The 144,179-nt window shown below is 34.8% G+C and overlaps 2 protein-coding genes and 4 long non-coding RNA genes across 7 annotated transcripts in view; 1 reads left to right on the top strand and 5 right to left on the bottom strand.

The window, feature by feature from the left end:
* LOC149805522 (uncharacterized) overlaps positions 1-39,838 on the bottom strand; it is a 48,723-nt gene extending 8,885 nt beyond the window's left edge. The window contains exons 1-5 of the mRNA XM_089950132.1: positions 39,743-39,838; positions 32,825-32,975; positions 32,220-32,351; positions 31,174-31,295; positions 3,945-4,055 (exon numbers count right to left, since the gene is read on the bottom strand). Of these exons, the coding sequence (XP_089806258.1) occupies positions 3,945-4,055; positions 31,174-31,295; positions 32,220-32,351; positions 32,825-32,975; positions 39,743-39,838 (612 nt within the window). The remainder of the gene's footprint in view (positions 1-3,944; positions 4,056-31,173; positions 31,296-32,219; positions 32,352-32,824; positions 32,976-39,742) is intronic.
* LOC149805523 (uncharacterized) lies at positions 9,454-39,326 on the top strand. The gene is made up of 2 exons (XR_016419685.1): positions 9,454-9,587; positions 37,909-39,326. It is a non-coding gene; the product is annotated as an uncharacterized LOC149805523 (long non-coding RNA).
* Positions 39,839-49,230: 9,392 nt separating the features above from the next.
* Positions 49,231-63,792, bottom strand: LOC149805521 (uncharacterized). Its single transcript, XR_016414875.1, has 3 exons — positions 63,707-63,792; positions 56,296-56,519; positions 49,231-49,323 (listed from the first exon to the last, which is right to left on the bottom strand). It is a non-coding gene; the product is annotated as an uncharacterized LOC149805521 (long non-coding RNA).
* An 8,935-nt stretch (positions 63,793-72,727) lies between these two features.
* LOC149805520 (uncharacterized) lies at positions 72,728-74,956 on the bottom strand. The gene is made up of 2 exons (XR_016414459.1): positions 74,852-74,956; positions 72,728-72,877 (listed from the first exon to the last, which is right to left on the bottom strand). It is a non-coding gene; the product is annotated as an uncharacterized LOC149805520 (long non-coding RNA).
* Positions 74,957-87,335: 12,379 nt separating this feature from the next.
* Positions 87,336-122,623, bottom strand: LOC149805519 (uncharacterized). Of its 2 annotated transcripts, none has more exons than XM_089950121.1 (9): positions 122,546-122,623; positions 118,995-119,078; positions 114,804-115,307; positions 107,976-108,072; positions 101,347-101,418; positions 99,637-99,801; positions 96,900-96,994; positions 90,394-90,456; positions 87,336-87,550 (listed from the first exon to the last, which is right to left on the bottom strand). In XM_089950121.1, the coding sequence occupies exons 1-9, from the start codon at positions 122,603-122,605 to the stop codon at positions 87,443-87,445; spliced, it is 1,248 nt and encodes a 415-aa protein (XP_089806247.1). In that variant the 5' UTR covers positions 122,606-122,623; the 3' UTR covers positions 87,336-87,442. The 2 variants fall into 2 exon arrangements, with proteins under 2 accessions (XP_089806247.1, XP_089806246.1); XM_089950120.1 differs by having other exon boundaries at positions 122,537-122,617.
* A 5,150-nt stretch (positions 122,624-127,773) lies between these two features.
* LOC149805518 (uncharacterized) lies at positions 127,774-133,192 on the bottom strand. The gene is made up of 2 exons (XR_016414871.1): positions 133,005-133,192; positions 127,774-128,566 (listed from the first exon to the last, which is right to left on the bottom strand). It is a non-coding gene; the product is annotated as an uncharacterized LOC149805518 (long non-coding RNA).
* Positions 133,193-144,179: the final 10,987 nt, after the last annotated feature.

Genomic DNA, 144,179 nt, shown 5'->3' with positions numbered 1-144,179 from the left:
ATTATCTTTGTACTATACCTCGTCCATCTTAGGGTTCATCATATCAAATGACAGGGAAGACACTGCATCTCCTTGATGAGTGGAGTGGAACCTACTGAATGAATATGCCAGTAAAGCCCAACTGACTGTATCCAAGATGTAATGTGGGCCAGACAGCTCTGGTAGAGGTGACATGGCCAGCTGACACCATAAGCACAGTTGGCAATGCATGCAGCAGTTACAGAGTTAGGATGGCCAGCTGAACCATAAACAGCCAGCATATAATAATACATCAACTGGACAGTTGTACGACAGTACAACAATAACAATCTCTAATCAGCATACCCCAAGATGGACCTGCTAAGATGGGTTGGCACCCAGGATGGCATAAAACAACTGGTAGAGGACATTATGATTACATAAGCCATCAAAATCAGATTAAAACCCCTTGTGCCTGGTCTTAATGGCACCAGGTCCAAACATAGGCATGGAAGGCATGGAGGAGGCCTAATGCTAAGTGGACTGTGAAGAAGAGGGGAAATCTTCTCCCATGTCCTCCACTTCACCTGTGAAAAGGTGGGATGATAACCTTGAAGCAAACTTACCCATCACTTGTATAGATGGCCAATCTGAGAAAAAAACATCATTTTCGGTGGGTCCACTTTCATGGCAGCTTAAATGACCACATAGCCACTGATGCTACTTCGCAGGGGATGGGGAGCCATTGCTTGATTACCCCATGATACCAGCAACCAATTCTGAATTCAGATATATGCACAAAATTGGTGCACCAATAATGAGAATGTCCTTGAATAAATAAACTGCAGTGTCAAGAATTTCAGTAATACAAGAACTGGAATAGATCAACCTCTGATCTGAGTGATATAAATATTTCCTTCACACAAAAAAAGAGACCTTTGAGAAAACTATTGCTCTATTAATAGAAAAAGATTTCCATTATTCCAACATAAGACTGTAGTGGCAATATCAGATGTGTAATTGGCACCATTTTCATTATAAAAGCTGGACCAACTAGATATCATGAGTCTTCAGGTGAAAACCCCATGCTATTGTGACCATCAGCAACAGTAGCAATAACAAGATTTTCCAAATGGCTACCATAATGGATGTAAGATCGGCACCTTTCTGATTTAGGACCAACCAAACATCATAAGATGGTCTATTCGTCAAAACCACATGACTATATTTCTGAGCTGAGATAACATGATTTTCAAGGTCACCACCATGATGGCTATATCAGTTTCATTTAGGACCAACTAAACACCATAAAAAGTCTTCTGGTGAAAACCCCATGTCAATATGATTTTCCAGTTTAGATGAAGTGAAAGCAAGATTCAAGATGGCTGCTATGGTGGATATACTGACACATTTTCATATAGGACCAACAAGACATCAAAAGACGCCTTTGGTGAAAATACCCCATTTAATTCTTTTCAGCAATTACAAGACTGTCATGATGGTTACAATAATGAATGTTAAGATTAGCACCATTCTGATGTAGGAACAACCAGATACCATAAAAGTCTAATATACAAAACCCCATATCAATATTATTGACCATCAAGGACGAATAGAGATAACAAGATTTTCAAGATCACCAGCATGGTGGTCATATTGGAGGTTAGGTTTGTACCATATTCATTAGGGACCAAATAGATATAATGCAACGTGTTTTAGTGAAATATCCCTGTTGATATGACCATCCATTGAGAAGTAGAAAATCAGATTGTCATGCTAGCTGCTGTGACAACTAAGTTCAATGCAGCATCATTTTCCTTTAGGTCCACCTACATCTTGGTATCAAGGTTTAAAAAAAATTAAGGACCATACTCTTTTCAGGGCCTTGTTATAGTTGGTTTTCAACGGACTGTTTAAATTAACTTAGCTACTTTATTAATTTACAGTTCAATTCTCTAACATCTTTGACTATTTATGTGATGACTCTGTTTTCCAAATTATAAAGTAGAGTGTGACAAGTTCAATTCTTTAAATACAAACATCAACATTTAAACAACAATCCCATTGTCAACAAAAGTTACTGTTTTTAAATTTTCCTGTTGCATGTACACTTTGTCAAATCACTGTTTTTGTCAAATCAATATTTTCTCTCTTCCAAGCTATATCCAATCTCTACATTTTTATGTCTTCAGGAATACTACCATATTAAATTTTTCTTCCAGGGTTATTTAATTCCTGGGCAGTTTCTTTACATCCTTTTCTATTACAGTTTGACTAAATGGCAAATGTTAGTTGCCCCCCACCCCCTTTTCAGTGAAGCTGTCAGCTTTAGATACTAAATCATCTTTATCAGATTTAAGCCTCTTATGAAACTTTTCCAGTCCCAATTTTATATGAATGGTTTTATTGTTTTTTAACTTCTGCCATGTTTTCTTTTTCTTTCTTACATCAACAAGATATATCTCATACCTAATATTTAAACTGCACTGGTCTTAAATGTTTCACACATAACGTGCAGTATATCTATATTCAAGATTACTGTATAGTACTCTTTTGTAATCTTGCACTATTTCAAGGAAAACATCCATCAATACTTCTTGGGACAAATTTCTGTGTGTTAAGTTACTTTCAACTACTCCACTTTCAAAGTGACTCAATGTGTCATCTGCAGCTCATACCTAAGCAACTGGGATCCAAATATTTTGTTGCAACTTTGTTAGATTTCCACCATTGGATATGAATATCTATCTGCTTAAGCTTAGCCTTTCTTTAAATGATTCATCAACCACAAACACCAAACAGTCACTTTTCTTTGCATTTTTTAAATCAAAGCTTCCTTAAAATGATCTGCTGTACCAAAGATTGCCACATATTAAGTTTTCATCTTATCCACATGAAAATTTTGATGCAAGTGCACTGTCAGAAAATGTTGCTGAAAACAGTTTGAAATGGATTCATTTTATTTCAGTGAGTTATGAGTCAGTACTGTTTTTAGTTTCTATAGCTGATCTCTTTTCAATGTATTATTCTGACAAAGGACAACAGGCCATCCCAAAAGCTCTATTGCTCTATGATCAGTAGAACTTAAAAAATACGTAAAGTTAACACAAAAATGCAACAAGTTTAATACATGGTGTAAACAAACATCTGAATCTGGATGGTCAGAAAAAAATGTTATGGGTTCAGAAGATATTATGGGACACTGTTTGCCATTTAAACAAAAACTTAAAACTATTAAACATCCATTATACAGCTGGCCACCAAGTGGGCTATGGGGTGGTAATTTGTAAGAATGACTCCATATACCTATGTATATAGATGGAAAGTCATTGTTTTGTCTTTTCAGAAGGGTTTGATTCAGGAGATAGTAAGTTTATTCTCAGTCTTAATGTGATCAGGTAATGTGTTTCATGGAAGAACAATGGAAGTAGCACAGAGTCAATGGCCAGGCAAAATTAACATCACTGTCCCATTATAATGAAGCAAAAATAGACTAGAGTAACTATTTCACTTCAACTGTTCTAAAACATGATCCATAATATCCCTAAATTAATCAAATTCACTGGAAACCTGATGAAGGTTGTAAAGTATCTTTCCACCAAACTCATATGTTTGTCACCTGTATCAGAAAGAAGGAAAAAACTGTCACTAGTGACAACAACAACTGTATATGATGGCCTTGCTGTATAAAGAGCTTTTGTACCTCAGTGTCATACTACTTAAGTTTTTAACAACTGTTACAGAAAATGGTTTCAAGGTTATTCATTCACTTTCTCTTGCTACATCAAGTCACCCTGTTATTAAACTATAGCGCAAAAATTTCTGAGACAAACTGAATTCCAACCAAATTTGTAGAATAAAGATGGATGGCAATAACAAGCACGAATAATTCACTACAAACCTATATTAAGTGAGTAATTCTATGTGATGACAACATTTTGGAAATATTATGGAAGATATGAAAAATTTCAATATTTTGCACTAACCTGTAGTTGGCAAAAGCACTTATTTCTGAATGTTTCTCTAGTACTTTGTAATACAATATTATGGATGGAATTTGTTACAGACTGGATGCTCCTATGAATAATGTCAGCAGCCTGAAAAAGAAATATGGTAATAGAAATCATACATTAAACAAAGACTGCATATTTCATCTTTTTCCCCCAGATATATGGCTGAGAAAATTGTTACAAACAAATCAGAACAAATACATGCCTGCTGTATACCATGAAATTTAAAAATCCAGAAAAAACTATTCATTGGTTACAAAAATAGGAATTTTGTCTGGATCCAAAAATATTTAATATCAACAAAAATGTAAATAGTAATTCCTTTTAATTTAACAACACATCAGCCCATCGATATCTATTTAGTGCCAAGACAATGGTATAAAGTGCATTGTTTAGAAACACACAACTGACCTCAGCTGATCATGGTAAGATTCAAACCCATGACCTTTGGATTGAATCTGGCACAATGAGCCACTTTGCCTCCTTACTTGGGAAAACAATTTTTAAAAAAATCAAGAAAAAGTATGCACATAAATGTTCATGAACTTACAGCACTTGCGTGCTGAAAAGCTTGAATGAAACAATTAACAAATCTATTTGTCACAAATTGCTAGCAGTGACATTGCAATGGAGGTCGCTTTAGAATAATATCTTTTTTGAAAATACCACCCTGAGACAAACCTGATATTGCTAACCTGCACAACTTACAACTGTAAGGTTGTAAAAACAAATTCATTTACGCAGTGAAACAGTACAGTGGAAGTAAAAGTTTCTGGCACTTAGCTGCAACACTATCAGGCCTAAAAAAATATGAGTGTTTCTTATCTCATGCAAAAATTGGATTGGTTGGTTGGAATATGATTTTTTAAAAATCATTTTCCCTATCCATTTAATGAATGTATACCATAGTTTCATGACCTACTTTTAGTCCAAGGCTAACAACATATAATATATGAAATAACACAAAATAATGCATATACTTGATAACAACAAATATTGTAGGTATCTTAACTCATTAACCCCTGGCATTGTGTTTACATGGCAGGATGTAGTAGCCTATTGCCGAGCTCTGTAGCATTAAGGTCATGTAAAATACACTAAAGTGGGTGGTATTATAGAAAGGTAGACAGATGTAGCTCTACAATGATACCAAATATTCTGGAAGTTCTAGTTGCACTACAAAATACAGCGGGAAAAACCTCTCTTTTTTCAACCTGATTTTTTCCACCCAAAATTCGCCTGTGGTCGGGATCCGATTTTGTGTCCTGATGTTAGACTCTTTGGTCTCAGATCTGAGGCAGAATCATCTGAACTGCACACAGACAGATGAACCTTTGCAAAAAGTAGGATAAGATGGGCATTTGGAATAAATAGTGGTCTCGATACAAAAATGATGGGTTCGTTAAGCAAAAAAAGAAGAAAAGAACTCCAACTTTTACTCTTCTGCTCATGTGCAAGCAAAATAGCCAATGAAAAACATTGTTTGTAACACAACTAGGCATTAGGTTAATGGAAAATCACTTGGAAGTCGATGTATTAGGATGTATTCAGAAATAGCCCACAAAATGTGTTTCCTACTCATATTTCAGGCGAAAATGACAAAAACCTCCAGGGGTTAACAAGTTAATATAGCAAGACATGTACCACTTAGCAGTGTTTAGTTGTTTTCAAGTTTTGTTGTGTAATGAGGTTATTGGTGCACATCAGAAATGCACAAACATTACCTGTCTGGTTTCAAACACTTCACAGAAAATTCATTCACAAAGATTATATATAATATGTTGTATATGCTTAAATTTTATCTTTTTAATTTTTATGGTAAATTTTTATTGTATACATAATCTTTAGCTCTAAACGACAAATTATTAAATTTAATCCCTAAGATATATTATTTGCTAATTTTGTGATTCGTTCTACTGAAATTATGAACTTTGTATTATATGATTATTTTTTTAAAAAGTTTTAAAAATGATTTCAAATAGGAAGAACTTTCTTCACAACCCAAAAACTGTGATTCTTCATAGATCTTGTCACAGGTAACTTACCTTGCTTTAAATACAAACTGTTGTTTTGGTCTCCACTGCTGCAGCAGGGTCAATCAATCAAGAGCAAGATTACTTTATTAATATGCATGGATCTCGCTCATTACTTAACCCATCCAAAATCTTGATGATGTATATCCATATTTCAAGTCTGATCAAAATCAAATCAGAAATATGACTTCCTGAAGGATAACAAGTTCAGTTAATCAAATCCAAGAAAACCTAATTAGTATGCATAGATTTTGTTCATCAAACTTTCCTGAGGTTATAAAGATAAAGCACATATTCCAAGTTAATCAAAATTGGATCAAAAGTGCAGCCTCCATGTGCTAACAAGTTCTTTTGCATGATCACCTAAGTATGTGTGGATCTTGCTCATTTTTGAACTCATTCCCAACTTTAACAATATAAGCATATGTTTGAAGTTTTATCAAAATTGGATCAGAAATATAGACTCCAGGGTGGTAACAAGAAATTGTTGACAGATGCAGAGTTATAACAAGGTTAATCACCAAAACCACCATGTCAATATGCATGGGTCTCATTCATTATCAAACTCATCTAGATTCTGATGATGTAAACCTGAACTCCAAAGATTTATGGACACCAGAGTGGTAACAAGAAATTGTTGCCAGACAACTGCAGACTGATAAATGACAGACACAGCAGGGTATATTATAGAGTTGATAATTAAGCAGAGAGGTGAATGGTAAAATTTCTCCTTCATCTGGGAAAAGGGGGAATTTTCTGAATACAGGATAGATTTAATGAAGAAATATTAACTACCATATATACTTACGTATAAGCCCGTTTGCATATAAGCCGACCCCCCAAACTGAAAGGTATAAACACTAAAAAGTGCATGACCCATGTATAAGCTGACCTACAACTCTGAGACATATTAGGATGCACAAGGTAAGTTCTAAATGCAATTTTTTAGGCAAAGTTATATTTTTTTAAACTTACATCTATACTTATCTTGAGGTTAGCATGCATGATTATTAAAAAGAAATGGTATAAACTTGTTTGAAAAGTAATTTATTTAACTTTCTGTTTTCTTATTGTTTCTGCCTAATTTAGATTTGTGTATAATTTGATTGAACGATGACAAGAATTTAGCATTCGCAGGTTACTGCAACACTACCTCACACTTTTGACTTGATTATTGTTTGTTTATGCATTATTGCATTGGAAATTATATATCAGTGCACCGGTAATTACATTTTTACTTTGCTTTGAAATTGTAAATACCTAACTCATTAAAATGTAATCCCAGTATGACAACACAACGAGCAAAAACAATATGGTTCAATGCTAATACCATAAAAGCTGAGTTGTAGTTTGCTTTGATGTAAGCGACCATACACTATACCTGTCAACTTTCATGCCGGAGGAAAAAAAAACTCCAGATTTTGGGGGTCGCTCCACGCCTACCTCCCGATTACATAATATCTTTCAATTTTTGCTGAGAACTCCCGATTATTACATTATGTCTTCAATTTTCATTTCTTCTAAACAAGAAAAGTCCCACATGTTCTGTTGTATCACCTGTGAATTATTGTTGTGATGAAATAATTACTTTTCTATAAAGAATTTGCTTCTTCCCTAAATAGAATGTTAAGTTTAAACATTATTCATGTAAATTAATGATTTTCTTTTACCTCTACAATAATACAAAAATAAAAAATAAAACAAAACAAAAAGGTAAACCACAACAATAAAATCATCCACAACTAATTTCAATCCCAAGAATGATCACTACGAATGTTGTAACTTCATATCCTATAGCGCCATTCCCATGAAAGAAACTTAAACAAGTGAACACCTGGCATTTTTATACCATATATACCAATGATAATTACCATCGTTAAAATTATAAAAGAAGGAATGAAAATACATACCATGCAGCAAATGTGTCTTCAAAAAACTAATTCAGAATGCATGTTTTATAAAAATCATTACTAAATGCTTTACGAGTTTACAATAAGGAAATATGGTTGGATATACAAAGAGGGGAAAACAGTTGCCACAAGTATGGTACCATGAGGCTGGCTATTTTGGTATGCCTTTGCCCACATTTTACAAAACTATGGTAATCATGCTGATATTAAGGAAAAAAAGGCAACTAAACATCAATGTACTTGTATAGTTATCAGTCAAAATTCCCTGTTATCACAAGCCAGTTTCAGGGTTTTAATGATTAACTGGCCTGAATTTCTGTCACAGAACTTAAGAAATTCACTGACTATCAACATAGGAGATGCCGAAACATCAAGCTTTCCATTGTGTGGAAAGTTATGATGTTTGTTCAGCTAAAACACAAAACTAAAATTGATTGATGATGATCTTAGTTGAACTATATGAGAATTTTAGCCTTTATTATTACCACTCTTTGTGAACATGTAAATTATGATGGTTACGTGCCTTGTACAATTAAACATGAATACCTTTTAAAAAATATTACCTCAATTTGTAGGACCACTTCTATCATTAAAAATTAGTAATTCGTGAGCGCGAGATTCAACGTAAATGAAATGGCTATTAAGGACTAGCTAAAATGTTAGCTGGAACAATGCAATTTGGTCGAAACAACGAATAAAGCAAAATCTGCATTTAATATGTTTGGGAATAAGTAAGGATTTAAGTGATGCTATGCACGCTTTGCACTGTGTAAGTACTGTTCATTATAGTTCAGTATGGTCTCCCTGGTAAACTCAACTGGCCCGCGCATTATGAAGTCTCTATTTACCTTTAATTAACTTCGTGTTGGAGAAATCAGAAAACATGCACATGCAAAATAATAACAAAATCAATCATAGTACTGTGAAACAGTTTAATAATTGTCGGGTCAATGAAAGTTAATGTTTTTTTTACATGCCCATGTCTTAGAACACAGACAAAATTATTACTTTGTGTCCCAATTTACAGCCATTACAGTAGTCAACAAAAATACCTAAAAATTTTCAAGTTTAGACATTGGCCCGCAGATAAGCCGAGCCCCCCATCTTCCAGGCCTTTATTTTTTCCTAAATTATTTTGCTTATATGCGAGTATATATGGTAGTACTTAAAACTATACTTGCTTTTCATGCACTCTTTTGATTTTTCAGCACAACTGTTTAGAAATTAGCATGAATCCCACAATAATACATCCTGAAAATAGACCCCAAAGCAGGACAATACCATAAGTTCACTTGGCCTTACACCTAAGTGAGGTAGAAGCCAACAGTAAAACTACGAGTTGTTCCCAACATCCTTTCCAGTATTAATGCTTGTTTATAGCTCTTAAACATCCAGTGTATAATGGTAACAAGAAAGAGCCACTAACCAAGTCAATTAAGGACAAAAACTCTGAAACATATAGTCAAAATTTTTCCTTATTATCAGTTTTCCTCAAGATCTTCCTTCATGAATTTTCATAGGAAATTATATTGGTGGAGAGAATCCATGACCATTTCTTCTTTTCAGCAGATGAGTGCTGAAACCATCTCTGATACTGTGATTATTAAGATGTCAACCATAGCAGAAATACTGGATGCAAGATTGGCGGCATTATCATTTAGGACCAACCAGACAGCGTAAGTCGTTTGGTAAAAAATCAATGTTGAAAAGACAATCCATTCTGGGAGAGTAGCAATAACAAGGTTTTAAACAAGGTTGTCATCGTGGCCATATTGGATAAATGATTGCCGTAATTTTCGTTTAGACCAACTCGAGTCCATAAGATTTCTTCTGATGAAAACCCCATTTCAATATTAACTTCTGTCCAAATGTAGCAATAACAAGAATTTCTAGAATGCATGGCAGCCATATCTGAGGTTAGACAAACACCATTTTCATTTAGGAATAACTAGACATTGTAAGTCTTCTGGTGAAAATGCTGATATGTCTTTCCATTCAGGAGGTGTAGTTACAATTTGGCTGACGTGGTGACTATACTGGAAGTCAGATCTGAATCATTTTCATTTAGGACAAAACAAGACAACACAAGAGTCTTTAAGCAAAAACCCCATCCAGAAGGGGTAGCAAAAATAAGATTTTCAAGATAGCCATTGTGTGGATAAAATGGATGTCAGGCTGATAGCATGCATTTTCATTTTGAACTAAGCAGATATGACAAAAAGTCATTCCATAAAAATATCATCCTTATATTACGATCTAACCAGGAGAAGTGTAAATAACATGATTTTTCAAGATAGCTGCCACCACCATTTCTATTTAAGTCCAACTAGGCTTTATATGAAGCCTTTTATTATAAACCCCAAGCTGATATGACCTCATATCAAGGAAGAGTATGATAAAAAGACTTGCAAGCAACACCATTTTTTCATTTAAGACCAACATGACTTTTGGATGAATGTGTGTGTAAAGCTCCCTTGTAATCCTCCTAGTACTTGAGGTGAATTACTAACAACAAAACTGTCTTAATGGACTGATGGACAACAAGCCATCCCATAAGCTCTATCATCTATTCCCAGTAGAGTTAAAAACGTGAATGCTTTAGTGTTCAATAAATCATCATCTGCCTGCAGGCTCAGCAGTGAAGAAAAGACTGGCTGTACCACTGGATCAGCCTGGTTTGCTAAGTGTTTTTTCCTCACACTTATTCAAATTGGTCCAGCAGAAAATAACCTACCTGTGTTGCTGCATATCTGCTATAACACACTGTGTCACATGAAAAACATGATTTTGGACTCCCAAATCCCCTTGCACAGTCATGTTTTAAAAAAACACAATTTTCAGGAATATTAGCTACAAAGTTTGTTCAACAACAACAAAAGAAAAATATTTCTTGACAATCACGCCATAATTATGCCTGTAATCAGTTTGTATGAACAGTAAATAGTCATGCTCAAAGCTCAGCTAGACCTCTCCTCTGAGCATAGGTTTGATATAAAGGCAATTAAAAGGTAAGCTTGTCTGAGATAAACAAGCGCCTTTCAGATATTACTTGACTGGTAAGAATAGCTAGGCCTGCAATGTGATGTGTCGAATCAAATTCTGTTATGGGAGAGTCCATTTTGCCAATTCACATAGGTAATGTACACAAAGTATTACAACCCAATTTGTCTAGTTAAGTACATCAAAGAGACTTGACAAATAACGGATGCTATCACACATCACTGCAATGAACAAGAAAGTTGAAGCCAACTTTAAAAAAGTTTGTGATCAGCAACGTTTTTCTTTAAAAGTCAGATTTTACTCCATATATAAAATGTAAGACATGATTATTTTAGTTTTCAGAATAGTGTTCCAGAGTAATTCATTTTTGAAGAGTGCAATTCAGGATGTAATAAGCTATCAGCAAAGCGATAGAGAATAAATTAAAAAACTCAAGGTTTATGGAATTTTACTTTGTTAAGTACATCAGGATGGGGGGGGGGAGAATAATTTATTGCACATACTACATTAGTCATTCTGAAGTATGTGAAGTCTGTCAAAATAGAAGCACCATCTGTATCTAGCACATTTGAAATATTGAACTGAACATTCAGATTTGTTCTATGTATTCTCAATTCGTTATCTTAACCTTGTTAAAACACTAACAATTAATGACCAATATATTGCAGGATGACTTTAGTCATGAAATAGATTGATTGAAATAAAAACCATTAAGCATAGGCTCGTGTTTGCACAGTTGATGATAAAGCATTAACACCTGAAATGGACAGATCTCTGAGGTTTTTATTACTGTTGTAATACATGTAAAGACCCCATTAGACTTAAAATATTATGTTCTCTTCTTTACCCCCAATAAAATGGTCAGTCCCAAATGTGATATATCTTCATTTTTCTAAACATAACTCATGGTCAAACTGAATCAGATGCAATTCTGACAATGCTAATATTAAATTATTGACAGCAGGAAAGACTGCATCAAATTTTAAGCATATTTTTGCCATCCAATGGAATTGAAAGACAGAATCTTCATGTATGGTTTTATTTAATGTCAGTGTGAATGTGATTATGTGAGTGTCTGTATATGTATATCTGTATGGTGGTGATATCTGACAATGCTGAGTCTACCAAATATTTCATTCTTTGTAAGTGTATTAACGCTTTGAACAAAAACCAGGTAAGTTTATTTTTCAGATTTGAATTCCCAAACATTTTCTATATGCATTTATTGTCAAATCGACAAAATCACATTTTATAGTCAAGTGCACAGACTCCCTTTGGGAACTCACAAATATACATTTTTAGTCCCAAAAAAACCAACCCATCACTGCTGGGGAATATGGCAGATATGGTTCTTTGCCAATAAAACATCTGCCCCACCAATAAAAATCAATACACCAAAAAAATATATTAAGTAAACAATAGGTCATAACTCTGTCAAATAGTCAGTTTCTCATCAAAATTGTTTATAGTAATAGGCATACGAGTCATGTATGCATTCAACATTGATCATTTCACTATTGGGTGTCATTTTTCAAAATTTGATTCTACATACCTTAAAAGGGCAATTATTTACTTTATTTGGATCCTCATACATCCATATTCCTTTCGAAGGTCATTATTTACATGCAACAAGAAGTACAAATGACAAAATCAATGTTAAAGTACCTGGACATTTTTGGACGAGAGCATGCTATAAGTGTGATCCAGTACAATCTGGATTGAATGTTGTGCACTGACATCACAAAGAAAGCTAGGCATGTTGATAAAGAAATTCATACAGCCCTTTCTTGTGACAATCAGACCTGACATGCTCTTTTCTTGACCCAGTTTAGTACCTGGACACCATTGTACAAGTACATAGCAATCAATATTTTTCATCAGGAAGTTTCTTGATAACAGTTAAGGTGCAAATCATTCAATAATCACGATTAAAAAGACTCTGATCAAACAAAATTAGTATTAAATTTTAAAACAACAATTTATATTTAACATTAGTAAATGTGCATATATGACCTGCATAAATGTGACTATAATTGAAATCAAACAAAAACATAGCTGTCAGATTATTCACAGGCCATAGAAAGAACTGCTTCCTGTCAAAGGTTGAAATTCTGCCCCCCCCCCCACCATTCTGATGATTTTCAAGTCTTACAAGAACCTGATAAAACTGGTGGAAATAACAAACACTGATTCTTGAGTGTTCACCCAGCAAAATCATCTACTACATGTACAAGCTTATCATTCCCATGGCTCTATAAGATAACATCAAAACCTGTAGATCATCAAAATCACCCGAGATCAAGTAATTACAAAGCTATAATCTGAGTATGATAAATGCTACAGTACTGACAAACCATTAGGATAATGTTCTGAAAATGACAATTATGATAGAAATACTAAGCTTTCATACTGCTATAAAAAAAGGTTTAAAATCCTCTTTATTATGGTTCCATGTTGCACTGTCAATAGGTTACTGTATCAAAAACAAATTTGTAAGGCATGAACTAAACTGTATATTGACTTATAGCTTTACATAATGTTAAATGAAGCTTTCACTGAGTGTCAGATAGTTAAAATACATACAGACAGGTTGACTGACCAGCAACACTGTTAACAGAAGCTCAATGTGACATATATGAGAGCTGCAGACAAAATCTGGGCTTCAAAAGCAACAGTTGTGTCAAAAGCTGATTGAATACATAAGGCCAGGGCAAGTTTATAGCCATATGTACATATAACTATATTTGGCAGCAACACAACCCCAGCTAGTGAATTACTCATTAACTTTTGCCACAGCAAATCTATGAACTGTTTCAATCATTAAAAAACCACTTATGGTAGACTGAAGGCACAGAAGCCCTTCCATATATTATAATTCCATATATTATAATTAAGCATTATTTTATTCCTTCTACTGAAGCAGCAGAGAGGGTGAACAGACCACTTAGGGGAATGGTCACCCTTGTGTTTTACCAAAAAAAATAGTGACCACTCATAGAGGTCAATTACCACGTCTACGATTATTGTTTGTCCCAAACAGAACCGTAGACGCCCCTCTCTGCTGCTATCAATATTGGGAATCATCATCTGAATCATGGGAATCTTCATCTGTTTCATCTTTATTTGTTTCATCTTTATTTGTTCTATGTTTCAAGTAATATTCAAGTTCTGATGGTGGTTTTTCTATTTTGGGATTTATGTTCTTTCTGTGTTTATAATATATCATCAAACTTCTGTATCGATCTCCACCGCAATTTTTACAAATCTGATATAATCCTCTAACGCCGTTGTTACATCCAACACATCTTCGTGGACCAGCATGAGGATTTTTCTTTATAAGATAATTATGTTTCTTGCAATATTCTCCACGGCACCTTTTGTTGCATTTATCTGTTGTTCCTTGACGCAGCCACGCACAGTTGTTCATTATATTAATGATATCTGTTTAATTCAATTTAATTTTATCATCACCACTGTTACCCAAATATTTTATCAATACCCACACGATATCTTGTTCTTGGATCATGTAAATTTATTGTTATAAATCCATGCGGGGTAGCTTGCGCTCGTGAGAAGAAATTTTTGAATTTAATTATATCCATGTCACCACCACACCAGGTTTGATGAATATTTCGCAACGTGTGTGTGTCTACGCCATTAAACACAACTAAAATGTTGCAGTTGTCTCTGATCACCTTTGGAATTTGTGTATATCGTTGAGTAACATAGATCACGTCTGTATTTTTATGTCTCCCTCGGGAAAATATTCTGGCTGGATTTGATTGTTTATCTAGCATCACATCGTCGTATACAACTAAATTATTAATAAATCCGTCTATGGAATCTACGGATGGTGCTTCATCAATATCGGTTATAAACTCTATAACATCATTATCCTCATCCAGTAATCGCGCGTTTTCATTGAAATCTTTAAGTACATCATAACATCGTTGATCATCAACGGATGGTGCTACTAAATACAACTTATCCCATTTCAACCATCTCATTATCAGATTAAGTAATAATTGCGTCTTACCCGATCCAGATGGTCCTATGATAATCATTCTGATGGAGTTCGGTAGCGCAGGATGATGCTTAACTGGCTCTCGCTGCCGAGTTGCTGAGAAATCAATTATATCCATATATATTATAACATGAATTTATATTGTTTACGCTGTAAAGTTAAAACTCCAACTATTGATTTAGCTACAGTTACAACAAAAAATAAAAAAATAGCGTACGGTGGAAAATGTTCTGTATGCTGTAGAAAGAAATTTTCGTTTTTACCTAATAAGCGCGGTGGTGATATTGCTAATTTGATGTCAAAGTTTCCAGGTGCTCCATGGGCTAAATACAGCGGGGAAAAACATCTACCAGGATATAATTATTGCGGTCCTGGTACTCGACTTGATATCAGGCTCGATAATCAAGATCAACCAAAACCAGGCGAGGAACCAATAAATGCTATTGATCGAGCTTGTCATGCTCATGATGTAGCTTATAAAAGTAAAAATCTACAAGATGTAAAATTAATTCATTCATTAAATTCTATAAAAAATAAAAATATTAGAGAATCATTAGCTAATTGGTTAGTAAGATCCTCGATGAAAGGTAAATTAGCGATTGGGGCTGGTAATTAATAATGGAATCAATTTATTATTCACTGAGAGGATACTGGAAAGGCAAAGCAGCAATTGGTAAACTCGCTGATGCAGCATCGGTTAAACATTCTACTGCTAAAACGTGGTTATCTAAACAAGCAATATGGCAAATTTATCTACCACGTCCTAAACAAATTCAGTACTCATATTTCGATGTCAGTGTTCCTAATGAAGTTCATCAAGCTGATATTCTGTTTTTACCGCATGATACTGTACGTGGAAAAACGTACAAATACGTGTTAACTGTAGTTGATGTTGCAAGTAGATATAAAGATGCAGAACCGCTATCGGCGAAAACATCATCTGAAGTAGCTGATTCGTTTGAACGAATTTATCAACGAGGACTCGGACCACAAGGTGGTCTGCGATGGCCACAGCTACTACAGGTTGATCCTGGTAAGGAATTTCTTGGTCCAGTATCATCGCTGATGAAACAACATAATACCAAAATACGACGAGGTCATACTGCAATTCACCGTGATCAAGCAATTGTTGAGCGATTTAATCGAACACTTGCTGAACGGTTATTTGGATATCAATACGCGAGGGAATTTATTCAGGATAAGAGATCTCGTGAATGGGTTGCAAGATTACCAATCGTGATAGCTGCATTAAATAATGAAATCACACGAACAACCAACATGAAACCCATTAGCGCGGTCACAAAAAAAAATATACCAACCCAACGGAAAGATGCTGGAAAACAAAAAATATTAGGTGATGTCACAGTCAGATATTTATATGAGCCTGGTGAACTTGAAGGTGGTAGCGCGAGAGCAACTGATCCTATTTGGAGTGTTACCACACACAAAATATCTACCGTGACAAGATCCACTGGAAGAAATGTAGGCGTTTCCAGACCTGCAATCTACAGATTAGATTCTGCTGCTCCTCAACGTGGATTTACACGTGAACAACTACAAATAATTCCCGCGGATACACAACTACCGCCGCGATCACTCCGGTGATTTCGATCACTTAACTAGCACTAGTGCCAGCACCCAAGGCGCTAGCGCCTCTACGTCGATTACACTCAAGACAGGTTAACATGGTATTTTCTCGTGTATGACCGCGACTATTATCTTTTCTATCTACGGTAAATTGTCTTGAATCATTACTCGAATACCGCCATAACATTATACAATTACAACTGATGCAATGATTGTTCTGCTGCTGTTTTAACTCAATAATAAATTCAACATCAAGATCAAAGTCGCGTTTATTTTTTTTGTCAGATTGTTTGTATCCGATTAATTTTTTTCTTATTATATCATCATCGATGATGTTAAATTTATCAACGATTTCAGGAATTATGATTCTACGTAATTGAGATATATTTCTGACCCTCGATACCGCTAAATAAACTAAATTTGACCACTCGATTCGATCGTCTACAATCCAGACTCGTGTATCAGAAATAGTTAATCCCTGTGACGAGTGGATCGTCATAGCGTATCCTAACACCCATGGAGATTTGTCAGCGCGTAATGCATCTTCGACCACACTGATATCAACGGCGACAATATCATTTAATACGAGATTCTGTTTCCTTGACTCTGTCAAGGGTCCTGGAATATCAACATTAATATTCTGTTTTCGTGTATCTGATGGTCTATAACACAACGGTACGTGTAGTTCTGAATATTGTTCTTTATGTAGCTGAAATAACTGTTGTTGTAAAGCGTCTCTGATTATTTTTCTACTTGCTACGATCAAATCGGTGGGTCTCCATGAGTTCAAAAAATCACTCATTGATGTCTCTGAGATCACTCCACGTAATATTTCACACTGAATTTTGTTTGATTGTAATCTGATTAATTTTTTAAACTCTTTCAAATTTGCATCAAGAGCTCTATGATCATCATCTATTTCTTCGTAATAATCAACGAAATTTTTTAACCAATCATGTGGAGATGGTCCAACAAAAGGCGGAGGTTGACCATGATCGCCACACATTATTATGGCGGTATTTTTCGTCAACAACCAATCAAGAAACATTTTTAATGTATCCAATGAGACCGTGCATATCTCATCCCAAATAATTATTTTAGGTATATATTTTTCCCCCATCCGTTCAGAAGTCCATGTATCCCCGCGCCATCGGAAGAAACTATGATACGTGCACGATTGTACTTGCCGCTGTTTCATCTCACGTGCAAGTCTATGTGTGGGTGTCAGCACGATTATATCTGAATTTCTAAAAACATTAATCGCTCGAGTCGTTTTGCCGCATCCACCAGGTCCATTGAGATATACTGTCTTATATCTGGTTATTGGATCACTCAACGATGGTGCCTTCGACATTTCTGATATTTTATTACCCTCACGATAAACATCTCTCACTGGAACATCTGCTGATTCTGTGTAATTGTGTAATAGTTCCTTTTTTATTCTCCACGAACCCCATCGTTCATCATTACTTGTAAATTTCATAACAGGTTCTAAATATTTACTTGAAATATAAAACGAATCTGTTGCGACTCTGACTGCGGTCTCAGGAAATCTATTAATCATCGATAATAAATTTATAGAAACATAAGCCAACATGGAAGATCTTAGATGAGTATATTGCGGGGATACATCATTTATGTAACTAACGATCGTACCTAATTTTGTTCCGTCGGATAAATAGACACTCTCTCGATTTACAAATGTATTTTTCGCCGTTGTATCAGCGATTATAAAATCGTACTCGGCATCATCTAAAATTAATCGTGCGTGATGTCTTTTATACTCATATGCACCACCTTGAGTAAATTTACCTATAATTTTTCTACCGAGATCTTTTGCGGTTTTGAGTTTATTAGGAATATCATCCTTAAACTCGCTGATAACTTCAGAATCTGACATGGGCAACCAAACTTTGGTCTGTGCATGATATGATATAATTGCCTCACTGACCACCAACGATGTCAGTATCGCACAATCTAGCATATATCGCAACAAAACTATAGGTGCCCAACGTTTTTCACAAAAATGTCTGCCAAACCAAACATAACAAATCTTGTGAAGATTTTCGTTAAACTCGAACGACTCAATACAGGCGAATCCAGTCAGATCAAAATCAGGTAATGGTCCATTAATTGCCACTCGCGTCATCTCGTTTGTAGGGTGACCAAATCTTTCAAAGTACGTAGAACAATCTCCGTATCCTAGAAAACTTCCCGGATAACATGAAACCATATCAACCGAAATAACATCATTGTAACTGTATTTGGTATTCCATAATCCGCCATGTCCATATTCGACGCAACTTGCGCGTACGTCCTCGAGTAAATCAAATCGTGTTGGTTTCCATGAATTTCGTTCTCTGGCGAAATGAGCCGCAACAGATGGAACGGTAAAACAATTAGTTAGTAATTTGTCAGTATTTTCCGCGTGCTTGCACTGTAAAAACGTCGCAAGATTTTTCATCTCGTCATGGAGGGATTCTGTGCGATATATTTCACCGTTCGGTTTGACAAACTGATCAAATTCACCCTCCTCATTACTTTTGAATAACCATACCGATACAGGATCGGTTTTACTTATTTCGTTGATAAAATCAAACATACTATCTGCCACAGAATTATCTGCCCCAGAATTATCTGGGGAGTAAAATCTAACAGTTCGATCACGTGGAAATATTGTTACTGCGTTAGTCCATGCGTGCGCGTTATGATCGATAATATTTATTGGAGCTCCTTTCGATTTATATTTCGACTGGTACAGTACTTCTCCTGTTATTGTTGCTACGGTTATTGGAAATTTTAATATTTTTCCTAACTCAGCAACATCTTTTATTGTAGCACCGGTATCCCTAACTGAATCAGCCCACGAGTTTATTTTTTCACGCCTTAAATCAGTTAATCCATTTCCACGCATCGCGTTTGTAAAGTGTTCTATTACTCGTTCAGCCACACAATTTAGCCTTGACAAGGTCAAGGATGATAATTTCATCAGCGCTAGTTTATCAACGTTGGGTTTTTTATTTATCTCATAAATTCCATAAATAACTGCTGTTACAGGATACGCTCGCTCATAATACGGTTTATCAATACCAGTCAATAGACCCGGTCTGGAATTTTTACTTAATATGATAGTTTTATTATTATTAAGGACAGGATCATATTTGTCACGGATAATCCAACTACCTGTTTCTGTTAATACAATAAATTTTACTCTGAAGAAATATTTTTGATTGCCCTCGTATTCAGCGATGTAGTTAATGATAGTTGCTGCTCGCTTGTCGTTCATTGTGGCGTCCTTGACGGAGTCAGTGCGTATAATCTTGAACGTTGACCATGTATGAGATGCACCATCCGTATAAAATTCTTTCTTAGCGTCATGAATTTTCGAGATCAAACTTTTATTTTTCGGATCAACCAGATCTCGTACTGGCAAGTCAGAAGATAATCTGTCAAGGTTGAATTTATACTTAACAGGCCTAGTTTGGGATAATCTCTCAAACTCGTTCATATAATTAAAACAAATATTTAAATAAAGAAAATTATATATATATATACAATGTCCCAATGTAGATGGTTGATGATCGGCTCAGTAAATCGATGCAACAAATCCTGTAGAAAGGAATTTTGTTGGATGCACTCACAAAACATACGATGAGGAAGTCTAGGACCAATACCATGTCTACGGTGTGGTATTGGAGTATGTGGAAAGACAGAATTATGTGGAAAGTGCGGCGGGAAACGGTTCAGAGAACTTAAAAGATATTATGACAAAAAAAATAATAGCGGTGAAAACGCTATAAAATCCGTGAGGGATTATATATCAAGATTTCAGACAAACAATGATTTAAACATATAATATTATTATAATGGAGCAAAATATATTTGTCCCACATCCTGTCATAACAAACTATGAATCAAATATTAATGGTATCATCAGACACTGCAAGTTGAAGAAACAAGTTGGTTGTATTAATAATGTTGGTTATCTTAGATTTACAGTTGGAAAGAAACATTATTTCTGTCATAGATTTACGTATGAATGTTTCTTCGGAGTGATCAATGACGGTCTTGTTATTGATCATATTGATGGAAATCCTCAAAACAATAATTTATCCAACCTTCGTGTTGTCACATACAGCGAGAATAATACACGTGGAAAAACAGGAAGATGTAAGACAGTTTCTAGAAGGGTAGTAATTTCCACAAACATGGAAACTGGTGAAGAAATTATGTTTCGTTCGATGCGTTCAGCGGCGAAATATTTTGATATTCACCCGCAATCAGTACAAAGAGTGGCAGAAAATATATATAAAACAGCTTTATCGAAAAAATATAAACAGAAAATTACATTTCAGTATCAATAACTATCATCACCACATTATTAACTATCATCACCACATTGAATTAATTTTTTAATTTATGTCACAGTAGGTCCTCCATACACTACTGAATTTTTGATTTAAGGGGAGATTACTTTGTAACATATAGTTTTCTTCGTAGATGGTAGGTTTTTTATGATCGTAATTAGTCAGTTTAACTAATTACATCGTAACTAATTACATCGTAACTAATTACTCGTAGAAGTATTATTTATGTTTTTTAAATATTTTCCCATCATACAAAAGATAATATTATTGATCCGTAGGAAGCTGTGTGTAAACAGAAACCGTTTGTCATTGTAATCGACCTGCAGTTGTGTGTTCACTGAACTTACACTCTGGAAAGTTCTTTGACTGGTGCATTAATGCTACTGTTATTATTGATTTTCGGTCTGCTTAGGAAACCAGCTACAAATACAGAAACTATTATTCAGAAACTGTTATAAATACAGAAACTGTTATTATTCAGAAACTGTTATAAATACAGAAACTATTATTCAGAAACTGTTATAAATACAGAAACTGTTATTATCCAGAAACCGCTACAAATACAGAAACTGTTATAAATACAGAAACTGTTATTATTCAGAAACCGCTGTTTAGTGTAAATATTGGTTCCTTAGCTATATATTAACTTCCGAAACATATGTTCGTAACAATGTTTGATAGCTCGATCAGTATGGTATTGGACTGTGGTGCTCGCGGTCCAGGATCGAATCCCCATGGCTGACAATTTGTCGGTGGTGCGCATAATTGCGATTTTTATAATAGTGGGGGGAACCGCAAGAACCCCTCCGCTCAGCAAATTCACAACCACAATATTGACTTGTGGTTGATACATATTTTCGTATCACCCACTGGATTAATTATTGTGGGTGTGATTTTGCTGAGCGTATATGTTTGTACTGTCCTTAGTTAAGTTATATGTTTGTACTTCATTCATAATCTGAGCTCGCTAATACACTCGATAGGGGCTCTTCATTCATTGTATATAACCATTCATTGTATATAACCATTTCATTGTATGTATGTCCGATAAACTTGGTAGATTGCGGTGGCAAGCTACGAGTTTAATGAGGACTGTGCTGTCCTTAGTTAGTACCGTATTCATAATCTGAGCTCGCTAATACACTCGATAGGGGCTCTTCATTCATTGTATATAACCATTTCATTGTATGTATGTCCGATAAACTTGGTAGATTGCGGTGGCAAGCTACGAGTTTAATGAGGACTGTGCTGTCCTTAGTTAGTTATATGTTATATGTATATCCTCTAAACTTGGTAGATTGCGGTGGCAAGCTACGAGTTTATGAGGGTTGTGCCGTCCTCCCTCTTGGGCCTCTAGACCGTTGTTTGGCGGGTTAGGGGCTCTCGTAGAGGGAATATTTGCCTAATGAACTTGGTAGATTGCGGTGGCAAGCTACGAGTTCTTGGTTGTGCTGTCCCTGAAACATCCCGACGAACTCGCTAATACACTCGATAGGTGTTCTAGGGATATTTTTTTTATTTTAAAGATTTATATATTATATAATGAACCATGAAAATATCAATGATGTAATTGTCGCTATTAAAAAATTAAAAAAAGATGGAATTAATATATCTGATGAACTTAATCCTGAAAAAATAGTTTCTGACTTTGAGATTTTACAAGAACGTAAAACCATGGGGACACACACACTATCATCTGAATACAGGCTCATGAAACGGATTCAATCGGCAATGTTTCAGTCGCTAGCTACCGTAGAAGATGATCATGTGAAGGAGTTCGTTCCTCTTTCTACCGCCGTAGAAAGAATTAAGTCGTTATTATCCCACGAGTATGAGGCAAAGAAAACGATTAGTACCCGCATAAGACTATTAAGAAAAATAATGTCAGCGAGTAACTTCGTTACTGATGAAACGATCCAAGGTAACTTCGTTACTGATGAAACGATCCAGAGTAACTTCGTTACTGATGAAACGATCCAAGGTAACCTCGTTACTGATGATAATGAAAATGAAAGTTTTGGTAACTGGGGTCCATGTCAACGCTGACCACGTGTATTGGTAGTCAAAATCAAGAAAGTTCTAACCTTGTCAAATTGTTCCTAATAAATTTTATTTATTATAAATTTTATTTATTATAAATTTTATTTATTATAAATTTTATTTTTACTGAGGATTTATTTTTTTTTACTAAAATCAAGAAAAATGCACAAATTACTTGATTCTGACGGGGTAGTTGGTAGTCAAAATCAAAGAAAAATGCACGAACTACTTGATTTCTGATGGGGTAGTTGGTAGTCAAAATCAGGAAAATTGAGCAATTTCGTTGTATTTTAGTAAAAAAAAAATAAAAATCTCAGTAAAAATAATATTATTAATAAATAAAATTTGTTAGGAACAATTTGACAAGGTTAGAACTTTCTTGATTTTGACGGGGTAGTTGGTAGTCAAAATCAAGTAGTTCGTGCATTTTTATGTTTCTGACGGGGTAGTTGGTAGTCAAAATCAAGTAGTTCGTGCATTTTTATGTTTCTGACGGGGTAGTTGGTAGTCAAAATCAAGTAGTTCGTGCATTTTTATGTTTCTGAGGGGGTAGTTGGTAGTCAAAATCAAGTAATTTGTACAATTTCAGTAAAATTAATAAATATTATTTTTTTTAAGTTGATCGAATTTGATTCTGATCTCTGTTACAAATGTTCTTCTAACTGTTAAGAAATCCTCGCGTGTAAAACCCTCCTCCACATGAAGATCTACGATAAAAGTCCTAGGACTTTACATACAGATTTATTACAAGCTCTTCTTCATGTATGTCAATCAAGCGATTAAGGTGGTCTGTGAGTTTAAAATTGATTCGCGTTAACATATTATTGTGACACCGCAAATACACGGGATTAGTTGGTTCTTGCACGATTAAATTTCCAGGGGGAACTTGTGGTGTGAACGTGTATAGGATGTATCCTTGTTGAGCTTGATTTGATCTTCTGAGATCTATTTGATAGCTGCCATCGATTACGTCACAAACCAGATTGACCACGACCGTCGATGTTATATTAACGATCCGCGGAGATACGTGTCTTCCGCCACCGTGTGGATCATTATCATGTCTGAGAACAGTTGGATATGGTGCTAGTTTTCTCCATGCATGGAGTATTTTAGGAAAAAACTCATCAATGACATCATTGACAGATTTTCTTAATTTATCCGGATTATAATCAGGAAACTTAAACGTTACAATGTCAGCTTCGGGTATTTTGTACTTGGCTGCGAAGGATTTTTTATAATCGCTTGATGACTTAAGAACCATATCTCTAATTCTGTTATAGATAACTTCAGAAGAATTAACTATATAATTTAAAACTTCTATGTACCTAATAATATTATCGCGCGCGGATGTTGAATCAAATAAATACTCTTGAAAACTATCACGTAAATTATTTACCTGTATTTCATGGTCTAAGTTTATTGAAGCAAATATAGAATCAATATTCAAAGCAATAACACGTTCATTAAGATTATACAAAAGAGCTCTAGGATCATATACAGGTGTTCCCCCCCTCCATCCTGGTTTTACTTCTATGTAATCTAGCCATTCTGAATTCATTTTAATATCATGACGAAGACTGGTCTTTGACGTAAAATCATCCCGAGTTGGTTCTGGTGGTCCTTTATGCACCGGGGGAATTTCAGGCCATCCTAGCACTGATCTGATTGAAGATTGATAAATATCAACGGCATAATCAGGCGAGTTTATTTCAACCGTCGAGGACAACGTCGGCTCATGAACGTTTATTGATATTTTTGATTCCTTTCCCGTTATTGATTTTATTCTACGCGCAAATTCCTCACTGATCTCTTCAATCTGGTAACTGCCAGTTGGTATTCCAACAACAACCCAGTCAGGTGTTCCATCGGATTTGCTCTTGTTAGTAAATACGAGCGAATTATTTGCTGGTGTACCATGAAACGATTTTGATCTGATATTGGGCCAGCTGTAATATACTCGTAATTGTGCTAGTGCTATTTCTTTTACTGGAATTGCAGTAGGAAAATTAACACTAAATTCAGGATTAGTTGAACTTACCGAGATCATCGTTATCTTTGGCGGAGTTGTGTTGGTCACGATCTGCTGGAGTAATTCTGTCATTATTGATACTTGTATCTTTAATACCTTCATCGTATATTTTGGTCATCATTGAAAATTCGAAATCAGATATAATTCCATCACTGAGACTCGCTGATAACAACGAGGATAATTTCGAGTATGCTACCGTCGCTGTATGTAATTTTATTTTGTAATCGGATAACTTTTCGTTCGTACAAGTACATATTTTTTTTGTGATGATACCAAGCACACCTGCAATAGTTGTTGCTGCTGAAATACAAACAGTTACAGCTACTGGTGCCATCATTGTCAACGCTGATAATATTACACCGGTTCCAGCAACAACAGCGGATACTGAATAAACAATCACATCAACGATAACCAATCGTCGTCGATATTTTTTTACTTTTACTGTATATTGATCAATTTGATCTTTTAGCGCAGCCTGCCATTCACGTGCTTGATTGTATCTGTATTGTGCACCGTCCATATATATTTTTATGCAGTAAACAATTGAGGTGTTTCAGCTACAAATTCCAAACACCACCAGTAAGATGTTGCGGTTAATGTCTTATCATCTACTTCCAGGATAAATACTTCTTCGATTCCGCTATTTAATATAACAGATACAACCCCGGAAAACCTGTCTGTGGAATGACGCCATGGAAACGTTGTAAATATTTCAAATTTTGCAGCACTAAACACAGATAGCCTGTACACGCCAGTGACTGTTGCGGTATATTTGATATTTTTATTTTGCTGCGACCATGTTGCAAATCCCGATGATACCGTGCATACGATGTTTGTGATATGCCCGGGAGTTATTTCAGCTGGAATTTTAATCAGATTGGTTTTATTGATAATCTCAGGAATTCCCGCTACGATGTCTAGTTGTGTTCGTTTGATCGTGTCTAGGTTACTTTTGATATCAGAAAGTTTCATGTCGATGACGGAAGGATTTCCAAAGAACTTATTTATGGCATCATCGGTTTTTTGAAAATTTCTTCGAAGCCTTGTAAACACGCCCGTGTGAACATCATACTCGGCCCGTAGCGTGGATAGTTTTCCATCCACGTCGTCGACGTATTGTTTGTTTGCGACGTCGTTGTCAGATTTTGGAGCTGTTACAGCTACTATTTTGTTCCCGTTCATGCTAAGTTCACCTGTCATCGTGTCACCGGTGTTTCTCACGCGATTAGCAACACTTTTTGCAATTTCATCTCTAATTGTTGCAAACGATATACTTGAATCTCTGATTCTACCACCGTCAGTAAACACGGGAATATTATCCGTAACTGCACCGAGTACTCGCCGGACTATATCATTCCATCTGATATTGCTGGTTTTTAGTTTACCATATCGATCTTGAAAAATAACAACTTCATCTGGGTCAACTCCAGCAAGGTTCATAATATCAGCGAGGTCATCTTTAGTCGCATACTTTGACAGATCAACGTCGGATTTTATTTTCTTACCAGTAGAAGATCTTCCGTAAATGTCAACCATTATAATAAGATCCGTTGTTTAAAATGCTTTACGCGCAACATATCGGTTGCTTGTATAATCGTGCACGACTTTATGTGGCGGCTTGGATGATTTTGATATTGCGTCGAGTACATTAATTACTTCACGGCCGCATATTGGCGGATCTGTCATTGTTTGTGTGGGTAGCGTTGAATACCAAACTTTATAACCGCTAGTTGTTGCGTGGAGTGGTGCGACATACTTGATAAATTCAACAGGTGGAGCTAACCCGTACGAGTCAAAATAGACAATTCCACGCGGATCAATCGCGTATGATACCCAATGAGTACCAGGTCCGGAACGTTTGTCGAGATTAATAATACCTGTTTCTAGTTTGTTTGGTTGTTTCGGTAATTGATCTCGCATAAAAACACCTCTAAAGGCAGATATTTTTAATTTTTTAGCAGCATCAAGTAAATCAAAATTTGATGATGGAACATTTAACGAAGTGACCCTGGAAGCCTTAGGCCTCTCCCCCAACGAGATCCCGGTAATCTTAGACCGCGTCCCTTTTTTTTGTTATATCGTCCACCAGTAGCTTTTTCGAAAATTTTTTTACCCGCCGCTCCAGCAACACCTCCAGCAACACCTAACGCGGCCGCTTTTGCTAAGGCCGGAGCAGCTGCAGCTAGTAATGCCGGAATGGCCGCAAATAGTGGGAATATACCACCCGTTTTAACCATGTCTTTGATGGCGCTCGGGGAGAGATGGAATTGAACTCCAGTTTTTGATTCTAGGGCTTTATTGAAATGTTTAATCTGATTATTTGTCAACGATAATTTGTTTGGACCACCACTAATCTGATCTCGTTTTAGTGATATTTTAGTTCCGCATTTGTTGGCGGTTTTTGATTGAAGCTTTTTTACCTTACCCGGGGTCAGAGTAACATTAACATGACCATACGACATTTTTATATAAAATATATTTTTCTAAATAGCACGATTAAAGATTTTCCACCGGTGCATCAACAACCCTCATTCGACCACTGCCACCTTCAAGTAACATGGCCTTGTCGCTAAGTATGACCGCGATCGCTCTGTAAAAGGCACCACCAGCTGGTGGGTTAGTAACATGAGCTCGAAAGTGTATATCAACAACAGATTGTTTGGATAAATCAAGATGTTCTAATGAAAAATAATAAATCGGATATAGACCTGTAAAATCTAGTTGTGATATTTGCAAACCAGTATCTATATTTTGATCACGTCCCATGAATGACATTAAACGATGATATGCGCGCGCTACATGATTTGGTGCATAATTTAACAATATATCCTCGGATGGTTCTTGATGTCCATTTATCCGTAAAGAAACTTCACTAACTCCAAGGTTGTCAAATATCATATGTGAACGTTCTTGATTATTTATCCGGTCAATATTTTGTAGTGCAATAAAAATATGTCGTGGTGCAGAAACACCCTGTTGTGATGCTATATGCCATGTAAATAAACCATTAATATTGCTTTGAGCAGCATCTGTGGTTACTGTTAACCATGATAGCAATGATTTACCGCCTTGATCCATAAAAGATAGTAATTTTTGTTCCTCAGTAATAGATGGAGTCATTACTGGCATCCACAATGAAAGTTTTGATATATTTACTTTACCCTCAGCAACAGCACCAGCACCTCGCCAGATTGCATCATTATCATTACCTTTTCTTACGAGCACAATTGTGTGTTTAGCTCCAAAGATGACTTTTCTAACATTTCTGCAAAATCCAAAGATGTGAGATAATGGAATTGCACACGAAAAATTTCTATTATCTCCTGACAGCGCCGCCCGGCGTGTTGCAAACCCTAAGTTGAAAGTCAGGGCAGTATCTTTTATGATTTCAAAATCAGCACCTGGTCTAGCTTCACGATCGGGGTTGGCAGCTTCTGCCTCTGGATCAACTGCAGTAGCCCTTGGAGTGAATACCTTGGTATACTGATTATGGTTAGCGTTGTCGGTGATATCTTTAGCGAACATCATTGTTGGACCAGCTGATCTTGTGAAGTCGTCAGAATATCTCGCCAGACCAATTATTGTTGTAGCAACATCAACATCCTTCTGAATTGATTCAATATTTTTTCCATCAATCATGTATGTGGCGCTATCAAACAGTGCCATAATTCCGTTGTTGACAAAACCAACACGCAAATTAGCAGCATATGGCGTATTAGCTACAACATTCGTTACAAGTCTACCTTCTACTTCAATAAACGCTTCAGCGGGCAAGAAATATCTACTTGTATCATGAACCTGTAATTCGATTCTCCCCTGATGATTTGGTTGTATTGCGTCATAAGAATAAAACTGATAATCACGTACAGATTCGTACTTAAGGACAGGTGCCTCCATATCAAATGCTGGGTCTGATTCGCGCCTGAACATTTTATTATAGTTACCATTTTTCCAAATGATGATCATCGTCGACGAAGACCACTTCCTGCTATTAAATTTGCTGTTATATTTCTTTCTGCTTCTTCAGATATCGCCGCTAGTTTTTGATTTGCAGCCTGATTTATTATTTTACTGACATCTGCAGGCATCACCTCAGTACTTGCCAGTTTCACCGGTGGTTGTTGTTTTCGTCGCAATAATCGTGATAATCTTTCTTTAATCGCCGAGAACGCCTTACCAGCAACATTGACAATTGCACCAGGAGCTTTATCACGAACAATATCAATAGCCTTCATCGATAATTGTTTTGCAACAGGTGCTACTTTGGGAGCTATCCTCGTGAATAATCCTCGAATGACATCACCAAGTCCATTTCCGTAAATTGCTTCATAGATTGGTAATCGTGAGTTTACCGCTCTAACCTGTGTGGGTTTACGATGATTATCATGCACAATCATCTTATTTTATTTACCATTTATCTAACAACTAGTCATCAACGAGCTCATCAATAAGTTCTCGGTAAACGCCAATATCCATGATGCCACCTTGAAATAGTCGCCGACAAATATCAGCTGCTTCATTAGTTATTTCTGGTGAATTATTTCCAGCTCGTTTTCCTCCTATGAGAACTTCTAACCGTGACACGTCATTGATGATATTATCAGGACATAAACCAGATCCTGTTTTAGGTTCATCTTGAGGTGTTTTAAATACTGGTGGTTGCATTACCGGAGTAAGTACTTCAGTGGTGTCCGGGGGTGAGCCTTCTCGAAATCCATGCGGTGAACCTGTCGGTGTAAATGTCATTTTCGGTGCAGGAATTTTCTTCGAGGAGGGTGATTTAAGTGACTCTTTAGCCTTTTTAATTTCCGACATCAACCTTTGCTGTGGCGAAGAAGATTGTTGTTGTTGTTCTATTTGTTGCAGAGGTGGAGGAAGCTGATACTGGGAGGACTCTCCTTGTTTTGGTTGTTCCCGTCTCTCTCTATAAAGTCTTTTTACTTCTTCTTTAAGTCCTTCAAATTCTGGACCTCTAGCTTGTTTTTTGTTGTAATATACGCGATATATCCATTTAATGAAATTATCATCATTTGTTTTTTCATAACGGGGTTTTAAAATACTAGATTTATTAGATAAACTATTTAATATTTCTTCAGGTAATCTCTCTCTTTCAGTTTTTCTAATTTCCTCAACAACTCCTTCGTTAAATTTTGCAATTAATTCTACGTTTTCTCCTGCTGGTTTGGATTTAGATGCAAGTTTTTTTCTCACATCGGCGACTTCAGTACGAAGTTCTTCAATACCTTCAAGTATTTCCTCATCAACAGGTGGAGGCTGAGCTGCAGCTATGTCAGTTGGAAGGCCTCGTAAAATCTCCCTCGTCTGTTTAGTTCTTCTTGCTATTTTTTTTGATACCGGAAGAAGATCTTCTTTGATGACAGTTGTAACTTGTTCAGTAGCTGCAGTGACGGGCTTAAACAGTTTTTTAGTGTCCTCTTCATACTCAACTTTTGCTTCTTGCTGCGCTTGTAGATTTTTTCTAAATGAGTCTTTGACAGGAAGAAATTTTTTAATTGCTTCTAATCGTTCTCGAGCTGTTCTTGCAGTATGAGATTCTGGATGTACCATTTTTATTATAACATAATAATTTAATTAATATCAGCAAAAGAGGAGCAGCAGAGAGGGGTGATGATAAAATTAAATTGAATTAAACAGATATCATTAATATAATGAACAACTGTGCGTGGCTGCGTCAAGGAACAACAGATAAATGCAACAAAAGGTGCTGTGGAGAATATTGCAAGAAACATAATTATCTTATAAAGAAAAATCCTCATGCTGGTCCACGAAGATGTGTTGGATGTAACAACGGCGTTAGAGGATTATATCAGATTTGTAAAAATTGCGGTGGAGATCGATACAGAAGTTTGATGATATATTATAAACACAGAAAGAACATAAATCCCAAAATAGAAAAACCACCATCAGAACTTGAATATTACTTGAAACATAGAACAAATAAAGATGAAACAAATAAAGATGAAACAGATGAAGATTCCCATGATTCAGATGATGATTCCCAATATTGATAGCAGCAGAGAGGGGCGTCTACGGTTCTGTTTGGGACAAACAATAATCGTAGACGTGGTAATTGACCTCTATGAGTGGTCACTATTTTTTTTGGTAAAACACAAGGGTGACCATTCCCCTAAGTGGTCTGTTCACCCTCTCTGCTGCTACTGATATTCAAAAGAAAATATCAAAAAATTAGTTACCATCCTCTGCTTTTGAATTGGTTGGAAAAGCTTTTGCAAAGCTTGCATCAGCAGCTTCTGAATTTCAGATTTTTCTTGCACTATAAAAGTCATAATGTTCCTCTGTAACCATTTATGAAATGCTGCAAAACAATATATTCATTAAGATGTAAAACATGATAAAATAAGTAGATGTCAGAGCAATGTAAAAAAAACCTCAGGATACAAGTAAAAATGACATTTACACTCTTTCACTCAAAAGTTTAAAACGAAAACAGATAGCTATCACTCTGGCATCTATTTTATCAATTAACTAAAATAATATATATGACACTTGGATGATTTAAATTTGTAATACAAGGTATTTTAGCACAGATCAGTGGTCCTTTTTTATTAGCTTTGATGCACTTTAGTTATAATTATATTATAGATGATAGGAAAAGTGAATCAATTATAATGAAATCAGATGTTTACATTCGAATCAGCTTATCTTCTCAGTTCAAACCAAGGATATGCCATGTGTCGTATATATGAAACTAAAACAAATTGTATCTACTGATTTATGTAGTTACAGAGCTTTCAATGCATAATGAAATCATACACAAGGAAAAAATATCCTTAAACAAATCTTGTTAAAATACTGATTGGTATGGACAAATAATTATCACTGATCCATCTTTGCAGCACCTATAGCTTTTTTTTCTTTCATCGACTCTTACCATACTAACATGAACTTAAAGAGATTTTCAGTGTCATGGAGTATCCTACCTACTTTTAGGCACTGTGTGATGCCAATGTGAAATCAATCAATGAAGATTGTTGTGTGCAGCTTGTTTTCAATGTCAATAAAATGTATCTTTGTAACACAGAAGCCCCTACCAATATAACTGAAATAAACTGCAAAGTGCCAAATCACACTGGGGCCATAACTCTGTACATTGCACTATAAATGTAAAAACTGAACTTCGCCTGGGTCTTCAAAATGTTCTTGAGAATTATTGATACACATATTAACTTCCCATATTTGATGATTTTCTTAGAAATTTAAATAATAATACAAAAATTACCTTGCTTCTTTTGATATATTTCATATTTATGTAGATCAAAAATGAGATGTACTGGGATTACAAAAGAACCTGCACAAACTTGCTTGAAATCATCCCACTTCACCATTATCTGCCAAATGCTAGGTAGCATACCTGAAATGTTAAAGTTTATTGTTTTTGAGAAGAAAATAAGCATCAGCACAAAGTTTACAATTAGTTTTGCATCAGTGTGAATGAAGACAGTCTAATCCATTTTCAACACAACAATATATCAGTTTTCCATGCTGTGATATAAATGTATCAATGACAGCTTTATCAACCCCAATCCACAGTCAGTTAAAAAAAATCTCTACTTCTATAAATATTAACATTGTTGCTATCTACATTAATGATGCTATAAAAAAATTTGTTATAATGCTGCACTGATTTAATCATGCATTTTTTGAACTACCAAATTCAAGGACTGCAATTATATTGGTGTTTAAGAAAAACAAACATTTTGATCCACAGTATGTGATCCATGGTACATGCTGACTTAAAATGCATTCAAAAATTAAGTTTGAAAATATAAAAGACAATACATAAGTTTGCATAAAAGTGTATAATGTACCTGCAAATATGCTTACCTTGAGCAAAAGAAATCGATTCTTCAGTATCCATCAACATAAGACCTAACTGTGATAAGAAAATCTGCTTCAGAGGATTGTAGTTATCTTTCATTTCCTCAAAACCAACATTCTGAAATAGTGGTATACTTTCTGGACCAAACAAAGACAGCTAAATTCAGTTAAGTTAAAAAATTAACACTGATATAGAGAGACAATTTCATTTCTATATAAAGTACAAGTTACAGGAAGAGAGAAATGAACAGTTAATGACAGATGAGAGTGATTAGAAGTGATACGAGTATCATATCCTTGTAAATAAGCATGTCTTAAAATAGTATTCATCACGTTGATATCAGCAAAGAAATAAAAAACTGCAAAATTTTGAGACTGCGGATGTGGTGCTTTTGGGCAGCTGCTCTCTTCCAGCATGCCATTGCGTTATGTATACATGTGATTCTACTAGCGATAGACCAAAAATTACCATTTTATAGGTCATCTAACATACATATCATTTTATAGTTGAAATATGTGAGTTTTTAAAATTAAAAGCTTTTTTAAAATTATAAAGTCACACACATGCACAGTATTTTTATATGGGTTTTTTCAACACATTAGAGAAACCAGCCAGAACCTGTCTATTGGGGACCGAAATTGTTCCACCAGTACATCACCAGTGCAATGATGCACGACAAAGCAAATAGGATTAGAACTGTTACATGACAGCTCCTACATATTTTGTTCAATTCATGACAAAACGATGCCTGTGTTCTTTCTCCTAATGCTAAAAAAACAGTGGCTAAGAAATATACTAAAAGTTTAAGAATGATTGAATATCAGAATTTAAACATGTGCAGGTGATTAGTAAAGGTTCTGAGTTTGCACTGTGTGCTTCAAAGGTATGCATCTTTTGTATTTCATAAAGTTTTACAGTTTTCATACAAGTAAATTAGGGCTGTTCCAGTAAAACATATACCCCCCGGGGGGAAGGCACTTTCAAATTCAACCAACCCACAACAGAAGCAACGTAAAAAATTTATGATCCACCATCAGATGTGTTTTAATCAAGAAACACTGCCCCCTACAGAAGTATATTTTTTTAACATAATTTCTGGCTACAGGTTAGTGGGCAGTAGAAGTGATTTTAATATTGGGTTGGGGACAGAAGCGATTTAAATGACAGCTGGCTGTAGGTAATCTACTGAATTCATATACATCATATAATCTACTGCATATTTTTATTTGTATTCATTCATTATAATCAGTCTTTTGTCGTTTTCTTTGTTCGTGTCAGCCAAGTATGTCTCTGATACTGTGAAATCACAGATTTTCATGGTGACTTATTATTTGTAGATGTCACTGATCAGTCCCTTAATACCTACTAATTTAACATCCATGAATACAGATTTTATAATAGATATTTCTATTCTAATACAGAAATCATGAATTTGTATCCTTACTGAACTCGGTGTTTCCTAAAGTGATCAATATATCTTGCTATTTTTTCTCAGGCATGCTGCCTTTGATTAGAATAATAGTTCAATCTTGTATTGCTTTAAAGGTGTGGTCAGATTCTATGATTCATTGTTATTATTTTTTCCAATAAATGTTTTGGTAAACTTATATGATTTGTCAGAAAAAAACCCAATGATGCCTGTGGAAGTGATGTTGCATCATTTGTCTACTTTTACACTATATCATTTCTTGTAAGAACATCTTTTTCAGTTACCGATCTTATTTTTACGCCTTGTTGCAGGACTAATATACAGTTATAAAAAATATAGCAAGTCAAACATTTTTATATCATAGATTTTAAAAAATGGATGAAAGTCAAGGAATCATTTTTCCCAGAGCACTCATAAAATCAATGTCATTGCAGTTAACTGTATTGTCAACAGCATCATAATCATCACTGATGGCCTAGCAGTAACATTCTGCACTTTCAATCCAGTTGTCACAGGTTCTATCTCCCACTTCTAGTCTTTCATATGAGACTTATACCTATGGCCTGAGGGGCTTTCATGGCAAAGTGGTTTAAGATGCTTGTCTTGTGATACAGAACTGAGGGGCTTCCATGGTAGTGGTACAAGATGCTTGTCATGTGATTACTTGCCTCCAATGTGCTAATGAGAATGTTGCCAGTTACTTGTGGAAGGTCAGTGGTTCTACATAAGTGGTGTTTGGTGTCTCAAAAGGACTTGATTTTCTTCAGCAGTAAAACTGGCTGCCATATATAGTCTTTCGGGGTTCTTCCTCCACCTAATATATTATAAAAAGAATCACCAAAAAACCCCAAATCAAACCACAGTGAATTAACCAACTAATCAACTGTGGCAACAGCAGCAAAGGTACTAGTCAATCATTTTTGCCACAGCTGTGTAAGTTTATACCTTTTGACTCTAGTAATTTTTGTAGACCTTAGAATATCGTCAATTATGCCTTTCTGACAGTTACCTAAAAGTCATCATCAGTTGGTGCAAATGGAATTTTCATGGTGAGCATATGAAATGGAAAAGTCTTGAGCAATCCTGCATCCCACACTGCCGAAAAGCTTACATTTTAGCTCACTTAAATTTTCTCTTAACAATGTTCATCGTTCCAACTAGAACTGTTATAACTTATTCAAGCTATATTCACCAATATCTGATTATATGCATCTGTAATAAATATCTGTAACAAAGTATGAGAATGCATCAATGTTTTTCAATGATGCATTTGAATTGAGCAACAACCACAATCAACAAACCAAGAAATAAAATTATTCACATCTCTCAGGCAGAAGTAGGGTATAATCATAATCTGCCAAAAGATTTTTAATTTTTTAAATTTGCCAAATTTTTCCAACCATACTGATTCAGCGGACATATCACCAGAATGGACAGAAACAGACCAGAAGGTTAAAATCAATTTGATACATCTTTTAAGTAGCTAAATTCATTCTGGCTTAGTTAACTGTACACCTTTTATTGTCTTCCTTTTGATGAAATTTCTTATTGAAGCTAAGAAAATAATGTTGCACACATATAAAAGAGACACACTTCTACTCATTATTGTTTTTATTATACTTCTCCATTCCAGCATGTTCTTATGATCTTCTCCCCCCACATACTGTTTGTCTTGTATATCATATGTATCTAAATTTCTCACTTACTTTTCGTACTACTATACAAATGTTCTGTGAATATGCATATCAGTATGAAACACAATGGGGAGACTAAATCCAAGATTGAAAACCTCAACATTTCTGGATGTATTCTGCTTGGATTCCATATTTCTGCACAAAACTCAAGAGTTCAGGACTCTGCACTAATTTAGTTCCCACTGTAAATGTGTGCAATCACCACGATATTAAAATTCAGTAACTTAAAATTTCGAGCGCTCATGATCAAATTTATATCAGTATAGACACATCTATGACGACAGCTTTTGTGAAGAAAAAAAAAAAGCCGCACCATTTTCTGGATTTATACAAATTTGAAATGTGTGCTTTGAATACTGCACCAAAGAGTCAGCTGCTGATTTCAATAATGAGTCGTCCAAACTCGGGTCTGTAAAGGGATGGAAATTATGTTAATAAAACAATGTCCCTCACTTTTTTCAGTTACAAGTAGGACAAGCTCTCAAAAGAATTTTTTAAAACTAAAATCTTACTTTCATTATCAACCAATCAGGGACAGTCAAACACATATATACTCTATTTTATCTTCACTGATTTATAGTATGGTTCTCGTTCTTTCACAACTTTAGTAATGTGAGTCCTTGAACAACTCTCAATGGTTGTAAGCCTTTTTCGACCATGCTGAATGGACACACTGTAAGATAATGTTCAAGTAACAGAAATACCATGGGATAACCAGAGCCCAATAAAACTGAATAGTCAAATTATCTCCTCTGCAGGGATGCTGCCAGGATTTCAGGATGTACTCTAAGTTTTGTGTGTGATCTCCAATGAGGAAGTGGTGGTGGTGGGAATAGCCATTGTTAAATATCTCCCTAACACTTAAATATCTGTCGCTTTCTTACTGTTCCACTCTGTTACAGCTCTACTGAAAACAAAATTCTTGACGAGTTGTCATCTCTAGTTGTATAGCGATTATTACTGTGATGTCATTGGGCATGGTCACGTGGTTGTGGTGGGGTCTTGGTTGGGATGGCATAAAGACTATAGGCTTACTCTATATTTGACAGCTAATTATGACGTTGTCAAAAGAATTCAGAAATTTCTAGCAATTCAGTTGGACTCGGATATATGATTCATAGTCAATGAACAGGTTCTAAATTGAGGTGTTTATTTTGGGGCTATGTTCCTCCATCACATTCAAGATTTGGATATACCAAAGGTGAAATTGGTACAGTTGCATCCTAAACTACTATCGTGGCTACTTCAAATGTTATTTAATGTGAGACTTTAATATAAAAAAAACTCATAGCTTCAGTAATTTTTGGGTTAAAAAAATTAATTTCTTCTCAAACAACTCAATTTGGTGCAGATTACATTGTTTTTTGATCATACGGTGAGAATTCTTGATGTGTAAAAATTGTGCAAGAAATGAACATCAGATCAGAAAATTACTACCACTGGGAAAATACTGATAGGAATATACAGAAATAATGATATAATTATTTAAGTAGAATATATGGTGACAATACGAGCGCTAGTTCTACAACTCGCGTGTACTGGCATCATTTTCTCATCCAATGTTTTATTCATGTTAGACCGCTAGGAGAGGGGTGGGTTGGTAGATGCGATTTTAAATATATATTCGTTTTTTCTTCTTCGTCTTTCTGACAACCCCACCAGCGATTTCTCATTTTGTTAGCACAACCCACAACAGAAGTGATTTTCTTAACCAACCTTCCACTGTCAGAATTAAAATAGTTCAAAACACAACCTCCAACAAAAGTTTTTTTGAAGTGCCGTCCCTGGGGGGGATATATGTTTTACTGGAACAGCCCTTAAGTTCAATCCCTACAGTAGATAAAGATATGTTAACAATATATTATAAGATTATTATGAAGGGCTTAATTATTCATAAAAGCATAAATACGAAATGTATTTTATTTTAGTCTAAATCAGTCTTAACCTCTACTTATTTTATTTACAGTGGTGAAACTGACAGTAGATTAATGGATCTGAGCCATAATGAGAAAGAAGCCCTTGAGGATTATTCTCAGGAATACATCTTAAGTCGAAGTCAGGAACTTCCTCCATGGGACGAACATAATGTGGAGGAGTAATGGAGAGCAAAGACAGAAACATTAGAAACCCAGCACAGGAAAACTGACGTTAAACATTCTTTGCAGGCTGAGCATAGATGTCCTGTCATTCCAACATTCTAATGCTGATACATAGAGGACATTCTTCATTCTTGCAAAGTATAAAGTGGTTCAGAGGAAATCTGGGTCAGAAAACTATTTACAGCCTGTTATGTGAAGATTAATAATCACAGTGAATGTCATCAATGATCACCAGTGATACTGTGATGAAACTAAATTTGCTATTAGATGTTATTAAAAAAATCTTTGCAGTGTACTATAAGATAAACAACTCTTCCTTTTTCATTAACTGACAAATGTTGTATATATCCATATTGTGTGTTTAGCTTTTCTCCATTACTGTAGATTGTACTTTAAGATAATATAAATATACTGAAATAGCCTATTGACCCGAGAAGGTTCTGGAACGAATACCAGATTGTTTCTTGTTTTAAGTTATAAATAGGTTTGTTTACTGATGTTTGAGTTAAGGGTCTAGTTTTTTCCCCCAAATATTTAGATGGTTCTGGAAGTAAACTTGTGGCCCACATTCTGGTCATTTTATTATGTGTTAGGTATTAACATAAATCTAAAGCAAACATAATTATTTCATTCCTACTTAAGTTCAGTCTCTTAAATCATTATTAGTTGTGTTCAGCTATAATTTGAGATGAATCATTTATTGTCAAATAATTCATTTGAATTACAAAGTGCTCAATTCATCTTGGTCTAAATCACTATGGGATTATTGTGAATTCATTGAAGGACAATCTGGATTATATCATTGTGATGCATCAAGACTGTTGGCAAATCAGCTTATCCAAGCCTACTGGTACATTAGCACATTCAATATTGGAATTCATTTGGAACACTCTATACTTTTGGACTTATGGTAGAACTTTTCGGATCATCTGGGATTTAAATTCGCAATACTGTATGTTACTATTAAATTTTCACTTTGTATTCTAGGGAAATAAATTATCTGTTGCATTTTACTAAGCTCCATGCCTTTTTTGTAAATTAAAGACCATGGAGCCATAACACAATATACTGACTTACAAATTATTTATAATTTCAACATTGCCAACAGAATCTGAATCTGATTTATGTTCAAGACTTGTTATTATACTATGAATAGAACACAAATAATGGCAAAACTGAACTCGTTTTGACAAGACACATTTACCAGTTACAAGCAACATCCCATGTACAGATATTAAATCATCTGTCAAGGGCCATAACTCTACAGAAAATGGAGTCAATAATTCTTTTAAAAATATCATAGAAGGTAAATCTAGATTTTAAAGAATATGTTCAATACTTCCCAAATCATGCTGGTAAGAAGGCTGTGCTGTAGTACAGTGTTTAAATTGATAGAAGAAAGGTAACAACTCCATCAACTTATTATGGACATTAAAAGACTAAACCTTTAAAAAGTACATGTATGTGTAAATATGCATTTCACCTACCAAATGACATCCAATTTTGTTTATGGGTTGCAAGGCTATGGTGAATACAAAAAGTACGAATGGGTAGATAGATGGGCAGAGAAACTTACATTTTGATGAATAGATGGAAAAGGGGATTACTTAAAGACTTTTACACTGTAATGTGGAGTCAAAGAATACCTTGTGACTTCCTGTATGAGTCTATCTTAAGTCTACACTAAACATCAAAGGATACAGTTATAATATGTTGTTCTGGCCTCCATTTTGATGAACAGGCTTTCTCAATACATATACAAGTAGCCACACAAAGCATGTTTACTTGAAAATCCATACCAGCTGCGGAATCCTGTACATGAATACTTGTGAATGATTTACCATAGGAGATCTCAGGTCTCAAAAATGTGCATTCACAATCTCTGCAAAATCAAAGATATAATAATGTATTTTTACCAAATTCAATAAAATTCTATGGAGTCTTAAAATCAAATATGAATACAATGAATGATAAACATATATAACCATCTTTCCAAAACTGATGAATGCATCAAGTTTTTGCTGAGACAACATGCTATGAAAAATCATAGTCATAAAACTTGTCCTTCATGGATTTCTTCTGGTTTGAAAAATGATGATTACGATTTATTAACAACAGATTCACTGACATTGAAAAGTATGGTAACTTGTAAATAATTCTGAACACCTAAAAAAAAAAGATTCATTGCTCAAATTTTCATAAAATGCCCTACTGAATAATTTGTATGTGCAATTCTTTTGACTTAATGGAGAAGACTGCAACAAAATCACTAAAATATTTGGAAATCCAAGCTTGGAAAAATTGGAGATCTATTTTTTCGTATGCCCTTCATAATTCATCTCCCCCAAAGCAAATAATTGAATAAATTAATTAAACATTTACTATTTGTTCATATTAGCTTAAGTAATGAGTTATTCACTGAGAATTTTATCATCTCATTACTCACTGTCATGTTCTCTAACATCTGTAAGTGTATCAATAAATTATCCATTGTTTGTTTGAAAGCATTTTCCAAACATTTTGTTCTTTACTAATGTGTAGTGTCCATCATTACATTGCTCCAGTGTCATTACTTTCAGTATACAAACCATATCGATAGAAAGTGCATATGTGACACATTTTTCACTCAGATTCAATAGTGCTTAGGACAATGAATGTAACCTGTGCTATGCCACATGGTACTAAAAAATGATTTCAATTAAATCACTTCACTTCATTAGTCATACCTCAACACATTTAATATTTAGATACTATATATAAAATAAATAGGGAATCAATGTCTATTTCATGCCTTGTAAATTAAAAAGATCGAATTATCATCCTCAATGAACCAGTTTCATTTGCCCATAACTGTCTTTTAAATACATACTGTGAAGTCTTTTATTGTATTATCTAAAGTGAAGAGTAGAAACCATTCTTCTTCTGAATAAAATACTTTTTATCAAATAATAATGATAAAATGTTCACAAGGTAAATAATGTAGTATAAAAACATATATCTTTCAATGTAATTAGGACCATCCAACAGCTGCATTACTGATTGTGGTACTCCTTATTCTTGCTGACTTCAATTTATTCCTAGTGTAAGAAAAGCCACATTTGATATGCAAGAAATGAATCCTATATAATTTAATATTTATGATAAAATATTGCTAATTTTTCATTTGACAAAATAAAAACCCATAGTGCTGAAACATGTTTGAACTGTTAATATATCTGATTCTAAGAAGAAGCATCAGTCTGAATTTATATACGAAAAATAAAATTATTTTTCCAACAATTTTCTGAGCTACAACTGTTAAAGGATTCGTATTTTTATACTTTTTATTGCAACATTACCTAATACTGACATAATCTAAATGCAAAAAAAAAGCCCACTTCCATAAATTAACTAAAACCACATCAACCTTTTATAGATTATTGGCAATCACTAGGACTAAGCTCACAAAATCCAAGTTGCTCATAGACGGACTAATTCTTGCCATAGCAGAACATCTCAAACCTCTGTGAAACAGATGACCTTATGACAAGAATGTCTGCACCAGTGTTCATCAATTTTGTTCTTGACTGATAAAACATTAACTTAACCTATACTTTATTATTTATTTTGTAGCCTCTTTTGAACATGTATGCTCATGCAAAACATCCTTATTAATACCTCTATTACTGACCATAGACTTGCATCTCCCAGTCATTAGCATTTGTGACAGGGATTCATGAGAGTCATTAGCAGAATTGATTATGTCAGATAGTGAAATTTATGCTAGTCTTAAGATTTCATTGCTCCTGAAGCTTGTTGGGGCATAAGTTTTGAACTCACTGTAAGTAGAAGGAAGCATCACTGATGATTTGCATCTTAGGACTGATTTCTCTGATGGAGTGGAATCTGGAAAAAAGGCATTAAAAATTTTTTTTTCAAGAAATGTTGCAGTTTATTTGTGTATCAAATTATTTTGCACTACCTAAACGTAGACATAATTTATCGATTGTATTTACATATAGTTTACTGATTTTTCATAGCTTTATGTTGAAGCTCAAAATGTTTGTATGGTTTTATTTTGTCAGCTTTGCTGTGTTCCAAATAAATCTTCTTGAAAAAAGATTTATAATAAATCAGTAGACATTAATGAGCTTAATTTAAGTGCATGCATTAATGATCAACAATGTCAACAGAACTGCTTAATAAAATTTTGGATTTGCAGTAAATAAAACAAAATAGTAAGTCAATGCCCCTGAAAACAAGACGTACTTGATTTCATTACAATAAACTCTCACCACTTAGAAATAACTTTGATAAGTTTTCCAAAACTTTCATATGGCACTGTCACATATCAGAAATGAACAGAATTTTATTGATCTGACATATGGAAAAAAAGCACATAGTCAATATAACACATAATTCATATACAATGTACATTGCACAAATAAATGAATGGCGATAAAAACGTGTGCACATAAATCCTCAAACAGAAAGACAGACAGAGATATATCAAAACCCATTTAGTGAAATTAATCACACATTAAATTCCTTTTCTTTATGGGTATCAATTTCTATGGATTAGCACACAAAAACAAAAAAAATATATATTCACATATGTACTTAAATTACTGGATTGGAAAGGGTGTCCTATTGTCTTCACACTCACATTGATAAATGTTCTTTGGGTACATAAATGTGGTTTTTAGCAACTGCAAAATATGCAGAAGTTGGTACCCTTTGAGAAAGAGCAAGTTTATAGTACACTTCTCTCTCAATAACACATGTACAATGAAAATTAGATCACAGAATATGTGAGGACACAAGTTATTGAGGTATCTCTAAAAAATGTAAGGGATCGACATCCACAATGGGGTTGGTGGGAATGGATATTCATATTTTTAAATTATAATTGGAATAACTGTCAATAAATAACCCTTTTCAAATGAATTTCTACACTTTTCTGAATAAATGACCTTAATTTTCAAGATACCAATGCTCTGAGAGACCATTACAATATTACTCCAAGAGGTTTCAAATGTACCAGCAAAAACAATGTGTATTATGTATTTCTGCAATACATTAGAGTGTTTTTGTTCATTAAGAACAGAACAATATTCTTTTATTAACCCTTTACTCCCCAGGTATGCTCTTCTACACTTTTACCTTTGCCCCCCCCCCCATCTACGCATTTTTACGCATTATACACTATCTACTATGAATATGTTTACATCCTCCATTTAAATGTTGATTAACCAAGAAGTAACCGAACGCTGGTAAAAAAATAAATCATCTTTACTAACATTCGATTTTAATGACATATTACCTAATATTAGAACATATAAATCTAAATTTAACCTACCTAACAATTATATGGGGTGGGGGGGTCCACGGCCACATCCAAAATGGCTTCATTGGCCAATTGTATAACCTCAATTCGATGTAAATTTATGGCCTTTTCAAAATATGTAAGTTACTCATAATTGTAATTTTACCAAATATAATGCTGAAGTTTACTTTACTAGTATAAATTCATGTCATCATGTTCTTTATGTGGAAAATCACATTCTTCGAATGCGCAGCAAATACGGATAGTCTTCTTCCATACACTGTAATGTATAATGTAGCTTTAACATGTTTAAAACACAAAATCTGCCATAATTGCTAGGCACATAATATAAAATAACAAAATTAAGAATGTTTGTGTTGTTCATTTCTTCCATTCATTTCAATATGCAAAGTTTCAATCAACTCGTATAACAGACGATACCAGAAGTGAAACTGTTTATTTAGGAAAGGAATTCCCTGATCTCATCATGGCGATGTCATCCTCATCTGTTGATTACAGTGATTTGCATGGAAGTGAAAACGATTTTGGATTCAGTTCCAATGAAATATCAGATTTTATAAACAATGATGCCTTTAATGACGAAGGATCTGAAATTCTGTCATCAGATATCGACAATGAAATATCATCAGACTCGAGTGACACTGATGATGATCAGCCAAATTGGTTTGCAGACGTGCTAGATATTGACAGAAGTCCATTTACTCAGCAGTCAGGACCATCACATAATTTGCAGGAAACAGCACCAGAACTAGACTATTTCCAATTATATTTTCCAGTCGGACTTTTTCAAAAGATTGTAAGTGACACAAATAAATTTGCAGCTGAACAACATGTGGATCATGAAATCAGTGATGCAAGCTGGACAGAGAAAAGTGTGCCTGAGATGTCTGCCATTATTGGCATGTTGATCTTCATGGGAATAATCAAAGCTTCTGACTATAGTTTTTATTGGTCTAATGACAATTTTCTATCCAATGAAGGAATCAAAAATGTAATGCCATGCAGAAGGTTTGAAAACTCCTACAGTAAAGTTCACCTAAATGATGACAACACCGATTTTCCTGCAAGTCACCCTAACTATGACAAACTTCACAAAATACATCCAATACTGGATGAACTTCTGACAAATGTTGAGAAAACATTCAAGCCACACCAACATCAAACCAATGATGAAGGTTTTTATATATTTCTACATTCATTACAAATAATGCATTTCTTTCCAACAGTAAATTGCACAGCAGACACACTCTCACATATAGAGATCATAAAATAAATACACATATATACATGCATACATACATACATATTGTATTGTCTTTCATCTTTACATTAATATGTTAATTGTAAAAATAAAATAAAAACTGAAAAACAACCATAATATATTTATATTAAATTGTATGTTCAATATGAACCACTCATGTATGCATATCATATACACACAAAAACATACATTAGATATCCATAACCACACAACTACAATCTATCACATCTCCATATATAAATCTAAACATTAGACTCATGAATATCTGATATTTTACTCCATACCTTTTCATAATAATAAAAGTAAAATTAAATTTAAAAAATAACTTTTCTTTCACTGATCCTGTTTTAAATTTTGACTATAATTTCATACAATTCATCATTAAATGATCTATCAAGAAGATAATGCAATCTACAGGTATGATTGCACAAGCAGTATCTTCCTTCAAAGCCAATCAAGTGGGGCCTGAAAGTATGGATGTGCTGTGATAGTTTGTCTGGTTTCTGTCGCCAGTTTGAGTTTTACCAGGTGAAGGAAGATACAGGTAAGTGAATGAGAGCGTGAAGGGTCTTGGCTATCGAATTGTGCAAAAGCTTATTATGCCTTTGAGAGGAAAATTGTATCATGTATATTTTGATAACTGTTTTACATCCATTCAACTGGTATGATGTTTACTGAGACATGATATATATGCCTGTGGCACCATGAGGAAAAACTGCAAAGGCTTCCCAGAGGAATTTAAATATCCATCATATATGGAGCAAGGAGACCATTTAATATGACAGGATGGAAACCTGACAGCCACAATGTGGGAGGACAAGAAACCATTGACAGTCCTATCCACAACAGCAGATCCAACCATCATTGATATTGATGGGACAGTGCGACTGGTTAACTGTCCAAAGGCCATCACAAATTACCAACAGTACTACTGAGGGGTTGACATATGTGACCAGTTCTGGGCCAAATATACAGATGGACAATCATCAAAGAAATGGTGGCAATATATGTTTCATTTCATTATAAATATCTGCAAAATCAATGGTTTTAAAACAACAGTCAAAAGTCATCCTGAGAGTCAGAAAAGAAGAAAACGATTCAGACAGTAAGACTTTCGAATTAAATTGGCGAGGCAGCTCATAGGAAGTTTCAAGTGCAGGAAGGTTGCCATGCATCGAAAATCTTTAGCCCCAGTGACACTGGACAATATTGAGACACACAGTCTGCAGACACTTAAAAGGAAAAAAATCCACCTGCAAATACTGTACCAAGCATGGAGAAAGGAAACTAAATTTGGCTGTGTCATTTGCAACATCCATCTATGCTGCATAGAATGTCACAGCCTGTTTCATCAGCATGTTCATGGTAGAGGAGTAGCTGTGATGTCCTTCAATACAATTATGGATAGTTTTTTCTTATTGTCATGGTTGTTTGTTTTGGGCCTCAACAAGAATGTCTGAGAACAAGTGATTTGCTAAATAGTTGATATTTAAATTTGAGATCATTTTTTTTCTCTCACATGTATAGGCCTACCAGACAGATTTACATATCCTTAACCACATCACTAATGACAAATAACAAGAACTCACTATGAAATATTTTTAATAACCTTTAATAAGCCCATGTATGGAAAGCAGGCCAAGTGAATGAGAATTCTGTGAAAGCCATTGAATTGCACTTGAAAAATCTAGAATATTAGTCACACGTAAAGTACGAATAATTTCAAGCTCCAAAGATATAATAACATCAAATAACAGAGTCCTGTATCCAACTGAATCTCACTCAGGCCAGGAGTAAAATGGCACCACGCATGCCATGTGAGTGCATCTATTTTTAGAAACAGGGATTTTCTTAATATGACCACTCTCATTTTAATTATGTTACAAAAAATTTATTGATAATTATAAGTTGTAATAATTAATATGTACTGGTAAAATTATTTTCTATCTGTTAGATATGATTTTCTTGGCTATGTTATAAGAAAACATCCTTGACCTTATATACCACATTGATTTATCCAATGTTGCGGTGTGTAATATATTTCGGACTATTTTTTTTTTAAATAGCTAAATGTTTAATCACATAATGTTTATATCATGTTTTTATGAATTTTATATATTCCTTAATGTATATGCCAAATGAATTACAATTATGTCCTGTCTAATGAACAGGTACTGCCTAGATACTTACAATGTAAGACATTATTACGGTTCTGCCTCGTCAGGTTCACTTGTGACTTATAACTGATATTACAAAGAATATAACGCAAACACAGCAATGAAAAGTTTTAGTTAAATATTTTCAAAAATAATGTCACCAAGTATGCTGATTAAATACATGTTGGTATTTACATACTGATGTTTAAAGTTTCGAAGCACAAGTTGCAGTGATTAAAACAAAGCAACTTATGCATTGGTAGTTGTTTTAATCACAAAATGATGACAAATAATAACTTACGGTAATCTGGCATTAATAATAAATGCTGGCTTGCAGTGGATATGATTAAGTTGTTTATATGATATTGCAGCAATGCAAGAATATAATTTTATGAAGATGACGTTGCTTTACGGTTTAAGTGGTTTTTAAGGGGAGCAAGAGTGTGACGTTGTGAACGTCATATGGGAGGCACAGGTAAGAGGGTTAGATTTGTAAATGGGAAGCAAAGGGTTAAACAACGGTGGACTGTAATTTCATGAAACAACGACTTTCTATTGTTCTATCAGCAATAATATTCATGTTGTGATTTCATTGCAAGTAATCATACAAATTCTGTTCATCCTTGAACAAACTTCTGAGTGCCACTTTGGGAATTACAACAAACTTTGGAACACACTTCTCCAAAATGGAACTAAGCTTTTCATACATCAAGATTACCTTTCACTAGATTCCCTCGCTAACCTTTTTGAATGAATAGGACAAACCACTGCTTAATATTTGATACTTTAATTATGTTACTTTAATATTTAAAATGTGTTAAACAGGTCAATTGAAATGAGTTTTCTTGACACATGACCATCACTGATAGCTCTTACAGGCAGGATTTGCATACATTTTAATGGTTTTTATTCATCTTCTTTACTTGACTTCATACAAAAGACATAAATAAGATGATAACACAGAAACAGATCTACTTTTCACTGATTGTAACAATGTAACAAACACTTCTGCAAATCACAGATCAAAACAGTCAGCACTAATTAGGTTCTCAGAGAATGCTTGAGGACACTGCTGTCATTTTAATCATGTCTGAATACAAGATGGCATAACACATTTATGATAATTACAAGGAAACTAAAATAATATATACAAATGAAAAACAAAATTTGCTTGCCCAGGCTTATTTAATTGGTATTCATATCTTAAATTATTGCTACCAGTATGCATTACCAACATTCAAAAAAAAATCAATATTATGTAGTTATTTACAGAGTATCAATAATTTTTTAAAAAGTAAATTTAACATAATAAATGACTTCTCATTAAAAGTTGTGAATTTCATGATGTTGATTGCAAACTTCTGGGCACTAACCACTGTTTTTGATGTTAAAATAGGTAATATATCAATGTTTCATTTACCAAACTTGATAGTGATTTTATTCATGTCCTTCATATACGGACCTTGTATTTTAATATTTTCCATGAACACTGCTCCCATATTACAAGTAGGTTCAGAAGTTAACTGAGTTCATTAAAATGTGAGAGTAGTTTAATATGCAGAATAGTAAGAAAAGACAATTCTTTACTACAAGACACATTTTAACTGAAAGATGAATTCCAATGAAACAGATCAAATTCATCAAAATATATCACTGATGAGGTTTGGCATATCTGTAAAAAAAATTGCAAACTGTATGCAAATATAAAAATTTACCTGAAATCTGACAGAGATGTTACTTCACCAATTTTCATTTGGAACTTAAGATGTATCTACAGCAATAAAAAAATAATAATTGGAATTAGTGTTTTTACTAAAATTATGTATTAGCTAATCTTGAAACAGTTCTAGCTTGCACTTAACAGATGCAGTGGACTCCATTTTATTACACTGAAAGAATGAAACAAAGGAAACTTAATTTCAAAACTTGATCCATAAAGGAGGCAAATAAGTTTGTTTTTTTTAAATCCTTATTATTCAGTTTGGTTAAAAAAGATTTTCTTGGCTTCATGTAAATATTTCTCATTCATAATGACTTATGAAACACATGGGCACTTTGACTATACTCCATCAATGATGGAAATACATTAAAAAATGTTCCAGGTCTAAAATTAGTGAAACAGAATCTGTACTTAATCATAAGCACAACCAAACAGTATCAAAACCAAAAAAGCAGCATTTGACTTACTATTTATATTCTGAAATTCATAAAATGAGTGCAAGAGTTCAACTAATTGCTTCCAAATTTGTTATATCATAATAGCATTAATTTTTATATATATTTTTAAATGGAAGAATCACAACATTTGTATGCTTCCCAACTTATATATTTAATTCATCATCTGTGCAAACTGGTAAACTTTTTAAGTTCAAATGAAAAATACATTATCAAAGAACAAAATCTCTTTAAAAATATTTTGTCTGCAGTACAAGACTAGCCTGATGTTGTCACCTACTCCTGGCCAGAAAATATTCAACAGCTTTAGAAGTTTGAATACTCTATGTCCTTCCTCGATCATATTTCTGCTAGACTGGTAAATCTGGAACAATGACAGAAAAATGATCACAACAAGTACTGAAAAATAAAACCATAAGTATTGAAAACAGCACATAATATACTTTTCTTGTGACCTTTTCCTACCAATGACCTTAACGTTTGAGCTAGGAACTTGCCTATTATATAAAGTGTAGACATCTGCAAAGTTTCATTAAAAAAATTGCAAGGGTAAAACAGTGACCCCCTGAATAAGGAAACAGGGCACTGGCTTGTGTGACCTTGACCTTAAGGCAGAAGGTCACTATGAATATCAGGGATATTGTCAAGTTAAGATATATTAGTTTATATGTTGTACCTATGCAGGATAGAGGTCACTGATTTATATCATACTTTGCTGTGACCTTCCCCTTGAGAAAAGAATCATGGCTATGGTATATGACACACTGTTAAGTCATGATATATAACTGGTTAAAGGTACACTAAAATATCTTCAGTGATTCAAAAGTAATACTCTAGTGGTTCAAATGTTATACTTCAGGCAAGAGTCTCTTGTGTGACCTTCATCTTAAAGCAGGGGGCATGGCTATGGTATGCAACACATCATCTAAATATTAAAAACAAGTGCCTAAAGTTTCATCAATGGTTTAAAAGACAAGGATGTATGTCATAGAATTCTTTTGTCTCAATGTGAAGTTGACTTTGCAACCGGGGGGGGGGGGGGGGGGGGGGGTGTGTGCATGGCTTATAGGAAGCAACATGACCAGTATAAAGCATTATGTAGATCTGGGCAACAGTTTCATATAAATCTCTCCAAACATTACAACACTGTGGGTCATAAAAGAAATATTAATAGATGACAGTGAGTTGGCTGGTCAGACAATGTTATAACATAATATGCCAAACTTAAGGCAGGTGCACAAAAAAGAAAAGGAATACAAACTGAATCGAAATGGAAATGACAACTTTGTCATTTGCAAGAAGTCCAGTCATTCGGGAAGCATAATAACTTTTGCAATTTAGTGTATTTAGCATGTCTGTGATCAAGAGTTCCAAAATAACTTTATTTGCCAGACATGTTTGACCGATAAGTTCAGATGACTGGTTGCTAAACCTGGCATGTCGCACATTTGACACAAGGCAACCATAATTATCCCTCACAATTATATTGGCTGTTACGCTTCCTGATTGTTTAAACAATCCATGGTCACAAAGCATAAGACCACAGACATGTGTAATATTATCCCCTGAACTTATCAAAATCCTGTAAGAGAAATATTGCACCACCACCCCACCCCCACTATTCTAACATCAGTTCTTCACACAATGTGATATGTAATACTGTCTCTCAATACATACGAGATCTGTACAATAACATAAATCATGCCCAGGTTCTAAATAAAATTAGGGAACAGAGACTAGTATTAAAGGGCTAAATTTAGTTATTTCAGGTGCTATGGTATTTATATAAGTTTTATAAGAAAAGATATATTTGTGTATAAATTTTCTAATTCTCTCCACAAATTTAATAACAGTGTGTCAGTGATAGAGGATTAACTTGACAGTCACTGTTAGATTTAGAGGCAAAGATTTGAGGTCAATACAATGTTATCAGCAGCTATTCAAATGATATGGTGTCAAGTTACAGTGCTGAGAAACTGAAACAAAGGAGTCAGTAGGACAGTTGGATGATGTGTTTGTAAAGCTTATTAAAATCAATTATATCAAGTTTCCCTTAATACTTAAACATTAAAATTACTGACCAGTTGAAGGGAAATTTAAATCTCTTTTAGTAGGTATAAAGTGCTTAAAATAGAGTTGGGTAGTTATAGTTTAATTTTGAATTAATTTGCTCAAAATGATAAAGTTTACAAGTAATTTCCTACTCAAAATAATATTTTTGGAAATTCTAACATACAGTATCAGTGGGAAATGAGTACTGTATGGAGAGTAGATATGTATATGGCTTTATTTTAGATTGCATAATATATATTCTGTGCATTTTAATATGTAGATCAGAGTTTGATAAAGGGTCTGCACCTAACACAATCAGACCAGAAGCTTAGTTTTAGAATGGGTCTTCAGGGAATGCTCTCTCTGAAGTCCGCTAGGATTGTTTAAAAAGCCAGGTCAAACATAGTGCAGGGAGTCATTCATTCCATTCTATTCAACCAGGAGACGTCGACCAGTGAACAGAACAACACAACTGAGCTGTTCGCATGGTGGCTAAATGATACCCATGAAGAATGGAGAAATGATAAGCCACCAGCCAAACATGGACTGATTGTTTGCCTGGGACATTGCCTAAATTATCCACTGGGGACTAGGGAACGTAGCAGTAAAACACTTCTGGAGCACTTGCCACTGTATTGAAAAGGGAGGAAAAGGGAGTGAATAAAGCATGATGTACGTGATCCATGACTAACCATTCAAACAGAAGAAGAGGAAGCATGGCCTCATACACGTATAGCAGCCTAAGGTGACCCATCTATCTATCCATCGAGTCCGAAGACTTAAGCTCAGATTTCCAACAGTGGCTGGTTACTAATAGTCCAGTATTAATGCTGAGACCAAAAATTACTCATGACTGCGAAAAGGGAATGGCGGACTCCATCTGGGGGAGGTGCACTATTGTTGTTGCCTGCAGATGGAGAACATGTCTACCTGAGTAGCAGTGCAGACCATTTCCGGACCTACATGAAGACGTTCCCGGACTCGACATGAAAAGGTCGAGGAATAATCACTTGCCTGGTTGAATGTAATTGGTTCTCAATTTGGCTTGAGAACCTAATTCGATAAGATCTCTATTTCTAGTATCCTAATTTAATCCATCTGCTTACTGCCATCAAAACTTTTATTCTCTAATTATTATCATACATGATACAAACTATAGGTCATTTTGACTTTATTGATTGGCATTTAATTAGTATACTGAATGTACACTAAATTCCAACCTTAGAATGAATCATTTTCTAAATTTCTGACTCAGTTGATTTGAACAATCGCAGAGGTGGTTTAAACATTATTGGCATTTTATTGTCTATTTATATAATGACTAGATTTGAAATAAGAACGATCTGGTTTTTCTGGGAGTACACAACATCCATGGCTGGCTTGCCAAGTTCCTTGCCTCTCCTGCCTCTCTCAGGCATCGTTCATTGACAGAGATGTGTAACCATTTCCACCCATCCAAAGCTTGGTGTCCTGATGTGACGTCATAGTGGCGACCAATTGCAACTGGTGCCACATACTGCTTTGGCTGACACCCATGCTCAATTGTGGCAGACTGTAATTTGTCTTTGAACATGAGTGTGTGTTGGGTCTATTCTCACTCAAGTAAGCCCTACATTCAGGTCATTAAGGACTTTAGCCTTCGAGTATTAGTCCCATGATCTGATGGCTCAATTAAATAGTGATCTATGATCACAGTAATGCCTGGGGGATGAGGCTCTAATTCCTTCCCCTGGGATCAATTAAACAGTCTGTGTATGGACATAAACAAGACGCACATGCCCTTACTGGGCAAAAGCGTCTATAATCCAAATAAATAAATAACTAACCAACTAGTGAAGGGAGTCAGCATGAAGAACTAGAGGTATCAGAGTTCCATTAAATGTAGAAAAGAACACTTGGCATTTTTGTGGGTAAAAACACAAAGCACTTAAATTACCTAAATATACTAAACAAACTAAAAAAACAATTACAATTGTGGAGATTGATATATTTTAACCTTATCAACAGAGCTCACGTAGCTAAAACATATCTTTTTAGTAACATATGGTATGAGTTTAGTGTTATATACTTTGAAATACAGTACAATAGGAAATTTGAGAAGATAATATACCAATTCATATGGAATGGGAATATACACAAACTAAGTAAACAAACATTACAAAGGGAAAACAAGAAAGGAAGGCTAAACATCCCTATTCTTGCAATCAAACAGACAGCAAACATCCTTAACAGGATTAAAAGATTACAAAACCTTGATGGAAGACCATGGAAAAACATATATGTTTATTTCTTTGGATATATCTTAAATAATTTCCCAGAAATATATAAAAATAACAAAGTAACAAAGAAACTCAAACCCCCAAACATCGCATATAAAGTAAAAAACACAAACATAGAATACAGAACTAACCAAGGAATATGGAGCTTACATGAAGAAAAAACATACAGATGCTTACATAAACTTTATACAAACCAATACAAAACACAAATAGAACATCCGCACCCAGACCTAAACTGGAAACAAATCTGGGAGAAATGGGGGAAAATAAAGAACACCAACACTCAAACAAGAATATATATCTACCTACATGATGCATGGTGGACAGGAGAAAAAGCCTTCTTTAGGAAAATCATCCCAGACATACCACAATGTACCTTATGCAACACACAATACAATAGCAAATGACATTTAATTTTATATTGTCCAAATACAAAAACACAAAGTAATGCCATAAAACAGAAAATTAAAAACTCAATAGGGAATTTTCAGACAAAACACTTATTATACACAGACAACATAAAGGATAAAAACCTATATGAAGAGATAATTCAATACTAAATAACATCGTGCAAATTAGAAACAATAAAATATCGACTACCAAACCATCAGAATAACATCCAACATGTACACAGGACTAATTACCATTACATAAACATATCATCATCACATTTAACTACACCCCACCAACAACCTATGAAAACAGTCAGCAGAAGGGGCGGTGGGCATCAACTCTATTATAGAGTTTATCCCAAATGGAAACCCCTGCCCCAGCCTGTGATTACAACCCAACTAAATCAGGACTGTCCACCATTATATAGAAATATCACCACCACAATTAATTACCAACTAACTACAAACTTAAGTAACACAGAAACAGTAAACAGACGAGGCGGTGGGCAAAAACCGTATCAAGGAGTTTATCCAAATGGACTCCGGCACCCCCTTTCTGTGACTGTACTAATTTGAGCAGATCAAATCCCTCCACCTATACATATATGGTAAACCTGGCCATATTACAAAAACACAACTATTTCATCCTGACTAGCGAACACAGCTATAGGAACATAACAGAGCAAATGTGCAGGCTAGAGAATTAACTCTCTTAAGGAGTTTATCCCAAGGGAATCTCAGTCAACACCTCTGTAACTGATACCTATCACCCCCAAACAGAACCAAAAACAAAACAACCACCCACCAAAATACAAAATATGCCAGCCAGCTGAACAGATATGGCCTGCAGGATAGAGTCGAGGGAAGGGACTGTCTTATAGAGTCCATGCAGGTCGTGTCTGTACATAAAGCCCACCGAAAACAACAAGACAATAACCTAACCTACACATACACACACCATTTCTATCTATAGGAACCAAACAAAAAGCAGATAAGTATGCACAACAACAAAGTAAACTGCATACACACACACACACATAGAAATTACAACCAAATATGACATATTAAATGACGCACCTATATACAAACTATCCCACTAAAATCTCAGTACTAACCTATAATGCCAGGAAACCTTAGAAACAGTAATTAATTACTCCCCAGCCTGAAAAGCCAATATACAACTATCCAATTACAGACAGTACTACTCCCCACAGAGTATTTACCAAATCTACCATGCCACTACTGAAAATTAGATAGTTAACCCAAAACTCTTAAGATATGATCTAGATAGTGCCAGTCCATACAGAAAAACATACAGTTACAACACAACACACACAAACAGCACCACACTGGACTTTAATGACTATGGCAAGTCACTTTAAAATAATAACAATAACAAAATGGGGATGGAAGCGGAAACTTTCACCCTGAACTTTTGCAAAGGGAAAAGGAGTAAGATCCTAAGTTTCATGCATGTAAGGTTCAAGGCAAGAAAACAGTCACAAGCACTACTATTTGCAAGTATTGACCTGAGAATGGAAACCAACCTACATACCAAGTGGGAACGAAGTACATCTCAGAACCAGCATGCAGAGACAACTCAAAAAATATGACAAAACGAAACAAAGAACCCTGACAGAGGGAGAAAAAAAAATCACACATGAAATCCTAAATTGGGAGGAAGAGGGATACATAAATCACAAACCATAACCTTTGGAAATGAAAAACAGTGTGACACCTCCAACTCTTTACCAACATATGCTGGAACAGAGTCATGGGGTGCCAACATAACTAAATGTAGAAAAGAAGAAACCCTCTTGCTTGTGACTAATTCCCCATAGCGCAGTTACATCAAATAGGCACTACTACACTAGTAACAAAACAAACCTTTATTACCTTCCTCCAATACTACCAGTAGTCTGGGTACCTAATCAGATAACATTTTACCATCAAAGTTGACCAGACTTGTCTCATTTAAATGTTTGTATTTTTGATGCACAAATCTACTTGTCTACTATAAATAATTAATTCTGAAAAATAATAGAGTGACACAGAATATTTTTGTTGGGAAAAGTTCTATAGTATGTTCTGAAACAACCTTTTTAAAAAAGTAGTAGTTTCAGATAAAACAAGTGAAGCTCAGAATGGCAATGCTACAATTAAAACAACAATAAATCAAGAAATGTAAAAGAACACATCTTTTGGTACATCTAATAAAGGAGTATATTTTACTAATTTCTTATTTTTTACAACTAATCTCTTGTGCTCACCTTAAACAAATGTCTGGCAAAGGCCTGGACAATTCTGTGAACTCTGTTAGTGACATAAAATTTTAAAGAAATAAGTAATGATCAGCCAGATATACTATCCTGCATTATACATATTCATTTGCAGAAATGCATTTTCCTTGCTAAATTTACAAAAATGTTATGCTTGTGCCAATATATATTCAAATTCTATGTTAGATTTACTTACGATGATAAAGATTAAGTTAACAATAACTTCTGCATCTTCCTTGCTTAGTGAGAGTGGTTCTCTGATTCAATAATGTTATTATTGTTTTGGCAAAAAGTGGTCAAAGTTTTACACAATGAGTTAAAACATACTACTTACCCTAATATGAAATGAACAGTGTTTGGGTTTGTTGGAATGTTTTTCAGACATCTGAATGCATTTCAATCTTGGCTTTTCTTCTGTGGTATCTAGTATGAAACCCTGTTGTGTGATGACTTTGTCCTTGAGAATTTCACAAGGATGCTGAATGCAAATATGACTTTCATCTTCAAATTTCTGCATAGCTAACAGAAGGAATATCAAGTTCTCAAAACTGTCAATATCTGAAAACAAGTGAGGCTACCTATAATTAATAATGAATTTTTTAAAATTATTACAGACAAACATATGTAAAAATGTAAAATTTAAAAGTTGTGAGAGAAATGATAGTCCCTTGAAAGGGATGACACTCTACTAGCCAAAAAGAACTTCCAAGCATCCATGACCATTTATTCTTTTGAACTCCTAAGTTCTGAAAGTACCAACAATCATTTTCAGAAACTCCAACATACCAAATTTGGTAACAAAACTATTTTCTTAAATGTATGAATTAACATGTTCACAAGAGTGCTGTCATATATATTCATAAATAGACCAAAATGGTGGATGCAAACGAATCCCATCCTCTCCTCTGATATTCTATTTTGTGCCAATGGTGAGAATATGTGGTTTTGACATGGCCGCTCAGATATGTATATGTATCCAGCTGACTGATACATTGTTTTATTGTCACCTGCTTGTAGCTTGAAGGTTACACAACTGATCAATAAACATGGGTTGTATGTCTGCTGTACTGAGTACATGTACTGATATAAAACAACTTTTTGTGGAACTAAAACAAGAAAGTCATAGAAACTGTGAAGTTGTTAAAGATTCCCTAATCCAGTGTGTTGAAGAAAGTTGTTTTGAGCAGTAGCATGAAGAATGCACCAAGATCAAGTTGGCCTAGTGCAGTGGTGCCTGCCAAGGCTTTTTTGGGTGCCTGTGTTTTAGGATCCTAAATTTAGTACCGTATATATTCGTGTATAAGCCTGTTCACGTATAACCAAACCCCAAACTGAAAAGGTATAAACACTAAAAAGTGCATGACCTGCATTTAAGCTGACCTACAACTCTGAGACATCTCAAGATGCACAAGGCAAGTTCTAAATGCATTTATTTAGGCAAAGTTATATATAAAAAAATTAAATGTATACTTATCTCAAGGTTATTAAAAAGAGATGGTATAAATTTGTTTAAAAATTAATTTATTTAATTTTCTGTTTTCTTATTGTTTCTAATTTAGATTTGTGTATAATTTGATAAAATGATGACAAGAATTTTGCATTCGCAAGTTGCTGTAACACTACCTCTCCCTTTTGACTGACAATTGTTTGTTTATGCATTATTGCATTGGACATTTGATATCAGTGCACCAGTAATTATGTTTTTACTTTGCTTTGAAACTGCAAATACCTAACTTATTAAAATGTAATCCCAGTGTGACAACACAATGAACAAACAATACAGTTCAATGCTAATAACATAAAAGCTAAGTTGTAGTTTGCTTTGATGTAAGCGATCTTACACCATACCTGTCAACTTTCACACCAGGAGGGGGAAAAAACTCCTGATTTTTGGGATTGCTCCACACCTACCTGCCGATTTCATATCTTCTATTATTACATTATGTCTTCAATTTTCATTTCTTCTAAACAAGACAAGTCATACATGTTCTGTTGTATCACCTGTGAATTATTGTTGTGACAAAATAATTACTTTAATATAAAGAATTCACTTCTTCACTAAATAGAATGTTAAGTTTAACCATTATTCACATAAGTTAATGATTTTTTTTACCACTACAATAATGTAAAAATAAAATATAAACCAAAACAAAAAAGTAAACCACAACAGTTAAATCATCCACAATTAATTTCAATCCCAAGAGTGAATGCTTTAACTCCATCTGCTATAGCGCCATTCCCACAAAAGAAACTTACATGAGTGAACACCTGGCATTTTTATACCACATATACCAATAGATAATTACTATAATTAAATTAAAAGAAGGAATGAAAATACATACCAAGCAGCAAATGTGTCCTCAAAAAAACTAATTCAGAATACAAGTTTTACACATGTGATAAACAATACTAAATGCTTTATGAGTTGACAATAAGGGAATATGGTCGGATATATGAGGGGAAAATAGTTGCCACATGTACGGTACCATGAGGCTGCCTAATTTGGTACATTTAGTTCAACAAAATTGGGAATCAATTATTTTAGCCAAACAATTGCTGGTGCTTGCATAACACAATAGTGTAGAATGTGGTTTCTTTGAATTACTGTGGATAACCAATCATTTTCACAAAATAGTTGCCTGGATATTAACTTTTAATTAGTTGCGCTTTCTTACTTGTTTAATTAAGACTAATCTTTAGCTATTGTGCAGTTTGACCACAGCTGACCAGAATATGAAAACAGGGCACATCCTGGGGGAAAATAGGGCATGTCACAGGGAGAAATGGTGAGTCTTTTTGCGAAATTTCACGCATATTGGACCAGGAAGATCGATCAATATTTAGTGAAAAAATGCTTTAAAGATGCCACGAAAAACCTCCCGATTTTAGGCCCCAATCTCTATTTTTTTAATTTTATTCAGTCTCCCTACTTGGCTTCTGAAAAGTTCAGAGGTATTCCATCTGATCCCGTTTTACAAAACTACGGGAATCGTGCTAATATTAAGGAATAAAAGGCAATTACAAATCAATGTACTTGTATAGTTACTGGTCAAAATTCTCTCTTATCACAAGCCAGTTTCAGGGCTTTAATGATTAACTGGCCTGTACTTCTGTTGCAAAAAGAAAGAAATTTGCCAACTATCAACATAGGATATGCCGAAACATCAATCTTTCGATTGTGTGGAAAGTTATGATGTTTGTTCAGCTAAAACACAAAACTAAAGTTGATTGATGTTGATCTTAGTTGAACTATATGAGAATTTTAGCCATTATTATTACCACTCTTTGTGAACATGTAAATTATGATGGTTATGTGCCTTGTAGAAATAAACGTGCGTACAGTTTTAAAAAGATTACCTCAATTTGTAGGATAGCTTATATCATTGAAAATGAGTAACTCATGGGCGCGTGATTCAACGTAAATGAAACAGCTATTCAGGACTAGCTGAAATGTTATCTGGAAGAATGCAATTTGGTCGAAACAGTGAATAAAGCAAAATCTGCATCTAATATGTTTGGGAATATAAAGGATTTAAGTGACGCTATGCATGCTTTGCACTGTGTATGTACTTGTTCAGCATGGTCTCCCTGGTCAACTCAACCGGCCCGCAAATATTATGAAGTCTGTATTGCCTTTAGTTAACTTCATGTTGGAGAAATCAGAAAATATGCACATGCAAAATAATAAAATCAATCATAGTACTGTGTAACATTTTAATAATTGTCGGGTCACCGAAAGTTACTCTTTTTTTTACATGCCTATGTCTTAGGACACGGAAAAAATTATAGTTTCGTGTCACAAGACTTACAGCCATTACAGCAGTCAGCAAAAAGACCTCAAAACTGTCAAGTTTAGACATTGGCCCACGGATAAGCTGACCCCCCCCTTTTCCAGGCCTTTATTTTTTCCTAAATTTATCGGCTTACACGCCAGTATATATGGTAATCAAAATGAGATTTTTACAGAAAGAGGTTATAATGAATAATGAAGGCTGTATTATGAGTAGGGAACATACGTCAAGATTATAAGCTCACATGGTACATCAACTCCATGAATATGCAAAGGCATATTAGAGTTTGTAAGTCACAGTGGGGTAAAAAAAGACTGGGGCCACTGGCCTGCTGAAATAACTTAACATGATGAAGCCAGCCTTTTGAGAAATGTCCAGAAAGATTGTGTACATGTTCTGAGGGATATAAATGCCAAATTTAACTGATAAAGTTCATTCTGTTACTGTTCAGCAAGTTTTGCAAAGACATTTGATTTTTCATAGAGTGGTTGGAAAAAAGTTGTGCATATATGAAATTCACAGAAGAAAAGAGCCTTTGGTGGTGTTTAGAGTATAGGAGATGGAATAATGACCAGTGGAGTCAAATAATATTTGTAATGAAACAAATATAGTTAATGGACAAAATCAATGTTTCTTTTGCAATTTTCAAATGAAGCATACTGTCCCACTGCATGTGCCCTCTGTGGCAACAGCTTAATGTGGTGTGGGAACATTTCGAAAAGGGTTGATGGAAACATTAATGCTGAAAAATGCTGAAGCATTCTTGAACTACATCTTTGGCCAGTTTTTCCAAACATTATAGTAACAAACCCTACCACCTGAAAGATGATAATGCCACTCATATATATATATTTGGACTCATATGATTAAATAATACTGAATACATGTACTTTAAATGACCAGCGGAGGCACCATATTTAAATGTAATTTACAATCTAAGGTTTGGGATCTTTGCAAAATGTTGCCAGAAATATTAACACCCATGAAAACCTTTTGCTGTTGTAAAAGATGTACAGATTAATTTGAGTGTTAATTAGGAGGTTATATAATTACAACTATTTAATAACATTCATCATTTTGGTCTTTTTGCAAATACTTATGATACATCACTGTTGCAGTACCTGTAAGTATAGGACAATATTCTTCATTGTTGCTACTGCTTTAAAACCTGATATCATTTACAGAAAGTCATTCAACTTGTCTCTGACACTCTTAAAATATACCCAAGTGCTACATTGTTTAAATCTATAATATGTTTTGAAGAAAAAAGCAAATAACTACCAGTTATTTATATGGCATCATTCAAAGTATTCATCAGATGTATCAACAAACTGGGTATGATAAAAAAAATCCATTCATGCATGAATGTGTTGCCATGCTCACAAGCCAGAACAGCTAAAAATTCAAGTCATGATCTTTGATCTTATAATCAATATCCGAGTGCTGACAATCGACATGCTCACTGAAATGCAACTAAATACAATGTCTGGTCAAAATTCACTTCTATATGTACAAGTCAGTGTTTATAATCCCTTTCACATGACTCCAACATCAATTATATTATGATTATATTTTTAAAATATGTAACAGAAATAAGCAAATCAGCAACTTTAGCAAAATTAATAAATAATTTCCCTAAAATAAAAAGTGAAAATTCAACAGAAATTGACAGTATTGTAATGTTCTATCAAATTCTAAAAGTGTAGAATGTTCCGAATGAATTCCAACAACCCTGAATGTGCTGATGTGCCAAGAGTCACGAACATCTTTATGTACCACAATGATACAATCCAAATGTCTTTGAATAAGTTTTCAATAATCCCAAAGTTGTGTTTTTGTCCAAAAAGTCAATGAGCACTTTGCAATTCCAATGAATTCATTAAATAAATAATTCCTCTCGAATTATATCAGAATACAACTATAAACTCTGATCATAGACTCCCAAAGACTCATATTAAACAGGAATGAATAGTTGTTTAACAGATGTCTTTATATATATAAAATTTACTTGGTCTGCAATGGAATAGATTTTCTGGAAAAAACCACTAACTCATAAGCAGGGTCAGGTATTGAACTTAAATTTTAGTAAACATCTTGTTTACTTCTTAACATCTTGATATTATTTAGGCAGGCACAACCCTCAATCATGACAAAAATCAAACAAACAATATAAATTAAATATACATTACAATTAGGTATGGTTTTCAAAACTTGTTCACAAAAGTGTGGTTATGTTGGTGGTCAGATCTGCACCATTTCCACTCAGAACTACTTATATGCTATCATTCATATATAAGTAGTAATAACAAGGTTTTGTAGATGGCCGTGATGATGCAATGTTGGAGGTCAGATGAACACCCTTTTCATTCACAACCAGCTACCCCTTGTCAATAATACCATCCATTCAGTAGTAACCAATTTCCGAATAACTACCGAGGCAACTATTTTGGAGGCTGCATCTGAATCATTGTAATACAGAAGTAACTATATAATGCAAGCAAGATTTTTGTTATATTTTGTAATGTTTGGCCATTTCGAAGTAGCTATTGAGATTTTTTAATTATTTAGGTCAAAGACATAATTTTCATAATAGGACCAGCTATGAATAGTGGAAAGTGTTTTGGTGAAAATCCCATGTCAATATCACTATCACACCAAACAGTAATAACAAGATTTTCAAGATAGCTACCAACCTGATATCATATATTTTTTTTGTGAAAAACCCCATATTGATATGACCATCTGCTCTGGAAGAATCGTGACAATATTTTCTAGATGGCCACCAATGGTGCCATGCTGCATTTCTGCGATTTTAATTTTGAACCAACAAGACATAATAAGTCTTCTGGTGAAAACCACATGTCCATAAGCCTTTCCGTTCTGGAATATTAGTAATAAAAAGAGTGTCAAGATGGCTACAGTGGCAGCCATATTGGCTGTCAGATCAGTATTATTTTCATCGGGAACAACTAAATTTTAAGATGAATGTAAATGTAAAGTAACATGGCAGTCCTCCAAGTAGTTTAGGATGAATAGCAATAACTGGAACACAGACGGATGACAGACAAAAGACAACAGGCTATCCTATAATCTCTTCTGCTCTATGACCAGAAGAGCTAAAAAGCCCATGCAATTCATTTTAATTTGGAACAGAAATGAACTCAAAAACAAAATGTCATAAATAATAATGACAGATTATTAGCTCTAGGATTTAAAACAATACAGTGGTCCCCCTCATGAACGCCCCTCCCCACTGACCAGCAACCACCCGCATTTTTATGGCCAGAATCCCTTGACACCAATGAGTTTGTGTTCAAAAGTACCCCTCAAGAAAGGCCACACCTCTAACATGACCAGCGGTCAGTATATTAGTACAAAAGTGTTAAATTTACCCCTCAAAAGAGGCCACATTATATTTTAATATGTATCCAGAACCAGTATTTAATTCATACAGTAAGGTATTAATCAGCTTATCTTCACTGATGTCTGTTTCCCAATGTCAGGTTATCATTACTGAAAGAAGTGTTCGCTAAAGTACATATAACACTCAGATTAAACTTATATCATTATCTATCAACACAAAAGTTTACAGGAAATGGGGTCAACAATGTTGTGATAAGAGTTTTGGGCTTCACAATGCAGTCGAGATCTACTGGATGATTATGACCTGGTGTAATACTCCGCTTGCATTTCACACTTAAGAATAAGAACTATTAAAGTATGTTAACTTAAAATAACTCTGTTCAAGAAGAACCTTTAAATAATAAATGTTACTTTTTAATGAAGATGTTAAATGCTTATATATAAGAGGGGGACCACAGCAACCAAAACATATGTATCACTACAAAATGTTTTTTTTTCTCAAAAGGAAATGAAAATCTTTTATCAAGTAAAAATACTGAACTCAGTGGCAAACTAGAAAAAGATACGCTATATATTTTGTAACATTCTAACCTTTATGAAAATCTCCAATTCCAATATCTCTACTGAAAAAAACTGAAAGTAGAAAAGAACATTACAAGGAAAAATTTTAGCACCTGAAAAAAACATGTAAATGTTATCTCTTCTTTAAGCACATGTTTTAAACAGCAGAATATTAAACAATTTTAAAATAAATGTGACAATTTGTGATACCCCATTTCCCCATCCTTTTAAAATTTCCTAAATAGGAGTTGGCAAATAAAATCTGGTATAATGAGTGGGAAATTAATTTTGATAAATATTAGTGGAAAAAGACATTTAGAGCTGTTCATTTCAAATCTGGTTCCAAACTTTGTGAACATGAGTACCTTGAACAATGCACTATATACCACTGTATAGCTAGCATGGGTACATGGGAAAGCCTGCCAGTAGCTTCTCATGGGTTTGTGGTTCTTCCCTGGGTTTTCCAGGGTTCTTCCTCCACCAGTTATACTGGCCGCCATGTATAGCCTATCTTGTGCTGAAAAATGGCGTTAAACCCTAGAACAACAACAACAACCACTGTCTTAAGAAGTCCTATTGTAGGCACTAGTAGGGAACGGTTGACTCAGGAGATTATTGACCAACTGGTTACAGTGTCTTGGACTTTAAGTCAAGCTCTGTTGTCTTGAACTAAACTTACTGTGTTGGAACCATTACTTTCTTATTAGACTTACCATGACTGTACCAAAAATAATAAGAACCCCAAATCTAAAGATTTTTTTTAATTACCCAAAGTACAAGCCATTCAAACATTTGATCAAGGAACTTACTCAAGAACAGAAGTTATTCTACAAAACCCAATATTCTTTGAGCCATTTGATCTTGACCTAAGGTGCCCCAAATGAATATGCTTCTTTCTCACCAAAATTGCAAATAATCCACAAATACTGGTGAATGTATATAGTTAAGAACTGAAATTTTTGTGCAGAAACTATTTTTACTTCTGTCAGCTAGTGACTTTCACCTCTAACTATCTGACCCCAATGACAATAACTTCTTTTTTTACCACAAGTGCAAGCTATCTACAAAATCTGGTCCTAATCTGTGATGCAAAACAAATGTTATTGTGCAGTAACCATTTTTCTACCATCAGGCCATGACCTTTTAACCCTGAAATCAAGTTTCTTTCTTACTGCAAGCACAAGCCATCAAGTTTGGTAACTAGATGGTGCATAACTCAAGTGTCTTATGTCACATGTTTAGGCTTGAATAAACAGTAACACAAGAAAGAGTGAAAAAAAAAAGCTTTGAAAAATATAATAATTTATTTCCCTGGAATAATTCTGTAAAAATGAACATATATGAACTTACGGGTTCTAAGAATCAAATCCAAAAATAATCCAAGAAAAATCCATGAATAAAATTTTGTAGTCCTAATAATAAAATGTTATAATGATTTCAAGTTCGAGTCCCAACAAAGAATCCAAGATGGAAGACGATGATGTATGCTGTAATCTGTAGTGCTAAAATCTATAATTCCTTGCAGAAACAAGAAATATCACTCTGGTTTTGGAAATCTGAATTAATTTTTATAAAAGCAGTCTTTGTTCAGGAATGAGCACATGTATTTTCCAGAGAGAAAAAAGAATTAATCCTTCTGAATCCAAGTACACCTCTCCCTCCATAACTTGTGCACAACGGGGTCCACAAACATAGACTGCACTATAAGCGAGGTGCGAGTTACTAAGGGACCTCCAAAAATTGAAAAAAATTGCTCTGACATCAAGAAAACCGTAAGGGGGGGGGGGTGAGAAGCAGCATTAGGAACTGGGCTGTTTATTGACTGAATCCTCATTTTACAATCACGTCGATAATAACTTGTAATAATGCGCTTTTTCTAATGAAGTTGTTCATTATTCTATTTAAATAACATTTATTTTCAAAATGTCCAACATATGAAAGATCATTCCAACTGGTTTCAACAACCATCAAGTGTACGCGAAAAAATCTGTGTATTACGTCACTACTTTTTGTTTTCTTGATGAGCCTGGTTCCCGTAGTGGTGTTTAATATTATCCTGCCAAATCAGGAGTCCACAGAGCAGGGAACTAGACTGTTTGATACACTTCCAAACAAGATTCCTTATTTTCAAAAACATGAGATTTATTTCGTGAGACAATCGTCTATGTCAAAACTCAATTTTTGTATTGTTCAATTAGTACAATATTGATGTCGTGATTTCATTGGAAGTAATAATGAAACTTCTTATCATCCTTGAGGATATCTCAAAGTGCCAGTTCAAGAATTCTCTGAAACTCGCTTGCCCACAATGGTCTGTATCTGTAAAATCAAGCTCTTTATTTTACGAAGGTATCATTTCGCTTGGCTGCCTTGTTGTCTTTGATCACAGTTATGAAAGAGTCGGTTAATTTAAGGTATTTAATGTTACATACACAATAACATTTATAAGTGTTCGACTGATAAAATGAAGTGAGTTCATCCGACATATGACCAGGGCTGCTAGATTTTAAGTTTGTAGGATTTTCGTACCTTTTAACTTTTCTTTTATTCCACCTCCTTTATTTTATTCAAAAGACATAGTAAACTGTTAATACAAAGGAAGCCATCTTTTAATTCAGTGCAACAATACAACAAATACTTCCAGAAGTCAGTTATCAAAACACAGATGGCACTTAATTAGGTTCCCTGAGAAACGCTCGTGGACATAAATGTTACGGTAGATTGATGCATTTTACGTTTAATTACAAGAGGACACATTGCATTTATGAAGATTACACTTAAAAAGAACTAAAAGACAGAACTAGAACACAAATTTCAATTGATAAATTTTTTTATTTCATTTGTATTTATTTATTAAAGTACTGCCTCCACTCGGCGTAAGTGACATTTTCATTGATCAAAATTTCCTTACATATCATTAATTGCAGTGTACTAGGAATGTAATTTGGAAAGAAAATGTAAAAAAATTTATGACCTATTTTTAAATTTGATATTTCAAAGCCTTGATTAAAATTTCCAGGTCCTATTTACCGTTTTCGATAATAAAACAAGCGATACATCAAAGTTTCTGATACCAATTTTGACCATGATTTTCTTCAAGTTCAACAAATAGGGATAAATTTTAGGGTATTTTCTGGTTTAAAAAATGGGAGCCACGCCTGACCCCGTATTATAAGTGGGTTTGCGAGTTATCAGGGCACGAGTTATCGAGGGAGTGGTGTAATCTGAAATATCTCCAAACAGCACAACATACAACTTCCAGTGTAAGAGCCCAACTAACTGTGAATATCTCTCCAAAACAAAGGTTATATCGTATTCTAAAACACCAAAAAGGGGTCACGTGATCATGTTCCAGAATCTCGTCGAAATTATTTACTTATTAAAATACACATACACACAGTGTGACCCTGATGAAAACTAATCAATTTACTCTAAGAAATAAAATTTAAAAAATTGTTTACATCTAAAATCAGTAGTCCCATCATGACCTAGACAACAACCAATCATTTTTTTTAAAAATAGAACTTACTGACGTGGTTGTTACTAACTTTGAATCAAGGTCAGGATCTAGATCAACACCTGGTGTTTACTAAAATGAAGAGTCATGGTCAAACTATTTTCTGGAAAAAGTATCATCTCCAGTGAATAAATTTACATTACAATAGCATGTGATGTAAAATATAAAATTTAAAACTGACAAACAAACAATTAAATTATAAATATATATTAAATCAGATATAATTAAATCAAATATACATAACACTTCCCCCATAAAGAAAAAGAAAGATCTATATATAAAGCTTTCTTTTTACCACAGACTAATTATACATGAGTTTAAAAAGAACTCATATAAATTACACATAGTGTAAATGACCATTCCAGTGGACTAGTGGTTAAAGCATCCGCCTCGGATGCAGGAGGTCGTGGGTTCGATCCCCAGCCAAGTCATACCAAAGACTTACAAAAATGGTACTAACAGCTGCCTCGCTTGGCACTCAGCATTAAGAGGTTAGTGTTAGGACTGGTCGGCCTGGTGTCAGGATAATGTGACTGGGTGGGACATCATGTTACATGTCTGCGACGAGATGCCCCAGTGCTAGGGATCACTATGAACTGCCACACTGCAGACATCATAGCAATATAACTGAAAATTGTTAAAGCTACATTAAAAATCCAAATCACACACACACATACACACAAACAAGCGATTGTGTGGGAACAAAATTGTTATTAGACAATGGATGGACAAAATCCTAACATAATACACTCTTCTTATGGCAGTGACTGGTATATAAAAATCTGAAAAAAGAATGAAAAGCATTAATTTAACATAATCATTGTACCTGTAATTTGCAAAATAGTACAAGCGATTTCCTCTGAGACAGATCAAAGCATGCATCCCAATTCAAGTGTTTCTTTAGGGACCCTCATTCAAATGCAGTGCAACCGCCTATAATGGTCACCTCCTTCAAGCAAAAGCCTTATATATATACCCAGGGTCTCATTTTATTTTCACTTAACTTTATCTACATTATTTACTTTCCCTTAAAGGTCACCAGCCACCTATATTGTACAAACGTGTGATATTATTATAAACAAAACGCAGTGTTTCCCTTTACGCACAGTTGTGCATCAGGGACGCATGCTGGAGAAAATTGATGTACACATTTTGTTGCCATGCATTTTTTTGACGCAAAGGATTTTCATAATATTATCAGTATTTATTTAATACCCAATACATTGGACGATGTATGGCATCGTATATACTTCGAGTATAGGCATTGATTGGTTCCCGCTTTGTTTGCTCCCTGCCTTGCGCTCCTCTATTCGAATAGCAAAGTGCAATGCAGGGAGCATATAAAACAATGAACCAGACTAGCATAGGCAATGTTATGATGGAGTAGCTTCCCCTAATCTCGCAAGCTTCTCGCGATTTCCATCGAGCTCAGCAAGCTGTCATCTAGATGTTTAATCTCAAGGCTTGTTGCACTAGAAAGTGATCACCAGATTAAAACGTCATGCACTAAAATGCATTAGCGAAGAAAGTGAAAGAAGCAGAACACAAAATAGTAACTGGAACTAACTTTAATGAAAAATGGAGAAAATAATTCCCTTGACTGGAATACGGCACATTCATTATGATTACCGGTGCGACTTCTGATTGCATGATTGCAAAGACTGCAAAAGTGAATAATCTTTTCATGACAGGATTTTAGAATTTTCAAAACTCTGCCCTCGTTCGCCATAAGATATCTGGAGAACACATTATAACCTAAGACATTATTTCACAACAATGAAATCAGTAAATTTGCAGAGACAAATGCGTTTTTTGGATTACAAAGTCAGTGGATCATTGCAGATTTTGTTTGTTTTTAACTTTTGCTGCAATAAAAGAAAGATCTTAAAGTTCAAGTGTAACTTATTAGAAAGAAGATGAATCATTAGCTTCCTGGATATTTGAATAAATGTGTTGTAGGACAAAGTACAATGAAACCTATGATAGTATGCATTTTATGAAAGGCAGTAAATTAACTGCCATTTCATTAAAAAGATTTATTTGGCTTTCTGTATTGGCTTATATGTAATGTGTTGGGCTATAATATTGCTTGAGGAGACTGTTAAAAGTACGACTTTAAAAGAAAAATGAATTAATACAATTATTCTTTAAATGGACAATGCATTTGTTTGTTAACTGTGCATGTTGGTATATTTGTATGTTTAGAGAGAGAGAGAGAGAGAGAGAGAGCATGTTGTGCAAGTTGCAATATCCTATTTCAAGCTGAAAAAGTACGAGTCGTATGACAATTTGTCAGTATTTTTTTTACCCCCACATTTTTTATTTGACCCCCAGTTTTGACACCAAGGGGTTTTTGTACCCTCAATTTTACACCCCTGGGGGATACACTGAAAACGCATTGGTTATGCATGCACACCATAAAAATGTTTAATTAGACTTAAAACTCCGCTTTATGAAATGAAAAAATTATTTGGTAATCTCTGTAAACAACTGGTAGTTTCCACGTGCCAAAACCGGATATGCAGTATATTTATCCCTTCTATTAAACCTAACCATTCAAGTGCTTAATTTCCCCATGTAAATGTCTATGTGATATAGCGTACGATCGTGCTTTTGTACAGCAAATATGGTGCACTGTGTTGCATATGGATGTAACCAAAAGAGTTATGATGGGAAAAGCGTTTTCTTTTTCCGAAAAAAAGTGTATTTAATCTGTGGGATCGAATAGGGGAGGGATGGGAAAGTTGTATCATTTATGCCATAATATAGTGAATTTGGCCCAAAGACAATTCGGCCCAACTCGAAATACAATTTGGCCAAACTTAATAGTTTGTACGTTCTTTTTCTTCCACAAAAAAGTAGATGCTATGTAAGATAGGTTTTAGGAAAAAAACTAAATGTAAACAAACTATTTTGATATTCTTTGAAAGAAAATAATCATACTTCGTAACGTACATATTTATGAGAGAAAACACAAACTGACATATCTTGCTTGTTCTAATTAAAATATTTATATAAATTTTTTATGCTAACAAATATATGCATCTGCACAATGACATTCTCAATTTAAGTCTTCCGGTAAAATTAACAATAATCATTTATAAAACAAAAATACGTAACAGATAATATTCTACATAATACGTATACATTTTGCTAAGGGTAGTATACATGAGATATTATAACAAATATACTTAATTTTAGGCTTCATGTTGTAACACAGCTGCATACAATACATACTAGATTACACATGAGAGAGAGAGAGAGAAAGAGAGAGAGAGAATAATGTTGAGCATTTTGTCAGTATTTAGTTGCTGCAATATGAAGCTCTTACCAGTTAATTTTATTGTTTGTTTTTATTTTTCAAGTTGTCTTAGTGTTTCTTTGCGTAAATTGAAAGCTTGTCATTACTGGTCAGTATCATCAATCATATTTGCTCCATTATTCCGTTCAAATTAGAAAGGAAATAATTTTGTGTTTAATTTGTGCCCCCAACACACACACACACACACTCACGGTACAAAATAAACTGATAAACATACACTTGTATGAAAATAAAATGAAAGAAATTAACCTTGCATTGTTATCATATATTCTTTCTTTTTTCATCATGTGAAAATTATTTTAAAAAAATATATATCCACGAACTACATATATGTAGTGGATGCCAGCTTCTGTATGCATCCTTAGTGTAGTGTGTATTGCTTATGTCAAAAAACAAAATCGCAAATGAGACGAAAGTATCACCTGATTGCTTGAAGGCACCTGCCATTTACACAAGATAAGTTACTTATTGCAAACTGACCCAGACTGTATTGTATCCAGGTTAACTATAAGTCCGTATCTCGCAAATAAAAAATAATCATTATTTTAAAATACATTTAATGTGAGTGCAAATGATAATCTTTTTGCTAGCATGGGTTACAAAAGTATTATTAAAGCAAGTTATTACTGTGCATAATATTTGCCCTGCAAACATCAATTATGATTACATATGGCAAACAAATAGAAGCCCGGGTGATAAACACAACTGGCATGGAGCAATAAACTCATTGTTTAAACTTACCGACAGGATATCAAATACATAGGTTATTTCAGGGGTGGGCAAACTACAGCCCACGGGCCGTATGTGGCCCGCCAAGGGCTTTCATGTGGCCTGCCAAGGGTTTTCATGTGGCCTAGGAACAAGTCATCATTCACACTGACTCTGTTTATGCTACTCTGTTTATCAAATAAATGTGCTTCTTTTGAAGTTTAAGTTTTCAAATATTAACAACATATTAACAACTGAAAATTAATTAGATGTTATTTAGAAAAACCTTTTGTTTTTACTATTTCAAATATTAATTATTTTACTTAATGAACTATGCGGCCCACAACAAGGTGTAAATTTGTGTATGCAGCACTTGCACTAGAAAGTTTGCCCACCTCTGGGTTATTTTATTACAATGCAAACCAACCCTGGAAACGTGACTTTGGTATCTTTTTAGTGTGCCGATTTTTTCTTCTGAAGTCGGCAGACAAAAGGAAGTCAAGTTTGGCCTCTTTGGATTCTTTAAGTGTGCCGATTTCTTTCATCTTTTTTTTTTATAAAGTCTGCCGATACGGCAAAGCCAGCATTGGTTCTTTTTACCTGTATTAACGGGAATTTTCAAAATAAATTGAAACAATGGAACAGTTTTGAAAGCGACACAATCTAGTGCGTCGTGCACGCATACCGATATAAGGCTGAACAGTACATTAGTTTTCATTAGTTTCACCTAAAATATTCCCTATCCATAGTTTATAGTGTTTTATTTTTCGACAACAAGAAGCATGTACTTCGTCTTGTTGGGATAAATCAACATCATTTCCGGTTGCGTCCTCTACTGGTGGGAAATCGTAACTAAGGGGAAGTAACAGCGTTGTATACTTCTATTTCAAGTAATTAAATTATTATTTCTTCTTTACACTTGATCATTTTTTTGGTTTTTTTTGTGCGAGTATAACTATTTTTAATCATGTAATGCAAATCTGATATAAATAGGAAAATGTTGGAGTATGGCTGGTGACCTTTAAGCAGCTACCTCCCATACCCAGCCAACATGATACCTCTCCATTGGTGGCTGTTAAAGATAATTTGCACTGTCTTGAGATTCAGAGACACACTCTATACAGTTCTAAACCCTCCTTTAGAAGGATTAACAGTCCGTAGTACAATTTAAATGTGAAGAAAACAGTACATCTGAATGAAAGAATATTTTATTTCTTTTCACTGCTTTAGTGCATGTGTCTCTCCATCCTGACAATGTATTTAAATAAAAAAGTCAGACACCAATTAATTGGAATATCAATAACAGAAATTACCAAATAACATTTTCACAAAGATGGATTTTTATTTTCTAAACCCTGGGTTACAGCCACTGTTCATGAAAATCATACTGAAGTATTTACAATATAAAAAAAACTATAAGCTAAGTACTGGAAGTACGAATTGTTCTGCAAACTGAAGTGAATTATATGGGTATTTGGGTTTGAAGATTTTACCAATGAAACTCTCAACAAATCTCAATAGTATTACCTTTTACATAGAACAATATCTGTGCATTAGGGTATATCACAGTCTTGGCTGCTTTGATGCTGATGTTGACCTTTCTAAATGGATGCCTTGCAGTAGTATCCCTTCTAAGGAAACCATATTGAAGAAGCTTTGAAAACAAAAGAGAGAGAAAACAATTTGATGGCTGTGGATCAATAAGTTTTTTCCTAATCTTTTTCTCTAGAGATAAGGTATCAGTTCAGCTTCCTCACTACCTACTGAACCAGCTGACTCAAAATTAAATCTATGCAACAATATAACAACTAAGCCCTTCAAAAGATCTAATGCTCTACTGTCTGAAAAGAATTTCAAGGAATGAAAGACAATTTTTTTCATTTTATCTAAGATGGTACCAACTAGGATTCATAAGAAGTATTTTGGTTAAAAACCCATGCTGATATGGACATCTATTAATGTGAAGCAGTGACAACAAGATTTTCAAGATCCCATAGAAATCTTCTGGCGAAAACCAAATGTCAATATGACTTTCTGTTTAGGAGGGGCATCAATAATAATACTTTCAAGATGGCTGCTCCATATTGTAGGTCATGTCAGCACCATTTGTCCAACTAAACATCATTACAAATGTCATGAAAACCCACATCAATATGACCATTCATCCAGGAACAGCTCTAGCAAGATTTTCAACATGTATAGCATGATGGCCAAATTGAAAGTTACATCATTATCATTTTCATTTCGGACAAATTTTACATCATAAGAAGTCTTCCAGTGAAAACCCCATGTCAGCAGGATTTCTATTTAAGAGGAACTATGATAACAAGATTTTTAAGATGACCACCAGATTAGCCATATAGATGTCAGACCAACATAATTTTCATTTAGGACAAATTAAACATCAAAAAATATCCTTTAGTTAACGTCATGCAGACATGACCATTTATTATGGAGTAGCAATAACAAAACTGTTAATATGGCCACTGTGACCAACTGGACATCACAAACAGTCTTGAAGTGAAAACCTCATTTCAAAATGATCATGAGAAGTAGCCATAACAAGATTTTCAAGATGGCCAATTTAGTGGCCATAAGTTTTTTGGGGGGAACAACTGGACAACGGAATGAATGTGTGTAAAGATTAAAGGGAATGTCATAAGTAGATTAGGAGGAGCAGTGATAATAAACTTGTGCTAACCAATGGACATATGATGGACTATAGGCCATCCCACATGACCAAAAGCTTGTGAAAGTGGACAGCTCAGCTGGAAAAGTAGGTGATAATGTAAGCAGTGCTGGCTGATAACAAGAAAGCTCTTCATTTTAATTCAGCTCACAATAAAACGCATTACTATAGGACTAACAGACACTGTTTGAAAAATGAGTTCAAATGACACCATTATTAAGAATATAAATCTGGGATGATAAATTTCAATCATGATGGGGTTATTTTTCTCCAATGGGTAAGACTCAAATGCAGCTGCATTTAATTTCATTGAGCTAGAAACTATATAAGCAAGCAAAATGGCTGATTGGCACACATCCAGACAATTAAAGGATGCATCTTACTTTCATGACTGACTGTAACAGTGCTAGAAGTATAAAGAGATATAGCATTCTGAGCAAAATAAATAAAACTAGGCTTTCTAAAACTGTGTTGCTTTAAAAATCCTAATATGTAAAGTGCAAACATAATTTTATTTTAGTTTCAATAATTATCTTCTCAAAATGTCAAGCTACTTTAGGGCTGTTGCCAATATTCAGGAATATTGTCAAACTGTATATACCCATTATTCAACTCATTTGATGAAACAACTTAATATTCAAACTGTACTAAAAGCACTTATATCTTCATTCATCCATCTGGTTGACCTTCAGTTTTCCAGGGGTGTCTAAGAAATATACTTATCATACTCCAGCATGACAAGACCCATTATATGCATATATGTGTGTGTACGTGTGTGTGTACACATGTGTCTGTTTGTGTGTGTGTTCTTTAATTAATAAATGAAAATTATTCATTTCAAAAAATGAAATGCAAATTTGGATGACAATGATTAATTATTGAACCAGAGAGTGATTACAAATACAACTTTATCATTTCTACCATAACCATTTTAATTACCTCAAAAACTGCTTTTGATATTGGAAGACTCCCTGCATTAGGCTTGAAGTAGATATCAGTCTCTGATCCAATCTGTGTCTCATCCATCTGCAATTTATAATTCATTCTGATTTGTGACTGGTTATCAGACTTACACAAGTTCAGCATGGTTCCACATGAGAAAATCAAATTAATCTGAATGTATTGTGCACAAAATCATACATACGACCAATACATATTTTAGTGATATTCCTTAAACAAGTACAGCCCATCTAATCTGGTGAGATAAAGACAAGAAACATTCACAATCAATACCATCTGGCAGGCAAGACTGATTGGTTCAAATAGAAAATTGAGTGCCACATGCAAGGGAAATTCTAATCCTCATTAAGAGGGTCCTTTTTAATTCTTTTTTCTGTTTTTTTAAGGAGGGGAGCGCATGGTTCACCATTTTTACAAGCTTCAAAACATTTTCATGAAAATTAATCAAGACTGAAGAATATAGTAATAAATACATCTTGAAATTGACAACAGAATTAGTCAGCTCACATTTATTTAAAGAAAAGGTGCAGAAAGTAGGAAAAAAAGGATGGAGTTGAAAATACTACTGTTCTTTCCTGAGGAAATACAAGATGAATCAAGTTCACAAGTTTTATAACCGATGTAAATGAACAACTTACCACATACATATACGTTACATATATGCATACATATATATATATATATATATATATATATATATATATATATATATATATATATATATATTGACTTGCTCTACTGTTATTTTTGCAGGATGGCCAATAGACATCATGTCAAGATGAAAACTTAAGATATTGGTTCACTGCTACATTATAACGACATTTATGCACAAAGCAGTGCCAAACAAACATGTTTCAGAAAACATATGACCATACTAATTTAGAAATTGCATCAAGCTGATTTTATGAAAAGTTTTCAATCCCCATATTTGACAAGTATGACAAATATGCTGTGTTATGATCCTATGGTCTTAAACTAAGTAACAGAAATGAGCTAAAATCAACAAGTTTTGTAAAAATTCAACAAATAATTTAAAATGAACTTACAGTATTGTGAATTAAATCCCAAACAATCCTAAAAATTGTATCAGAAGTTCCATGTATAAAACTGATATTTGGATGTATTGATGTGCCTGTAGTATCGAATGTGTTGTGTCCATGGCTTAGAATGTGATGATGAACTAAGTCTTTTGATGTATCACAATAATATAATCCAAAATTCCCATGTCTGAATTCACAATAATTCCAAATTAATATTTCTGTCCAAGAATATTATTGATGAGCACTTAGTATTTCCAGTGAATAATAATTTGAATAAATAAATCCACCTAAACTAAAAACTTTAAAGCGCTATTCCATATCTTTGCATGTAGTCATACAAAGTTATCCATTTCCACCAATATGGTCTCAAGCTCTGCTATGGTAATGGTTTTATCTTCAATGGACACAGATTACAACTTAGTATTTTTATTGAGGCTGTTTTGTGCTGCCATGAGAATTTTTGAGTAGACATATACTACCTAGTGATGTACCTGTAGCAAAATTATTTTTCCAATACCATCTACAACACCATTTAATATTAATATAGCTCTGACAACAAATCTGAATGATACACTTATGACTGTAGTTACTATGGTTATAATTCCTGCCACACCAAGGCTAACAGCTTATATGTTCTGCTTTGATTATTTTTTGTGCCAGTGACTTTAAAGGCACATCATGGTCGGGTGCAAGATGCATGTCCACATCAACTAACTGATTTTCTTCACTGGTACAAATGTATTGCAATCACAGAAAAAGGTTTCCAGGAGAATATTGATGTCTCTGGACATTGTTTTTGCATGGTTCTTTTTAACACTTAGAACTACACTGATTATGCCTCTACCTGGTGTCCCTAATGATTGTATACTTGTTTTAGTGTAAGAAATGTTATGCATACAAGTATGTCATTATTGAATATTAGTAGAAATCTTTTCTTGGTTGACTTGATGTTGGTTCAATATATGTAATTGATGGAAAATTTTATCGTGGTGGATCTGCTGGTGAATACAAATTCATCACTGTACATGTAGAAACAATCACTGGGTGTTTTCATCCCCAAAGGTGGTGTAGCTTCCAGCAACCAACCAGACATTTTTGTGTGCTGATTCAATGATTCCAAGCTGCTTCGAGTTAGTATTGGCACATCAAAGTGGTTCTAACTATCAATTTCTACCTGGCCCTCATTAATATCTGATTGTATACAAAGGATTAATAATGCCAATTTCATGTAGATTTTTGACAAGCAGCACAAAATCACCATTTATGTTAGCATGCTCTCCAAAATCACCATTTATGTTAGTATTCTCTCCCAGTTGATCCAAAACCCCATTGTTGTAAACTGCTGACTTTGTCTTCATTAATAAAAGAAGCTCGGTTTTTCAGGTGTTGCATCTGCCATGTATGTATGGTTAGTGGTCTTGAAATTAAAATACCAAAGACAGTTAATAATGCTTGATTGCAAACATTTGCCACATCTGTATCCTTTCACACTTGTTTATCTTGAAAGAGTCTGCAACTAAAAACGTTGTTAATGATTCTTTCACACTTGTTTATCTTGAACAAGTCTGCAGCTAAAAACGTTAATGACTTGTCATTCAGATATGCCATAAACAAAGATTCCTTAGATTTTTAATATTTTGGATTTAGCTTCAGGGTCTTCTGATGATTGTCTTTGTTCTAATAATCTAATACTATGAGACCACCATGTGTTAGTGAATGTAAATAAATACATGTAATATCTGGATATAACAGGTCTAAAACTACCCAGGGGATGAAACCCATCAATATTAACATGCTTCATGCCAAATACTTCAGAGGTTACTGCTCCTCCTTTTCATCTTTGTATATTCCAATATTTACCATCAAAAAATTTTATACATTTTTTTGAAAAGCTGGTGCTGTCACCCACAACCTTGATGTTGGGTAATTTCTTGCTGATTTTCACATTCACATGCTGTTTCACTGCAGCATCAGTATCATTGACAGGCTCTTGCATCTGTTGGATTCAGTTTTCATTCAAAACATAATTTCTGCTCATTTTATTGCCAGATTTTCTAACTTTATAACTTAATCCAGTGTCTTATGTTCCAATGTTTATCAATCCCAAAACTTCAAAAAGATCACTTCTATGAAGTTTATTAAATGATTTTCAACTCTGCAAATAAAAGTAGTTCCTTGAACTGTACATTTTCAAATCTTCTATTATACTATATAACAAATGTATGTCTTCTCCAATAGACATCCCTTTAATAAATCAAGTCTGACAATAATTTTTTGTGTAATTACTTGCTTAACTCAGGTATGTATCACTTTACTAGCAATCTTATAATCCATGTTTGATCAAACAGATTCTTCTGTTTATCCAAAATACCTTAAAAAATCTGCATGTTAAACTGTCTAACCCGAGACTTCAACTGTTTTTCATCCATTTGAGGGGGCCCTCTTATATTTCTATTTCTTCTTGTTTTAACTTTGTATAGCATAAGAAAATAATTTAATCTACAGTATATAGTGTGAGCATGATTTTTATCTCAATGTATATTGCCTTTTACTTTGATGTAGAATATGTCATTCATACGTTAAAATTAAACAAATATAAAAAAGTTAAAGATTTTGGTCCTGGGTTTAAATTACCACCTCTCTTATGCCCTAAAAATATGTGTGTTTCCTAAATGTACTAGTTTTAAAATCAGGGTAGGTATGTAGTCCTTTTTTAAACATTATATATATTATAATGATTAGTGCAGTATATCTAATGTGCTAAGCGCTTCATGTACCGGGCTAAACCAGCTCAATTAGATGTATAATTCAGATTGGGGCATTTTTTTAAAACAAAAATATTATTATTATTATTATTATTATTATTATTATTGTTATTATTATTATTATTATTATTAAAAACCCTTTATTAACCTTTAACTCTTTCTGTTTCTGCTCAATCCTCTTTATTCCTTTTTTCCCCCAAATGTTGTGCCATCAAGTAATAGTGAGTGTCTGCATTCATATATAGATCAGAAGAAAAGAAAAGGCAACCTCGAAAATAAGTCAAAGTTGAAAATTGGCAACTACATGTATTTATAAAATGAATTTCGTTCATTTTATAATAATACAGAAATAATTTACCTTTAAATTCATAAAAATACCTTTAAACAATACTGTATTTAATTAATTAGTTAAATTAATATCTTATCCTAAATTACTACCTAGGATTAAACATGGTCTATCAAGGGAGAAATGACAAGATAGAGAATGAGGAATGATCTTGCTGATATTCTATCACATAAGCATCATGGACCATCCTAATTTTGTTCCTGTCCATGTTTCTTGTGATCTCATGCACTTGTTTTGAGATCATGGTATCATGAATTGGGTCACCAGCATTCACTGACAGTGACAGTAAGCATTGATTAAGAAATATTCCATCTAAGTGAGTATTGCAATCAAATCAAACAATACACAAAGAAAATACAATTAAAATGTCTAACTTAACTATTGCCATTTTTGTCTCAAAGTTTATGGCCCAGGACTGGGTCGCTGTTCACATACTGGCTTTCTTTACCTTTATGTTAGTAGGAAACCCATGTTGGAGCTTTCATAAATGGCAAATGCAGTGTAAAACATTGGTTACTTAACATCATGTTAGAAAAAATAAATTCAATGGAAATCTACACTATACTGTATTTCCAGTGAAGCATTTTAAAATAAGCATAATACAATTTTGTGTCTGAAGGCCTGAAACAAACTTTTAACAGTCTGGCATATTGTTAAATTTTATAATTTGACTTAACACCTAAAACAAAATATTTTGAAAAAATACACATTTTTTTAATTTTATTGTATTGACATTGTATATATACATACAATCATCATGGGTGTTAAAGGAATAAAATCTAGCACTGATAATAATAATAATAATAATAATAATAACATTAATAATAATAAAAATAATAATAATAACAAACATACCATAAACAATTGCTTTCTACACCTTGGCCTGATTGTCAAATTCCATTTACCTCGCATAACCATTACTTCCGTGGTATGAATAACTCCGAAAAACGATAGCTCACAAGCGAGTATAAAACGATGAATAAATTATAATATGGGAATAACTTAACAATTTCTAGAATGACCTGAACAGTTTCTCACATTATTATCATGCAAGCAATTTATATCACCTTGGGATGCAAGTTCGCGAGTGAAGAATCCCCTTCATGTCAGAAGTGGTGGTCAGATTGAGTAAAAATAAAACATTCCATTTGTGTCAAACTGGGGGTATAACTCAAAGTTTGGGAGTCTGGTGCACAAATGAGGGTAAAGGGAAACACTGATGCTTAGCCTTTAAATTTACGTCCTGGACGCGAACATTACAAGTCGAGAAAAAGATAGTCTGTTGACCTATCAAACACATACTTTATATACAAGAGAAATTACGAACTTTAAATAATGATTGAGAAAATTCTTATAAGGTCCATATAGTTCAAGAGATTTTCTTATTGTGATGAGTTTGTTTCAGATATCACATCATCCACTCTTTTTTTTCTTTCCCCGTTCGAGGTTGCTTCAAAAAAATTTGTTTAAAATTCAACGCAGGTATACCGTGTTTATTTTGATAAGTTAGGCACGTGCAAAAAGTAAGAGTGCTACACAAAAGTAATAATTAATTCGAATTAAAAAAAAGAATTACCTCAGACATAAATTGTACTAGGCAAATTTGCTTACGCAAAGTCTACCTAATGCGTTTCAATAGCGGGCGGGAGTAGTCTTCGTCGTCTGCTTCGAGCAGGTCGCGATTGACTTCAGTCTTCTCTATCAATACATTATTAATTTATAAAATCATACACTGATTTCCCTTATCTAGCTCTTTCATTTCCAACTCCATTGGCTATTTTTGTACAAAAATCATTTTGTTCTATTGCCAAAAGTAATAGCCCCTAATTCTTTGTAATCGTCCCTAACAATTTTGGTCTATACTACACTTAACACCTGCGTACAAATCTGCCGAGTCGGGACGGAATTATAACATCTTGAATGAATGGAATAACGTGCTAAACACCTATTTCATTTCCTTATTATTATTATTATTATTATTGCATAAATCTGGGTTTCTTTTCATCTTTGCGACCTTGAATATATTGTTCTAAGGACATTTTGTCTAACTTAAAGAGGATCATTTATTTTTTATTTATTACTCGCTAAATTTTCCCTCAAAATAATATGATTTATTAAATATTGTATGGGGTACATGGAACACAAATAAAAAATCAGTTTCTGGTCAGGCTGAGCATATAGTTGTTAATGCAGGCAAATTTTAAGGGAAGTTTTTATGAGACTGGAAATGAGAGTGTGGGTAAGGGCAGGTGATAGCTTAATACATACGGCCTCTAGAGCAAGCATTACTGTATTTATTTTTATGTTTATTTTTAAATTACAAATGGAATAAAATATAAATCTATGAAAAGTTTAATCTAATGTAATCATATTTCTACAAAATTCGTGAAAATTATGTCTCTAAATTTTATATTATCAAAAGAAACAAAAATGCTGGATTTTAATTCATATAAATTCAGTATGTAGGCCGAGGTGTGTCAGTGCAGTTAGTTAGAATTTTCACTTGCTATGCTGACCAGTATATAACACACCAATTTTACTATACCAGTGGTAAAGTCTGTTTAACTTAAGCCATTTCTTTCCCCAAAACATACAGCAAATTGGACCACTTAAGAAGAAAGTTACAAGAGAGAGGGAAAGAGCAGGGGGAGAGAGAATATAAGATTCAACATTTTCTTAGAAATAAGGCAGGACATGCTTTACGGAAAAGCAATAATAATTCTCAGTCTGATGAACGTATTTTGAGATGTTAAGTGTAAAACTGGGGCCTGAAGTCTCACCTGAACAAAATAATATATGAATCACAAAATGTATTATATGCATATGGATATCCAACCAGGGTTGTAATTTGTAAATACAATGAAGATTCTGCAGAGTTCATGCTAACAAATCATAATCCTGAAGGAGGAATTCCACTTTCCCACATTGATGTGAATAAATAAATAAATTATAAGAAAAAAATGTATCAAGTTCATTCATATCATTCTAATCTGTCATCCATCAAGAACTTTAAAAGTTTGAGGCTGATAATGAGGGGTTTAAACCCTGTAGTTCCTTTCCCACAAAGTGTAAGAGGAGCTCCCCCTTAATGAGGACTACTGTCACTATTTTATATCCTTTGTGATGATCCTGCATTCAGAAAATTTGTCTATTTTAAATCCATATACATGTACTTTTCTTCTTCTCAGAAAGAATCGCATGTCATCTCAACAAAACCTTTCACGATGTTCATTTCAAAGTGTCTAAGTCTGGGCTGCAGTAAAACTCACTCAAATTCTTGATTCATTACATCATTCTCCTTGTCTTCTAGAATATATAATTGCAGTTGTTTACAAGAATCTTTGTTTCTGTTAGACAGAACTCTCCCCATTTCTTACATGTTTTTGGCTGATTAGATTATGGTAAGTCCAAGAGTGTATGGTATTTTGTAGCATTCTCTTGTGCCTTGACCATACTTTTGATGGCACTTTTCAATCCAATATTACTAAAAGTAAGCTGCCAGTACAGATTGAGAAAGTCAGAGGACTGCATAAAATCTTCTGGTTGAGCATGGTTTGAGAAGATAGGGGACTGCATAAAAACTTCTGGTTGAGCATGGTTTGAGAAGGATAGGGGACTGCATAAAAACTTCTGGTTGAGCATGGTTTGAGAAGGATAGGTGACTGCATAAAAACATCTGGATGAGTATGGTTGAGAAGGATAGGGGACTGCACACAAACTTTGCTAGTGCTTCACATTAGTATGGACTGAATACAGGGGGCTGCACAAGAACTTCTGATTTGATTTCTGAGACTGATAAGAAGAAACATTTAGATTTTCATAGTCATTGTCTGGTTGTTTTTCATAAACATGTTGCACTTGACTGAAACAATTATTATCTAGTTTTGCAACCAGGACTTGTACATCATCAACTCTTCCTCCTTGCTAGGTGCTCAGCATTAAGACTTGTTGGCCTGGTAGCAGGATAATGTGACTGGGTGGGACATCATGCTACATATCTGAAGTCTGAATAGCATAATTTAAAAAGGTTTTCATGCCAGGATATTTTCAGTAAAATCTGCCAAAACTGCAAAGCAACATTTGAGATGATGTTGTCAAAGCTTTTCCATATTTGTAGTGACAGCATCCATATTTGATAGCTGACTGGCATCATTTGTAAAAGCCAGAAAACCCTTCATGCAAGGATGCTCTCTACCAAATTTTGGTGCAAGTTTTCTTTTTATAGCAAATTTTACAACAGCAACTGATGATGAACAGAAAATGCATTATGCACTTTGGATACAGGCCCATACCACTTAGATCACTTGGCCTTATGGCTAAGAAAAATAAGGCATCAGCCAAATGTATTTTATAGCCTGCATCCACTGCTATGATGCATATTACTGTATGAAACTTGAAACAATTTGAACAGAAAACTTTTAAACCCAGAATTTTAACACTGACATCACCTTCACAGCTGGAAATTGATAATCATATCTCAGTAATTACTGAAGCACATGAGACAATAAAGTGTGGTTTTCTAAATTGTCTAACTTTTGTTCTAATGCAAAATGTAGCCGACACATCAGGTACTTCATCAAACAGCATGATGTTGTACTGTTTATCTGAGCTAGTTTGATTTGAATTTCAAAGTAGAAAAGTAGAAATAATTTTTTTCTTAAAGCAAAATCAAATATTACCCCTGCCTAAAAAACTCCATGGCAATATTGTCTTTCTTGGACACTTACTTTATAGAAGGAAAGTAAAAATTTAGCAAGGTGAATAAATGAAATTCTGAATGGATTGTGATATATAAAGTCATTGATCTTTAAAGTCCAGAATTTTAGCAGTCTTCCTCTTGTTAGATGTATACAGTTCCATCAATTTAAGTAGCTTACTGATATCTTCTGCCTTACAAAAATTAAGATAAATGCATCCTTTGTATAAAAGAGGGGGTTGGAGGTGAAAAAACTTGAATCCCCACCAAATAAATTATCTTTGTTTGTAAACATACTGTAGGCCAAGTAAGTAAAACTTAAAATTTTTTTTTTTTTAAATTGACACAAATTGCTATAGTGGCATAAAGGCATCAACATGTGCCTAAAATATAAAATTACACTGGTCATCCTTAAATAGTATTTACTAAATTCCTAACAAGGTCCAAAATGGAATAATTGCTGTAATGACCCAAATATCTAATCAGGATATAGATAACAATACAAAATATTTGTCAAAAGACTCGAAAATGTTGCAAAAAATATTTAAACATTTGCAGATTTGCTGTAAAGGTCTTAAAACTTAACCAGCTCTTCTTGATAATAAAACAATTAAGTACAGCAAATTTCATTTGTCTACCTCAAGTTATTTTTTTCTTAATAATCCTTGCAAGGTTTATGCAAAAAATAAAGTCCAAGTCCCAAAAGTTAAAGAATCTGAGACTTTTCAAAATTTGTTTATGATTGTTTTTGCAAGATTGTTATAATGGCATAAAATTGTTATAATGGCATAAAAAACTAATCAGGTCATCCACAGTAATACAAATTATGCAAAACCAATTTTTTTTTGTCTACTCCATAGATTTTGCCAGAAAACTTCTAGTCCAAAGAATTAAACCCGAGTATAATCAGTGATTACATAGCTCACCTCTATGAAGCTTTTCTGTAGGCTCGATTAGCTACTGTAACATTAACTAGCAGAAATTTGTTTAGACTAAAGTGATCTTGACAATTAAATAATGGCCCTTTTTCTAACCATTTGTTTTGCTCAATTTCTTAACCTTTATCCTTTTTTCTCAACTTATAATCTTTGTACACTTTTAGTTGGCGCTATATAGTCAGTCTCATGCTGACAAATTAGTAAACCACACACACACACTGTGACAGGGCATTACAGAAATAAAGCAATAAATATAATCATTCTTGTCTGTGATATCAATAGTAGAGGTGTAGAGGTACCATAATTAACTGATAACAACCAGAGATGTATGTTGTTTAGTATTTTTTTCTTCTAAATCACAATTCTTTGACTCTTGTGTTTCAGAAGTCAATGTCATTGTAGATCCTTAGAAACCCAACTAAAGTGAAAGTCACAGACCTGAAGTAACTTTGGGTGACAGAGGAAGCACAAGCATATTTCATGCATGAGCGATTACGTTGATTAGCCACTACAGCTGATGCCTCCTATGAAAAGTATGCAGCATGCAATCCACTCATCTTACTCCTACACTCATTCACATGTACAATACCTGCTGAAGGTAACCTATCACAATAGTCAGTCTTTGGTCATTACTGTGGAAAGATTACCATTAAATAAATGTTACTACTTCTAGCTGCATTGATCAGAAATGGCCTTCTGAGTTGGTAAGGATGTATATAACATGGATGAATATGTGGTCATAAGCTAAACACAGATCCTTAACCCATGTTAGTAAAGCATAAGATGCAGGTCAGTCAGTGGCCTTTAGTTGTAAGTGTATAAAGTGTGTAGAACCAACTTTAATGCATCTAGTTTCATTGTTGGAACATAAACTTCATCAAATAAACAAGCTTTAAATTACATTTTTAAACAAAGCCACTTAATCATGAAATATAGGTCAGAGACCAAAATTCTCACCCATTTCTTGAAAAAGCTATTTGAATAAAATGATGCAGATGTAATGTTTATGTTTTTATGACAAACTTTTAAATTAGACTCCTAAGGCAGTTCTGGTCATAAATCTCCAGAGAGCACAGAATTAGGTGACATAGAAAATCACAAATTTTGTACACATTATATTATTGCAAATATGGGAAGGAGTCAGTGTGTATCAGAAATGCAAAAACATGCATTTTTGATTGGGCTAAGCTCTCTTTAAGTTAAACTGCCTAAAAGTGCCAACTTCTTTATTTCCTCAATTACTTAAGGTGTGTATCAGATATTTCTGATTTAATTTGGGATAAGCCCTTGTAAAGGTGGTTTTGGTTAGTTTTTGTCAGGCAATGAGAGTAAAGTGTCACTACACAGCAGCTAATCTAGCCTGAGTTCCTCATTTACTTCCAAAAGATTGAATGATAATTTCTATTTCTCGGTTAGAAATCATAATTGGTTTATAAGTATATAACAATCACTGATGTGTCCTTCATTAAAGGATTTAAAAGTAAAACATTAAATGTATTATATTTAATTTAAAGAACTTGATACAAATAAGTATACTAGGTTATAGTATTCACATATTATTCCAAAAAACCTAACATATTTAGCTATTTCCTATGCTTTATAAAAAAAATTTTTTGTTGAAGTTATCTCCCTTGCACAGAAAATTACACTGCACTAATCTCATCAGCTACAGTTCAGAAGAGATTTCAGTATTAGATTGGTGTAGATGTGCAACTCTAGTGATGTTGAGCATAAAGGGACATACTAATCCAACCACTGCCACCACAATTTCCTGTAACACGCAGTATCTGGGTAACTTCTTGATCAGCAAAGCATGAAATACAGGTCAGTGACTTAATTTTGTAATGAGGGTAGAGTACTGATCAAGATGCATCTCCTCACCAAGTTTCAAGATTATAGGTATAATAGTATGTGTACAGTGCACATATGCCCCTTAACCAGTGGCTTAGTGCTAAGAAGCTCACTCCAAGCTGTTGCCCAGAATCTAGGAAGAAGGCTGTTCATTTGTACATTTTTTTATTTGTTTGGACACTAATGCTAATGCTGACACGTGGTGTGGTACAATAGTTCAATAGGTGTAGAGGCTAGTTAAAAATGTGCAAAAAGTTTAAAAAATAAGGTCACCAGAACCTACTTTAATCAGGTCCTGGGATTCACCCAAGGTTTCTAAATATCAAGTTATGGTCTATTTTGGCTGAATTGTTTTTAAACTATCTCGCTTGCAAGAAAGTGTGACATAAGTAAGGATGGACAGTACAAAGTCAATATGTATAATTCCCTAGAAAGGGTGGTGGATATAATTCAAATATAGTTGTGGAATCCCAAAGGATAGTTTTCTGTTAAACCGTTTTTTTACCCAGTGTTAATAGTTTGAGGCTAAAAAAGGAGAAACCAAATTTCTGAATGAGTTAAACAAGTTTTTTCATCATCCTCTTCATCACTATCATCATCATTGATAATTATCAATTATCCACATTAGATATCACTATCACCACCACTATCATCATCATATTCTTCTTTGTCCTTTTATTCCTTATTTGTGTCCACTGCAATCAATATCATCATAAGTGGTATCACCATCACCTTTATTACAGAAATATTACTTAATACATGTAATTAAATGTTCATTATGTGTTGAATAAATATTGCTATAAAGAAATAACACAGAACAGCTCATGTAAATAAAAAAACAAATAAATTTAATTATAGCTGACAAATAAATTTACACAATATATAGACAATGAAAAATTAATTTGTATTTAAATTGTACATTCACCTACAAGTATCAATGTTCATTTTTTATACTGATTTTCTGTGAGGTCCCTATGGCTCTATTCAGCAATGTCTGTCGGATAGCTTTCATTCTTTCATCAATGTCTGGTAAACTCAACTCCTGAAACAAAGAATGAGATTTGTATTTGTAAAACATGTATACTCCATTGCTGACCAAAAAGATGTCCAACTCCAAACAAGCCTGTACTTCCAATATGATACAATTAAAGAGAAAAGATCTAAGTGAAACTGGGGACATAAGTCTTTTTAATATGAAAGCCTCATACCAGATTTGATTTCAATTCATGAAGTCCTACAAAAGTTAATGAAGGACAAACTTGGATCATAACTGTGTAAGGCTTTGCTGGATAATGGTAACATTAAATCTGACATAGCTTTTTTTTCTTACAATATGCTTCAAAACAAATCTGATTTCAGTTCATGAGTTACTTTCAATGTCACTAAGAAGAACAAAGCGGGAGTTTAAAGCACAATGTCAAATACAGACCACAACTCAATCTTGCCAAAATATTAAAAATCTAACTAAATATAGCTTTATAAGGTTAAGACTCTGACCAACCCTAATTTCAATTCATGAAGTCTTTTGAAAGAGACAAAATTTACAGTATTTACAAACATCACTTTAAATTTTCAGCCAATACAAGTGATTGAAAATCTTGTTTTAAGTCTTATTGATCCCTAAATGACCAGACAAAGGAGTTTCTGGGCCAATCTAAGAATTTCCTGTCTGTACAACTTTTGAGCTACATTTTGATAGTTCACTGACCACTCATCACAGCAGGTGCCTTGCGTGGTCTCCATTTTCTCATAAGGACCCCCATTTTTAATAAAATAATAAAAAGGTATTTCTGTGGCTTCAGTTAAGTTAATAGTCCTCTGAAACAAACAGGAGATCTCAGGATCTTTTTCATGTTTGATAACAAGTGATTCTCATTTGTCACTGATTAGAATATAGAGAATGAGTAGTTAAAAGTGGATCAGGTGATCAATACCTTTTGATTGATCCAAACAAGGTGCAAAAGTGACCTCATCAAAAGCCTGACCAATACATGTGTCATCTAAATGAACATTTTCCTGATCAACATCATTCTCAAGAGATTTCTTTGCCACAGCTTTAGTAACTCCACAAGTTGCATATAAATCGATTTATTTTTCAATAGGTTTAACTTTCTGATCCAAACAAGACTTATCAGTTACAAGTGGACTAATCACAACCTTATCTCCAACTAGGTCACTGCCTAGTAATAAATGAATATCCTTGATCAGTAAAGACAATACTGTCCCGACTGTTATGGGTAATGAGACTTAATTTGATAACAAATTTACACAGTGGAGAGGAACATCAGAAAAGCTGCATTCTACTCCCTGAATAAGAGCACTTTCATTAAAAGAAGACTTCTTAGAAAGAGGCAATCCTGTGTCCCTTAAATTATTAATTGGAATAGGACTGGCAGAATCACTAATGAGTGCTATAGAACCCTTTGACATGATTTCATAATTCTCCATAACAAAATCAGATTGTGGTTTGTTAGACCCAACAAATGTATTGCTTTCAACACATGACCATGACCTTGACGTCTTAGAAACAAGAGCATTTGGAATAGGCCTGTCTTGATTCTGTTGCTTATTTATCAATTTATAGCACTCAAAAATAACGTCCTTTCTTCTTGCAATAGGTGCATGTAGGAAGATATAAGGATCTGATCAATTGTATCAGAAACTAGATTTCTAAAAGTTGTGCCAGTTTGAAATTTTGAAGTGCTTAAATTAGACTGAAAGAGTTTTTTTTACCTGAAGACTGCTGAGAGGAAGAATTACTGACCCAAAAAAACTTTATGAGATGAGGAATAATTGGCAGCCATATAAGCAGCATTTTCTAAGGCTTCTACCTGGTTGTCATCAAGGTAGGTGTTGACATTACTATGGATGGAATGATTGAACTTTTTTTTATCTCTATGAGTTGTAATTGCATTATTTTTCTCTCTCTTTGCATATGAATTTATCCTTCAGTATCTTGACTCTTCTTTCCCTCTGTATCTTATTTCCTTTTCATCAGAAACTGAAGCCTTCTTAAAACTCTATTTTCATCTTGAATTTGAATTATATCACTTTCATTTCAAAGCCTTACTAATCAAAACCAAAGTACTTTTATCAAAACAATTCTTTTCTACCAAATACTGGACCAAAATATTTCCTATTTCTTGCTTTATTAAGATCACATTAACCTTTCCAGGATAGGACTTTAAATAAAATTCTTCACTTTATGTAACATTGTAAAAGCTTGTTGATTTCACTAAAGTTTCTAAAATGTGAAATAATACCTGGGACTTAGAACATTCCAAAACAAGGTTAATTTAAATTAAATTTAAGTTTTCTGAAATATTTTAGAGAAATTTGTATCCCAAGGATAAGAGTGCAATTTTCTTTTATGGCTATATGGTCTTAAAACAACTAAATGATAATTGATTATTCAAAATTTACAGAGTAGAAAATTAAATTTGAGTTGGGATGTGATATGAGGAGACAGATGGCCATGCATACAATTTTACAGCATGTCCCATGGAAAGACATCATGAGGAGCATAAAATTCAAACATGTAAAAAACAAATCACTTTAATTCTAAGGCTAAAATATGTGTTTCTGGTTGGCTGGCATTTATCTCACCATGTGCTAATACAGATGAAACAAAAATGAAGTTACTGTCAATAAAATTCTTTCTTAAAGAATGACATTATCATAAATTTACAACAAAACTGAATTGGCAACATTATTTTGGATGGCACTTCTTAAAAGTAAATATAGATTAGTTCCCTCATTATTTCATAAAAGCTGTCATTTATTTAAAAAAAGCTTCAGTAACTTGAATGGAAACAGCAATCTCTCATGCAGAGAGTCAGGTAAATGCTATTCTACTATGCAAAAAAAAATGTTAGTCATGCCTACCTTTGGCTGTAAATTTCTACTAGCAAATGCTGACTTCATCAAACGCTGTCTTTTTGGTGGTGGCTGTATTTAGAAAGAAACATGAATAGCTGAAATAGAATTATCACTAGCACAGATATAATAGTAAAACATTGTTATTACTAACACAATTACAGCAAATATACAATTAGTACTAGGTAGTCAATAGTTTGTAAATTTGCACTGAAGCACTATGTGTATACTTAAAAATATGGACTTACTGAAGCAATTTATGGTCTTGATTTGGTTTGGTGGCTAATGTCAATGGCAATAAAATGGCAACTGGAGTAAAGTGCCTTGCTCAGAGAAACACAATGGTGGGTATGACTGGGTAATATATTTGATTAAGAAACATAATGGTGGCCTGATATGGGCAGGGTTTGAACCCACAAGATTCTGGTCAAGAACCTTGAAAACACTTTTAGGGGGCTACAAGAGATTAACTGTATCTATGTCTTACTGGAAGTCAGAAAAACTGATACAAAGATAAGTTTGTTTCATCTATATATTGTTCAGGTAATTACTCTATTTTTCTTGATAAAACTGGTATGTTTATCTTTATTTACCCATAACACTTTATGATGTCTGTTTGACTTACTATCATATTTACACAATAAAATTTCATGAACAATTCTTTTCATACTTGAAACTATATGTTTAAGTTTCATATTCTGAAAACAATGACTTCATTTTGGGAGATTGCTCCAGTGACCTACATGGTTAGAGCATCTGCCTCAGATGTGGGAAGTCGAGGGGTTCAAACCCTGGTCAAATCATACTATAGGCTTCTAAAAATGGTACCAGCGGCTGCCTCACTTGGTGCTCAGCATTAAATGATTAGTTTTAGGCCTGGTTGGCCTAGTATCAGGATAATATGACTGGGTGAGACATGATGCTACATGCTTTCATTTGTCTGACATCATCTATCCTTTCCTATAATATGACGCCAGATAAGCTGCTTTGATAAACCCTCTGATAAAGATAATGAATACTGACATGTGTAACGAATGCAATGGTCAAAGTGTGTAAGAATGTTATGGTTAAGCCTCACCTACTTAGACCCAATTAGTGATATGTAAACAGATGAATGCATCTGACTGCAGCATTTATCCAATGATTTTTGTGCAACAGACTTCATCAGATAACTGAAGGTTGACTGTAATTAATTCCTTAGTTCAAGATGCAAGGGCAAACATTGTCATAGGGCCGAAAAATCAAAGTTGACCAAGGTTTTCTGGATACTAAACCTTATACCAACTTTGTTTATATTCATGAAGTCAATCAAAAGTTACCGAGGGGATGAGAAATATATGATGTTGGAGACCCAGTGCATTGGACAGATAGAAAACACTATAAGCCATCTCCAGAAAATATGAGTTATGAATTATGAGAGAACATGAATACAATATCATATTCAAAGTCTGTCTCTCGTTATGGAAATTTCTCCCAGATGGAATTTTGGTACATGTATGCATGTTTATTAACACTGAAAATAATATTACAAGTTATTAAATTGTTTGCGGCAACCAATTACCATATTCTACAAGCCTAATGCTTGAAAATGAAAACACTGAACAATAAAATCTTGAAAGGTAAAATATGGCAGAGTGCTAAATAATGGATATAATTTTTTAAACCTATATTGGCCAAAAAAAATTAGTAAAAGCTATGTTTAAGTGAAATTACCTCCCAAAAAAATTATGTAATTTATTCTTGGCATTATCAATATGATTGTGGAAAAAGGGCAACTTTACACCTTTACTGTTTGATATAAAAATCTAATGTATGCTGATTGCATTGTATAAAAACCCAAAGTTATCACTAGAAGCTACTAAAAAAAAGGGCCAAACTGGCTGTTGCACACAGGCAACCATTATGCACGTTGCCCTTTATAAATTGGCTTCTGAACAAATACTAAGCGCTGAATATCATCATCATCATCATCATTATTATTATTAAGATTGTTTTATGTGCACTGCACAACAAAATCATAATTATGGGTATATGTTGTTATCTCCCAAAAGTATGTTCCACACAAAATTACCTTATCTTGTTCACTTTAATCCTTCTTAGAAATGAAATAACCACTGTCTTAAAAATCTACACTGATCTTAGTTTGTGCTCACTATAAAACAATATCTGGATTTAGTCAGTTGCTTATGACTATTTTTTATGATCCATTAATCAAAACTTAGTAGCCTAACATTAGACATGTTTTAAATAATGACCATAATGAAATTGAGATGTAACCTGTATCTCTTCTCAATGACAAACTTTCTTCCTCAGGGACAGCTTTAATTCACAGGCAAAGAGTGCGTGTGTGATTAGGATTTTTAACGTAGCTTTAAAAGAATTTCAGTCATATCGCTACGATGTCTGCAGTGTGGCAGTTTATAGTGATGTCTAGCACTAGGGCATCATGCCGCACATGTATAGCATGATGTCCCACCCAGTCATATTATCCTGACACCAAGCCGACCAGTCCTAACACTAACTTCTTAATGCTGAGCACCTAGCGAGGCAGCTGTTAGTACCATTTCTGTAAGCTTTTGGTATGACTTGGCCAAGGTTCGAACCCACGACCTCTCACTTCCAAGGCTGACACTCTTACCACTAAGCCACCGGAGCGGTCCACAGGCAAAGAGATGAAGATATCTAACTATACCTGTCACAATGACACAAAAGGTTCTTTTCATTTCTGCTGTTATAACATGATTACTTTCCCCCACAATCCAGAAAATGAATTGCTTCAGCCTTCCACCCTAATGATAAAACTGCCTAACTTCCCAATTTGACTTCCTGACACATTTTTACACTGTCAATGTGACTAAAGTTACAAGTAATATTTGCACATCAATTCACATGATAGTCCTTTATAAACATAATGCCTTTCTCTTGAAACAAAACATTCAGACTGCATAGACTGAACAGTCAATGTAGATACGCTTGAGTGACTACTTAAGGCAGGAAGAAACCATTGTTTGGTTAGGAAACACTGTGCTACTGTTTGAAGAAGGCAGGTGACAGTTACAAACATAACATTTATATAGGAAATTTGTCTAGAGGTGTGGGGGAGGTAGAACGACTGTTGCGAGCAGGTGACCACCAAGTAATGGATGCCATTAGGACAGGTTTGACTCTACTTAAGGTATATTTTTTAAGCATTTACATACAACTGGGAATGACATGCCTCTCTCTATAATAATAATAATAATAATAATAATAATAATAATAATAATAATAACAATAATAACAATAATGACAATAAGAGTTCTTCCTTTAACTGGTGTTTACTGAAACCATTTCTGATATTCATCAGAAATAACAAGATTTTTTAATTAGCTGCTTTTGATGGACAAATTTGGATGTCAGATTCATTTATGACCAACTAGATGTCATCTGTAGTCTTTTCGACAAAAAAACCCATGCTGATACGAACATCTATTTAGGTGTAATAATAACGTGATTTTCATGATGGACACTCTGACAGCCATATTGGATATGATGCTGGCACCATTTTCATTTAGGACAAATCAGACCTCATAAGACTTATTTGTGTGAAAACGTCATGTCTATATGACTTGATTCAAGATGAGTAGTAATAACCAGACTCTTAATATAACTGTTCATTTAGGTAGCCATCAGAGGAAGTTTGTTAGTGAAAAACCCATGCTGGTATTATCATCCATTCTGGAGAAGTGGTAATAAGATTTTCAAGACAGCTGATGGATATCAGATCAGCATCATTTTCATTCAGACTAGACGTCATAAGAAGTGATTTAGTGACAACACAATGCTAACATGGCCATCCATTAGGATGTGGTGGCTAAACTGGCTATGACCTTGGCACCAATTTAATTAGGGTCAACCAGACACCATAATTAGGGTCAACCAAACACCAATTTAATTCGGGTCAACCAGACACCAATTTAATTAGGGTCAACCAGACACCATAAGAAGTCTTTTGGTAAAATTCCCATGACAATATGACAGCAGCAGTAATAAGTTTTTCAATATGACTGCCATGTTAACCACACTGAATGACAGATCAGTACTATTTTCATTTAGAACATTATATGAAGTCTTTCAGTAAAATCCTCATCTTGATATGGCCATTAATTCAGGAGAAATAGCAATATCATTTTTGTAGACAGCCGCTGTGGGGACCATATTGTACATCGATTCACCATCATTTCTCATTTAGGACCAACTAAACATCAAACAAAGTCTTTTAAGTTAAAGCAAACATGACCAATCATTCAGTCAAAACCCCTTCTTGATATGACCTAATAACAAGATCTTCAGAAGTCCGAGCAGAACCATTCCCATTTAGGACCAAGTAGATCATGAGATGAATGTTTTTTGTCATCCTCTACGCAGATGAACAGGAGTAGTGATAACAAACTTGTGCTCTTGGAAAGACGGCTGACAGACAACAAGCAATCCTATAAACCTTTCTGGTCCATAACCAGTAGAGCTAATAATAATAAGAATAATAATAATAATAATGATAATAATAATTCTTATAATATAAAAACTAATCTCATCAACTATTCTAAAACCCTTCTCCCATCTGATTAGTTTCCTCTGGAAATAAACTGATTCATTGTCAGACAACAAAGAAATTTAATTTTCTTCCCACATTACTTAACATAGCAACCCCAGTTTAACACGGTCAAGATAACAGTAGAATTTTCATTGCAGCATCAATACATATCATCTGATTGCAACACATTTTATATATTGTAAAAGCTAATAAAATTATCTATAATGGGCATATTTTCTTTTTCTATTTGATGCTATTTATGGAATTATTACTTTATAATCACTGAAAGAAACAGATATCACACATCATTGGAAATAAGTGCTGATCGTGATGCAGTTGCGTGACACATCTCTTTAATTGTTACAAAATGCAGGTTATTCAAATTTCATGAATATTCATGAAATTTTCAATCCAATCAGAGGAGATGTAAACAATTTGGTCAGTGGTTTTAGCTCGTTCCTATGATATTCCTACACAAAGAAATAGTCCCTCAAACTTTATGCAGATCTGACTAAAAGTTTGGCAATTTAAATAAATGCATCCTATGTCATCAAAATCGGCATATTCCAAGCTTTATTTTGCTACCAAATTTATATATCAGAAACATTTATAAACCAACCACAACAAGCATTGAATTTGTAAAACATTTGAATCTCCCCGTGTTGACGTTCTCCGCCATATTTGAATTTTCTAACAGCTGATAACGATGTTAACCTTTCCACAACTGATGTTCCGAAACCAAACTTATTAATTTCGTACAAAATGGTGTGCCAAAAGAACATGCTAAAATTATTTCTTTTAAAAAGTTTTTATCGTATTAATGTTTGTTGTATGGTTAAACAGTATACAGTTGCAAAATGAACACGAAAAGCATAGATTTTCATCCACTATAAACAGGCTCAAGTTGTCAGTGCTGTAAATATCTGAACTGACATACTGTCATCGGTTTTAAAATATGTTCACCTTATATTCAATACGTTATTGCATTTGTGTAAATTTTGTAATGGGACATTGTCTGTGAAATAATGATTAAAAAATGGCATCACTATCAGGCACATGCAAAGTTTTGGTATGACATTTCTTTTGGTACTTTGACGAGCGTAGCAAAGTAACTACACGCACACTTAAAGTGGGTTCTTAAATTCCCAATGCATTGATAACATTTGATAGGATCAATAATGTTTTCAAAATACAAAACAAAAAATACAAAGTCTGAAAGTGATATATTATTCTGCAGGTATATAATATTGAAACGTTAGTTCTAAGTGAAAGATGGCAGCATTTCCTGGTCCATTTTGCAAGGAGCTAAATATAACATCACAAAATTTAGAAGATGAAACCAACTTGAATCCTATTCATGAAATTCGGTCTTACAACATTGTTTCTATGACAATTATGAATAAACATTGCATTTTTTTTTCGAATTTGTTTTACATACATATGAACTATTGCTAATGTGACATATTTGTATTAAGTTAAATGTCATAAAAGTTGTGAAGTGTTTATTTTCATTTATAAATGAAAATACTGAAGTTGGACAACATATTTAAGGAGAGTAATGAATTCAGCAGTAAAAATGTAATCAGAATATCAAACTTCATAATATCTCAACAAAAAAGAAAGTGAGAACACTTTTTATGGAAAGAACATTTTACTTCCTTTCCACTGATGCCACATAATCTGAATACATTTATGTAAGACACAAATTCTAGAAATTTGTAAATATTATGGAACTTAAAAGTTACATAACTTTTTTTCTAATAGAGATATTTTTATATAAAAAAAACTGTTTTGGATGCTGTTAAATAAATCTATACAAAGAAATCAAGTGTTTGCAGTTATTTTAATATCAGAAAAATGACTGAAGTTGTTACTTAACAATGCTATTTTTAAAGTTTTTTTTCTCTCTGTGTGATTAAGCATTTAAAAATGTCATACTTACAACTGATGGAAAATATTCTGGTGACATACTCTCTAAATACAGGATTCGGGACTCTAGAGACTTTAATCGACTGTACATGTCTGCCTTTGGAATATCTATGCAAGAAGAAAACAAGTTCTAAAGTTATGAAATCTATGCAATGAAAATCTATATTCCAGTGTTTCCCTTTACGCACATTTGTGCATCAGAGATGCATGCTGGAGAAAATTGACACACATGTTTTGTTGCTGTGTGTTTTTCTGACACAAAGGAGTCACATAATGTGATCAGGAGTTATTTAATATCCAATGCTTTGGATGAGGGATGGCATTGTGTATACTTCCATCAGAGGCATAGTCTGGTTCCCTGCTTTGTATGCTTCCTGCGTTAAACTCAGCTATTTGTATAACAGAGTGCAATGCAGGGAGCATATGAAACAGGGAACCAGACTAGCAAAGGTAATGTTATGACAGAGTAGCTTCACCTAATCTCACTAGCTCTCACGTGATTTCCATCGAGCTCAGCAAGATGTCGTCCAGGTGTTTAATCTCAATGTTTGTTGCACCAGAAAGTGATCTCCAGATTAAAATGTCCTCCACTATGAATCATTAGCGAAGAAAGTGAAAGAAGCAGAACACAAAAGAGTAACTGTGGATCTAACTTTAATGAAAAATGGAGAAAATAATTCCATTGACTGGAATAAAGAACATCCATTAGGATTACTGGTGTGACTTCTGATCGTGTGATTGCGAAGACTGCAAAAGTGAAGAATTCTTTCATGACAGGGTTTAAGAATTTTTTAAAAATCTGCCCTCATTCACCACAAGATATCTGGAAAACACATTATCATCCAAGACATTCTTTCACAACAAAGAAATCAGTAGACTTGACAAATGCATTATTTAGATTACAAAGTCAGGAGAACCGATTGTAAAGAGGCACATCTATATTATTGGTGAAATATGTGTATTAAATTTCATAAACATATATTAAACAGTGTAAGAATTTTGCTGCTGGAAAAAAATAATGAAGGGCTAGATAGACTAACACATTAAAAATATATCAACTCAATACATGTAATTGTGAATAACACAGTGTACAACTGAACCACTTGTTTAATTTGTATGATTATTAGATGAAAATATAACAAAAACAGAAACTGAAAAAACACATTATAAATACACAGTGTGACCCCACTATAGCATGCTCCATTAGAACACTTATTCGGATATAACACAGTCATATTTTTCTCATACACAAAAAAAAAATGTTCTTAAGTAAAGTGTAACAAGTTTATTCAGGGATCATGCAGGGCTGCACCAATGTTGCAAATTGTAATTTTTTTCCCTTATTGGTGGCAAAATATACATGGGCTGTTTAATCTGTATATGCAACCATTGGTTTGGAGACGAGAAATTAAGAGGCCCCATGAAAGGAAGCCACAAGTTTGATATAAAATGCACTGAAATGCATTTATTGTTACATAAGCTCTTTGTCCATATTGACAAACCATCTTAACAGTTAACTGTTATATCATAATCTGCTTATGTTGACATCTAGCATGAGTACTGTATGTTGTGAGATATCTGCTTTTTTGTTGTTGACATTTCTAGTACTGGAGATCAACCAGATGAGGCATTATCTCATAATCTATCTTTTTTTATTGCAGGAAAAAAGTTCATGCTTATGAACGCTACCAATGGCGGCTTAAAACACAAACTTTTACTGACTTGGGACATACTAAAAAGTAAATGTGCTTCATCATTCATTATGTGATTGTGCTATTTTTCCCACTGAATTCAGCCCTATAAGACCTGTGACAGAATTACTGAATATTTTAAATCTGCATGTGCCTAGTTTTTATGGAATTACTTGTATTGTGGACTTAATGTATGTGATGAGATTCATGGGTGAGTACAGTGTTGATATGCTATTCATGCTATACATTTGACATGTATATATAAACAGTATTCACGTATATGTACCAATTCATGGTTCTCTAAATAAAGTAAACTCTTTGATATGCCTTCTCTGCTTTCACTACAGGTGTATTTCTCATTTAATATGCATCGATTTAAGGCGGCAACTGTGCCAATGATGCACCTACTTTTGCTCCCACATTTATTGCCTACCCCCCATTTTCCAGGTACATGCATCATTTTTTTCAGCTAACTGACCTGGTTGCTTATAACATAGTTCAGTCTATAACACGGTCAGGTTCTATGGCTCCCAACTCCTGTGTTATAGTGCAGCCACACTAACTAATATCAAACTAATCAATAGTTGTGAATTTCAAACATCTGAGTCAATTCAAAACTAAGAAAAGGATTTATTTTAATTTTAGCAGCACCTCTGTTTACAAAAAAATATATGAGCTTTTGGGTAAATAAAATATTCATATGTTCCATATTGTCTTTAAAACTATATTAAAAGTTGAACTACATCAATTTATTTTTCTCTATAACATAACATACTTGCTTACAAGTCAAGTCAAACTGCAATGATCCTGATCTACCATAGCATAATGCACCTGCAGACTATGGTATATGCTGTTTGTTCTACTAATTCCTCCTAACAAACTGCACAGACTCAAACCTGCTGGTACATATGCAATGGCAGATTTTGGTCAGAGCAATTTGCAGTCTGACTTGATTTATAAGCAAGTATATGTGGCACTCATTTTTAAAATAAAATTATTAAACTTGCTCTTTCAGTATTAATAGTAGGCCATTATCTTTTTAAAATGTATGTTACTTACTATTTTTCATTTTAAGGTGGACCTCCATGTTTGTTACCCTTTCCTCTGCTCCCTCTAGGACACTCTGGGACTCTGCTTTGACTGATGGCAAGGCAACCATGGTCTCAGGATGTGAGGTATGAAATCGCTGTGTCTGGGGCCCATATACATTAATCACTCTGGACACTGGAGATAAAACATAGCAACTGTTGTGAAATATAAGGATATGGACAGCTCAGTAGTAACATGCACATTTGTAATTCTGCAGATCCTATTCCGATTCCAAAATCTGGAAAATGCTCATGTGCTTTCTGCCATTAATGGCCAGGTGTTTCCTAACCAAATAGTGGCTTTTTGTCATTTAAAGGAGTCAGTTGTGCATATCATCCATGCAGATGAAGCATGTTTTTTTTTTTAAAAAAGGCACAGCTGAGGTAAAGACATGAAGTGTGAATTGACTGTACACATGCTTTAATTCACTGTAGTCAGGTCAATTAGTATAAATTTAAATTGGCTAATATTTCCATTAGTATTTTAAGAATTTTGACAAAGACACAATATTAGTTAGAAATACATTATTGTGTTAAATATCTGAGGTGAAGCACAATTTTTATAGCCCCCTCCCCCTTTTCCATCTGTGTGGGAAGTGGAGTGCACTTATTACCACACTAAATGTATTCATCAGAAAGGGTCACAAGAGAACTAATTTTACCCAATTTTGCTTAACTTTTTTAAATCACGTTTTGATCTATTCAGCTTTTTGTATCAATGTTCACTGTGTAATAACAGTTGGGGATCAATACAGTGGTAAACTCTTTAAAATAACAGCTGGGGATCAATACTGAGGTTGACTCTTCAAAATAACAGTTGGGGATCAATATAGTGGTTATCTCTTCAAAAAATAACAGCTGGGGATCAATACAGAGGTTATCTCTTCAAAATAACAGTTAGGGATCAATATAGTGGTAAACTCTTCAAAATAATAGTTGAGGAAACTTGTTTATAATAACAGCTGGGGATCAATATAGTGGTTATCTCTTCAAAATAACAGTTCAGGATCAATACAGTCGTAAACTCTTCAAAGTAACACTTGGGATCAATATAATCGTAAACTCTTCAAAGTAACACTTGGGATCAATATAATCGTAAACTCTTCAAAATAACAATTGGGGTTCAATACAATGGTAAAATGTTCATAATAACAGTTAGGGAAAACTGTTCATAATAACAGCTGGGGAAAACTGTTCATAATAACAGTTGGGGGAAACTGTTCATAATAACAGCTGGGGAAAACTGTTCATATTAACAGCTGGGGAAAACTGTTCATAATAACAGCTGGGGAAAACTGTTCATAATAACAGATGGGGGAAACTGTTCATAATAACAGGTAGGGAAAACTGTTCATAATAACAGCTGGGGAAAACTGTTCATAATAACAGCTGGGGAAAACTGTTCATAATAACAGATGGGGGAAACTGTTCATAATAACAGGTAGGGAAAGCTGTTTATAATAACAGCTGGTGAAAGCTTTCATAATAACTGGTGAGGAAAACTGTCCATAAAAACAGTTGGAGAAAACTGTTCATAAAAACAGTTGGAGAAAACTGTCCATAATAACAGTTGGAGAAAACTGTTAACAGTTGGGAAAAACTGTCCATAAAAACAGTTGGAGAAAACTGTCCATAACAACAGTTGGGATTCAATATAGTGGTAAGCTCATCATTTCCAGACCTTTTATATGGCTTTTTCCTCCAGCTCTTGGATAGAACACAGCATCAGTTCTTGCACAACTGTCTTCAGAGGCTGAAACAAATGATGATAATTAGTTGAATTCATCATATAGCAAAAAAAATGAAATTTTGTCTTGCATGTTTACTATCCCACCCCCAAAAATGTATCAGGATTTTATTAAGTTGTTGTTGTTGTTGTTGTTGTTGTGGGGTTTAATGCCATTTTTCAGCACATGATAGGCTATGTATGGCGGCCAGTATAAATGGTGGAGGAAGAACCCCGGAAAACCCCAGGAAGAAGCACCAACCCACGAGAAGCTACTGGCAAGCTTTCTCACATACCCACATTGGTCGAATCCGAGACTCAAACCCACGTAGACAGAGGTGAGATGGCAGTGATCTGTAACGGGGACTTTATTGAGAAATTAGTTATTTGCATTGATGTTCCTAATATCTACTAATAAGTCTTTGAAATGGAACACAATATGTTCATGACATCACATTAAGTCTCTGTAATGGAACACAATATGTTCATGGTATCACATTAGGTCTTTGAAATGGAACACAATATGTTCATGGCATCACATTAGGTCTTTGAAATGGAACACAATATGTTCATGGTATCACATTAGGTCTTTGAAATGGAACACAATATGTTCATGGCATCACATTAGGTCTTTGAAATGGAACACAATATGTTCATGGCATCACATTAGGTCTTTGAAATGGAACACAATATGTTCATGGCATCACATTAGGTCTTTGAAATGGAACACAATATGTTCATGGCATCACATTAAGTCTCTGTAATGGAACATTATTCACAATATGTTCAAGGGATCACATTAGGACTATGTAATGGAACACTTCACAAGACAAAACCTTATTTAAATGCCCCCTGCTATGAGCATCCATCTGTAATTTATGACCACAATTATCATCCATGGATCACTTTAATTATATTAATACACTTTTGTGAACAACCACCTGCTGAACATGACCAGTAAACCTGACTGTAAGGCAAAACATACATTTCACCACATCTATGAATGATATCATTGAAAAAACCTGATATAAACTGCAAAAACCTGATATAAACACTACTGATTTTATTTAATCACTTGTAACCATGATTACTGAAATGAATTTACATACTGTTCTGAACTGAGATTAACAAAAAAATGACATCAGAAAGTTGAGTCTAGTTGTCAGTTGTTAAATTTAAATGGTAAAGTTTTACTGCCAAAGGTCATAAACCAAACTCATATGCATGTCACAAAATGTGCCATTATTGTACCATCGTGAATGTCTTTTTCTCTTATCAACTTATCTGCCATTTATGGATTAGTTAATTATGGTGTTATTGTAAAGGTCTGTATTCTTTGGTTTTCTTTTCAATGTTACTCTTATTGGAACCTACAAACAAGGTTGAATTTAAGATCAATCCACTCACGAGTATCTGATGATGATTATTTTTCAATAGCTAATGTTAGTGAAGCTGATGTTTTTGATATGCTAATTAAGGTGAATATTAATAAATCCTCTGGACTGGATGGTACTGGTCCACAAATTCTTAAAATTGCTGCACCAGAATAAACAGTCACTAACACATATCATAAACTTAAATATAATGAGTGGCAATGCTCCAGAAACACTGAAATGTGCAAAGGTTACACCTATCTTTAAGAAAGGAGAAAAGGAGGATCCAGGGAATTACAGACCAATATCAATTCTACCTGCATTGTCAAAATTATTTGAAAAGCATGTAGCTATTCAGGTCTATAAATTTTTTGAAACTTACTCTCTATTCATAAAGCGCGATCAGAATTTAGAAAGTACAACTCGTGCCAAACAGAACTTACCAAATTAATTGATCTTTGGCTGAAGGAAATGGATAATGGACATATGACTGGGATTGTTTTCCTTGACTTCAAGAAAGCTTTTGATCGTGTTGATCATGAAATTCTGCTGCAAAAGTTTAACTGTTACAGGTTTGACAATCCTTCTTTAAACTGGTTTAGATCATACCTAAACCAAAGGTCTCAACAAGTAAGCATTGGCAATATTAGCTCTCAAACTCGCACTATTCATTCAGGGGTCCCTCAAGGCTCAGTTTTGGGCCCTATCCTCTTCCTTATCTATATCAATGATCTACCGTTTAATAATGAATCCACAAATACAGATTTGTTTGCAGACGATGCAACCGTGAATATATCTAGTTCTGATACTGAAGTTATCCAAACAAGATTAAACTCAGACCTTATTAGAGTCCAAAACTGGTCACAACAAAATAAGACCATGGTAATTAATGAAGGTAAAACAAAATGTATGATTTTGGGGACATCACAAAAGCTACAAAAGTCAGGGAACCCAGAATTATCTCTTGCAATAAATAATCATCCAATAGAAAATGTCAAACATAAAATTCTTGTAGGTGTGTCTGTAGATAATAATTTATTATGGAATGACCATATTGATAAGCTCTGTAAAACACTGTCATCCAAAATTGCCCTACTCAGCAGAATCAAGAAATATTTACCCATGGAAACTTGCGATCTATAATACAAGTCATATATTCTTCCAACAATAGACTAGTGTTCAAATGTATGGGGAAACTGAGCTTGATAGGATTTATAAACTTCAGAAACGAGCAGCATCTATTGATCATCCCTCAAAAGCATTATTTAAAGAACTCAAATAGTTCACAATATATGACAGGATAGATTTTCAAAAGGCAGTTATTTTATATCAATCTCTACATGGAACTGCACCAGAGTATCTTCAGGACTTATTCAGGCCTTTTTCAACACAATACCAGTTGAGATCAATATCACATGGAAACCTTCTAGCACCAAAACCATGAACAGAGCAATTTAAAAACGGTTTCCAATACTATGGTACAGTTCTGTGGAACAAGCTTCCACTACATGTAAAACCTGCTGAAAATATTAGAGTATTTAAGAAGAGATATAATGAGAATGTATGTGTTTCAAATAGATAATGGAATTTAGTATTTTAATACTAAACATGTTAAAATAAACAGTAATTATTGCTATCTTCATATAATGTGCATTATTATACTCTCCTTAAGAGGGCCTCATGGGAGAATAGTCCTTGACTAATGAGTCACCCTCTATAAATAAAGCATTATTATTATTATTATTATTATTACAGCCTTCTTATTATTATGTCTGTGTAATGAAACACTATTCAACATACATTCATGGAAACACTAAATCTCTGCAATGGAACACTATTCACCACATGTTCATGGAATCATTAAATCTTTGAAATGGATCAACTATTTGCCATATGTTTACGGAGCACCAAATCTGTGATCAAACACTATTAACCACAATTCATGGATTGCTAAATCTCTGCAATGGAACACTATAAACAATATGTAAATTGAATCACTAAATCTCTGTAATAGGACACTATTCACTACATGTTCATGGGATTGCTAAATCTCTGTGATGGAACACTCTTCATAATGTTTATTGATCAATAAATCTCTGTAATGGAGCACTATTCAACATATGTTCATGGATCACTAAATCTATGCAATGGTATACTATTCACCGTATGTTCATGGATCACTAAATCTGTGTAATGGTATACTATTCACCATATGTTCATGGATCACTAAATCTGTGCAATGGTATACTATTCACTGTATGTTCATGGATCACTAAATCTGTGCAATGGTATACTATTCACCATATGTTCATCACTAAATCTCTGCACTGAACACTATTCACCATATGTTCATGGATCACTAAATCTGTGCAATGGTATACTATTCACCATATGTTCATGGATCACTAAATCTGTGCAATGGTACACTATTCACCATATGTTCATGGATCACTAAATCTGTGCAATGGTATACTATTCACCATATGTTCATGGATCACTAAATCTCTGCACTGGAACACTATTCACCATATGTTCATGGATCACTAAATCATGATTACAAGTTCAGTCCAACTGCAAACAACATAGATCCTGATGCACCTGCATATCAGGATCCATGTCCATTGTTCTAATGATTATTCCTTACAAATTGCACAGACCCAGATCTGCAAGCACATTATGCAGTTTGCAGATGGACTTGTTTTATAAGTATGTATATATTATAATCATTTGTAACTGAGCAGAGTCTGCAGGTGGAGAGCAGACTGTTCCAAAATGAGATGCACAAGTAATGAGGAATAAAGGAGTCAGGTTACAAGTTAAATGTACAAGGCAGAGTTGCATAATACAGACAGTAAACCAGACTTAAATACATGTCACAAACTTCCACTATAGTGACGTAGTCCACTAATTCACAATCATTATTAACTTTTCCATCCTTAAAGATGGTATCATAGTCACTTCAAAAATTTGTAAAGCATGTTTAAGTGTTATAAAAAAAATACACCAGCTGATGATTTAATAATAATAATAATAATACAAGTAATAATAATAATATTACTTTATTTACAGAGGGTGACTCATTTAGTCAAGGACTATTCTCCCTTGAGGCCCTCTTAAGAATACAATAATGTGCATTACATGAAAGATAACAGTAATTACTGTTCATTTTAATGTGTTCAGTATTAAAATACTATAATCCAGTATCTATTTGGCACAATAATGAGATATTTTCAACCTGCTTTCATTGCAGAGCATCCTGTTCTGTAGTAAATTGTCAGTCCATGGAATTACTAATGGGCTGAAAGCCATCTATTTCTCTTAATAAGTTTTCTTTGTGTTTCCAGATGAGTTAATTATATATGTAAAGATCAATAGTTTTTACATAACTCCTGTGTTCATATCTTTTTCCTAAGTGTATTCTACATGCAGGGTTGTCTGTGTTCTATAAGTTTCCTTTGTGTCTGTAAAATTGTTATTTTTTTAGAGTATTCCTGCTCCCCTCTTGCTGGAGGAGGAGCTGTACAGTCCCAAGGAAAAGTACTAGACATCCTTCTCCTATTAGGATGAATCTACATGACCATGTTTTTTCCATGGGTGCACCTCATTAGGGTCGGGGGTGGGGAGGTCATTCAGTATTTAAAAACTTGTCTATAAAGAAAGGTGTATGTGTGTGTGTGTGTGTGACTTGGATTTTTAACGTAGCTTCAACAATTTTTCAGTCATATCGCTATGATGTCTGCAGTGTGACAGTTTACAGTGATGCCTAGCAGTGGGGCATCATGCCTCAGATATACAGCATAATGTCCCACCCAGTCACATTATCCTGACACCAGGCTGACCAGTCCTAACACTAACCTCTTAATGCTGAGCGCCAAGCAAGGCAGTTGTTAGTACCATTTTTGTAAGCCTTTGGTATGACTCGGCCGAGGATTGAACCCACGACCTCCTGCATCCAAGGCAGACACTTGAACCACTAGGTCACCGGAACAGTTATAAAGACTGGTGAGGATTGGGTTAATGTCTTATAGAAGGCTCCTCTTCATGTACTATTCATCACAGGACTCTCATATAAACCAATTATTATTTGATCTCTACAGTTTAAGAACTGGTTAATCCAGATGTTGTCTGAAGTGTAAACAGTTGTTCTGATCAAATTATACAAGATGACCAGATAAAGTGTCAGTCTTTCATTTTACAGACATATGTAATCTGCTGATAAGGCACACAAAATATGTGCATTTCCTTTTGCACTGTTTTTAAATTAGAGTAGGCTAGTCATTTTGTATGTTATTGTTTTTAAACATTTTATATATTTTAATATGATCTTTTCTTTACCATTGTGGAAAAAGTGCTAGGGTTGGCAATCAGAAACAGAGATGGTTGGCCAACCAGAAACACACATTATTTTGCCTTAGCAGTGAAATTAGTGTTCTGTCATGGTGCATAAAACAAGCAACGATCATTGATCCTTTCAGAGTCAATGATGATACAATTTACAGGATGGATTAAAGGCAAGCAGGAAATCTCAGGTGGAACATAAGTTTGGGAGAGAACAATATTTACATGCAATTATGATTTGGATGAATAGTGCACATAAGAAATAAAGCTGATAACATGCCACTACTACTACTACTAGTGCCACTACTACTACTACTACAACTAATAATAATAACAATAAGATTGATTATTAGGTAAAAAAAAATTTCAAAATCCAAATTTAAAAGGTGGACCTACAAGAATGACCCGTGTATAAATGCTGCTTTGGTCATCTCTCATGAATGGCTGCTACTGACAGCCAGCATTTGGTCATTGCTCATGGATGGCTGCCATTGACAGGGTTTGGTCATTTCTCATGAATGGCTGCCATTGAAAGGGTTTGGTCTTTTCTCATGGATGGCTGTCATTGACATAGTTTGGTCATTTCTCATGGATGGCTGCCATTGACAGGGTTTGGTCATTTCTCAGGAATGACTGTCATTGACAGGGTTTGGTCATTTTTCATGAATGGCTGCTACTGACAGAGTTTGGTCATCTGGCGTAGATGGCTGCCATTGACAGAGTTGATTGTATTTCTTATTTTTATAACATTTAGGCATGCAATTAAAGTATTCTTACACAACAGATTTATAAGTTATAGTTTTCTGCTAATTAAGTGGTCTTTCAATAAAAGCCATCAATGCAACATAGGTTGGACTGCTTTACAAAATTTACTTTCCAGCTTGGGCACATGGCTACAGAACTCCCTTTGGTTTTCTTCATCTACCTCCAATCTCTTCTGCTCTATGAAGGCTGCAATTCTTCTCTCTATCTGAAACAAAGGCATGGTTAAGATTTAAAAATGATAAACAATGCTACATGGTGGATCATTTGGGGGGTGGGGGCAGTCTCAACAGAAATTAGTCTCCTTAATGTTTCCCCATCTCAGCTCTCCCTTGTTTATAACATGAGGGCTGGGGTCCATATCGGCTAACCACATTACAACATATATACCAGACTGCAATATAGCAAGAATGACAAATGTACTGGGCTGGGGGTGTGGAGAGGAAGTATACAAAACACCAGACAAAAGTATACTAACCATTTTAGTTTATGTAAATTAAGTATTTTTCCACATCACTTTACCTGTGGCTTTAAATTTTGTCAACTAGAGTCATAATACTAATCTTTATAACGTTTTCTTTCAACCCATATTGTCAATTTAAGTACAACAGTTTAATTTGGTCAAGAGGTCCACAGCAGTACTGTGCTATATTCCAGTTCACTTAAACAAGCATTGAGAAAGCTACTACCATATTTCATATAATTTTTCGTACACGAGAAAATAATTATTAATTTCAGTGTATGAAAATTATATGTAAAATAAATATCATTTGCCAGTACTGACTGTGTACAAAAAATAAAGAGATCATACCAGAACAATTTCTACGGAACACACTACTTGACAACCTAACAGTACAAACGTACAAAGTAAATATATATTTTCTGTCTCATTCTGCTCTCTCAACTCAAGAATCTAACTACAATAAAAATAAAAGCACTCAAAAATATTTTTGTTGTTATTTGTGTGTGTGTGTGTGTGTGTGTGTGTGAGAGAGAGAGAATTATGTCTCAGTGTGTAAGCTCGTCTGCATTTAGAGCATATGTAGCTGTTATGTTGTGTAATGTTGGCAAAATGATTAAGATGGTTTGAACATGTATTAGTTATGGGTTTTATTTATTGGTAATCTGTACACAATGATATGAGTCCATATTGTCAAGAAATTAAGTGCATGTTGTATTTTTACAGCAACAATAATCTCATTATCAAACTGCATTAAAAAAATAAAGAATTTGAAATCAAGTTTTAGTTAATGCGTGTGAGTGCGTGTGCATGCATGTCTGTGTGTATATGTGAGAAAGAGATGAAACAAACTTTTCTCAGGGTACAAGACCGCATTTATTCAGGGTGGTTTTTCTTTGTAGCTTTCGCAAAGAGAAAAAAGACTATTTTCATTTACCAACAAATGTGATAATCCTCATGTATTACAACCCTACTATATTCCATTATCAATAAACACTGCTAAATCAACAATTCATTCTTGTATTTTTATGATGTACAATGTCACAACAACCACATGGCTATGCAGTGTTATTTACACAGTAATTAAACATGCTAAGCATTTTGGTTATTCAGTTGAATCAATCATTGTATTTTCTCAACAACAATTAATTTTTTTATTTTTGTAAAAACAAAATGGCAATACAGTATTTTTGATCTTTTTTGCAAACATAAATCTTCTTAGAAATTTTATGCCTGATAATTTAATGGATTTTGTCGAAAAATACAAAGTGATATGTATGAAAAATTATGATACATTTAAATAATTATTATTTTGATAATTGGATTGTGTACGAAAAATTAAAGGGTATGAAAAAAAACATCAAATACAGTATTTTTCTTGATAAATTATTAAATGTAAACATGTTAACTTCAGCCTGAATTCCAGCTACAGCCTTGATTTTGACCTTATAATGTTCCAGAAATGAATTTGTTTAAAGTTTGGAGTAATTTTCCATTAAGGTGACGGTGTATTTTTAGAAAATGGTAATTGCAACATAGGTCAAGTGAAGAGGTATATAAAGCTGATTACATCAGAATTTAGTAATTCTTCACTGGAAAGACATAAATTGGTATGGCACTTGGATGACATAAACAGGTACCCTGTTAACTTCATTGCTAGTAAGTCTACCACTGGCCTTCATCATCCCTATCTGTACAAGCTCTCCAACAAAACATTCCTCTTGCCCAGAATGTGGCAGACTCTGACAGCAATCTCCTCCAAAGATGTCCGAAGGAGGAGATTCCAATACCCCAAGCAGAGAGAAGGGGCTCGAGTACAGCCTTGCCATCTGATGTATGCTATGCTGATATGTTGTCTGTGGCGATTAATATAAATTAATGTCTTATGAGGTTGATTCACCTTTGAAGTGCAGTAAAAACTGCTAGCACTTCTGGATTGTTTATGTAAGGAAAGCTTCTTTCCGAGGCTACTGGCCCTGCAGGACTACTGCTTTTGGTTATAAGTGATCCCCCAGGCCATGATCTGAGGCATCATGTGGAGGAAAGAGTCAGGTTCTGGAGCATGAATTGGAACTCCAGTCAGAAACCTGTCCTGATTCCACAGACTCAGATGGTGATAAAACCTGGATCTTAATGGGATGCAGATAGACAGTGGGTCCTTTTCAGATCTTCAGTTCACTGGAAGCAAGAACTGAAGGGGACACATATGAAACCTTTCTAAAGGAACAAGTCCACTGCCATATTCACATGCCTAATGAGAGAGAGAGAGAGGTACAGATGAGTAGACAACGATGTCATCTCAAGTCTTGCTGTGAGAACAAGTGTATGTGAGATTCTGAAAGGAGGAACCTGGATTGTCCTCTGATGGGTGAGAAAATTTATTTTTCATAATTTAATTTTGAGAAGGTATAAGAGCTGACTTCTGATTGAGGATTAGGCCTAGTCAAGTCACCCTCTCCTGATTGAGGATTAGGCCTAGTCAAGTCACCCTCTCCCAAGAGAGAGATAGATCCTTCAGAATGGCACTTCAAAGGATTAGGCCTAGTCAAGTCAACCTCTCCCAACAGAGAGACAGATCCCTCAGAATGGCACATCAAAGGATTAGGCTTAGTCAAGTCACCCTCTCCCAAGAGAGAGATAGATCCTTCAGAATGGCACTTCAAAGGATTAGGCCTTGTCAAGTCAACCTCTCCCAAGAGAGAGATAGATCCTTCAGAATGGCACTTCAAAGGATTAGGCCTTGTCAAGTCAACCTCTCCCAACAGAGAGACAGATCCCTCAGAATGGCACATCAAAGGATTAGGCCTAGTCAAGTCACCCTCTCCCAACAGAGAGACAGATCCCTCAGAATGGCACATCAAAGGATTAGACTTAGTCAAGTCACCCTCTCCCAACAGAGAGACAGATCTCTCAGAATGGCATATCAAAGGATTAGGCCTATTCAAGTCACCCTCTCCCAACAGAGAGACAGATCCCTCAGAATGGCACATCAAAGGATTAGGCCTTGTCAAGTCAACCTCTCCCAACAGAGAGACAGATTCCCTCAGAATGGCACATCAAAGGATATTGTGCATCAACCATTCATCAAGCACTGGATGATGATATCTACTAAGCACCTTAAATGAGACCCACTAAGGGCCTTAAATGAGTACACGAGCTGCTATTACTCCCATCATAATGATGAAGGCCCTGGAAGCAGAAGCTAGACCAAAAGGTAAAGCCTGAAATTGAAAGATCTCCTGTCCCACACAAAACTTCAGACTGGGGTATTAGGGATATGATGATAATGATCTAAGAGATCCAGATCCACCCAGATATTTGGCCTGATGTCATTCCTGACTGAGGCAGTTGTCTCCATCTTCATCTGCTCTTCTACAAGGAATTTGCTAAAGTGAAAAGATTGCCGATGAGTTGAAATTTCTCCCCTCTCTTTGAAACTAACAAAATCTGGAAATTAAATTATTGACTTCTTATGTTATACAATCTATCTACTATGCTCTTAATTACATGGGTATACACCCCTTTCTGTAGAGATATCAGGTGGGGTTGGTGGGGGAAAATGGGGTTCATGAAAGAGATAGAAGGTCTCATAAGCAAAGGCAGTAACCCCACCCCAACCCCACCCCTACTGTGGAAAGGGCCCATGCTTCATCTGAGAGGCCCAACCAAACCATACAAGCTTAAACTGGCACCTTCTGGAACATTAGGAAAGAGTGTCTTCACAGAAGCAATTGTCTCCATCCTAAAAATGGGGATGTGTCAGTAGACTTCATCCCCTGGCCCCTACCAGTCACCTCAAGAAGTATGGGCAGAAAGGATTTTCAAACTGAGATTGATTTTGATTTTGACTGTTTCCTTGTTTAAAATGCTTATGGTATAACGGTACCAATTGCGCAAGTCCAGGTGGGCGGAGCTTAAGGTGTATGGAACATTGTATTCAGAATTAAAGAACAACTCTAGCTGTGATTGGTGCATTATGTAAGAGTTGTACTTTCTGTTTGGCTTAAAAAAATGTTGAGCCTCTTGGCAACATGTGAGTTTGTGTTAATTTCTATCTAGATCATATTTTGTATTTTTTATGATTTTTTTAAAATATGGTACACATGGCTGAAAATGTGCTTGTTGTGACTAGATAACTCTTACCCCTGTCTAGTTCCAGTAGAGTTATCTCTCTTAAATGCAATGGAGTACCTGGTTATGTCATTGTCAAATTGACAATCTAGCATTGTTCTATATGGCAGTGTGTGACATGCATGCCCAAGTAGGACAGAAAGTATATTTATTTCACAGAACATTAGCATTGAGGTATATGGAGAAACAATTGGTACCGTGATACCTTATGAGGGGGAGCCATGGACCTTATGGGATGGAAGAGTTTCTTCAACAGTATGGTGATTAGGGACCAGTGTTGCTGATTCCTCAAATCCTGAGATGTCATTGTGAACATTAGCCCTCTTAACAGTGTTTCCATGTCAATTTCATCTCAGCTCCCTTATCAGAAAAGGGACTTCCTGACATGTGCTTTATTGTCCCATCTCTGCTCACTGGAGATGGGACTATAGCCCTTTGAGCCTGTCTACCTGAAGAACTGGCAATTCCCTCTCAACAATGAAGACAGCCAAGTGGCAGCCCCCTCTCTCATTAACAAGACCTGAGGTTGGGGGGGAGAAGATCTAGGGTATTTTTGGTCCAAAAATCTATGAAGCCATAGCAGCTTTTGGAAAAGGAACCATGGAAAATCAAAACCAGGTGGTGGAAGTTCACAAGTCCTATAGGAGTTGAGTGGGAATATTAAAAAGGGTGAGGTATCAATCAGCATGATCCCTTCCAGTAGACCAGTCCTCAAAACTCAGAAGTTCATTCATCTTAGCGATTGAATCGAAACAAGAGAACAGGTGGATATCAAACCAATCCCATCCTCCAGACAGGAACTCAAAACTTAAAAATTGAAGATTGGCACCATGCTCCATACCTAGTGATCAATGCCCAATGACCCAGTGTCCATGTTCAGTGGTTAATGGTGATCCATGATCAGAGACTCAAGATTGAAAATGGAAAATCTCCCTATACACCATACCCAATGATTGGTATCCATCAGATGATGTAAACCTAACTCTGTTTGATGAACTCAGCTTCCAAAGAATGAGATCTTGCTTTAATTCTGGGTCTACTAGCACAAGATGACAAATCTGCTTCCACTACATTGGCATCCCTTCCTATGAGATCACACACACCCCCAGTGGAAGCAGGTGACTTCCTAACTCCAGACATGTCTCTCAATCAAGCTGGCAACCTCCCTACATCAGGAAGTGTAGCAACTTCATTAAGAGCATAAAATAGGTCCTACAAGGATGATGTAGATGAAGCAGGACCCTTTTCCTGGTGCACATGCCAAGCACCCAAGACAGGTGGTGTGAGTGTCCCATGCTGCCTTTATATGTCCACATTTATCAACACCTTGAGGCATTACTAAAGGATGAAATCAATATATGCAAATAATAATAATGAACCACAACAACAAATGAGGAAGAATCACTTACCCTGACACTGCTACTATTGGAGTGATAAAATGCAAGAAGCGCCACTTCTTTCGTGATGTACTCAAAGCTCTCAAATCAGTGAACATGGATAGAGATACACAAAAATAAAGCATGGACTGGAAAGGATATAACAAATTCAACACTAAAAACAATTACTCAAATGACTAAGTACAGAGCACATGAGAGACATATGTAGAAATGCACAAGGAAAAGTATAAAGATATTTTGAATATCTTAAGTGGACTAGGATATCAGACTGGGATCATGTTTTTTAATTCAGTTACTAGTTGGAGGAAATAACATCTCTCAGGATTACAACCAGGCAAAGATGCATGAAAGTAATAACAGCAGGTGTAACTGCTACTAAATTGACACGTTTCCTCACACACACAAAAAAATAAAGATATGAGTTTTAGAGTGATTATGGGGAAAAATATGGGCCTGGGATAAAAATAAATGTAGGGATTTATGTACAATACAGGGACGACTCGGTCACCAGCAGTAATTTAAACCAGACAAATTAAGGAAACAAACAATAAGACAGTTGAGCATAGCTATAAACCTTGTCATTATTCATGGTGGACACAACAGAATGGAAGAAATAGGCCACAACTGCAGAAACATTCAAGAATTAGGTTGTCCCTGAATATCAATGATATATTATTGAAGATGCAATGTAAATTAATCGACGTGCAACTGACATCTTAACATTTTTTGAATTTAACTAAAACATGTTAAAATAGAAATACAAAAAAACTAGAAATGTGTTCATGAAACATGGCTGTCTCACCATAGTGCCTGAAAATTACCTAAACATAAACCATGTCCAAGATGTAATGTATGGACAGTTCTACATAGTTAACGTGTTATGAATCTATGGCTATGATGTTGGGCATAAAAAAAATCAAACACTTTATCTCTTCATAATTTAAGGCATACCTCTGACTTTGAAGCTCTTATCTGAACAAGATTAGGATCCAGTTTTGTTTTGGATTTTGTTGCTAATTCCAAATTCAGATCCAGTGGTAATGATTTATTTGTATCATCATCCTTTTCCTGAGTATTTCTTATAGTTTCTTCTTCACTAGCAACATTTTCCATTTTTAGTGTTTTCTGCTTGAAGCACTGATCTCTATTTGGAACACTTGCAGTACATGTAGACACATTATCATCAGTCATTCCTGTCCTACTAAGTTCCTTATTATCATTATACATATTCTCTGTGTCTGCATTGTTCTTCAATACTTCCTTTATATCATCAAAAACTGAGGAGCCTAAGGCTGTATTAACAGAATTTGGCACTGAGGGTGTTGGATCATCCATATCAGTTGTGGTTACATCTACCTCACTGTCTACATTCATTGCTTCAGTCTGAAGCAGTGATTCTTCACTAATTTGTCTATCTGCCTTTTCGTGTCTCTGTTGAAGGCTTGACTGAATACTCTGCAATAAAAATTATTTCCAGCTAATCAATAATCTTTTCATGTGGAATGCAAAATTGAAAAGTACATGTAACTAGCTATGAAGAAACAAAACTTATTATTTATAAAAGTGGTTCCCAACCACAGGTCATTACCAAAACCAAGGTCAAGATGACATTCTGGAAGGTCACCAGGATTTCATTTTTAGGGTGGTGGAAAAACTTATTAAAATGTGGAAATGGGGTTGTACGACTCAGGAACAAACTATATTTTAAGGCTGCAGCTGATTTATACCATTAATTTTAAGTGTATCCTTTTTAAGGCAGTAATTTTATGTACAGGTATTATTTACCATTTTGTTTCTTCCTGAAGCTAATTTCCAAGGCATAAAGTTAATGAAGGTATAGGACTGCTTCTCTAAGGAATGTGATCTACTGAATGTCAATGCCAACAAAAAGTCACCCACTCACAAAAAGAAATGCTTGTATCCATTTACAATGATGCTGAGTGGAGCCAATGAGGCTAGGTTCCAAGCTTAAGGTTACAGACAAATGACCTCATTGGGACTCAAACCCACAACCTCAGATCCCGAGTATTCCCACTCAATGACTAGCTCATTTTGTGTTTGTATCTTTTGTGTTTCTTTTCATAAAAAGAAACAAAACCTGTTACAATTTATTATGGCTCTCTTTTAGAAAGGCATTATTTATGTTTTGAGGTCTAGCAAATTTATTTATCCTCATTTTTTTTATACAGTTCAACATATATACAGGGGCCCCGAGTGGCCGAGTGGTCTAAAGCGCTCTTCGTTACGGATCACTGCCATCTCACCTCTGTCTGCGGCGGTTCGAGTCTAAGATTCAGCCAATGTGGGCATGTGAGAAAGCTTGCTAGTAGCTTCTCGTGGGTCGGTGGTTCTTTCCGGGGTTTTCCGGGTTCTTCCTCCACCATTAATACTGGCCGCCATGTATAGCCTATCGTGCTGAAAAATGGCGTTAAACCCCACAACAACAACAACAACAACATATATACAACCTATATTAAACAGGCTCCTTGAACTTTAAAAATTTTAACTATCAAGACACAGTGTGATTCATTGAACAAAAGAGCTGACAGAACGTGCTTTTTCCAGAGTAATTTTTTGTAATTCTGGTGAGCCAAATGTGTGATTTAATTATTGCCATAAGGCAATATTTTTCTGTGATCTGTTATTGCTATATTATATGTCAGCATGGTCCAGTGTGTAGCACTAAATTGTTCCTATAGTCAAGTGTGTAGCTCTGAATAGTTCCAGTGGTCCAATGTGTAGCACTGAATTATTCCAATCAGCAAATCTGAGACAGGCACAAAGATGTGTACAGTTAAACAGAAATTATGTTCAACCTGCAGTTTTGTGATCAAAGTGATACTTGATCACTGTATAAAAATAACCTTGCTTATTTTAATGAACTATTGTAAATTATTTATTACCTCATCTCAATAATACAATGAATGTTTTACAAAAAAATCTTCCACCATTCATCTAATGAACTATGTGACTCCACGAAAAGAAAATGTGCAAATACTGCAGTTTTCATTGTGTCACTAATATTTCATGCTGAAATTTGAATGGTAAATCTGAACACTTCAACAGTACAAGGACTATAAACATCACCAGAATACTAATCGTCACAGAAAACAATGAATAATTAAAAAAAATGAATTTGTCAAACAATATTTTAACTTTCTAATACATTTTTACTAGTCATTCAAATATATATCAACCTTTGGAATATATCATCTTTATCTGAGAAAAGCTATTCTCATTTATAGAATCAGATAAATTGTGAGACAAACTTCAAGGTCATATACTAACTACAAGATCAGGCAGAACATTGTGAAAAGTGAGAATGACACAGCTGCAAAATTACTCTTAGGAAATACTGTTTGCGAGTCTCTAATTCCCTGCACATATCTTCACATGAAAAAAATACTTCAGGAAAATGTTTTTGCATGAAAGAAGTACCAATTTCATTACCAGGATGTGCATTAATGTTTCACCTAAAATGGATTTTTTTTCTTAACTATTTTAATTAGACTGCCACTAATAATCAAATTAATTCCATCTCTAATTTCCCTCAGTCATCCTTTAAATTAATATGAATTTAAAAAAGGTGGAGAAGACCATACTTTGATCATAAATAATGCACATGAAACAATCGATAAAATAATAATAATAAAAAATAATAACAACAACAGCAATATGAAAAACAACAACTACAAACACTACTACTATTTACAATAAATAAATAAATAAAAAACAATGATAATATTCTGTGCATGTTTTTCTTTTAAACACAATTTGATAGATTACACTGTATGCAGAGGTCACCTGTGTACAAAGAACAGATTTGCCTGTTCCCATGGGTGACCTGTATTGACAGGTTTGACTATATATAGTCACCAAGGCTGACAAACATTCATAGGAAGCCTGCATAGGATTTGGTAGAAAGGGGAATGATGTAAAAGCTAATTTGTTCTGGGCTGAGTCTGATCGTAGAACCTGTTGCAGTGCAAAAATTCATATATATATACATATATACATACATATATATATATATATATATATATATATATATATATATATATATATATATATATATATATATAAAATGTAATTACAAATGATTTCCTTTTTCCATTATTTTGTATCAAAGATGTCCTCACCATGGTTATTAAAATTGTAGTGCAATTAAACTTTGTATATTTTGTGATGTACAGAAACATCCTTGTGCGATTCTTTGCTTGGAAATGTATGTCTTTTCTGAAAATATAGGTATGCATTTTAATGGGATAATTTTTTGAATATTAAAAGGCAATGTGAAAGAGAATAAAGCATTATAGCTCTGCCAACAGGTTAGTTCCACGTGATCTAGTGGATATCCACTATTACACAATTATATTTCTGCAACTTTCAGATGGAGGCAATAAACATAATTCATCAACTACAAGCAATCACATGACAACCACTATATCCAATCTTTGATGGACAAAAGAATGGACATATTAATTTCCACCATGAAAACATGAATTTTCCATAACGTGCAATGCATATTATGATATTATGTAAGTTATTACCAGTTGATATATGCAGTGGTAATTGCTGAATGATGAGTGGCAGTAATTACACTTTGCAAAAAACTCTTCTTGTTGTTTTCTAAGTTGCTCTTTATCCTCACATGATAGGCAGTCGCTATTTTTTATAAAACTACAATTTACATTTCATAAACCAGACAAATAACTGAATGTGTTAATAAGATGCTTTCAAAAGCATTTTCTCATAAACTTTCTTTCCCAGAATTTGACAACACTTGACCTTTAAATCTTAATTTAATTACACTATACCAAAAACTCTTCTGGTTGTACTTCTCGTGGGTCGGTGGTTCTTCCCAGGGTTTTCTCAGGTTCTTCCTCCACCATTAATACTGGACGCCATGCATAGCCTATCGTGTGCTGAAAAATGGCGCTAAACCCCACAACAACAAATCTTCTTGTTGTTTTACAGTTTTCTAAGTTGCTTTATCTGCACATGATAGGCAGTTGCCATTTTTTTTTAAAACAACTAGTATTTACATTTAATAAACCAAATGAATAACTGAATGCGTTAACAAGATGCTTTCAATGGTATTTCTCTTTAAACTTTTTTTCCCAGAATTTGACAAAACTTGACCTTTAAATCTTGGATTAAGTTCTCCAGAAGTCCACATAATTTCTCTTCTGATGCAGTCTGATTTGCTCCTTCACTAGGAACAGCCTGAAAAATAATTATTCCATTTTTATTCAATCATTACAGTATTCATAACAAATATTTACCCATTGATGATTATGGCTGCGTTGACAACTAGTGAGGGTAGTGTTGATGAAGATGAAGACAAGGTATTCATTATGAAATACTGCACACATAAAAACAAGAATCTACAAGGTATTACAGTAATACAAGCAGGGCTAAAATACATCAGATAGCTCAATGCTTGGGGTCACTCTAAATCTATATTTTAAGTGAACTGAGTATCAGGCTTGAAAAACCAAAACTGTTACCTAAGCTGCCTTAAAAAAGCACTGAATGTGCAATAAAACAAACCAATTGCATTTGTAAGTTCTTGTGTACCATTATTAGTGTCTGTGTTGATTGTTTTAAACACCTTACATTAGTGTTTCACAGAAAACATTCATCAATTAAGTTTTTGATATTTCTAACAGTCGTTGGGTTACTCACATACCAGTTTAATTATTTGGACATATCACAATGGATATATCGTAAATGGATCTATAAGCCTCAATAAGGTAGGAATATTTTAAAAAAGAGGGATGGGCATTTATTAGAAGGGAGGCTTTTATTACAAGAACTATGGTATGTTCCTTACAAAATAAATTCACTAATCAGATAAGCCCTTAACTCAATTACTGCCCCATGTCGATCACACAATCTAGAAATACATAACATATAATCACAAAGCAAAACCAACAAACAGTATAAAATAAATATACATAATGATTAATGAATAAAAGATATCACTTTCGTGTACAAGCAAAAACCATATGAAAAATTGTTCTGAACTATTATATTAGGAATACTAACCTACTAAGATGTATCTAACTAAAAAGAATTCCAACTTTATTGCTAAATTGCCACACGATCGTCTCATTGGTTTTTTCTTCATAAGACACATTGCCAAAATTTTCTTTGCTGCAATACTTGCTAGGATCTATTGGAATGAAGTTCTGATCATTTAACAATTGGTAACGTTTTGTCATTTGTGCAAAATAATGATTTCTACTGTTTCAGATATTATTGTTATTATTATTATGGTCTTTCACATTGATCAGAAGAAAGTCCATCTTACATAACATTCCATGTCAGCAAAACAAACTTTTTGTATCATTCCAGTTTGTTTTACTTTCCTGCTACTTTTAGTGTGAATTTACTCTGACAGTTATGTTGAGATGGAATGTTTTTTCTCATATCCATCCCATTCCATTTTAGATTTATGGACAGTTATATTGGGGTTGAGAGTCAATCTATCCCAACATAATTTTCCAAATAGTGGGCTCAAAAATTATATGCATTTGATTGTATTTACAAGAGATGGTTAAAGAAGGACAAATCTCTTTTACGGCCAGTTGGATAGGCTGTATTTTAAAAAGAAGATTCATTATTATTTAGTATTATCAGTCAAATTGATGCTGAACAATTATAAGTTCCAAGTCACTTGCCCTGCAGGACGAGTAGCCAACTGAAATTGTTGTTAACCCTGAAATATCCTTCTACCCCAACATATCTGTCCAAATATCTCAAACTGGCTGAGAAAGGTATGAGGAAACAGATGCTTATTTGTATGAATGAATGGTTTTATTACATATAATGTATTTTGATTTTCTACCACTCCATGGCAAAAGTTTTCTTTTATATTTTGTAGTATGATTAAATACCACTCCTTGGCACAAGCCTTCATAATTAGAACCTGAGTGCAGAAGAAATAATTTAGATCTGTGCCAATATTTGGCAAAAGTAGTGCCACATATTTACAACTCATTTGTGGTTGGTTAATTTCAAATCATTTCTCTATTCTGAGCAATTTAAAAATTTTCTACCTTTGTATCCCTTAAAATCATTAGAACTTCAAATGTGCAATGAAGTTTTTTGGTGAAATAAAAGTTTTAAATGCAAAATGGAAACATACAAATATTTTTTACTGCATACCTTTGAAATTAAAGCGCTCTCCATTATGGATCACTGCCATCTTACCTCTGTCTCTGTGGGTTGGAGTCTCGAACTCAGCCAATGTAGGTATGTGAGAAAGCTTGCCAGTAGCTTCTCATGAGTCCGTGGTTCTTTCTGGGTTCTTCCTCCACCAATAATAGTGGCCACCACGTATAGCCTATCGTGTACTGATTAAATCCCACAACAACTAAATAGCACATGATACTTAGCTGAAAGAAATGGGACATCACTATTACCGTAATTTTTAGCCATTTCTTTACAAAGTACTTTCCTCTACCAACCTGTGTTGAATTTAGTACTAATATTAATACCCTTACTCCTACCTCGTGAACAGAGTACTAATATGAGCATATACGTGTCAATGGAACAAGCCGGGTGTGATTCACACCTGGCGATCTTTTAGCCTAATATCAACAATTTGAACATATTCCTTGCATATAATCCAATAAATTGAGTAATCGTCTTATTTAATATGGATGTATCGAAAATCATTGTAGAAATAAATGTAAAATCTTGTTTACCTTTTTCATCTGATATTTTCGTTTAGATCGTCTGCCATATTAGTTCAAATAATGATTACTTCCATTCTCAGCCTCGTTTGTTTGCGCACCATATAAGGACATTGATGCCTTATTTGGAAACGTAAACAAATCGTAGTAGAAATTTGACATGGTTTGAGTCAGAAATTCTGCACATTAAAAGTAAATACGGTTTATCGGCAACTTTGAAATTCCACCAAGAAACCATTATTCACCACTTGATTGATAATAACATAGTGTAGAATATCCAAATATGGTCTAGCAAGCCTTACATAGAAAAGTGGTCATAGCAAGAGTCTCGCGTTATCTGTCATGGCAGACATGGTGAGGTTAGTGTAACCATGCCAATTTACTTTATTGTGTAAGGGCTTAATAAATTCAAAATAAGCCAAACTTCTTCCACAACATGATTATACTTATGTAGTAGATTTCTACACTGTTTGTTTATCTGACTTTTGTGGTGATTTTTTATGCTTCATTATATGATATGGGATCAGATTGTAGCCTCACCCACAACAAATCAAGTTGAGGCTACGACATCGTAGCCATGTTGAATTGTGCATTACAATAGCTCTTGGCGATAGTCAGGTTAGAAGTTATAAACCAATGACTGAAATCCCTTATGCATTTTTATATCCTTAATGTTTTCCGTTTTAAATTCGGTCGTGCTGGGGAATCAGTACAAACAAATGGGAGGGTGTGCGAATTTTACTGTATACAGTAGTATAGTACTAGTTCTACATGTTAGACATAGCACAATTTGATTTTGTTTAGGTGCTATAAGCGTCAGGTCTTACAGGTAGGACTAACTGTAGTACATGTGCATTGGTAAACTGTAAACAACTATCCGAGTCCGTGTGCTTCAGCCAGTCTTACAATGTTTCAGCACCACACATCACTATGCAATATCGTTAATCAGAGTGGAATATACTTAATAATAAATGACCGTACATTACTAACAAGATTCCAAAATTCCGCAAATCGCTCTTTAACTTTCAGCACGAAATCACTATTCGCCATGTTTTGTAGCAAGCGAAGTATTCCGAGTAATAAGGCTTTTTTAACTTTATGAAGAGAAGAGTTGTGTTATAAAGGTTACTCTTTAAAAATACTTCGAAACGGACAGTAATAAATCCATACTTGTCCGACAACAAAATTGAAATAAAATATTTAGACGTAGCAACTAAATCAAGATATAAACATAGCATGTAGATATCTAAAAAAATATAATCACGGAGAGAATGTTTCTTTTTGAGTTACCTTTGATGTGTAGTTTAGTTATCTCATGTATATTTTTTGTCTTGCCCATTCTATAATACATCTCCCAAATTTTAAGTCCATTTATAAATAAAAAATCGGAAATTTATTGCAATTTCTTTCGTATTTTTCTTTATTTCTATCTTTCTTTCTTTCTTTCTTTCTTTTTAGACCCATACAAACATGCATGTATGGATCCATCCATCCATCTAAGAAAGATAAACAGCCCCTACCCCAATCCGTGTTGCTGTTAATGGGCTATTGGTGGTTCAGTATCTACACTGATTTGTCCGACTACCCTCAACCCAATCACTAGACCAACAACTTATCCGCGTTTTTTTTTTTTTTTGACATTACTGGTGGCGGAGTTTTAAAAAAAAGAGGGTCGGAGAACTACGTCTTGGTCTACCCAACCACACACACACATCAATCCATCCGTCCATCCATCCGTCCGTCCATCCATCTATCCATCCAAACTTTTATTTGTAGTTTCATCTTTTCTTTCGTTACCTTACATGATACTAAATTGCAGAAATTTCATGTAGAGGCTTTAATAACGGGGAAGGGTGGGGCGAGTTTTGGCCTTGGGCAATTTGGTTCATCGCCCCAGGGTACGCCTGAGCAAATATTAGCGCCACTCATTTCTAAGCATCGTTTTTCTTTTGAATATATGTGCCATGTTTCACCAAAATTTAACTGGTTTTCTCATCCCATATATGTTAGCAATATGGAGGACATGGAATTCCGATTCTTGGCACCTTCATTAGATATTTAAAACGTTTCGACTTCCTTACGTACATACGAGCACATGAAAAATATGCACGTACGTGATGGTTGGATGGATGAAATTTAAGAGTCTGTTTCACACGAAAATTGTGAGAAGATAGGCTGCACAATTTCTGAAGAAGTTCAAAGTTTTCATGGAAAACAATTCATTATATCACACGGCGAGGGACAGAACCCAGTAACTTAATAATTTTCTTCAACCTATATTCTGGACATTTTTATATTCTTTGATCTACGCTTGGACATTTTAAACCATCTGTATGGGCTATTCCACAACCTATTATTCATGTACCGGTAGTATTGTTCTCTTGCTTTTATTTTAGAAGTCTTGAAACCAAACCCACACTGAAATATTGATTTATGTAGTATTTCATCCACTGACTGGAAACAAAAATCACCTGTAACTGTAAGTACGGGATAAATGGAAATTTGGATCAATAGGACCAGCATCAGTCTCAATACAATGTGCTTCCGCAACATCAATAATCACCGAGGGTAAGTCGAGAATTGGCCTAGTTCATTAATTAAGGAGTCGAGGAATCCAGAAGGCAAGGAAAGAGTAGATTAAATTCAATTTCTTAAGTACGTGTCAGCAATGGTTAATGTACTTTTTCAACCTACAGTAGTGACGAACATGAAATCGGTTGTTAATAATTAATGTGGCATTGTTTATTGTGCTTACAATTGCTACTAATACTCCATGTGCCCGAGTGATCTAAGGCGCTCGCCTTTACCTATCCTCTGACATCTCACATCGCTTATCATTCGGTTCAAGTTTCTGACTCAGCCAACGGCGGTACGTATGAAAGCTTCCCAGTAGCTTCTTTGGGTCGGTGTTTTTTCACCCGAGTTCTTCCTCCACTGGATATACTGGCCGCCACGTATAACTTATCATGTGCTGAACAATGGCGTTAAACCCATAAGATGTTCAACAAGAACAGCAAAAACAACTTAAAGTACCTTATTTTAAATAAAAAGATGTTAAAAGCTGTAAGTAATAATGGGGATTACCCAGGGGATAATGGAACATTATTGGGACATTGGGAATTAAACACTATGCTGCCTTCTTGACTGGCACTATGGGAACAAGGGGAAATTTACATTAGTCCATAGGTCTAACATTATGAGTCGGTCAGGGATAAAAGGAAAATGTAATGTTAAAAACGTTCATAGGTTTAAGATATACCTATAATGGCCAGCATCACCGCAGAACAAGCAGCAACCTTCTCTACTGACCAACACGAATACCTACTGACCAGCATCTACTTCTACTGACAAGCACCTTCTTCTACTGGCTAACACCCATTCTTATTGACTAACACCCCTAACTAATGACCAACACAACCTTTGACTACCCAGCGTGCACTGTTAAAGGTATTATAAAATAAGATGCAATGTAAAGAACAGTAACACACAGAACAGACAAAATTAAATTTCACACTTACACCTTCATGCACGAAACCCCAAAGTGAGATGTAAGGTGATAAGAGAGGATTCACCTAATTTATTCTAACTGTGAAAGAAATTTCTGCTATTGAAACATTTTTGACAGATAAGTACATGCATATTAATAATAAAAAATACTAAGCTTAGAAATTTAAGAAACCTTTTGAGAGACATAAGGTTCAAACATAGTATTTAACATGGTCACTATGAGCGATGGTGGTGGGGGGTTTGAAAGTAACTGAAATATTGTGAACTTATCAGGGCCGGTGCAAGAGACTTTTGCGTCATAGGAGAACTTTCAACCTTGCGCTCCCCCATCCGTATGTGGGGGTTGGAGTTGTCACATCGAGAACTTTCAACCTTGCGCTCCCCCACCCGCATGTGGGGGTTGGAGTTGGCACATCGCTTATTATAAACTGTTCGTTAGTATTAATGCACGTTTGGTTTGATAATTTATTAATTTCATTATTTGGTCTACATATTTAATGATAATAAATGAATGATCTGACAGTGTAATTTGATTTTGGCTCCCCCAAATCTTGGCGTCCTAGGCGGATGCCTAGTTCGCCTATTTTGAGTTAGGTTTTAGAAACCAACAAGAATAAGTATTTGTTTTTGTGGCAGTTTATCAAATGTTTGTAAAATTGCCAAGTACCATAGTGCGATGTATGTACTACTAGCAGTTTGAATGAAAATGTATAATTTATGTTGTACTAGTTTAAAGTCGTATAGGACAATTTGCATGGTGTAATGACCAAAGAGTGGACATAAAAAGCTATATATAAAAATGTGTTGACTCCATTCAGTATCAGTTATCAAGTCTGATATGTATATCTGCCATTGTAACTAGAGTAGACGGGCCATGGCAATCATTTATCCGCAATACGTTGAATACCATTTCTTGAACGAATATGACCCCTTGTACTCTCAAGGTCTACCCATTTGGAAGTTATTTGGCGTGACCAGTTATTATTCCTGAAAAGCACCAATGATTGATTTTGAATGAGGAGAACAATTCTAACAGCCATTCCTTATGAAAATTACAGGAAAATGTTCATCTGAGCATCGAGTCCGTTTGGAACCATTCAATGGACGATGGTTTAAAATAGGGTCCATGCTATTTATCTAGAAATACTGTTGTTTGTAACACGATGTCGAAATCCACATTCGAAGTCGCAATACTTGAGTATTTGGACTCAACCGCATTTATCCGTATATAAAGTGCAACCAAATTCATTCATTCATATATATATATATATATATATATATATATATATATATATATATATATATATATATATATATATATATATATATATATATATATATATTAGAGATTAGTCTTTTTATCTTTGTGCATTTCGCTACAGCAGAGCTGATTATGAATTTTTCTTAGCTAGACACGCTTTTTACATGAGAAAGTACGGTATTCCTATCTATTCCTATCTTAAAAAATGATTATTATTGATATTTTAAATAACGTATTTATGGACATTTGTAGTTGTTGTTGTTGTGGGGTTTAACGCCATTTTTTAGCACACGATATGCTATACATGGCGGCCAGTATTAATGGTTGAGGAAGAACCCGAGAAAACCCCGGAAAGAACCACCCACCTACGAGAAGCTACTGGCAAGCTTTCTCACATACCAACATTGGCTGAATCCGAGACTCGAACCCACGCAGACAGAGGTGAGATGGCAGTGATCCGTAACGGAAAGCGCTTTAAACCACTCGGCCACTCGGGGACCCGACATTTGTAGCATTTCCGATAAGACCAGAGAAATGATCCCACTAAAATATGAAGAAGCGCACAAAACAAATTGGAAGGTAAAGAAACGCATAGCTCTAGCTCTGTCTCTGGTCTACCGCTCCGGTGGCCTAGTGGTTAGAGCGTCCGCCTCAGATGCAGGAGGTCGCGGGTTCGAACCCAGGCCGAGTCATACCAAAGACATAAAAATGGTACTAGCGGCTGCCTCGCTTGGCGCTCAGCATTAAGAGGTTAGTGTTAGGACTGGTCGGCCTGGTGTCAGGATAATGTGACTGGGTGGAACATCATGCTACATGTCTTCGGCATGATGTCCCATTGATAGACATCACTATAAACTGTCCACAACCTACATCGTAGCGATATGACTGAAAACCTTTTAAAGCCACGTTAAAAATCCAACACACACACACACACACACACACACACACACACACAAACACAACGCGTCTATCAAGTTAATGTAGCTTAGTATGAGAATGCAAAACTCCGCAAATGAATTCCGAATCACCCCACGTTTTTCACCCATTTCCTATCTGAGAACAGTATTAGTGTATACACCTCAGCTAACCTGCTCACTTCTTCAACCTTTCGTCATCCCATCACCATGACAGTGACCTCACTCAAGGGTCGTAACCCAAATTCGGTTATATCTGTGGTTCTTTCTGCTGTGACATCATATACTTGTACATGCATTTTAAATGTCACTCTAATTTACATTTCAGTATACGTGACCTTCTGACCCCTACCCGAGATCCCGATGGACGGAACATCTCTTTTGCACAAGACTATTTAAAACAGACTTCATATAAGGCGTAACAGACGGACGGACCAATGAATGGTTAGACACACACACACACACACACACACACACACACACATATATTAGAGAGAGAAAAACGTGTTTGGACAATAAAGAAAGTTGAGACTGTGTTATTTTACAAAAATGTTTATTTCAAACGTATAAATGATGTAAATATTAATACCTGTATTTGTCAGACTATCACAGGGAAATATACATTAGTGTGCATTCTCGAGATGACTACAATGTAATTATTTAAGTTACAACACATGTTAGCTAAAGGAGTAGACATACAACTTTTTGCTTTATAATTTATTTAGCTTAATACTCTATTTATGAGAATCAACATATTTGCATTGATATGAAAAACTATGCATAACCATTAATTAAATGTAATAATTATAATATCAAAAATAAATTTCGAATGTCTTCTGCATTTTTGTACGACATAAAATGAGCTGCAATTAAGTAGAATGTAAATATTTACTGCATTGTTATGCAACATCATTTCGAGTTACATATGAGCGGAAATTACATTTTGCTTTGAGCTAATATAAATAATAAGCATGCATTAATACAAAATAAAAATCGATAATATTGCATTTTTAACGATATATTCCAAATTTCATTTAACTAGATATTACGGTATGTTAGCAAACGTAATACCCCGTTTCATATATATTTGCATAATTAATCTCTGGTCTTAAGCGAAAAAAATATCTCAGTCGATCGTGAGCTTCCTCGAAAACCATTGGACGGATTATTGTGGCCGCTCTCTGCGCATGTCACACCATCAAGACTCCAACCATGACGAGATGATATGAAACGTATGCTGAACTGTGTTTCCTAGCATTATCACGTGTCCTGGGAGGTAAGAGATTGCAGCGTAGACGAAAGCTGTTAAAACACAAACTGCCAGCGTATCTTAAACTGCATTAAGAAAAATAATTGGAAAATTACAATTAATTAAGAAAATACTTGTTGGACAGTGTTAACGCTTATAGGCGACATTATATTCATTAAATAATCAACTTCAGCTTGATATAGTAAATATTCGTCTGGAGACCAAATCTCTTAGTCGTTATAAATAAAGCAAATCAGTGAATAATGCCATATAGAATTATGAAAAATTTCAGATGTCACAAGACCTTTAGGGAAATACTGAGAAAGTAATTTTAAAATATTTGTAGAATTATGTCGTTCTGACCAACTTATGAGGCAGTAGTATAACACTGCTGGATTTATTGCCACGTAATACAGCAAGGTTGTTGAAAAATACAGAGCTTAATTTAGACATGTAAGCAAGTAAACGCAGATAACAGACTTATGGAGCAGCCGCAAGAATTATACTCTTCACTGCTTTACAGTGAACAGAATATAACACTTTTCGACCCGAATATTAGCAACTACTTTATTTTTTATACAACCCTGTAGTCCATCTCAAGATGCACGCTCAAATCGAATTTTTCACGACTGTACATGCAAGACTGTCATAAGATATTTTCCCCACGTTAAATGCTTATAATACAATTTATATTTTTCAAATGGAACGAATTTTATCTGCTAATATTTTCAAGCTTTCAAGTTTTACTCTCCTTCTGTCATTGTGTCTGAAAATACATCAACATCGTTGCGGTCATCATCATCATCATCATCAATAACTACAATGACGACGGCGATGATAATAAAGACGATGACACCAGTGTCACCACCACCAACAACAACAGGGAAAATGATAGAAGTTTTGTATGTTTTGTCTTCTTTTTTTATATAAAGAAAACAGGTTTTAACATAAACTGATCGAAAACAAGTAGTTTTTGACCAAAGAGTAATAACGGTTAGACAATAATATAAATATAACACTGAAATCTTCAATTAACAAAACCGGTACTAACAGGTTGTAGAAAATATATCACCCAGTCTACAAAATGACACCAGTATCTATTTAAACTCATTTTATATATTCTCGGCTAAATAGACCGTGTAGTCTTTGAGTGGATCATCTAAAGCGTCTCAGATTACACAAAGGTGGTGTCATTAAGGTGGTAAACAAGTAGCCCGACAGCCATGTCCCGTTCACATACAAATATGCATTCGCGCATGTACACAAACACAGACGAGCTGATGTATTACTCATATATTAATACAATGAATAAAATCAAATATTCTGACTTGTTAGGATCATAGTATTTATTACAAATAGAAGTATTTATTACAAACAGAGAGTAGGTTAACTTCGGACTAGATGTTCTTTATCCATGTATATTCTGGTACTAGGCGCCGTATCAAGATAAATGGACCGACCCTTTCCTTACACACACACACACACACACACACTGAAGACAGACCACTGCATCAAATTGCACATTTCCTGAAGCCTATGCATGCTTAAAGAAATGTGCATGACATGACAGTCGCATTACGTTTACATTAAGCCGAAACAGTACGTTGTAAAAATAAATCACAGTGTCGTACACAGGAGGAAATGAGAGGAGGAAAGAGAGAAGAAGAGAAGTATTGACATCAAAATTAAACTTTCTAAATTTATAGCAAGTAAAGTTCCATTCTAAACGATCTAATATGGTCCGTTCAACTATTTGCAAATAAAAATATCAATAAACACAAAACAAGCGGAACATTTCATGGAGAAAGTTTTATTTACGGTCAGATGGTTAAAATTATGCCATGGAAACGCTTAAAATACAAAAGCCACAAACCACTTGACTAATTGTTTACACCCGGCCCAACCCCTAAATGATATTCTTGGATCTGCCTCTCACTAGTAGTCCTCAAGGCTCGAACTTACCAGAGCGTCTCGAGTCATATTATAAACACATCGCCATAATACTCCGCTTTCAATTTGTTATTATTAAAGTTAACGTTTATAAGGAAAAACACTATATTACAATATCAACATTTATCTATGGTCACGTATATACCGGGGCATTATTTTACACTTATTTCAACATGCTAAACCATCCCATAAATGCGACAAATGTAATGAAAACACTGCAAGGGTTTCCAACACTCAGTGGAAGAAAGTAAAAATAAAGATGGATTTTTAAAAAAAATACGTCACAGCAGAAAATGGGTACCACTAAGTTAATCCCTGGTCAATATTTAACTTCAATTTTTTTTCCTATAGTCTGGGAAGTAAAAGGGGTGATTTGTTGAGCAGTATTTACACGTGGAGAAAAGGGTGTACGCTCGTTGCGACAGAATTAAAATAGCTTTTCAAACTGTAGGTAGACATAAAGGTATCGCGTAAAGAACTGGGAAACGTTAATAAATCTAGAGATACACCCAGTGGCGCGTAACTATCTCACCACAGGCCCCACAGCAAACTTTTGTACTCGTCCCCCCCCCCTTTACTGTCACTTATTTTTTGCCTGCTTGGGCCGGGACCCGAGACGGCCAGGCCCCCAACATCACGGCTGTACCTGCCACCACGGTAGTTACTCCACTTGATACACCATTATCAAGCATTACTCTCCCCGACCCACGAACACGAACAGAGGCAAGTGCACATGCGCACTGAAAACAGCGGTCAGGTGAAAACGGTGGTCATCCTGGGAAAGAAAGGAGGTTCATCCAAATGTATTCAAATGTCGTTTGGGATTTGCCTTTAATGTAGACAATCCTTTTGTCAAATATTCTTTTCGCTGCTTATTGAATCAAAAATACCAAGGACCAATGTATTAAGTGTGTGTGTGTGTGTGTGTGTGTGTGTGTGTGTGAAGCAGGAGGGATAATTTGATAAACTCAATATTATACAAAAATATCCATATTTAAAATAAAAACGAAATTGTTTTAAGTAACAGGAAGAATGAAGTCTACCTGTTAGGTTGGTATCTTCCTCAACACTACACAAATACTACCACAACACCAATGTTTTCCACCACACCGCACCCGACCCATGAAGAACTTGAAAGAAACGTAAGTTTTCCCGAAGCAAGTTTTCTTCACAGTTAGCCTCTTCAAATTGTGCCATGGATACGTTTACAATTTAGGAGCTGCAGGCTTCACCTCCTATGCCTCAACCAAAGCTTCCCTCCCACAGACACAGTGACTACTTTGTTTATGTCCTACCCTTCCCTTAAACGATATTCCTGGATCCGCCCCAGACCAGAATAATCGAATTTACTGGAATGTCGTGCCTCAGTAATGAAACCTGGCTTTACTATGATTGTAACATCCGGGTTTTTTTAAATTGCGAAACGCAATACAATATTTACATTAATGTATAGTCTGGTATGTACTGGGGCATTATTTTAGACCCATTTCAACAGAATAAACCAAGCCCGGCTCTAGGGCAAGGCGATAGAGACGAACGAGGCAACCTCCTTGGGCCCCGTGCTTTCACGAGTCCTGCGATGCTGAAGGAAATCAACTTCGCAGAATCGCAATGCAGTTTATTTTGTGCTTGGGTTCCCGTTCATCGTTTGCTGCGTTGGGCCACTAGGGTTTGAATCGTCGCTTACAATTGACCAGTCATACATGTACTACATATTAACTACACGGTAGGACAATTGTCTCGTTGCTCAAAAAATGAATACACCGCGGCAGAGTACGTGCGTCACTAAGAGATATGCAGTCAGTATTTGTTATTGTTGTTATAGGGTTTAACGCCATTTTTCAGCACACGATAGGCTATACATGGCGGCCAGTATTAATGGTGGAGGAAGAATCCGGGAAAACCCCAGAAAGAACCACCGACCCACGAGAAGCTACTGGCAAGCTTTCTCACATACCCACATTGGCTGAATCCGAGACTCGAACCCACGCAGAAAGAGGTGAGATGGCAGCGATCCGTAACGAAGAGCGCTTTAGACCACTCGGCCACTCGGGGCCCCCAGTCAGTATTTAACAACGAGTTTGCCGCATTATTTGGGAAGTAAAAGGGTACTGTGTTTATCGTTATTACCATATAGCCATGTTTTGAACCAAAACAAAACTGTTTTAAGTAGCAGGGAAAACGATGCCTAGCTAAAAGATTGGTGTCTTCTTCAAGACTACGCAATGTTCGCGAACCTGGTTCGTTTTGAAAATAAAGAGACTAGTTGTTGAACTACCAGGTTTATATTAATTGTGGCATAGTCAATGTTGACAATCATTACCAATCGAGTGATTACTAAATCGTTGAAAAATAAATATGAACTAATAATGAATGAATGAATATAATCTATACGACACTCCCCATTTCACCTCCAAACATGTTTGACATACACCCCTTTTTAAAAAATCTGCATTACACCTTTGTATATATCTACCTCCTACCTACATATCTATCTACCTACCTACCTATCTATCTATCTATCTATCTTATCTATCTATCTATCTATCTATCTTTGTCAAAGGATACTGACAATGGCCTTTTCAGTCGGTTCCATCACATATACTGTGCTTGCTAAAGTCCACTGGAAATACCAATATGATATGAAATCCCTCAATCTATTAATTGCACCCGGCACAGCCATTTCATTGGCAATATTGTTGGGTAGTCAAGTTAACTAACTATTGATCATGAACGCTGGCCTGGCAATTTCACGTGTGCTGCCAACCGAAATGAACTGCTGGTATTTGTACTGAAGCCCGTTACATGTGGATCAAATTTGGTTGGCTGTTTTTTTTTTCTTTTGTTGTTGTTTTTGGGTTTGTTTTCTTTAACAGTACTTTTAGGCCATTATTGGCTATACCAAGCACTGGAAATTTCAGCCAAGTGTCTTTCCTAAAAATTGACAGGTGCATCAGACCCAGACTGACATGGACTTGTATCGAATGGCATCAATGTAGGCCTCCAAAAAAAGTGTGATTCACAATAGTTTTTCCTCTTTCGCTTAAGGCAAATGGGGATGAAAGAAATATAATAACTCTAATTGATCATCTTGCAGTTTCAGAAGCAGACTCGGGAATAAATAAATAAATAAATATATAAATGAATAAATAAATAAAACTACAATGTGTTTTGAAATATGATCTGCCGTCCCCATTGCCCTCGACGTAATAATTAACCAGGGGGACTGACCTAAGCACGATCGGACGGACATACAAGGGCACCACTACTTACTACCACGATCTTGACATTTATGGGGAAAGAAAAAGAAAATAAAAAATGAAAAAGGTCCAAGTACGCGCCGATATGATACCCATGCGAGATATGTGGATTCCAATACATCCCTGTATGTTTACATTTTTCTGTTCACTGCATGTAATATGACGATACATTAATACCGTCTTAACTTGCTTACTCGTAGGGTCCAAGTGCATATACCCTAGCCCTTTTGTTGTTGAGTTTAATTATAGTGGCGTGCGCACAATTGTGTATGTGCCACTTTTTCCTGACTGCACCGCAGTCTGCTAGTTGTTCCTGGGGAAGGGAATGGTGCCACCTCCCCCAGGCTTTTATGGATTCAAGGAACCCTGATAGTTTGGCCTCAATCTGTGGGTCCATAAAGGTCCCTTACAGTTGAATGGTTGGCTGTCATTAGTGGGAAGGAGAGCTCAGGAACGGTCCTGCTTGCTTGACATCGTTGGTTTCTTGTTGCATTTGCCTGGTGTCTCTTGCGATTTTTTTTTTCTTCTTCAAAATGTTCTAAAAGGGGGGGGGGGATGTTCTATGCTGTTTATAGAGGTTCTTAGTAGAAATCATGTATGAAGAGAGATTTTCAAGGTTATTATGGTATTACTAGTCGAGGTGTTTAGGGTGTGCTTCCTACGTTATGTTATTTATAAGTTTTTAGATATTGCCTCTTTAAGTTATTAATTAATTAATGTTTTTAGAGATTGAATGTTATTTATACTTTATTTAGCAAGAGACCGGAGTCCTAGCCAATCACACGGTTCGTTAAGGACATCTAGGACCGGAATCCTAGCTGATTACCCTAGCCCTGATCTATCGTTGTATAATGCACCGCATATCAGGGTCTATGTTCCTTATTCTGCTGATTTGTCCATCGCACTTCATGGATGCGTATCTTCAAGCTCATTATGTGACGATAGACTTGTATGCGAGTATATACGCTACAAAAACATCTGATAATGGCTGGTCTGTATTCTAGTTAGATTTTTTTTGTGTGTGTTCAACGACCCAACACATCAAGCGCGTCCCTGTAGACCACAAAGACCTCACCTTTTGTATCCCATGACAACATTAAAACAAACCTAAACAAATCAAAGTTTGTGCACCACTTAAATTGGTATTAACAATTAAACAAGTGTTTGTTAAAATTAGAAACGTGTACGAAGAAAAGGAATTTTAAACATTCTCTAAATTCATATGCGTATTTACTTATAATTCATGTATTCCGCACAAGTACACCTGCCCTATATATCCAGTACCGTCTTTGCTTGCAATGCATACAAAGCCGACAGATCTAGATATACATTTTTTACATTCGATTTCACCCTAGCAGCGTAGACCCAGCCAATGCCATCCCAAACTTTAAACCAATTCTGACAACAGATATCATGACCAATAAAAAAAAACAACACAACAGCTTTTGTAGATTTTGAATAAAATTTGGAGTCTCGAATAAAAATGAATTACTCAATGTTGAAGAAAAAGAAACTGCCAGAGGGGCCAGATCCCTTGGTCAAATGCACCGTTCGCTCGCGGTTGAAGCTGTTCTACTTATAACTGAAGGGACCATTGTAGACCCAAGAACCTCGTCACCAAACACACAGACAGTGGCGTCGCTAAGTGGGGTGCGGACCGCACCGGGTGACACCATCTCAGAAGGGTGACACCAAAATGAAAAATTGCAAATTTTACAGAGCACACACTGCTCGGTCTAGTCGGATTTCATAAGCGGATAACCGATCATAGTTAAATACATGACTAGCAGGCACAGCAGTGGCGTCGCTAGGGGGATGCGGGGGGGGGGGGTGCGGACTACACCGGGTGACACCATCAGAGGGGGTGACACCAAAATGACATTACTAAGGATTCTGTTTGGTCTGTTACGGAAGGAGGACCATGGGGGTGACACCATGAGCTACCGCACTGGGTGACACCAACCCGAGTGGCGCCACTGCACACAGACCAATTAAAATAGCACATTCGTATATTCCACTAAGATTTTAGAGTATAGAGTAAGTTATTACTTTACTCATAATGCTGAATCGAGTTTCAAGATAGCGGTGTATCTATGCCACAAAATGTGCGGAAGATCTTGATCTACGCTGATAGTTTTATATAGGTTTTCAAGCAAACGCCACAGACCATGATCTACCAGCACATAACGCAACGGTAAATTAGATTATGTCCTGATCGAAGAGTGGTGTGCGTTATACATGGACAATTACGTGTTGTTTACAATAAAATGCAAACCTTTCGCTTGATGTATATGGGGTGTGTTTAGTCAATATAAGTTTCACTCACTGAATGTGTCTTGCTGCTTGTTTGCTGATACTAAAAGCATAGTCTGCTACAACGATTTGTACAAAGATCATACTATATAGTGAGCTGTACATTATGGATTATTAATTGTTTTTATTGTATAAATATTGCACCAGCCATCGATTATAATACAGTACAACTTGGAAGAGTACGTTAAAAATCCATTATATACAGTTTGCAATGACGATTTTTATGATACAACTAATGTTAATTTTGTATATTTCAAAACATCATTTAATTTGTATAATCTGTCAAACAAAAGTAGTATGTATCATGGGGACCCGCACATAGGGGCAAAGGAGAGGGGGACACTTACCTGCCCCCCCCCCATTTCACCTCGTTGTGGTCTAGATCCGTAAAACTTAACAGCTGACCACTGCATGTTTGCCCGCGCCCCAACGATGACCAAAGGATTATCAAAGATGACCAAATTAGAGGGCGTGTGTTGATATGGATTTTTAACGAAGCTTTAATTTTTCAGTCATATTGCTGCGATGTCTGCAATATAGCAGTTTATTGTGATGTCTAGCACTGGGGCATCGTGCAGCAGACATGTAGCATTATATGGAAATGGATTACCGCCATAATTATAAATGTGTGTTTCCCAATCTTCCTTGATGCATTATTGTAAATGGCTGCTTGCAAGTGCTACTTTCATAATTCTGTCAATGTATATTGTATTTTCATTCATGCAAATTGGATGTGTCAGTTTTCAAGTGCTACTTTCCTTGTGCATTATTGTAAATGAATGCTTGCAAGTGCTACATTCATAATTCTAGTCATTAATTTTTTTTATTTTTCATTGATCCAAGCTGTAAATGGTTGCTTGCAAGTTTTTCGATCTACTTTCCTTCTGCGTCATTGTATCTTGCGATTTGCCAACTACTGAATTGATTCTGTAATTTGTCGTATGACGAACGCTATGTCAGTTATTACACGTTTTATATATTCTGTGTATAAACTTTACAATTACATCATTCTAACTAATGTTTTCATACAGATTTGGCCTTGCAACAATGTAAATACTAAGTTTTATCAGTATCGTCTTTGTTGTCCAACTCGTGTCGCCATCTGTTGTCATAATGGCATACTAGAGATGGCCTTATGACAACAGACGGCGCTCTAAATTTCTAAAGTTTTTCCTTTTCCAGAAGCAATGAATGCTCTCCACGGAGACTTACGACATTATTTTTGATAACTCTTTCAGTCCCTTTTTTAAGGTGTACGTTAGCAACAAAGTTTTAATCGTCTCTAAAACCATATGCTTTCTAGAAGATCTAAGTGATTTATAGCACCTTAAAACGCATACAGTACAGCAAGGTGGTCAATCTTTTTCAACCCCAGTTTTGACGCACTTAAGTATTTACCTTCACCGTTTAAGAAATCTATTTCTTAGTGATATCTCTCATTACTTTGGAAACATTAGTTATTTTAGTAAGGATCAGAAATGACAATGATATATTCCCTCGTACTCTTCTTAACGAGCTTTCATCAGACTAACCCTGGTTGTAAGGATTGTATTGTACGTCACCCATTTTGACGCACCTCACAGACGGCTATCTTTTCCTGTGATACACTTGTACATAAGCTCCCGCGAAAATAAAATATTTCAGCGCAACATCAATAACACATAAAAAAAATATTTATAGGTAAAATGACATTAAAAAATTTAAGCATTCCTTAAAGGTGTTCTTATTCTTATCACGATCTTCATTTTTGAACATAATTTGCCGCAAAAACCGAAATAATCAAACAGGAAAATCATGATCGTATCATGATAAAAATGTTTACTTGCGATTAGAAAGATTAGATTTAGTGTACAACTGTTTTCAAACACTTTATTTGCGTTGTTAATGTATAGAAACTCAACATTTGAATGTATTTATTAAAAAAATACAACCAAAAACCAGCTTTAAAACTGGTTTGCATCTTTAAAAACTTTTGTCTCTAAAAGTGGAAATAATCAGAGACAAAAGATGTTACAGGAGATTTTACATTTATCTATTGTAATTCTTATTATTATCAAACCAATTAAAATTAATAATTTGGTTCAAGAATTTTAAAAATGTAAATATAGCACCCTTGAGTTCTAATTATTCAGCTGCTCTTTGTCACATTAAAGATTTTAAAAAAAGCTTTAAAGAATATTTGAAATATGAATGTAGTGACGCATGATTCTGACTTGTTAATCGTGCTGCTCTTTGCAATATGAAAGTAGTTTAGTGAACTACCTATGATCAAAGAAAGAGAGAGAGAGAGAGAGAGAGAGAGAGAACGCACCAAAGCTGCATATTTCATGAAGTCATTGTAATTGTATACATGTATCCTGGGTTGATGGGTGTCTTTTGTGACATTCTTCGGCAAGTATCAACAAAAGAATAAACTCTACTGATCTTACTCGAACATTATACAGGGTAGAATTTTACAGATCACTGTCTTTTATTTGGTTTTATTCTATTTAAATGCATACATGTATCTTGGGTAGTTGAGGGTGTTTTGGGACAGTCTTTTGTTCGTTTTAGGGTAGTCATGGGGTCTTTCATTTTGTGATAAATACCAATATGGGGGAAAAACTCTCCTGATCTTACTCGATAGTTATACAGTGCAGGGTTTTACTGATCACTGTCCTTTTTAAGGCTTGATTCAATGTAATTGTACACATGTATCCTGGGTAGGTGAGAGTGTTTTCGGACAGTCTTGAGCTAGCCCCATTACTGTCAGGGTGACAGATAGAAAAATTAAACTGTTGGATGTCAAATTCATGCATAAGTTGTTGGAAATAATCAAACATTAAATTTGGTGGACAGTATCTGTCAGTACAATTTTTTAAGTCTTTGCTATGACTCATCCAGGGTTCGAACCCGCGACCTCCCGCATCAGAGGCGGATGCTCTAACCACTAAGTCACCGGAGCGGTTTTAGCAAACTTGTGCCTGCTGCCTAAATATGACGATAACAAATAAACAATTCGTAACTATACTTGAAGTCTAATGACATATAGGAAACAAACAACCCCCACCAAAAATAAACATGAACCAATCAATGATAGGTGTTCACAAGTAAGATCTAGATTTAAAAGTAACCGCATTAAAAAAAAAATAGTCATCTGAAAACTCATCCTTTCTTTTATTAAAAAAAATGAACATGCAAAACAAGTTTTCTGTTACTAAGTTTTATTTTTTCACCGTAGTAGTACTACCGTGACTGATCTAGTAGGTCATCTACAGTGGGATTCAAACCCACCTGATTCTCCCCGGAAGACCACTACCATCACGTTTATTGATCATTCCACTGTAATATTAACTGATAACATGAATAACAAGTAACAAATGAACACAACTGCAAACCGCAGATAGCTAAATTTCCTTGCAAAAGATACATAAAACTACTGAAATTGTGAAATTGAAATTACAATTAATTATTTAAAAAATATAATTTTTGTGTTAAATTGACTATAAATGGGTTATTCGGCATCACTCCTCCTATCTACTGCACCCCCCACCCACACCTGACTCCTCCCAAAAAGAAAACAAAAACTCGCCTGAGAGATAAGATAGATCTCATTGGCCTAGCTGGTCGGGTGGTTTTCGGCCTCTGGTTGAACGCATTAGCGGTTGCTGGCCTGAGTCTTCCCGTGACACCGGTGGTGTCCGTGGGCTTTGGACCACCCTCACGGACTGATGCTCTGGGTCTCTCTCTAATACAGTTGGGCTTTGAACTGACCTTTCGGTAGACATTTTGGGTAACTAAACCGAAAGGGTGAACAGACCATTGTATACGAGGGTCCGTTCGCAAAAATAAGACATCCTACGAAAATGAAAACACAAGGTCAATAACGTCAAAACCGAAGCCTCTAACTTTGAGATTTTCTCTGACTGGGTTAGCTCATTTTGTTACTTTATCTTTGTCGTTTGTTTTCAACAAGTATGTACGTTTTGTTTACTCGCCGGACACTTAGTTTTGGTCGTCACCCTCTCTGCTGCTGTTTATCCGAAGACTTTATCAAGACCTATACGATATCTTGACCGAGGATCGTGTAAATTTATCGTAATAAATCCGTGTGTAGTTGAATGTGCTTTCGAAAAGAAATTTTTAAACTGAATCATGTCCATGTCACCAATACACCAAGTTTGATGAATATTTCGCAGAGTATGTGTATCAACTCCATTAAACACAACTAAAATATTACAATTATCTCTGATCACTTTTGGTATTTGTGTATATCGCTGAGTAATATAAATAATATCTGTATTTTTATGCTTTCCTCTGGACAATATTCTTGCTGATTTGATTGTTTGTCCAGCATTACGTCGTCATACACCACGAGATTATTAATGAATCCATCTAGTTCATCTACAGATGGAGCTTCATCAATATCTTAATAAATTCAATAGCGTTCTCATCCAACAATTTTGTATTTCGTTAAAATCTTTAAGTACATTGTAGTATCGTTGATCATCAACTGACGGAGCCAATAAATATAATTTATCCCATTTAAGGCATCTCATTATTAAATTAAGCAGTAATTGTGCTTAACCCGATCCAGATGGACCGATTATTATCATTATGATAGAATTTGGTAGCGCTGGATGATATTTGATTGGTTCTTGTCTTCGTGTCGCTGAGAAATCAATGACATCCATGTTATACGAACATGATAAATAATATGAATTTATATTTTGTTCGATGCAGACTGCCCACTCGTACGAGTGGGTTAACAACAACAACAACAACAACAACAAAATAGCAAGCTTGCACCTACAGGTACATGTGTAAAATGCGGTACAAGCAAATAGAAATTTATCACCCTTGAAAAATCAAGGAAAACAGGTGGTGATATCGCTGCTTCGCTGGGAAAATTACCAGGAACTCCATGGGCTAAATACCCAGGAGAAAAACATTTTCCAGAATATATTTATTATGGTCCTGGAAACTGACTTGATATCCGGCTTGACGAGCGAGATCACCCAAGACTTGGAGAGTATCCAGTAAATGCGATTGATCAAGCATGTCACGTTCATGATGTAGCTTATACAAATCCAGATTTACAACAACCACATATTGTAGATGTGAAGTTGATTCATTCGTTAAATTTGATTTTAAAAAATCTTTCAGAGAATCATTAGCTAATTGGTTGGTAAAATCTGCGATGAAAGGTAAACTAGTATTAGGAGCCGGTAATTAAACAACTGATTTATTACAATTGAATCAATTTATTACGGCCCAAAATGATATTGGAAAGATAAATCTGCAATTAATAAATTTGCTGATGCAGCAAATGTTACACGTTCTGTTGCTGCAAATTGGTTAGCACTACAAGCAATATGGCAAATTTACATTCCACCACCTAAACGAATTCAGTACGCACATTTTTATGTCAGCGTTCCTAATGAAGTTCCTGAAGCATATATTCTGTTTTTACCACACGATACTATTAAAACACGTAGATGTCAAATATACAAATACGCGTTAACTGTCGTTGACATTGCAAGCAGATATAAAGAAACAAAGCCGTTGTCAACTAAAACATCAACTGAAGTTGCATCTGCGATTGAACGAATTTATCAACGAGGATCTGGAGCACAAGGTGGTCTACGATGGCCACGTCTACTACAAGGTTGATCCTGGCAAATACTTTCTTGGTGCAGTGCCGTCATTGATGAAGCAACACAATGTCAAAATAAAACGAGGACATACTGCAATTCACCGTGATCAAGCAATTGTTGATGATTTAATCGAACACTTGCCGAGTGGTTATATGGATATCAATACGCAAAGGAAATAATTCGCAAAGACAAGAGATGTCCCAAATGGGTTGCAAGATTACCAAGTGTGATAGCTGCGTTAAATAATGAAGTCACTCGAACAACTGCCATGAAACCCATTAATTCAATTACAAAAAAAGACATACCAATACAAAGACGTGACTTTAAAAAAAAAACAACCAGTACTAGGTAATGTGATTGTCAGATATTTAAATGAACCTGGTGAACTTGAAGGTGGTAAAAAAAGAGCGACTGATCCTATTTGGAGTATTACAACACGTACAAATTCTAGCGTGGTAAAATCTGCGGGTAGACCTGCAATCTACAGATTAGATTCAACTGCTCCTCAACGTGGATTTGTACGTGAACAGTTACAAGTAATTCCCGAAGACACACAATTACCACCGCGATCACTTTTGTAAACTAGCACCTCGACGTCGATTACATTCAAGGCAGGTCATCATTTCATTTTCGAGTGTATGACGAAGATTACTTTTAATTCTGTCAAGTGTAAATTGTCTTGGATTGTTATTTGAATACTGCCACAACAATACTGTGTTACAGCTTGCACAATGATTATTCTGTTGTTTTAATGCCATGATAAATTCAACATCGAAATTAAAGTCGCACGTATTTTTTGTCACATTGTGTATAGCTGATTAATTTTTTCTTAATATATCTTCGTTAACAACTTTATCATTTTCTGAATTATCATTACTTTCTGTAAAATTTATAACAATTATCCGCAGCTGAGATATTCTTCTGACTCGAGACACTGCAAGATAAACTAAATTTGACCATTCGATACGATCATCGACAATCCAAACCCACGTTTCAGAAAAAGTTAGTCCTTGCGACGAAAGAATCGCTGTAGCATATCCTAATTTCCACGGAGATTTATTTCATCGTTAATGTATATTCAATTACACTGATAGGAACTAAATAATATCATTTAATACAAGATTTTGTTTTTCTGATGATCCTGGAATTTCAACTTCAGTATTTTGCCCTCGAGTATCATCTGGCCGATAACACAACGGTACAAACAATTATATAAATTTTTCTTTGTGTAACTGAAATAATTGTTGTTGAAGTTTACCACGAACTATTTTTCTACTCGCAACTATCATCTGGTTTCCACGTATGGGAGTTTCTTAAATTACTTCACATAATACATCACATTAAACTTTCTTCGATTGTAATCTAATTAACTGTTTTAATTCTCTTAAAAATAAATCAAGCGCTCTATGATCATCATTTACATCTTCGTAATAATCGACAAAATCTTTTAACCATTCGTGTGGAGACAATTTTACAAAAGGTGGTGGTTGACAATAATCGCCGCACATAATTACAGCGGTATCATTTGACAATAACCAGTCGAGAACTATTTTTAATATTTCCAACGACACTGTACATATTTCATCCCAAACAATACTCTTTGGAATATATTTTTCGCCCATTCGTTCGGAAGTCCATTTATCTCCCTTCCATCGAAAGAATTTATGATAATTGCATCATTTTATCCCTCGTTCTCTCATTTCTCTAGCGAGTCTGTGTGTACGTTTTAATACAACTATATCTGAACAACTTTTCAAAAATAATTTAATCACACGAGTTATTTTACCAGAACATCCAGGTCCATTTAGGTAAACTGTTTTATGTCTAGCTACAGGATCAAATACAGATGGTGCAGATGAAAATTTTAATATTTGATTTTTGTGGTAATAAATATCCTTAATTTCAACGTCGGTGGATTCAGAATAATCGAGTATATTTTCTTGTTTTATTATCTGTTCGCCCAATGATGCAACAGCGCCGATATGTAGTTGTTCTATCAATTTTGTATTCTTATTGATATAAAATGAATCCGTAGCGACTCTGAGAGCAAACTCAGAAACTCTTTTATCATCGATAATAGATTTATCGAAACATACGCAAGTACTGAAGATCTTAAATGAGTAAACTGCAGTGACTCACCATCAATATAACTCACAATTGTACCTAATTTAGTTCCATTTGGCAAGAAAACTGTTTCTTGACTTATAAACGTATTTCTATTCGTTGTATCAATAATTTTAAAATCTAGTTCAGCGTCATCCATAATCAGTCATCTACAATGTCGTTTATGATCATATGATCCTCCTTGGGTGAATATACCAATTATTTTTCTGCCAAGATCTCTTGTGATTTTATTCTCAGAATCAGTTATATCAGGGTTTTTTATCATCAGAATATTACTTTTGTGGCGGTAACCAAATTTCTTTCTGCGGACGATATGATATAATTGCTTCATTTACGATCAAGTGTTTGCCAAACCAAACATAGCAAATCGGATGAAGATTTTCAGCAAACTTAAATGACTCGATGCAAGC

The sequence above is a fragment of the Sinohyriopsis cumingii genome, chromosome 2 (assembly GCF_028554795.1).
Source record: "Sinohyriopsis cumingii isolate HCF-2022 chromosome 2, ASM2855479v2, whole genome shotgun sequence".
In the NCBI taxonomy this organism is placed as follows: Eukaryota; Metazoa; Mollusca; class Bivalvia; order Unionida; family Unionidae; genus Sinohyriopsis; species Sinohyriopsis cumingii.
The sequence above is the reverse complement of the archived record's forward strand: the minus strand, read 5'-3'. Positions and strand labels throughout refer to the sequence as shown.

Bases quoted from the DNA above. Each gene is read 5' to 3' on its own strand.
- LOC149805519 (XM_089950120.1), bottom strand. From the start codon at position 122,605: ATGGCGAATAGTGATTTCGTGCTGAAAGTTAAAGAGCGATTTGCGGAA. The intron at 115,308-118,994 runs GTCAAGTTTTGT...TTTTTATTGCAG, and splicing joins ACTTAATCCAAGATTTAAAG to AGTATTCAGTCAAGCCTTCA. The intron at 101,419-107,975 runs GTAAATTTTGTA...CATTTGTTTCAG, and splicing joins CCATGTGCCCAAGCTGGAAA to CCTCTGAAGACAGTTGTGCA.